General features: G+C 42.9%; 1 protein-coding gene across 4 annotated transcripts; it reads right to left on the bottom strand.

Moving 5' to 3' along the window:
* Positions 1-5,737: 5,737 nt before the first annotated feature.
* RASSF7 (Ras association domain family member 7) lies at positions 5,738-114,842 on the bottom strand. Of its 4 annotated transcripts, none has more exons than XM_077458976.1 (6): positions 114,703-114,842; positions 36,886-37,082; positions 35,269-36,164; positions 24,651-24,819; positions 17,083-17,178; positions 5,738-6,095 (listed from the first exon to the last, which is right to left on the bottom strand). In XM_077458976.1, the coding sequence occupies exons 2-6, from the start codon at positions 36,986-36,988 to the stop codon at positions 6,064-6,066; spliced, it is 1,296 nt and encodes a 431-aa protein (XP_077315102.1). In that variant the 5' UTR covers positions 36,989-37,082; positions 114,703-114,842; the 3' UTR covers positions 5,738-6,063. The 4 variants fall into 4 exon arrangements, with proteins under 4 accessions (XP_077315102.1, XP_077315093.1, XP_077315120.1 ...); XM_077458967.1 differs by lacking the exon at positions 114,703-114,842 and adding an exon at positions 99,478-99,635; XM_077458994.1 differs by lacking the exon at positions 114,703-114,842 and adding an exon at positions 99,478-99,635 and having other exon boundaries at positions 17,030-17,178.
* Positions 114,843-144,179: the final 29,337 nt, after the last annotated feature.

Genomic DNA, 144,179 nt, shown 5'->3' on the forward strand with positions numbered 1-144,179 from the left:
CTCCTCCTCTCCTCCCTGCAAACATTCAGCAGCTGTATGGAGTAATATGGATATGGAAAAACCCACCGCTCCTCCTATTCAGGCACACAGGGAAGGCTGCGCGGCACGGGCACTCACCTGTGCTCTGGTCGGCAGCATAAGAGTTCCTCCCTCTTCACACTCATGGTGGGACTATCCAGCTGGGTAGTTTTTCAGCAGCCCCCCCCCTCCAGAACCAAATAGGAGGCAGGTGCGGAGGAGAGGTCTGGTGAGTGGCACAAGAGAGAAGCTCAAGTGAGGGTCCCACATGGACATGCCACCCTCATGTCTCATGCCGTCTGTCATCCATCCACTGCACCACCTAGAGGCCTCTACTGTCCCGCTCCCTGCACTTGCTGCCACCTTATTGATCACAGGCAAATTAGTCGATTGCGAGGCCCCTGAGACTGCAGGGCCTTAGCCAATCGCCTAATTTGCCTAATTAGAGAGCCGCCTCTGGGCTGCTCCAGCAGAAACGTGCAGTTAACGACTACCTGTACGAACTCTGCGGCAGAACATGTTCTGGGGAGCTTGTTTTTTTTTTCACTGCGTCAGTGGCTGCTCATGCACGGCGCATGCAGACTTCTGCGGCCATTTGATGAGATCACCAAACTGGTCAGTCGCAGCCATGGCACCATCAGTGACATCGTACCTTATGCCTTCTTTATGGAGCGTGCATTGCGTCGTGTCATTGATCAAGCCGTGGAGCAGCAGGAAGATGAGGCTGTCACAATGCTGGATCAATTCCCAGGGGGGCTACTCTATCTGAGACAAGTGAACAACAGGAGTCTGAAGAGGAGTCAGAGGAGGATGGTGCCGGGGCAGATGAGGAGGAGCAAGAAGAGCATGCTTTAAACCTTTCTGGGATCCCTGTTGTTGTCCGTGGATGGGTAGAGGAGAATGAAGAGGACGACATTATCCTGGATGATGAGCAGGAGCCAGGCTACCACACATGCTTCCAGTTTAGTGCAAATGGGGGCCTTCATGCTCCAGTGTTTTAACAGGGACCCCTGTATAAAAAGCATAAAGGTCAAGGACCAGTACTGGGTGGCAACGTACTTAGACCCCCGGTACAAACACAAAATGGCGGAAATGTTACCGCCATCACAGAGGGCTGTCAGAATGGAGCACTTACAGGCAGGGCCAGATTAAGAGCATCATGGGCCTGGGGCTGAGGAGTTCGGTGGGCCTTTTTATGGAAATAAATAAAATGAAGATACAAACAATTTTTTGTTAAAACAAATTAGTGGCAGTCTGTCCACTGTGGAGGGATCCCAAAATGGCAAAGTTCGGTTCACACTGCTGAGACCCAAAGTAGTGTGACTTTCTTGCATCTTTTATGATTTAACATTGCAGTCTACTGCACCCAAATCGCACCAAAATCCCATAAAATTACTGGAATTACTGTCCCTGCGCCTTGAGTCACATTGATTAAGACTGCACCCACTAAAATTAATGTGTTTTGATTTTTGTAATTTTTTTACACAAATAGACCTTTTTTTTGGTGGTATTTAAACACCACGGTGGTTTTTATTTTTTGCTAAACATGAAAAAAAAGACATGTTTAAAAAAAATATGTTTTTCTTAGTTTGTGATATTTTGCCATAAGTCATTTTTCTTCTTCACTGATGTGCACTGATAAGGCATTGATAAGGGGGCGCTGATGAGGCTGTACTGATATGGCGCACTGATAATCTGCACTGATATGCAGATCATCAGCAATGGGCTATGATGAGCTGCACTGATAGGCAGCACTGATGGGCAATGAAAACTTGCACTGATGAGCTGCATTGATAGGCAGCACTGATGGGCACTGATGAGCTGCATTGATGGGCTCTGATAGGGGTCACTGACAGACAGCACTTATGGGCACTGATAAGGTGGCACTGGTGAGGTAGCATTATTATGTGGCAATGATGGGCACTTATGGGTGGCACTGACACTGATAGGCAGCACTGATGGTCAATAATAGGTGGCACTGATGATCTGCACTGACAGGCAGCACTGATGGTCAATGATAGGTGGCACTGATGAGCTGCACCGATAGTCAATGATTGGTGGCACTGATGAATTGCACTAATGGGCACTGATGGGCAGCACTGATAGGGCTCTGATAGGTGGCACTGACAGGCAGCACTGATGGTCAATGATAGGTGGCACTGATGAGCTGGACTTATGGGCTCTGATAGGTGGCACTGACAGACAGCACTTATGGGCACTTATAGGGTGGCACTGGTGAGACAGCACTATTATGCGGCACTGATGGGCACTTATAGGCAGCACTGATGTGTGACACTGATAGGTGGCACTGATGATCTGCAGTGATAGGCAGCACTGATGGTCAATGATAGGTGGCACTGATTAGCTGCACTGATAGGTAGCACTGATGGTCAATGATAGGTGGCACTGATGAACTGCAGTAATGGGCACTGATTAAATGCACCTATAGGCACTGATAGGGCTCTGATAGGCGGCACTGACAGGCAGCACTGATGGTCAATGATAGGTGGCACTGATGAGCTGCACTAATGGGCACTGATGGGCAGCACTGATAGGGCTCCGACAGGCAGCACTGATGGTCAATGATAGGTGGCACTGATGAGCTGGACTTATGGGCTCTGATAGGTGGCACTGACAGACAGCACTTATAGGGTGGCACTGGTGAGACAGCACTATTATGCGGCACTGATGGGCACTTATAGGCAGCACTGATGTGTGACACTGATAGGTGGCACTGATGATCTGCAGTGATAGGCAGCACTGATGGTCAATGATAGGTGGCACTGATTAGCTGCACTGATAGGTAGCACTGATGGTCAATGATAGGTGGCACTAATGAACTGCAGTAATGGGCACTGATTAAATGCACCTATAGGCACTGATAGGGCTCCGATAGGTGGCACTGACAGGCAGCACTGATGGTCAATGATAGGTGGCACTGATGAGCTGCACTAATGGGCACTGATGGGCAGCACTGATGGGCTCTGATAGGCGGCACTGACAGGCAGGACTTATGGGCACTGACAAGGTGGCGCTGATCGGCTGCACTGTTAGGCAGCACTGATAGGTGGCACTGGCACTGCTGAGCTGCAATAATGGGCACTGATAGGTGGCACTAGCATTGATTGGATGGCACTGATGAGCTTCATTGATAGGCAGCACTGATAGGAGGCATTAATAGGTGGCACTGATGAGCTGCACTGATAGGGGGCACTGGCATTGATTGGATGGCACTGATGAGCTGTACTGATAGGTGGCACTGATAGAGGGCACTGGCACTGATAGAGGACACTGGCACTGATAGGAGGCACTGATAGAGGACACTGGTATTGATAGGTGGCACTGGCACAGATGAGATGCACTAAATGGGCACTGATGGGTTGCCTGCACAGTCACTATCGAGTTGCACACATATATTACGGCCCCCCCCCCCCCCTAATGTAAGTTAACTACTAGCCAATTTCAAAAATTTCTGCTGGAGTCTGCTATTGACTTCCCTAGCGGCTAGCGCCTGTGGCTTACTTGAACTTAACTGTGCTGTGTCCACTCCAGGAATTCAACACATGTGACCAGTAGACCATGTATATGCATAACAAAAAAAAAAAAGCACACCGTACTATATGCCCGTACCCTCCTGTTTGAAGAGGTTGAGCGGTGTCATATTTTTGGGTCCCGCAGTGAGTTGCTGGTATCAGTGCTGGTGTCAGTGCTCTCTATCTCGGTTCTGGTGTCAGTGCTCACTGCTCTCTATCACAGTGCTGATGTCAGTGCTCTCTATCACAGTGCTAGTGTCCGTGCTCTCTATCACAGTGCTGGTGTCAATGCTCAGTCTCTATCGCGGTGTTTCAGACAGCGAGGGAGATAGCAGCGGAGAAGCCAATCAGCAGGCAGTGCCAGCACCATGGCTGAGGATCAGCACTGGACTGGCACCTCTGGACCACCACAGTGGAGCCCTGCATAGGTGGGGGTAAGGGCCGGGCAGAGGGAGGGGCTCAAGCACAGGTTGGCACACTGGGACACTGGCACAGGACTGCGCTTCCCTGACAGTGGCACTGATCATCTCCTGCACCCCCTTCATAGCCTGCCCTGCCCTTGCCTCTCCTCCATGCGCTCCTGAATTGTCAAAATTTCACTAATTTGCTATCTAACATGTCGGACAATACGCTCACCCTTGGTGCAATGGCTGCTGACACCACATTAAGCAAGGGCATAGTTGCTTCGATAGCGAGTGCCTGTCTTGGACTTCTGTGACATAAGCTCTTCCAGGCACTACATATTGCCGACTCTGATTTTGGAGTAAAAACTACAATATGGCGACACTGTTTACTGACCCCTTACACCTTTATTCCAGCAATTACATTTACTTAAGGGTATGTATCTGTTCACCCTTGTATAATTTTCATACATCTTAAAGGCTTGGTGGGTTTTTCCTGATATGCAATGGTCACAGTTCCACTTTCCTGATTCAGGCTACATGTATTCTTAATACTTCTGACAGAATTCCTAGCGAGTTTTCCCTGAGGAAGCGGGCTGTCCCTGCGAAACATGTCGGAGGCTTTTTGTATTCACTACTTCATCATACCTATTGGGGATATGTTCATATACAGTATGTAAGTGCAATTATATTATAATCACCACCTGTGTGTTAAGGATGTTTTCTATTTTAAACTTTTTAAAATGTATTTGTACTAATAAAATGCTGAATTTTAACTTGTGGTGTGGTACCCTCAAAGTAGAATTATTTTTCTTTTTTTTTGTTAGGGATTGCTTATTTTTCAGTGTCATGTACGAAGGGACGTGGTACCAGTAAAACCATGTAAATAGAGATTGTCCTGTGGCAGTCTCCTTCCCATTCTTTATTCTCCTGTGCCATAAACTCACATTAGTGCAGTGGAACTTTAGTCAGAAAATGATGTCCTGCTAGATCACTTCAGGCTGGCCCCCATTTGCAGGTATAGCTATGTAAAACATTTAAGTTTATAATACAGTTGCTCTCACTTTAAGCACCATGCCGCAAATGTAGCGGCCGATCAGTTGACAGCCTAAAGATTTACTGCTGCTCAGGGACTGTGGGCTTCCGCAAAATGGCAGCCTCCAGCAAGAAGAAATAGGAACAATTGACAGCACACACCAATTTTGGTAGCCTAATTATTGTTGTGGAATTTATGTTCCTTTCTAAAAGAACATTCTTTTTTATCAAGTTGTTATGGGCAAAGTTTTGCTTTCATTTAGATTTGACTGACTTTGCACTGCACTAGGCAAAAAAAAAAAAAAGAAGTTGTAGTTGTGTGCTACAGTGCTGTTCTAAATAAATAGCACTGCAACCCACCATATAAAGTGCTAAGCAATACCATGAACTGCTGTAAAGCAAAGCCATAAAACAGTAAAAAAAACATGGCAGGGGTTAAAACCCATTACCACTATATTAAAGCATTTTGGTCAATAATAAACAAAACATAAGCGTGGAATGTATCCCAACACTATACTGATAAAAGCCTTATATATGTAAATACAATTTACATTTATTTTGGTAGGAAATACAGTTATTATCTAGGTACTATGTACATACGGATGCTAAATTCGGTCTGGGCATTTAGGTTTTTTGTTTTTTGTTTTTTTTTGGGCATTTAGGTTTTAAATTCTCTTTGAGAGTGATCCTGTACAAATAAAAAAAAACCTGTACAAATAAAAAAAACCCTCAAGAAAAACCTCCAAACCATTACACAGTACAAATATTTTTATTTAATATTTTTTCAATATATATGAAAACTGTATTTCATCTGTCATAGGATACATACATACATATTAAACAGCTTTATTTAATTGAAAATAAACATTCCCACCCTTAATTTGTGTACATTTTAAACTTCCATGTTATATACACGTATAAAAAGAAAATTTATAATACAAAATATTATAAACTGCTATATACACACATATTTATATATATAATATTTTTTTTTTTTTACATAAAAATGTAATTCCATTTATACAGTTGCAATGTCTCAAACATAACAAGGTTGGTTGCTAGTTGAGGTCATTCTTTTATGTCCAGGACGTGTCTCGAGAAGGCAGAACTGCAAGAGATAAAAACCTGGGATTAATAGCAATACTCACATTTATCAATGTATGAAACATTTAGGTCATGCATCAAACTATGGCGCGATTCTAGTATCTGTGATAAATACGTTTCGAAATCCCCCCCCCCCCTCCCCAATTACTTATTTTCAGCAAATAAACATTTTGAGTATAAGAAGAAATGTGTATCTAGAGTTTTTTTTTTTAATTTATTTATATTCCATGGTATTTCTGCCCCCCCCCCCCCCCAAGTTTCTCATACAAGGACACTTATGCCCCGTACACACGATCAGACTATCCAGCGGACTTGGTCCAGCAGACTCTGTGTGGGATCCGGCAGACTTTTTTTTCCCCAAAAGTCCGGCGGACTTAGAAGTTTTGACTCAAAATTGTCCGGCAGACAATCCGCCCGTCTGTGTGCTAGCCACCGGACTTTTGAAATGAATGGACTTGCCCACACACGGAGAAAAGTCCGTTCATTTTGAATGTGGCTCCAGGTAGACGGGACTAGCGAAAGAAGTCAATGTCGCCGCCTCCATCGGCGAGATTGACACATCGCTATCTCGCCTCCATCGGCGAGATTGACACGTCGCTATCCCGTCACCTGTTATGGACTTAAAGGGGAAGCCCTACGCCGAAAAAACGGCGTGGGGGTTCCCCCAAAGTCCATATCAGACCCTTATCCGAGCACGCAGCCCGGCCGGTCAGGAAAGGGGGAGGGGGCGAGCGAGCGCCCCCCTCCTGAGCCGTACCAGGCCACGTGCCCTCAACATGGGGGGGTGCTTTGGGAAAGGGGGGGCCCTGCGGCCCCCTCACCCCAAAGCACCTTGTCCCCATGTTGATGAGGACAAGGGCCTCTTCCCGACAACCCTGGCCGTTGGTTGTTGGGGTCTGTGGGCGAGGGGCTTATCGGAATCCGGGAGCCCCCTTTGTCCCCCTCTTCGGTTCTTCTGCCAGGCCTCCGCTATCTTCTGCTAGCTCTTTTACTAGCATTGGCCTGGTCTTCTGTCGCCGCAGCCGCGATGCTTTCTCTTCTTCTCCCTTGCAATGTTGACACAATGCTCTCTCTGGCCGCAATGGCAGGGATGCATTGTGCGGCGACTTGTATAGGGACAAGGGGCGGGGTCACATGGGGACCTCGCCCCCTTATAATGTCACAGTCCCGGAGGATGCTGGAACTGTGACATCATAAGGGGGCGTGGTCACCATGCAACATCACCCGGTGACCCCGCCCTTTGCCCCTATATAAGTTGCCACACAACGCGTCCCTGCCATTGCGGCCAGAGAGAGTGTTGTGTCAACATCACAAGGGAGAAGAGGAGAAGGCATCGGTGGCGGCGACAGAAGACCGGGCCAACGCTAGTAAAAGAACTAGCAGAAGATAGCAGAGGCCCGGCAGAAGAACCGAAGAGGGGGACAAGACCCCGGGAAGACCCCCCAAGACGGAAGAAGAGAAGACCACCAGAGCTGTCAAATAAATTAAATTTAAAAACTTGTGTTTTTTTTTTATTTACACTTTTTTTCCCCAGGTGAATGGGTAGGGGTACATAGTACCCCATACTCATTCACATATTCATATAGGGTGGGGGGCCGGTATCTGGGGGCCCCCTCATTAAAGGGGGCTCCCGGATTCTGATAAGGCCCCCCGCCCACAGACTCCGACAACCAACGGCCAGGGTTGTTGGAAAGAGGCCCTTGTCCTCATCAACATGGGGAAAAGGTGCTTTGGAGTGGGGGGGGGGGGGGGCGGCGCTCGCTCGTCCTCACCCCCTTTCCTGACCGGCCAGGCTGTGTGCTCTGATAAGGGTCTGATATGGACTTTGGGGGGACCCCCACGCCGTTTTTTCGGTGTAGGGCTTCCCCTTTAAGTCCATACCAGGTGACGGGCTAGCGATTTGTCAGTCTCGCCAATGGAGGCGACGACATTGACTTCCTTCGCTAGTCCAGTCTACCTGGAGCCGCGTTCACCTAGTCCGTCGGAAAAGTCCGGTCGTGTGTGGGCAGGTCCGCTTGTTCGGAAAGTCCGGCGGACCTCTGCTGCAAAGTCCGGCAGTTTGTCCACCGGACTAAGTCCACCGGATAGTCCGATCATGTGTACGCGGCATTAGGGGCACTCTCCAAACTGCAGCCCTTTTCTTGTCTTTATCTGGCCCTCAGGGCTCTGTTCCTACCACTCATACCAGCCCCTATTCCTTCCACCTGTGAAGCACCATTTCTTTCGCTCCTACTACTGATCACCATGTCTGAGACATTGTTTACTCTCATTGACACTGGGTCATTTTCTACTCTCACTGGCCACAATCCAGCCCCTCCTGAAGACTGTGGGACAGTAAACTGGCCCTTTGTTTATAAAGTTTGGAGACCCTTGATCTAATCAATTGTTCAATCCAACTATCTATATGTGTGACAGGGTAGTACAGCTACCAAAATTTTTTGAGATTGCGTGTACACTAAGACCCCCTCCACACCTGACCTCTTTGTAGCTTGAAGCTACAAAAACCATCAACATTAAGAGCCGGTTCACACAGGGGCAACACGACCCTGGCTGCGACTTTGCGAGGCGACCTGGACATGACCCGAGCTCGCACCACAGCGCAACTTGGGGCGACTTACAAGGCGACTTTCCAGTGGCCAAACAACAATCAGCTCTGTGGGAGGGAGGGGGGCGGGAGGGGTTTGCCTGAGAATTTTTTTTCTCTTCCTGTATTGTTGCTTCAGTTAAGACACGATCCGACTTTGGAGGCGACTTACATTGAAATCAATGGGTACCAGTCGCCTAGAAGTCGGATTGAAGTAGTACAGGAACCTTTTCTGAAGCTGGAATGACTTCAGTAGTGTGCATTATAACGGCTCTCATTAACTTACGTTGATGTTATCATGTCGCGCGACTAGGGGTGACCCTAAGTCAGATACAAAGTTGCTCCTGTGTGAATGGGCTCTTAAGATCCTACTGATTTAAATAGTGCTTGTTCACACCTGAGCACTCAGGCAGCTGACAATTACCACCTGTCACTTTTCACATAGTGCACCAACAATCCTGTACTCTGTACATAGTGCACCTCTCAATGCCAGTGTAGTTTGGCCACACCCGCAATTTGCACTGAGAGGTTATGATGTGCAGTAACCTCTAGCAACTAATCGGTGAGCAATAATGATCTTCAGTAACCTCTAGAAAAGTACAGGGGAACCTTTTAATTACTTGAAGTCCACACTATAGCCGAATGACGGCTACAGCGCAGACCTGAATTTCCAAGAGGCCGTCATAGGACATCCTTCCCTGCAGGGTGCGCGTGGCGCGTGCTATGATCACCGAGTCACCAAGACTTGGGTGATCACCGATCCGAGGAAGGGGCCAAACCCAGCGCCTTACCACACGATCAGCCAATGACAGTTGATCATGTGTGTAAACAAAAAAGCAGATCACTGGCTTATGCTCAAGGGACATCGGACCCAAAGAGGAAGGAGTTACATCTGCCTCCTCCTCTGTGCCACCTGCCAGTACCCACCAGTGCCACCCATCAATGTCCACCAGTGTTGCCAATCAGTGCCACCTAGCAGTGCTGCCTTTCAGTGTAACCTACCAGTGCCCATCACTGCCACCCATCAGTGCCCATCACTGCCAGCTATAACTGCCAGCTATCAGTGCCACCTCTCAGTGCCCACCAATGCCACCTATCAATGCCACCCATCAGTGCCACCTCTCAGTGCCACCTATATGTGCCCACCAGTACCACCCTATCAGTGCCCCGAGTTGCATTGATGTAAACGGGCACCATTGAAAACAATGATTTCCATTGTCATGCGATTCTGTCCGACTCAAATCGCATCTGACATCACACTAGTACGAACAGAGCCTTAAAAAAGGAACTTCAAAACCACTCAGGAAAAGGTAAACTTTTCAACTAAGAATGATAATCTGACACAAAGGATAATGGGATAAATGTGTACCTCAGTTTTCTAAATCTGACAGTTTTACAACCACTCCTGCCTCTGACTCTTTGTCTTGCTTAAAGCGGAGGTCCACCCACCGCTGCAAAAATATAAAGCCAGCAGATACACATACTTCAGCTGCTGGCTTTTAATAATGGGAAACGTACCTGTCCTGGAGTCCAGCGATGTCGGCACCGCAGCTGATGTTTCCATCAGCTATCAGGTGCTGTTGCCTCCATTGCGATTAAGGGAGCCCAGCAGTGTAGCCTTACGGCTTCACGCTGGGAACCCTACTGCACATGTGCGAGGCTACGCTCCTCTCTCCTACTGGGCCAACGACAGGGGGAGGAGGAGGGAGCCCCCGGAAGTTTGAACAGGATACCTGTCAAAGACCGCTATCCTGTCCCCCCTTCCCCCGAAAGGTGCCAAATGTGGCTGCGAAGAGGGGGAGGAGGCAAATAAGTGGAAGTTGCACTTTTGGGTGAAACTCGGCTTTAACATTCTGCTAAAACTTTCTGTATTAGTACTGCTTAAAGAAGGCGGTACACCTCAAAAGCTTGACCCAAAATGGTATTCTAAAAATGACCTGCTTGCAGCACTTTATAGCGCCAAAGCTCCTTTACAGCTCTGTGGCAAACTTTGGTAATTGTGAAAGATAAAAGTGTGATCCAAATGATATATGTTAGGTACACATCTATTTGTCTGGGGCACCCAGATACATCTTGCACAGTATCAAGCAGCTGCGCTACCAAGTGTAAACAACATTGGTAAAATAAAATAAAAAAAGAGAAGCAGCCCTTTAGGAATTTAAGCCACAGGGTATTGTGAAATGCTGCAACAGCTCATGACGAGAAATTAAAATGAGATAGGACTCTAAGTTTACATCCGACATACTGGTCTTATCTTGGTAAATTTGAGGAAGACCCAAATCTAGTAATTTCATTTTAGCAGAGGGAAGTAAGAGGCAGCGAGTGGGTGAGACCACATGTACCTCTCTGTGGCCCAATATGATAAGCGCGATCCCTTCCAGTGACCTCCCTCCATTACTGATCAGTCTGGAATATCTTTGGGTCAGAGAATCCCTATTGAAGGCAAAAAAAAAAAAACTGAAGTTTTTACGATGATTGTCACATTAAGGTTAGGGTGGTATACACCGATCAGCCATAACATTATGACCACTGACAGGTAAAGGGAAGATCTTGTTACAATGACATCTGAAAATTGGTGGGATATATTAGGCAGCAAGTGAACACATTATCCATGAAGTTGATGTGGTGAAAGGAGAAAAAAAAAATGGGCATCGCAGTTTGTTGTGTATGGGGCTGTGAAGTCCATGGTGACCCATGTCCACAGCCAAAAGCTTCAACAATGGTCACATGAACATCAGAACTGGACTATGGAGCAATGGAAGAAGGTGACCTGGTCTGATGAATCACGTTTTTTTTTACATCATGTGGATGGCCAGGTGCGTCACTTACCTAGGGAAGAGAAGGCACCAGGATGCAGTATAAGGCAAGTTGGCAGTGTGATGACTTGGGCAATGTTCTGGTGGGAAACCTTGGGTCCTGCCATTCATGTGGATGTTACTTTGGTGTCTATGCCTCAATGGGTCAGGGCTGTTTTAGTAAAAGGGGGCCGTACTTAATATTAGGTGGGTGGTCAGTGTAGATAGCACTCAATCACCATCTGCCCTAGATGTGATTAAAGATCTCTGGTCTTTTATTTATTTTTTAAGTATATTTTAAAATTATTAGAAGTTGTTGAAGCCTAGCAAAAAATTAAAATAAAAAACAACCCACAGCATCCTGCAATTTGTAGGAGATGGCTTTATTTAAATCCAGGGACATTTCTAGGAATTCATAATTTCCTAGACAATACTTGAGGTTGTACCTAGAACACATGGACTGTTGCCAAATATGTCTTCACTGAAGAGCAGATTATTTGGAGCACAGTAGCCATGATCCTTATGAATTATGTATCTATGCTCCTCCACCGAGCCATACTGATGGTTCAGCTTACACAAAGCACAGTGAAGAAAGCTTGCCTTGTGTTATGGTAAGTGGATCATTTTCTGAGGCTAAAGAAGTCAATTGTGACACATACATCCAAATTTTTAAGATGGAAAACAGGGGCACCTGTAAAAACAATTACCAGAACTGCAGCATGTCAATAAATGATCAGTAAGAGTAAAGACCTCTCAAAAATTGCATTTTAGTTATAAATGGAGCCTAGTGGGCTAATTCATTCCCTGTTTTTTTTACGTCTTGGATTGTATCCAAAAATGAAATCTACAGTAACTGCCATAATTCTTAACTCTATTCTTGTGGACCTAGCAGTTGTTGGTGTTCTGCCACCTTTCCATGTTCCTCCTGCTCTTGTTGCATTTTATACAAGATTAAAGTGGTTGTAATCCTCCCCCACAACTTTGTCCCATGTAAATCAGCATAAAAAAACCCCTAATGGACACTGCTTGTAGATATCTCCTTACTTGCTTAGTATTGTTGTAATCCTTTTTTTTTATTTAGAATGAAGTCACTGAGCATGCCCAGATCTCCCCTGATTTACGGCACACTCGCTATGTGCTTGTCTATCTGTTATCAGAACTTCTTACGACACAACACTGATATCCCAGGAGGCTTCATATTCACTCAGAGCTTCCTCCTACACCCCTTGCGACCTCACATACAGTGTAAACGTGGCCATTACTGCAGTCTTATCAGCTGAAGCTGATAAGACTGACAAAGGCACCCAGTAGACATCAGCACAAGTAAATACTATAAAATAAAACAAGTCAGCTATGAACAGGGAAGCAGGGTTGCCATAGAAACCTTGGATTGAGAAGGAGGCTTGGTTAACAGTACAGGACGTGCTCAATGTAAGGGCGGAAAAACACTCCACTGTGGACTCAGAAAACAATACTTAAGATGACGCTGCCTAACCCCTGGAAACAAGTTTAGTAAAGTTTCTTTAAACAGTAAGTAATATGTGATTTGGGCTGGATTACAGTGGCTTTAGTTTGATAATTACTTATTATAATGGACTAAATGAAAAGAAGCATCAGTGTGGGAGAGTTTACTTCCTCTTTAATATTCTAACAAGGAGAGTGGGCCCCTAATAGCCACAGCAGCCAAGCAGCCCTAGGAAGTCAAAAGAATCTGTCACTTTGACCATTCAGAAAAAATGACAGGTTGTCATCATAAGACACTTCCTACCTTCTGATACTCACATTTACTGTGCTTTTGCGCTGCTGTACTTGGCTTTAAAAATGCTGAGAAGTACCCAGGAAGCATGTGATCGCTTCCCCTTTCTCCCACAATGCAGTGCTTAGACCATTGTTTCTCAACTCCAGTCCTCAAGGTGCCCCCTAACAGGTCATGTTTTCAGACTATTTTATACAGGTGTTTTAATCATTTTTTTTTTTTACTGCCTTTGTAATTACTACAACCGTTTCATCTGAGGGAAATCCTGAAAAACATGACCTGTTGGGGCCAGGACCGTCTTTGATATTGATTGGACCCTGGGCAAAGATTTTATTGGGGGTAGACTCAAAATGAGTTTACTGCAGCAGATCAGGCAATGATTGTGATTGGCTGCCAGAGATTACAACACATCATTACAGCTCACAAATTAGTTGCTAGAGGTTACTGAAGATCATTACTGCTCACTAATTGTATTCTAGAGGTTACTGAAGATCATTATTGCTCACCGATTAGTTGCTAGAGGTTACTGCACATCATAACCTCTCAGTGCAAATTGCGGGTGTGGCCAAACTACACTGGCATTGAGAGGTGCACTATGTACAGAGTACAGGATTGTTGGTGCACTATGTGAAAAGTGCAGGACTGAGGTGGGTGCAGGGTAACGTGTGTGCAGAGTGAGGAGGGCGCAGAGTGAGGAGGGCGCAGAGTGAGGAGGGCGCAGGGCTCTCCTCCCACCCAGACTCCAGTACAGAGCTCCACTCCCCCTAAGTACAAGGCTGTCCTCCCACAAAGCCTCCCATTCCAGTACTGAGGAAAACTCTGTCCCAAATGCTACTCACAGCACATTGTCCTCCAATGTCCGTGGACTCAGAGCATGCCAGTCCCAGAAGCAGCTTCCCCTGTGCAGAATCCCCGCCCCCTTCCTCATTTGCTCTCATAGATCGTGTGTGTACCCGAGGGATGAGAGCGGCTGCCTGGAAGAGGAGCGCTGTCGCTTGGAAATACACAAGCCCTGCTTGTGTATTTCCAAGTGACAGTAGTGAGCAGCCAGCATGCGACCAGCACCAAAGGTGGCCGAACTCTGGTGAACAACACAAGGCTCCAGGGGCGGGCAGCGCAGGGCCCCCAACAATGACAGGGCCCTGGGCAGATGCCCCTTTTGCCCCGAGGTAAAGAAGGCCCTGGTTGGGGTGCCTTGAGGACTGGAGAAACACTGCCTTAGACCCAAGTGGCTAAATGCCAGGCCCAAACACTGTCCAGCATGGAGTCTACACAGAGATTAGGTGTAGGACTCCCCAAGAGAACAGAATAGTAGGGGAGCACAGTAAAGGGTGATTATCCATAAGTGAGTGACTTATGTGGCCAATGTAGAGACACTGATTAACAGAGTTGCAATTTTACATTTTGAGCAGGGGTCAATTTTACCAGATGTCCAAAACAAATCATTTTCCTTCACTTCCACACATTCGCAATAAAACAATGATTTGCTTGTGTTGAATTCATGCAAGGCACAGGTAAATCAAATAAAGAATACAGTACATCTGCAACAGACTCATGATGAAGAGCATGCATCCATGCCACTGATCAAATTAAGTGTCATTTAAAGACAACCCCATATTATACTGTGCACTAGTCTGGCATTCTTCACGTTTCTGTAGTGTGAATGGGACTAGGATTGAAGCCAACTCACCCATTCTGACATATTTGAAATATAGTATGAAACTGTTATGCAGGCCATACATGGTCGAATTTTGAACAAATTCTCTTTTCAAAATCAGAAAGTTTTTTTTTTTTTTGTGATCCGATGATGCCACCATTGATATTCAAAATTCGGCCGACCAAGTCTTCAATTTCACCTCATGTTGCTACAGAAAAAATTTTTTGTGGCCCGGGAATCTTCTTTTCTCTCTATAAAGTTTATTTTCTTATTATATTTCTCGCACAATTTTCTCATCATTGATTAGAAAATAGTTTGTTTTTCAAAAAATTTCAAACATGTCCGATTCCTCAAATTTCATTTCTGCACGAAAATCGGCTGTTACTGCAGCCCACTAATGGTGCAAAATTTGTATGAAAATTTTTAGATACGATTTTCGAAATTCAAACCGTGTATGGCCGGCATTATAGATGGAAATACAAATGCAGACAGCGGAGTTCTTTCTAAAAATACACTGGCTTTGATACTCTTAGTTCCTGACAATCATGGAGATTAGAAAGTCAGAAGTCCTGTCCTACATACTTGCTCAAGGTCAATTATTTAGAAAGTAAAGTCATTAGATCAACATGACAGCCAGGCAAATGGTACATTTAGAAGGGCAGATCAGCAACTACATTGACAACCTACATATCCTATAAGTAGAAGTTTCCTTTAAGGTGGATTTAAAATAAAAAAAAAAAAAATAATTATGTCAACAGGTAGGATTTTTTTTTTCGTTTTCTTTTTTCTTTTTTCTTTTTTTACCCGATTATGTTCTTCTGTCAGAACTGCTTCTCCCTGCCTATCTGCATTAATGTACACTGAGCTGTGCATGCGCAGCTCAGCACAGATTTATGGCACCATTCTGTGGTGGTTGTGCAGTGATGATGCAACGTCTGTGTGCATGCGTGGACATGGAATCATCGCAGCCTGGCCAATCAAACAGCCAAAGAGTCTGAACCCAGAGAGAGGACCAGGAGAGGGTGAAAGTGCCTGTGACAGCTGACAGTGTCAGAATTGTATCGCTGGAGGGGATTGCTTGGAACGGCAAGTCTGGCAATAATGTGCTAATATGAGGTGCATAAAGGTCCGGGGGCCATTTTTTACTTCCACATTTAATTCTGCTTCAGGAAGGGAATCTGTATATAAATATATATAGTTTCCACATGCTTGAAATACATTTCATGTCAAGGGTGAAATAGTAAAATAAATTGATTGTAATCTCTAAATTAGCAGGGACCTCTCATTCCTCCTGTATTGAATTGGATTGTAACTGACTCAGCTTCACGGTGGCTTCCCCTGCGTCTCCCCCTTCTCCTTGGCAGCCAATGGGATCTCTTTTCCTCTTGGACAATCAGGTCTCAGGACCTGCTTCCTGATCGGCAGGGAGGAGAATCAGGACAATAATAGTGAATATTAATTCGCTATTTTCACACAACTGGGTGGGCTCAGGGCACCCCGGGCCCAAACTTTTTGGAAGCCAATTAGAACCTCTGGCTCTAATCACGTTTCTAAAAAAAATAACCCCATTGGAATCCATGTGTCTTGCACCCTGCATGTAGATTAGGGTCTGGGCGCATGGATTGCGGGGGGGGGGCTGTGCCACTTCTGTTGGCGCTATGTAAATCCTGTAGAATAATAATAAAATTGCAGGTATGGCCTATACAATATATGACAAGGATTTGATGGACAACAATGTCCCAAGGATGGCGCACACATTGGAAAGTACATGTGCCAGCAGTCATGAAGGACATACTGTACAAAGAGTTGTGTCTACACTCCCCTCCGTATGATAAAATTGGGGCATTTCAGAAGCACAGTAAACACTTCAAGAGCCTACGCTAGCATAAGGCAACAGAATAGATCATCTGTATACATAGTCCTCTTTATCATACAAGATCAAATATGTGAACAAGGTAGGGTTCTTTTTTTAAGCCTCTATACAATACAGAGGATCCAGGTTCCTCATTTTTATGTTCTCACAAGAAGTAATGCAGTTTAATCTGCATGCTGGACCCCCTCTATGCAGGCCCAGCAATACGCATTTGTTTCATCATGAGTCTGTAGACAAGAAAGCGATCTGATTATACATGCATAAAGCACCCACCACCAGGAGAGCAAGAAGCAGAGTGCGCAGAGCGAGGAGTCACACATACACACCCTCAGGGTTCCGACCAGAGAGCAGCGAGTTCTGTAAATTCCGAGGATGACCCATCAGATGATTGGCGGGGAGTCGTGGTAAAGATTCAGTGGGCCCTGTCAAAAAAGAATAATTCATAATCCGAATATCACATTGGTGTATACAGTGTTATTAGAACTGGGGAAAAAATAAATAAAAACAGGCAGCTTCTAGATATCTGCATTTTGTTTCTGATCTGAACTAGCAGAATTAATCAGCACATTTTGTTGTGCATTTTTGTCTATAGTAATGCACAGTAGGTATCCTATTAAATCAACAGTTTAGTTGAACAAAATTTCATTTTTATATTAGGGAAACAATTTTTACCTTGGAAAGGTAAAAAAGTATACATATAGCCAAAACATTTATTTATTTACGTACACAGTATGGAGGAGTTTGAACCCCCCTCAGGTTTTTATTGTTGTCTATGTCCCTGCAAGGTACTATAGATTCGTCCTCGCTTTGTCCTGGTGACCACTGGGACAAACCGTTATAGGTAATCATAAATTGGACAATTACTCACAAAAACAAAAGATGGGGGCACATCTTCTAAAAGGGACACCTTTTCCTGTGACATCTAAGCCCTTGTACAAACGGTCGGACATTCCGACAGAAAATGTCCGATCGGACCGTGTTGTCGGATAATCTGACTGTGTGTGGGCTCCATCGGACTTTTTCCGTCCAAATGTCTGACCAACAAAGTTTGAGAGCTGGATATAAAATTTTCCGACAACATGATCTGATCGGACTTTGTCCAATCGTTTGTAGAGAATTCCAATCAAAGTGCCACGCATGCTCAGATCAAATTCCTAGACCAAAGCTATTGGCTACTAGCCTGAACGTCGTCCAGTCATAACTAAATAACTTCATCACGTTACGAAAGATCGGATTTTCTGACAACTTTGTCCGACCGTGTGTATGCAACACCAGTTTCCGACAAAATCCGTTGGAAAAAATCCGACGGATTTTGTTTCGGAATGTCCAACCGTGTGTACAAGGGCTAAGATGTGGATTTCCTCACATTGCCGATAGTGTCTCCATAGTAGGAAATTACAGGAAATCTTCCCAACTGAATACAGAGAGAAAAACATAAATTGAAAGGAACTTAAACCCCTTTCTGACTCTATCCAAAGTTTCAAAGAGAGTTTAACTATTAACACACTTTAAACCCAACTAATGAGAATTGACCAGATTTTACTGCAGTCTGTATTTCTGGTAAGAAGATTTTTCCACAGTTCTTGTCCTGAGGGCCAGGCAGTAAAACCTCACAGATGGCATTAAAAACCTGGCGGGCTCTAATCCTTCCCCACTTTACCACAAAAGAGATTCCCTTATGCCGCGTACACACAACCGGTCTTTTCGACAGCAAAGGTCTGCCGGAACAAATCCGTCGGACAATTCGATCGTGTGTGGGCTCCATCGGACCTTTGCTGTCCAAAAATCTAACGGACTTTAGAAATAGAACGTTTCAACTTTTTCCACCGGAACTCTGCCGGACCCAGTTTCTATAGAGAAATCAGCTTGTCTGTATGCTAGTCCGACGGATGAAAACCGACGCTAGGGCAGCTATTGGCTACTGACTATGAACTTCCTTATTCTAATCCGGTTGTACGTCATCACATTTGAATCCGTTGGACTTTGGTGCGATTGTGTGTGGCCAAGTCCATTAATTCAGAAATTCCGCCGGAACTCCGCCAAAAGCCCATCGGGAAGACCGTCAGACTTAGTCTGTTGGAAAGTCCAGTTGTGTGTACAAGGCATTACTTTCATTTTTACCATTGCAGAGAAGTGGATTCTCCAACTCTATCTAAAACAAAAATACAGGTTGGACTTTATGTCTTTTTTCAACCTCACCTACTAGGCAACTGCAGAGTGCATCATGGGAAATTTAGTTCCAAAACATCTAGGGTGCCAAGGTTTGCCATCACTGTTCTTTAGAGTTCAATGGTAATGCACATAAAATGCAAAGAACCGCACTGATGTGAACCAGCCCTTACACAAATGAGACCCTGACGGAATAGAGCACTCTACACACCATAACTAAATTTACTGTATTGTATTAAAGTATCCTTAAACAGAGTATGAACAGCAATCTCTTTGTTTCCCTGCACAGTCCCATCCCCCCCTTCAGTTAGAACACTCCCTAGGATACATATTAACCCCTTCACTGCCCCCTAGTGTTAACCCCTTCACTGCCAGTGGCATTTTTACAGTAATCAATGCAATTTTAATCGCACTGATCACTGTATTAATGCCAATGGTCCCAAAAATGTGTGAAAATTGTCCATGTCCGCGATAATATCACAGTCACGATAAGAAACGGTGATCGCCGACATTACTAGTAAAAAAATGTTTTAAATAAAAATGCCATAAAACTATCCCCTATTTTGTAGACGCTATAACTTTTGCGCAAACCAATAAATATATGCTTATTGCGATTTTCTTTTTTTACCAAAAATATGTAGAACAGGGATAGGCAATTAGTGGACCTCCAGATGTCGCAAAACTACAAGTCCCATCATGCCTCTGCCTCTGGGTGTCATGCTTGTGGCTGTCAGAGTCTTGCTATGCCTCATGGGACTTGCAGTTCTGCAACAGCTGGAGGTCCGCTAATTGCATATCCCTGATGTAGAAGAATACGCATCGGCCTAAACTTTTCAAAAAAAAAAAAAAAAGTTTTTTCATATATATTTTTTGTGGATATTTATTATAGTAAAAAGTTAAAAATAATTAAAAAAAAATGACAAAATGGTCGCTCTTTTTTTGTTTATAGCACAAAAAATAAAAACCGCAGAAGTGATCAAATACCACCAAAAGAAAGCTCTATTTGTGGGAAAAAAAAAAAAAAAAAAAGGATATCAATTTTGTTTGGGAGCCACGTCACACGTGCAATTGTCAGTCGCAAAAAAGCGGTCTGGTCTTTGGCCAGCCAAATGGTCTGGGGCTTAAGCGGAAAAGAAATCAGTCCAATACAATTAAATTCATAGAATTCTTCCACCAGTCACTTTCAGAGGTGCTCTAAGGCCAAAATAATTGGATTGCAGGACATCAGAGTATATGTGGTAAAGAGCTTATACTTTCATGAAGCACCCCTGCCATCCTATTTATCATCTGGAGCCCCCTGCCCCCATAATTGTTACATTTGTTTCAACTATTATTCTAGGTCAGAGGTTGCAAAGTGATAAGGATCCTACTCTGCTCCCATGTGGTTCAGATGCACGGCCTTAAAGAGGAAGTAAACCCTGATGGGTTTACTTCCTCTTTTTTTCCCTGCAAAGGTAAAGCATAATGGACTACTATGCATCGCATAGTAGCTCATTATGTGTCACTTACCTGACACAGGAGCCAGCGAAGTCGCCGCTGATCCCTGTAGTCCGCCGCGTCCATCTTGCTGGTGGCGTCTCGCAGCTCCGACCAATGACAGCGGCGCAACCGCGATGACGTCACTCCCGCGCATGCGCACGGGAGTCGCGCCTCGCAGCTCCGTTGCTGTCATACGGCGAAGCCGCGATGACGTCACTCCCGCGCATGCGCACGGGAGTCGACAAATTTGGCAAATCCATTCTTGGATTTGCCGCATTTAGTGCGCCTGCGCGCCGCTGTCTACGGCGCATGCGCCGTAGACAGCGGTGCCCATTTTCGGGCAAATATCTCCTAAACCATATAGGTTTAGGAGATATTGCTTGGACCTACAGGTAAGCCTTAATCTAGGCTTACCTATAGGTCCAAGTTGTTTGGAAGGGTTTACTTCCTCTTTAAACCCACTGCATACCTGGGGAGTCAAAGGATGATCCTCTAACAAAATGTAATTGGTTTATTACAGATGCCCTTTAAAGGCTCCAACTTGCAATTCTGGTAGTAGTTGTTGGTTGGCGTGAGCCTCAACCATCCCTACTTTAAAGTGGTTGTAACCATGAAAAAAAAAAAAAAACGGAAAGGAAGGAAGGAAGGAAGGAAGGAAAAAAGTGAAAGAAGAGCTCCTGTTCCCTAATAGCAGATTAAACAGCACAGTGCTTGTGCTGTCTAATCTGCCCCTTTCTAAACTGTAAAGAAAACCTGGTTGATCCTGCCTGTTCCTGTGTCTCCCTCTGTGTGCTGGCCATGGTAAGCATGGCTGCTGAGCCCGAATTACAGTGGTCGGTTTACGTGCTTCCATCATCCGCTGCTCTCCTCTCTCCCCCTGCCTGTCAGTGTGTGTCTGTGTCTGTGTGTCTCCACCCCCCCTCCTGGCACTATTAATAGCTGGCAGTAAAAGTAAAGACATATTACTGCCAGCCCCTCTGTTCTATTAATCTACCCTACACTGTTTTTTTTTAATTTATTTTTTTAAACAATGCCTGTAAATACCTCATCTTCCAACTGTTCTGGCTGGTCACATGACCACCGGCTGCTCTCCTCTCCGTCTAAGGGCTACAGTGGGAGGGCCTGAGCAGCTAGCACAGCAGTCATGTGACCTTCCCAGTTGATGTCAGAGGGCGTTCTCGGCTCCTCCTGCTGTAGCCTGTAGATCAAAGGAATAGACTGGCCAGAAGAGATGGAAGATAAGGTATTTACAGGCATCGTTTTATAGACACATTTACACTATGTAGGGTAGATTATTAGAACAGAGGGGCTGGCTGTAATTTTTGTTAACCTTTATAACCATTCTAAATAGCAATACATTTCACCATAGCCTCAAATATCGATCAAAAGGCTTTATAGTAGAATGAAAATTATTTTACTATATCTTGGAGAACAAACGTTTAATGCTACATCCCAAAAATAATCTTTGTAAAGCAAAATTATAAAAAGCTTTTTCCAAAATAAGGACTTTAAAGGCTTCGTACTGAAGGTGAGGCAACACAATTCAATAAAAGAGTGAATTTGTATTTCATAATTCAATTATAAAAAGTTTTGGTCCTTTAGAACCACTCCAAGATAGTTACAAATCGGTTTTATAAAATAACCTAATAAAATTCAATAAATTGATAAAACCCATCTACCAATTTGGCCACTTTGCCTTTATGTTCCCAAGTGCTGGAGTTTATCCTTGAATTAGGATTATTTCCCCCTTTTCCCAGAAGAGTAAAACTAAACTCCAGGCAAACAGCTAACTACACAGATGAAAACACATTTAGCTTCCAAAAGGACTTGTATTTTGTCCATCCAGATCCAAGATGCATTTAGCTATACCCCATAGCACAGGGAGACTACCTGAGCTTTTCTGCTGCTGTTCCATTTTTACTTTCAGGTCTCTTTCCCAGCCCAAACATGTGACTGGACTGTCATAGAAGAGAAGCACAATGATGGTTTATTTTGCTCCAAAAATAATAATAAAATAAAAACAAAAAACAAAAAAAAAAAAAACACACCTTTCCGATGCCCATAAGCAGGGCTGCTGTTAGAAATCATGGGGCCCCGTACAGCCTACCCGACTGGGCCCCCTTTAACCCCGCCCTTGACCCCATCCTAGGCTCCTCACCTGACCCAACCTCTGTAGATTTGTCACCGTTTACATATGCACACGTGTTCATTATTGTGCATGAATACAGGGGGACAGAGGCAGTTTAATAATGTTTTCAATTTTATTTTATTACAAAAAAATGTACACTGTATCTTTAATTTCCTTTTGTATCTCTTTTATGAAGAGCATCCCTTCTGATAGCATAGGGCAGTGACAGGTCATCCTTCTGGAGAGGTCTGGGGTCTATTAGACCCCAAATATCTCCTCTGGCCTCCAAAGCAGTTGATCAAACAAAGATCGATTTGATCAGATGTTTGTTTAAGCCAGTAATGGCTTGCTTATATGAGACCATGTAAGTAGGAAGCACATCATCAGCTCCTCTCACTGTGTCCCAGGAACTGGATGTTGCTGCCCACATCCTTAATGGGACCCCTGATTGAACGGGAGAGCAACGCTGGTGAAACCCCCTTCCACTGCCTGCAAAAGTAATCCAGGGGCTTTTTAGCCACTAAGATTACTTTTACTTTGTGTAGACTTGTTGGGGCTAAAAAATAATATCCTGATCATTGCTGCAGCCTTGACCAAGATATCACCCTTCCAATCCAGCAATGTACCAGTACATTGCTGGACAGAAAGTGGTTAAAGGGGGGTGATTGGAAGGTACATGTTTACTGCCCCCCCCCCCCCCCCAAGGAAAGTGTAAAGTAGCATCTCACAGCATTTTATGATTATCAGAATTATGGAAATTACAGAGGTAGCACAGTCAGCATGTGCTCTGTCATGGATCTGTCAGTGTCACATGGCTTTTGGGTGCTGACTTTGTTAACTGTGTGTTACAAACTTTAACCCTGCAATAGCATACAGCAATAACAAAGTAAGCACCAAATGGCAATATGACACACTGACAGATCCATGACAGAGCACATGCTGACTGTGCTGCCTGCGTGAGTATCATAATGCTGATAATCATGACCTGCTATGCTGTGTGTCAGTGTGTAAGCCTACGTGAGACAGTGAGGATTCCATCTGCTGTTCTCCACTCACTCTGCAGTGCAGGTCCAGCCACGCTGTCCTCCAGGTTCTTGCTCCCTCTCATCCACTGAGCCGCCTCTCGCCTCACCTCAGTCTTGGCAGTTGGCATGGGAGGCGGAGCTAAGTGGAGCCTCGTATTATCACTCCGCCAGGGAAGGCAGTGGGCAGTGGCAGCCGGATCTATTTAACTAGCAGAGCAATATGCGGTGAAGCTTTATGTACATGCACCTGAAAAAGGAGAAATAGTCCAAGCGCTGTGCTTACCCTCTGTAGAACAGATGGAGCCCAGCAAAATGTAATTACAACTCCCCCTTTCTCTAAGCAAGTATTAGTGGGGGAGAACTTGGTTTAGAAAGCTCTAGTTTTTAATTAGCAGAAATTAACTGTAAAGCTGACCGGGCCCCCCTGTGGAGTTTATGGGGGTGGGCCCAGTACAACAGGGCTGGCTGTACTGCCCTATCAGTGGCCCTGCCCATAAGGCATTTGAATACACCTAGATCAATCACCTATGGTGTTATTTCTTATAAATATTATCAGTCAGACATATTTTGTGCACCAGAGATGTCTAGAACGGGTGGCTGTTGGGTGACCCTGCGAGCATAGGGTCACTTTGTATATACAAGCATAGCTGTAATGAAAGAGGCAATACTTACCTTTCAGCCAATCCATGTGTTAATCACGGTTTCCTGAACACTAGAAGTAAGCCACAATTTCTGGAAGAGTTCAATACCGGCCTCCGCCAACTGCAATGATATCTGTTTGCAGCTCCTCAGTGGTGGGAGGAACCACTGCAGGTGGCACGGGAAGCAGGACTTCAACCAGAAAAGGTAAGCATATTGCCTCTTTAATGCTTTTATATACAAAAGTGACCCTGTGCTGCCAGTCTATTCCACAGCTCTCATTCTAAAGCTGCCTTTCCACATATAGAGGTCAAACTGCAAAGAGTGCCCCCTTGTCATTTGCAACCTTGTGAACAATTCTGCACCAGACTTACTCTATGGACAATATATCAAGCAATAGTGTTTAAAAAAAAAAAAAAAAAAAGGCTAGGTAGAACAAAACCAGCATTCATACCTAAACTTCTATGTTGCATTTCCCATAGTGAGATGCTTTGTTCATTTAGGGCATCTTCATTTGGTCGTAGCTGCCCATTGGTGACGATGGATCCTGTCTGCTGAATGAATTGCTGAAGGTTGCACTGTCTGAGGTCCTTGTTGAGCTCCTCGAGTTCCTGGGTTTTGACCTGTGGAGAGAATTCAATACATTCTCACTGAAGCGCATAATTATATTAAGATCGTTACTTTAATTGTGCTCCTAAATGCAGTACTATTGAAAGCCATGAAGAGAGTCTATGGGATTGTTAAGCATGTTCTTTGCATCCGACACACAGAGGGAGATTTACTAAAACTGGTGCACACAGAACCTGGTACAGTTGTGCATAGTAGCCTATTTAAACAATGGTATTCAGATACCAGAGAATAAAAAGTACGAGGGAATTTAACCCTTCCATACTGTATCCAAAGCTTAAAAAAAAAAAAAAAAAAAAAAAAAAAGGGAAGAAGATTTGCCTATACAAAACAGTTTAGAAGCAAGAAAACCCATTTATTTTTTATTTTTTACAGTACACTAAAGCTGTGACTGCAGTTTTCTACCCTGTACAAGCTGCAGAAGACAAGGGGCCCTCTGTTATTACACAAAGGGGACCCACTTAAATTTCCAAGATTTTGAGCCTTCCTGAAAATCCCACGTTAAGAGTTTGCCAATTCTTTTTGAACTTTGTTTCAGATAATGTATACTTCAGCTAAAATAGAAAATTAAAGAATATGTTATCCCAACAGTTCCAATTCCTGATATGTGCCTGTTGTACCATAAAATTGTGTTAAAAAGTATACAGTTCTCTTTATATTGCTTAATTTGTGTGAAATACCTGGTGATCCTACTAATCTTCCTGCTTTCCTATTACAAACGGACCATGTTAGGCATGAAAGCACATCCATCCCAACTAGGTCCGTTTTCTGTTGGTGCTGGAATCACAGACTGCCTGTCCTTTAATGATCAGACTTGTGCTGACAACCCCCCCCCCCCCCCCCCCTCCTTTTGCACCGCCACTCACTGGAAAGATCAGTATACTGCTGTTTGTCTACCCTCAGCTCTCTAAACCCCTTATGTAGCTGAGGACATAGGTTATGTGATCACTTCTTTTTTTCCCCCCTCTCTTTCTGTTTTAGAAGATGTATGTATGTATGTATGTATGTATAAATATATATATATATACACACACACACACACATATACGTACAGCGTGGCCACGCCTACGGGACCCAGGTATGCTATGTCTGCCAGTCTCCCGGCAATCGTGTTACGAAGCCGCAGAACGGGGAGATGTAAACAAGGCATTTCCCTGTTCTGCCTTGTGACATGACAGAGATCACTGCTCCCTGTCATCAGGAGCAGTGATCGCTGTCATGTGAGTGGAAGGCCACCCCCCCACAATTAGAATCACTCCCTAGGACACGCTTAACCCCTTGATCGCCCGCCAGGGTTTAACCCCTTCCCTGCCAGTGTCATTTACACAGTAATCAGTGCATTTTTATAGCACTGATCGTTGTATAAATGACAATGGTGCCAAAATAGTGTCGAAAGTGTCCGCCATAACTTCGCAGTCATGATAAAAAAAAAAAAAAAAAGCGCGCAGATTGCCATTACTAATAATAATAATAATAATAATAATAATAATAATAATAATAAAAATGCCATAAAGCTATCCCCTATTTTGTAGATGCTATAACTTTTGCGGAAACCAATCAATATACGCTTAATGCATTTTTTTGTTACCAAAAATATGTAGAAGAATACATATCAGCCTAAACTGAGAAAAAATGAGCTTTAAAAAAAAAAAAAAAAAATTGGGTTATTATAGCAAAAAGTACAAAATATAATTTTTTTTTCAAAATTGTCGCTTTTTTGGTTTATAGCGCAAAAAATAAAAACTGCAGAGGTGATCAAATACCACCAAAAGAAAGCTCTATTTGTGGGACGTCAATTTTGTTCGTCGCATGACCGCACAAGATAGGGGTTCACATATACTTAGATACAGAGAGCCCAGTCTAATCATTCAGTACTAACTACATATATTTCTGTAATCCACCCCTTTCCTTTTGTTGCCATCTTGGATCCAACCAGTGCTGGGATGCCCCACTTACTGTATGTATCATACTGGTAAGCTCAAAAATGACCAAAATCAGATTTAAGATGTTTTAGTGACAAACCGTGATATGCTGAAGTCAATTAAAATGATATATATATATATATATATATATATATATATATATATATATATATATATATATATACACACACACACACATATACACACACACACACACACACGTTGCAATCCAAAAGCAGAAACTACAGTTCAACTGAAATTCAAAATTTGAATCCATGCAAAATGTTAGGTTCAATGCATAAGCTTTAATGCATGCTTTGCTCCCTATAATTCATTTTTTTAGGTATGAGACCATTATTGCCAGCTCTCGTTAAAACTATGATGATGATTTGCTATACAAACAATATTTTCAAGTCCATTTTAGGGATTAAAACCCTTTATCAGATACTACTGTACAAAATGTAATCAAATATGGCAGAAAAATGAAGAAGCCAGATACAGAAGACAGTGGGAGTGCAAAAACCTGGTGCAGCTCTGCATAGAAACCAATCAGATTCCAAGTTTTGTTGTCAAGGCTTAAGCTGAACTTAGAAGTGGATTGGCTACCATGCACAGCTGCACCAGATTTTGCACTCTCTAGTTTTAGTAAATCAACCCCAGTGTGTATGTAGTATGGCAACAGAGGACATAAGAAAAAGCGCAGAGACAGCAAAATATATCAGAGTATATATATCTTTTGTAGTTCATAAATATTCCACTAGATGGAACTAGTGAGCCATGAATGTATAAAATGGAAGTACCACTTCATTTTACATTGTATGGAGAAGTGCAAATAGCTGGTTTATTCGTTTTTAGCATTATAAAGCCAGCACATTTTGTTTAATGTAAGGGGTTGTTGGTCATGCTGGCTTGTGGGAAATCAGGGGACCAAAAAAAAATTAAAAAAATCTGCTTATATATCAGCAGGGTCCTCCTGTACCTCTTGTATTGTACTGCAATTGTGTTGCTTCCCCTTATACATGGTAAAGTGCTGCGTAAACTGTTGGCACTATATAAATTGTGTATAATATTATTATAAATAATAATAAATAAAATTTAACTCATGGAGCATATTTATAAAGCAGTGAATCTGCCATTCAACATACATTCACTGCAGGGGAATTTTCCAGGTGCATGTACAGTGACTAACTGACCACCATTGTCTAATTTAGTGCTTCACAAAAATTTTCCAATAGTATTATTCAACATCAAGAGTGAAAAAAGCTCCAGGTTCTCTAGCTGAACAAATAGATGACCCAACTCCAAAAAAGAAAACAAAGAAAATTAAAAACTGGGTAATCATCAGTAAGGCCCCTTTCACACTACCGTTCCGTTCAGGCCCGCCTGTCAGTTTTTCAGGCGGACCTGAACGGATTCTCCATAGGGCTCTATGGAGCGTCGGATGTCAGCGGTGACATGTCCGCTGACATCCGACCCGCTCCGATCCAAAAAAGTGCGACGGAGGAAAAAGCTATTTTTCCATCAGTCATCGGATCGGATGGCGACGGACACTGCGGTCTATCGTCACTCGATCTCCCATAGGGGAGAGCGGCGATGTGACAGGTCCGTCCCTGTGCAGTGTGCAGAGAAGGACCTGTCATCTTCCTGCTCAGCGGGGATCGGCGGAGCGATCCCCGCTGAGCAAGCGGATATCCACGGGGCGGATCACCACTGATCTGCCCCGTGTGAAAGGACCCTTAGGGATACATGTAAATCCTTTTCAAGGGAAGCAGTACGTGTTTGCGTCATGTTGGAGTCCCATTTACAGCTAAAATATCAATTGTGTCAACATATTGACTTTTATTGGCAAGGCATGGCTGAATATTATTTAATACACACACACACACACACACATCATCCATAACACGAAGACCACCCACCATAACCAGTTGAGCCACAGACTCCTCTAGACCTCTGAAGATATACTGTGGTACCTGGCATCAAGCCATCAGTAGCAGAGCTTAAAAGTCCTGTAAGTTGCGAGGCAAGGCCTCCATGGATCACCTTAGTTTCCTGCACATCCCACAGATACTTGATTGGATTCTGGAGAATTTGAAAACCAAGTCAACACCCCAAACTACTTGTCATGTTCCTTAAACTATTCCTGTATTCATCAGACTAGACCACCTTCTATTGCTCCATGGTTCAGCTCTGATGCTTGCATGCCCAGTGTAGGCACTTTTGGCTATTGGACATAGGTCACCCTGACCAGTCTGCAGCCAAACACCCCATATGCAAAAAAAGTGAAGCACCGTGTGTTCTGACACCCTTCCATTGGAACCAGCAATAGCCTTTTCAGCAATTTGAGCTACAGTAGCTCTTCTATTGTATCAGACTACATGAACCAGTCTTTGTGCATCAGTATGAGCCTTGGTTGTCCATGACCCTGTCGTCTGTTCTCTGGTTTTCTTTCCTTGGATTGCTTTTTTTTTTAGGTCCGGACCACTGCAGTCCAGAAACATCCCACAAGAGCCGCAGTTTTGGTGTTGCTCTGACCTAATTGTGTAGCCATTATAATTTGGGCCCTTGTCCAAGTCTCGAACCCTTACACTTGCCCTTTTTTTCTGCTTTCAACACATGGGGGTTAATTTACTAAAGGCAAAGCCACTTTGCACAACAAGTGCACCTGGAAGTGCAGTTGCTGTAAATCTGAGGGGTAGATCTGAAATGAATGGAATCTCTGCTGATTTTATCATCCAATCATGTGCAAGATAAAATGCTCTTTTTTATTTTCCTTGCATGTCCCCCTCACATCTACAGTGACCGCACTTCCAAGTGCACAGAGGATTTTCCTTTAGTAAATAACCCCCCATAGTCTTCAGGGACAGCATGTTCACTTTCTGCCTAATATATTCCATCCGCTTTCAGATGCTATTGTAATGAGCTAATCAATGTTATTTACTTTACAGGTCAGTGGTCATAATATTATGGCTGATCAGTAACACACACACACACACACACACACACACACACACACACACACACACTCTTTAAGGGCCGGCTCACAACGGACAGCTGCTGGATTGCTTTACCCGGCAGTGGTCCATTCCCGACTGCATTGGGGGCAGTGTGGTGCGTGATTCAATTTTTTTTGTACAAAGCTTCTTTCATGTACACTTTATTGATATCACTGTACAGTACCATGCGATTCTGTACAGTGCACTGCGATAAAATGGAGCAGGTCTCCATTTTAGTGCAGCTCTATACTGCATTGCAGTGTGAATGGGGCACATAGAAAGCAGTTGCTTTCTGAATGTCTTTGCAGTAACAGGCACGTTACAATGCAGTAAAATGCCTGTCACCACACTATGTGTGAATTCAGCCTAAAATGTAAATCTGTGGTTCAGTGTATTGCGTAGGTAATGCAGCCAGTGGCTGGTACACGCTTGTCATGAACAATTCAATAACACGGTGCATGTGGATACTTATGGAAATATATGGATATTTACCTATTGAAAACCTTTATTTTTCTGTAGGCTACTAGTCTGGAAAGTGTACTGTAAACTCATGGGATCTTTAATTGGCAGTGAAGACTGGGCAATCAGAAGATGGTAGTGTTGCCACAGTACTCCTCCGAATATAAATACAACTCCAAAAAAAGTTGGGATGCTGTGTAAAATCTGTGTAACACCGGACATTGTTACTGGGAATGCAAACACTGCCAACAATATGGCAGTATTCACAGTTTTTCTTGGCCATGACTCTAATAATAGGCATCCAGAGCAATCTGGGAAATGTAGTCTCGAAAAAGAATCCTGCTTACAGTTAAGCTGGGGTCCCAGCTACAGGGCCCATAATTACCAGCAAAAAGGGGAGGGACGGGGAGAGATGAAACAAAAAACCTGGGAAGAAGCCAACTGGAGAAGTGGAAGGGAGAGCTGTGTTGTGTTGAGTTAGAGCAGGCCGGGCTGGACGGCATTCAACAGGGCCAAACCAGAGTTCGAAGAACAGGCTCTCAAGCTGACTGCCAGGCTACTGAGAAGATCTGAGGTGGTGCTATCATCATCCAGAACTGCCATAAGTTGCACCTGTCTGCTTCTGCTGCATTGCTAAGGAAGGGAGCCCGCCACCGTACCAGCATCCAGAGACTGCCACAACATGATCGGGTGAGAGGGTCTTGGACCCAATTAAAAGCTTTGACTAACAAGTGACTCCCCTTTGCAAATTAGCCCCAGGGAATATCTTCTCCCTACGTTCATCTGGTTCTGCTAAGAGAAAGCAAAAGTACTCTATTGCTGCCCCTTGCCACTGGAAGCAGAGAACACTTAAAGTCAGACAATTTCCATAGTTACTATTGTAGTGGCGACACCGTGGACAAGGTGTCTGCTATGTACCAATTTAGTTTTTACCTGAGAACAGTAAAGGGGTTCTGAGGGTTGATTGTGTAGGGTTAACTTTGACATCAGTTTGGCTGGGCTGTGTTAGAGTTCTGCCTGGTCATGTGTACAGTTAGGTGCACATGACAGGCTCATAACCAGGCCTAGTTGGATGTTTTAGGTATTGGCGTTCCCCGGAACCAATCAGAGGGTGCGCCGGGCCCCGTTGAGGAGTCTGGGGAAGGGTACATAAGATGTTGGAATCACGTGTTCAGGGTTCGTTCGCGAGGCGATAGCTGCCTGTTTCTGATTCTGGGCCGGGGTAGCCCCGTGAGGGGTCCCGGTCATGGGAGCGTGCTTCGCTCTGCAACATGGTTTGTTTGACTAACCCCAATAGACCCGCCTGGTCTGGGGTAAGGATCCGTCTGTTCGAGTCTCGGAACCGGCTGGTCCGAGGCGCAGTAACTAAGGGAGGATTCAAGGCGTTCAGGTGTGCTCTCGGCTTGGAGGGGCACCACAGCTCATGCAAGTGACCGGGGGAGGACACTTCGGAGGAGGACCAACAAGCTGGCATCCCAAGAAGTGCCTGGTTGCTGAGTTGTGAAGGACACAAACGAATCCACGTTTTTCCAGTACTGCCAAGGAGACAGAGAACGTTCCAGGTACTGGGGAAAAGGTTCCTGTTCACTTTTTGTTACTAACTTATTCAAGGTCAAAGATTTTACAAGTTATGGATCAAAGTGCTGACTGTCAATCTCTGGCTAGAGAGTTGTACAGCTTTGAGGTGCCCAGCTGCGAGTGGCTACTCTCTGGGCTGTATTAGAGACTTTCTAGTGATTAGCAGTTCAAGGTGCCTGAGTTTCTTCACCCTTGCCCTCTGTTCCCATACGAGACTGTGTTTATTGGATGTTACCCCTGCAAATAAAAACCTTTCTAAAGGACTTTTATGGTGTCAGCGTCCAAAGTTGTTGGGTACTAACCCTGGGAACCCCTAGACATGGAAGAACAAGCCAAACAGGGGGAAACCGGCAAGCCCAAAAGTCAAGGGTTATGGCTGCTACACTATCATCCCAGACTGCTAACTCTGTCTGTAGCCCTTTTTATACTGCAAGTGCTTCACAGAAATTTAAACTTAACACCTTCAAATTCCCTGTTCAAAGTGCATTCTCAGCTCCTTGCACGTACCTACATTTTCCTCCCAAAACCCACTGGCTGAAGGTAACCTGTTTTCTACATGTCCTTAAATGTTCCATCCCACAAAACACAACAGTTTATGCAAGCCAATGTTAAAGGGCCCCACTTGAGCTGGCAGAAGCCAACATCCAGAACGGTTCAGATTTTGTGGTCTACCTGGAGGCAGAGTTGGGTTGAGGGTAGTGTCAAACTCTTAAGCCTCAACCTAGTCCCACTGGTCCCAGAGTCCTCAAGTGAATTAGTCTGTCGCATTTATTGTTAGCCTATTTCGGTCACTTGAGGCTTAATCTCTCCATTGGAGGGCTATGATTTGTGCTTAGTACTACAGTACATACAGAGTCTAATCATAGAGGTTCCTGGGTTGAATGCATAGTATCACACTGGTTTCTTAGGTGTTAAATGCTGAACTACTGATTTACTGTGTTGCTTGTCTACTTTGGTTTGCCAATACAAACCGTTTATTTTACAACAACCTGTGTGTACTATTCCTGTGTGACAGCTGGGAGTTTCCAGCCGAGGTAATATGGTGGTGCCAGGAGGCTCCAGGCAGGGCCACAGAACAAGCAGTAGACCCAGCATCATCAGCAGCATCTGCGGGGGTTGTAGGGCTGGACTTACCATAGGGCTTGACTGGGCTCAAGCCCATGGGCCCCGCCCAACAGGGGGTCCCACCTGTTTCCATTTTAAATACCACTAGGCATCCGCACTATAGCCGAAAGACGGCTACAGCGCAAACGGCTATAGTGCGGACGCCAATTGCAGGGAGGGTGTCCCAGGCGTCCTCCTGTTTACGTCCCCTCTGCACGCAGCTGCGGGCGTGCATCGGAGAAGTTCTGTGTTGGCCGTGTCCCCTGGACACAGCCAATCACAGATCGTGCTAAATGGCCATTCACAGCAGCCATTTAGCACTCGATCGCAGTGTCCAATGAGAGATGATCTCATATGTAAACATATGAGATCATCTCTCATCGCCGGCTCTCCCTCCTCACACAGAAATAACGTGTGAGGAGGGAGAGCGATCTGCAGCTGCAGCGTCAAGGTACTAAAAAATAAAAAAAGTTTAAAAAAATTAAAAAAAAGGGGAAAATAAAGTGCTCACAGTGCCATCTGTCAGTGCTACCTGTCCCCAGTGCCACATACAAGTAACATCTGTCATCAGCGCCACATATATGTGCCATCTGTCATCGGTGTCACATGTCATCAGTGCCACCTATTAGTGTCATCTGTCAGTGCCACGTATTAGTGCCATCTGTCATCAGTGCCACCTGCCAGTGTCACGTGTCATCAGTGCCACGTATCAGTACATCTCTCATCAGTGTTACGTGTCATCAGTGCCACGTATCAGTGTCATCTGTCATGAGTGCCACGTATCAGTGTCATCTGTCATGAGTGCCACGTATTAGTGTCATCTGTCATGAGTGCCACGTATTAGTGTCATCTGTCATCAGTGCCAAAAAGGCTGATTCATCTATGAAACAAGTGTATATGATTGAGGAATTGAATCATTCATTCAAACCCATTTTTTTTTTAAATAATTCTGATTAATATAACATTTTTAATAGACTTCAGCAATTAACATAAATTATGTAATTTTGTTTAGTTGTTTGTTCAGAATCATGATCTCTATTTTTATTCTCAGTTTATCCTGAATTGTGTAGCTCTAATACATAGCTTGTGTATGTATCATTTTGTTCTATTTAAAAGTAATGTATAGAAGCTAGGGCCGAAAGTGACTCGAGCCCAGGGCCCCCCACCACCCTGAGTCCTGCCCTGGGGGGGGGGGGGGGGGTAGTACTACATCTACATAAAAACAGAATGCAATGGATTTGCAAATCTCATAAACCCATATTTTATTCACAATAGAAAAACAGAATAGGAAACATATCAAAATGTTTAAACTGATAACATAAACCAAGGTGATTTTGAAATTGATGGTCTTCTGACCTGTGTACAGAAGAAAATTCCAAGTCACACTTGTATACTGGAACAGCTAAATGAAGGCATATATTTCTTGGTGTTATTGTGCCACCTGTTTTTATTGTACATTAGGCAGCACAAATATATTTTGTGTAAGCGATAATACTGACTTTCATTTTGAGTGTTAAACTGTTTTTATGGAGTCAGATCTGTGTAATGTGTTGAACATTAAACTCAATATTGATTTTCTGCCAGTCCGGTCTTGCTTCATACATGGCCTTGGATTGTTTTAAAGCGGACCTTGCACGACAAGCAAGATCCCTTTTTTACTTTTCCCTCCCCCATTCTAAAACACGGCTTTAAATTTTTAAAATAAAAACAACCTGTAGAGAAAAAAAAAAAAAAAAGTAATAACTATACTTGCCTATCCTCATACAGCAGGACATTATGTCAAGCTCTAGCATAGTGCATTCCCTGGGATCTCACTGGAAGGAGCATGATGTCACCCTCACCTAGGTGCATTTTAAGTGAAAGGTCTGTTTTAAGAACTATACTAAAAATGCTGTTGAGACTTGTGCAAAACAAAAGTTTTGGCTGATTATGTTGGTTGCTGAATCACAGTATGAGCCTACTAGAACTACTGCAACCAATGCGCTCACGCTATTAAGCGCTAGTTATGTATGTAGTTTATTGTAAACTGGTGGCACTCCTAGAAATATTGCCTTGCTCTACAAAATTACTAACTCCGGTGGTATGCACCCTTAAAATTATCAGCAAAGAAAGGAGTACTTCTTGTTGACCTTGAATTGACAGAACATCTGAATAGAAAGGTGTATTTCATTTTACATATTCATTTTTTACAAGGATCCAGTCTTAATTAATACTGTATGCTTTCATACTTTGAAAAAGAGCCACTCTGCGACAAACCTGAGACATAAGACTGGAAAGGTCCACCGGTGTCTATTAGAAAAAGCTTAAAAGCAGTAGCTTTGGATTAAACAGACTCTTGTCTTTACATACATAATCCAAGCCTTGTTCTACAGGTGAGTGAGCCTACCTCAAGGATTCTTTTGGCTTCCTCGCAGGCCCTTCCCACATTGGACAAATTAGTCTCCAATTGTTGGCTCTGATCAATCTTTGTTTCCATTTCCTTTTTCATTTTAGTCACCATTTCCTCAATTTCAGCTGGGCTGGGTTGCCCAGAAAGTCTTTTTGAGGTCTCTTTCTGGATTTCCTTCTCTAAAGCCTCAGTCCTTTCACTCAACTCTTTGATTTTCAAGGTGTAATCTTCCATCGTGGTTCTTAAGTTTTTCATTTTCTCCTGCCTCTTATGCTCATCAGCTCTTTCTCTCTCCAGTTCATCTGTCCAAAACATTTCCTCTCCAAGTTCTGAATCATTTCGGCGAATAAGTCTCTCCAAGAAAGCCACTTCGTCCTCATCCTCCTCATAGGCTCCACCAACCCTGCCTCGTTCCCATGTCTGGAGGTCCTTTCCTAAAGCGACGTTTTGCATTTCAAATGCCTTCAACTGTTCCTGTTGTTGTAACACCAGTTTAAATACATCATCCTTGCCGGTTTGCCTAGGGGAACTGTCTTTTGCTACTGTACCATTTTGTTGCTTCTGCCTGTGTTTTAGCAAAAGGTCACTTGAACTCATAGGTCCTAAATTAAAAGTCAATGATTTTTTGGGTTCCTTCGACCTTGTGACCTCCGTACTGTGTACTTTAGGATTAAGAGGCAAGCTGGACCTTGCAAAAGTTCTCTCTGGAGGAAGTGGACCACTGTCGGAGGATGGGCGTTCAGCTAAGCTGGGCCCTGTGCGTTTCAGTATGAAATGGACATCATTGGCATATTGTCCACTCTTTGACAAGAATTCCAAAGGTCTCTCATGGGGCAGAAGTTGTCTCTCCTTGTCCCGTAGTGTCTGGATTAAGACATAGCGCCCTGTCTGACCTGTAAGAAAATAAACATATAAGATGATTCTGTAGTAATACCAAATCATGCAATTCAGTGAGAGTGTCTCGTGAAAGTTCATGAGATCAGACAGGTATACATACTTTACACTGGACATTAATAGGATAATAAGCTAAAATTCTGCTATAGCGTTATTTAGTTGAATACTACTTTACATAAGAACATTTAAATTTTAAACTGTGCATTGGCTTAAGCAGATTCCTCCTTAAATCGGTCAAAACTTATTCCGTGGGTGGTGGTTAGCAACACACAGATTAACTAAAGTCGATAAAAAAAAAAAAAAAAAAAATTAACTTTTGTTGAAGGAGCCAGGTGGAGAATTTTCAACCAAACAGCACCTACACCCAAATAAATGTAGGCACTGTTTGGGTATTCTGACAGCTGGTGATGCCGGCTTTCAGAATACAATAGTTTACGGTGGGACAATCGTCCATTCATGCTATTTAGCATGGATAGAAAAATCTTTGATTTCCTTTGGAAGTATGTATATGAGTGTATGACAGCTTTAGTGTAGTTGCAGATGAACGACAAATAAAAGGATGTTCAAGAAGTTATGTAGTGACCTTATGATGTGTTCTGGTTGTTTATATCTGTTCAAATCACAACTTGTGTGGCTAGCAATGTAATAGACTTGTTCACATGGGCATTAAGACACCAAGCTATGTCGGTGTCTCTAGGCATTAGTAACATGTTCGCTCACCTATAGCCTGGGCCAGTGCAATGACCACGTCTTGACAGGATGTTTTCTCTGTTACTCCACATACGACTCTCTGTACTCCATCCACCCAGACTTTCAACTCCATGCTTCAGATAAAGGCACAGGTAGTGTGGGAGAGGCTGTTTGATGTGGAAGTCTCTGGCTTAGTTTCTCCTCATCACAGTTTGCCAGGTATTTTCCTAGAAGCAATATTAATAATATATTAATAAGACCCAACATTATAAAAACAGGAATCGACACAATGAAATAATAGTAATGTAAAAGGTGTATTTCATAAAATTGAATAAAAAAAAAAGCGATTACCCCTCCCAGAATACTTTTTTGTACAGATGATAAATAAGGACCAATTTAAGGAAGTCTGAACAAGTAAAACTAGATCTGTGGTTGGCTGCACAGGCTAAACTGCTACTCATAATTAAGCTGAACTCCAGCTTGAATTTACTGGGCATGGTAATTTCTTATACACATTTACATATATAGGCATTGCATAGTACTAATTCTTTTGTTCTCAACACTGGATAAGCATTCTCTTTTTTCTGGTTTGCTTTGCAAAACCTCACTGCAAGGGATAACTTTTTGAGTTGTGGACAGGCCCTTAGAGTCCTCACTTAGAGTGCAGCACTGGTGATCCTTCATTTTACAGGATGGTGTCAGAGCGCTTCCTATAAATGGAGCAAGAAAGAAGAAACTTCAAGGGACTGGTCATACGGAGTGGGGGGCAACTGTGGCGGTAAGTTAAGTAAAACTGCATTTAATGTTACCCTAGACAATAACAACTTAACTTTTGCAGTGCAGGGGGAATCCCACTGTAAGGATAGTTTTACATTTTGCCCTGAAATAGGTTTTAGGCCAGCCATACACAAAGTAAATGGCTGGCCGCAGGAAAGAAATTTTCTTCCACCATCAACATAGACCGTGTTGATGTGGGAATCCCTCATTGTCTCCTCCCCCTTAGCGGGGGGGGGGGCGAAGGAAGTTTTCCCCACCAAGAGAGGACAGTGATTATTGGTAGTGGCTATAGTAGCCACTCACGATAATCGGGAGAAGTCGCTATAGCGATATTCAAAGAAATAACGCTATAGCAGAATTTGAGCTTACTAATATCCAGTGTAAAGTATGTATGCGTGTCTGATCTCATACTATTTCATAAAATTTCTTAAGACACTGAATTTCATGGATTTGTTATTGCTACAGAATTATCTTATACATTTATTTTCTTTACAGGTCAGACAGGGCTCTATGTCTTAATCCCGGTGGGGATTTGCCATTATCTTGCAAGAGAATCCGGCAATCTGGTTGTGCCCAAGTTGATCGATCAACTTGGTACATTCAGCCTGCCTATTAACGGCTCAAATCTTGGCTGGTTCAACATTCAAACTATGTATGGATGGCCTTAGGACCCTGAGTGTTATTAAATCTTTATGGTACGGTGGATACACCCAAATAGAAAACATCATTACTGCAATATTCTCAAAGCAGCAGACTTAAAGGTGCGCTGTCAGCAGTGTGATTGATGGTGAATTGTGTTTATAAACAGAATGGCATGGGCACAGTAGAGAAAGAGGAAGGTTGGAAAGAAGACCTGCCCAGAAATGCAGAGACTCAAGTCATGAGTCAGAATGAAAAAAATCCAAGATGTAACATGCAAATAAAGCTATGGGATATTTATATCCATAATTGCACAGCATATCTCACTCAATGGAGTCACAACGGGAGCCACATAGTAATGGAAGTCATACCGCATTCATCAAATGCATCATTTTAAAGTCACCTGTTTGCTTAAGGTATTTTCGCCACGTCATAGATCATGCGTGTCACAATATACCACACACACACAATTTTATTTCCCTTCCTTAGCATATTCTAACAAGCACTATTCACACAAGTTCATTTACAGCAACTGGATATATCTATGCTGTAAAATACCAAGTACATTCTGTAAATGATTACCATGTGCATTGTAGACAATTCCGTTTTTTCCTTTTTATTTCGTCAAATTGAAAGACTGCTTGCAGAACTAAAGGATTATCTATCAATAAAGTCTTACTTTAACAATAGTGTGCTATAAATACACATATTTCCCCATAAACATGGCACAGTCCTTGTCCGATTCAATAGATTTCAGCCACATCAAACCAAGATCTTCTAGTCTGTGTGTCGGCACATACAGTATATCTATAACCAAGCATTCTCTGAATTGGTCAAGCAGGGTTTAGCGCTTGTGTTACGATTTAGCCATTGTGAGATTTGAGAGCACATTTTGGTGGAACCATCATTTGTTGGTTGGATCATCTAAACATCCTCTGAGGTTTATGGTTAGGATATTATGCCGCAGCTGCGATTTTGGCACTCTGAAATGTTTGTCAATGACCTTTATCCATGCTCAGCCCAATCATCACAGGAACTCTGACCCAAGATTCAATTGTTTTTCCCCGTAGGCAACTTCAACTATTCCATTTATCATGACCACATACAGTCTGTATCTGACTTTGTTTCTCAAGCATTATAAAATTGTATTTCATCTCTTTTGGAGTTTACCACTGGACCCCATATGCAAATTTTACTCTATAGCAATGTAGAGGGTTCCCTTGCATCACTATATTTGTCTTGGAATTAGGACCTACAAAATCAGATTTCTCATACAGCAACAGTGCAGGTGAAATCAAAATGTGACAGCCCAGTAATGTAGATACCAAGTAAAGGTTATCAAAAGATGGATGAAGTCCACGCGGTTTACAGGTATTTCTCAGAATATCCCTCTTTCTATTACTATACGAAGGAGTAAAGCTAGTCTAACCTGTGAAGGCAAGGACATAATTTCTTGCAACACAAAATTATCATTGAAGTAATATGACGAAACAATGTAAAAGAATGCAAAGACAGCTAGTTAAACATTATGAATCTAGCGGATGTCAACATTAAAAAAAAAATAAAAAAAATAAAATAAAAACTGATGTAGCAAGATCCAAATCCATAAAAAAAAAAAAAAAAAAAAACTTGATGCCTGGACAAAAACTACATGGAATCAGCCTATTCAGTGCTGTTCTATTATTATCTTCATGACTCATTAACCAAATGATCATATGCTGCAAACATGGAGGCACTGAAGACACGCCCAAGTTCAGGAACATGTACGAGGAATTAAGATTGCAGACGTTAAAGTTTGTAGATCATTTTCTTAGACTCTACCTGTTTCCACAAAAATAGTGCACTAAAGAGGTCATATGTAGAGCACCCTACCCAACTTTTGCCATAGCACACCAATAGTGTATCTAGATCCCATTCACACTTTCGAATGGGAAAGTTTGAGATTAGATGCAGGACATCCAGCGAGGGTTTCTCTATGATTAAACTGTGGGCAGGAAGCCCCATGGAACTCAATGGAGCTTCCATTCAGGGCCAATCATTCACAAATAATCAATGCTTCAGCAAGCAGCTACAAATAGGTAGGGAGAAGTCAGTCTCCCATTTTTTCATTGGGGCTTTTCATTTGCAGCTAAATCACAGGCATTCCTGAATATAATCGCAAATGGCCCCATTCGCTAGTGTGAATGGGGCCTACAAGGACCTTCAATTGGTGTCAGTTTTTTTTTAGTTTTTTTTTTGCCATCTGGGGAGACTTTCCCTTTACGTTCCCATAGGTACATCAGGAAGTAAATGGAAATCTCACAAAAGTTACTGAAAATCTTTACTACACAGCTACCTGAAAAATGATCCTAGCTGGAAGATTTTTTACCTTTATTCCCAATTCAGTGGTGGCTCAAAATTTAGCATTTCCCTTCAATTTCTGTTCTGTTGACAAATAGAGAGGGTGAATTTAACCAGCAAAAACACAGATCAAAAAATACCCAAAGGGGTTGATTTTCCTACTCTATCCACAACTTCTGGATAGAGTTGTTATGAACACCTTGAACAGAATTCAATTGGAGTGGTTATTGGCACAGAGTTTAACCTCATTCATGCCCCAGGTTAGATGGGACATGAGCAACAAAACCCCTTACCTAAAAATTGTCTACACATTTGAGGCCTGTGACACTTGTAAGTAATGATGCCTCATTTATACTGGCTATAGCATCCTCTTAACCTTTTTAACAATGAAGAACCCATGAAATAACTGTCGAGTCATAGGAAACCCCTGCTAAGAATTGCTATAGCCATATACAGCTCATTGAACATTAAGCAGGCCATAGAAACTCGATTCCCCCATCAACACAGCCAGTGTTAATGGAGGAATCCCTTCCATGGAACTGCTGTGTTCTCCTGACGGGAAGGGAGCGGAAAGAAGCCATCAACACTGGGAGATGGCCCCCCCACAGTGATCAGCCACCAGCAATAATTGTGTGTAAAATCCAACAGACTGGTTGTACCCAAGTTGATTGATCAATCAACTTGGGTATATTCAGCCTGTCCATACATGGTTTGAATCTTGGCTGGTGCCGGCTGAGTTTCACACCATCTATGGCCAGGTTTAGTGTGGTGGTCAGTGGGAAGAATGTTTTTTCATTGCTGGTCAGTAGAAGGAATTTCCGACCTAGCCAAAAAGATCACCAGTGTCAGCGGTTGTATATTTGGGAGGTAGAAATTGTTTGGATCTCAAGAAAACTACCAACCTCTTGAGGATCCCTGGGATTATGCGGAACCCTGGTTGAGAGGCTGGATTACAGTGATCATTAACTGCGACATTCAATATGCGAGACAATTGAAAAATTGTATTGGCTGAATTTAAGTAGCAGTGTTTTATGGCTAGCTTTGTAGACTATTGTAGAAACCCAGCCAGAAAGAAAAGGATGGATTGGTCTAATAACACGAGTGATGATCCTTCAAATACTCAGGTCACAACAAACAAATCCAAAATGACCAAGTAGCCTTTAGAGAGAACATTTGCTTCCTAATTCAGACTACTTGTCTCTAGTAAGAAAGTGCCTCTTCAGAGGGAACCCATTGTACAAATATAATAAACAGTCATTTGTCAGCCATCTCTCACAGTCAAGGCACGTGGAAAGCAAATTCTATGACTGACTCATGTTATCCACATCACACGTTATGAAATGTCATGTAGCGGATTTCAGTGATGAACATAAAAGCAAGGATGACTGTAGGGATCACAATATATCGGTGTGTATAGCCTCATACCACTAAAAAGGATTCACAAAAACAAATATGCGGACTGCTAATACTAATCAGCAAACACTGCACCTGGGGTAATGTTTTAAAGCAAACTTAATTTACCCTCATCTTAGCAGGTTTAAATCCACTATACCTATTCCAGAGAGCTCCTCGCATGCTGGGTGTAAAGATCTGCTTGAAGTTTGAACTGCGCAATTTCCGTTCTCCCTTTCAAACTTCTAAGGCAGTTTTGGATTCCATTGAAACCTTAGTGTTGCGCGAATGCACACGCTCCTATGCATTAGGCACATGCATGTTAGCAGCGCACAGCAATGCAGGCAAGGTTTGCTGGTGAGCTGCATTACGATTCAGTCTATGGCACCTCAATGCTCCCGTCTAGGAACATGGGTTTTTCACAGCGCAGCACCCAGCAACGCAATAGCATGTGTTGTGGTTTTGTGGATTCAAAGTAGTTCATGCGCTATAATTTTTTAGCACACCACAACTCGAGTTACTGTTGTTGTTGCATATCCCAGGACAGGTTTGTTGGGGTGCAAGAGACTTTGATTGTTAACCCAGCGCATCTAGAAAGTGTTGCTGTGTTCTGCTAAAATGCAAGTGCTTAAACCCTTACATATACCCAGTGAAGTGACTGGCCTCAGGTGATACACAGATTAAACAAATCCTCCTACCCGAGTTGTACTTGTTTATCTGCATTTTCTCTTCTTTACATCTGTTCAAAAGTCCAAAATTTCTAAAGCTTGTCTGAGCCGTCAGAAATCAGAGCTGAGGCTATAAATCAGCTGGAGGACTTTCCCCTGTCACCATTTTTGGTGTAGGAAAACATGTCAGAAGTGACTCATTCTGATAGCAGAGGAATGAAGCAGCAGACAGAAATGGCACTTTGTGCTCTTAATTGAGACAAGTACACTATATTCTCTGAATCTAGCAGGTAGCTAAAAAGGAATCTCTTCGAACCTTGATGAAATAAAAAAAAAAAAAAAGTGTAGCTTTCAGGACCAAATGTCCAGAATGACCATGCGATTCAGATTTAGGCTTTCACACTGGAGCGGGTGGGCATTGACGTTAAAATGCCGATATTAGTAGCGCTTTACAATAATTTTTGTTGGAGGTTTTCGGGTGTTAGCGGGGCGCTTTTAACCCCTGCTAGCGGCCGAAAAAGGACCCGCAAAGTGGCGGTGCTGCTCATTCATTTCAATGGGCAGGGGCGTTTAGGAGCAGTGTATTCACTTCTCCAAAGATGCTGCTTGCAGGAGTTTTTTTTAATGTCCTGCCAGCACACTGCCTTCATAAAAATTATGCAGCATATACACGAATGGTTTTCCCGTTGGAATAAACTCTGAAGGTTTTTCTGACGGAGTTCCTCTGAAACTGCTGTGCGCACACACAATCACACCAAAGTCCGATTGTTACGAACGTGATGACGTACAGCACATACAACGGGACTAGAAAAAGGAAGCTCAATAGCCAGTAGCCAATAGCTTCCGTCTCGTACTTTCTTCAGAGCATGCGTCGTTTTCGGTCCGTCGGAACAGCATACAGATGAGTGGTTTTCCTGATAGGAATTGGTTCAGTCGGAAATATATAAAACATGTTCTATTTCTAGGTCCGTCAGAATTTTTGGAAAAAAAAATTCAGATGAGACCCACATACGATCGGAATATGATGAAAAGCTTCCGTCTGACTTTTTCTGACGGACATTCCGTTTGTGTGCACGCGGCATAGAGATTCATGATGCACCTTTTTTGGATGTAATTGGTATTTTGTAGAGTCATAAGACAAAAGATTGAAAACAGAATATGAACAGTTCACAGTTAAAAACCACAAGCTAATTTTACTATAAAGATTTTTATTGTGTTTATAATGATAAAATTAAAAAAAAAATGATGTACCTTCAAAGAAAAAAAATCCCACGGCCATTTACAAAAATGTTTGTTGAATATATTTTTTGCACTTCACATAGTCAATACCCTGCACTTTTCTACTAAGCATTTAAAGCCCAGCACCAGACACTTGTTTTGCTTTGAATGGCGTGGGAAAGGGTTACAACCTCTATTAGTTTTGTATTACTGTCTGTCTACCCACTGGGGGCAGGAGGTCAGAGGGACAGGCAATGATGGCAAATCCATCCAAAAGGGACAACAGAACAAAAAGCACTTTAGTAGATGGGAAAGTTTTCTATGTTTTGTGCATTTATTTCTGTCTGTTCCCTTATTCCCTAATTTCTTGTCATGGTGTCAGAGATAAAACGTGAGACAGTCTCTCCAGTGGGATCACAGACAGTAATAAAGACATGCTGCCAGTTGTAATCCTAAAATCTACCCAAAACAAAAAAAATAAACCAGTAATTAAAAAAAAATTAAAAGCTGGAATAAGAAATGTAAAACATGCAGCCAGTACAGTTAAAATTTCTGTCTACTAGAATAATAAAGGCCAAAAGGTGTCAGAAGTGTGTGTGTAATTATTAATACATTGTATTGTATTGATGTACTGTAACTGGTTGAGTGTCAGAGGCACTCATTGGCTGAAAAGACATTGACAGCACGTGTTGTGAAATCAATACAGGACTTTAATATGTGCTTTTGTAAAGGTTTTCTACACCCGTAAAGACTTTCATTTACAAGAATACCCATCAAACCTGAATAAGCTCTTTTCTCTAAAAATATGTAAGCATAATCAAACTCTCACATGAGCTTTGCAAATTCAAAACTGATTTTTTAATCAAAGATGTTAAACCTGCAGCCTCCCATGTAAATAATACCTGGTGATCCTGCCATGAAGGTCTTTGTTCAGGCCCCAATCTGTCCTCATCTCAGAACTGATCTCCTGTGTTGTCACCCTAGCTCCCAATGAAGATTACAAGTGGCCAATACACATTACACAGGCATGGGTCCAATGTCACCATCAGGCAATCCACCCTCAGAAATGCCATGCAGACATCACCGTTGTGCCTGCATGTAGAGAGGAAGTGGATAAAGAAGCTGCAGGAGACCAGCAACTTTAAAGCAGTATCAAAGAGGTTGTAAACCCTTGTTTTTTTTAAGTAAAAATAACAAACATGCCTATATTTACCTGCTCTGCACTCATTTTGCACAGTGCAGTCCGATCCTCTTCTTCTGGGGAGCTCCCCGCCGCCCCCCTGGGCCACTCCTCTTCATCAGGTGCCCCCACGGAAAGCCGCTTTCTCTGTGGGGCACCCATGCCGGCTCACTCAAGTCCCACTGCTGCATCCATTGACACAGACAGTAGGACTCGGTTCCCCTGATACAGTGTCACTGGATTTGATTGCCAGCAGTGGGAGCCAAAAGCTCCTGCTAGCAATCTGTCCAATGAGGAGAGAGACAGCGGCTGGAGCGCTTGTGCACATCGCTGGGTCGGATCAGGCTCAGGTAAGAAAAAAAAAAGGGGGGTGGGGTTCTCGGGGGAAACTGCAGCACAGATGTTTTTTCACCTTAATGCATTGCAAGGTGAAAAACCTTAAGGCTTTTTTTTAACCACTTTAAACCTTTAACATTTATAATATTGCAGCTTACCAATGCTTAGATGTGACAACTGCATTCAATTTCATTTCAAAATAACAAGCCCCCCTCCAGATGTAGCAATTTACATGAGACAAACCATTCAACACTGACAGGGGTACTTACAGTGATCAGATTTTATCTGTACATGTAAACCTTTTATCACAAAAAAATAAATAATAATAAACTGTTTGCTGTAGCTGACTGTAAAGTATTAGCTGGAGTTTGGCTTTGATGCGTTAGTGTATCTAAATCTGCTAGTACATCCAACACTCCCCTCCCCCCAGACTGACAATGCCACTGTCCAAAAGGTGCTCATTCTTCCAAAGTGGGGGGTACTCTAATACTGGAGGGGTGTTACTGGCCAGATCACCAATTGAAAACAGAGGGGAAAAAAAAAAAAAACTATAAAAAAGAAAACCAATACGGCCACCACATCTAAAAATCGGTCAGCTGCAATTTATTACATTTTTAGTTTAATACAGTTTTAAGACGCAGCAAAGGACAAAACAGGGTGAAAGTTATGGTATTTAGGAAATAGCAATTGCTTTATTTACCAAGACTGGAGTGTGCAAAATCTGGTGCAGCTGTGCATGGTAGCCAATCAGCTTCTAACTTCAGCTTGTTCAATTAAAACTTTAGCAAAAACAAAACAAAAAAAGAAAAACTGGAAGCTAGTTGGTTTCTATGCATGGCTGCATTAGATTTGGCACCCTCCAGTTTGAGTAAATCAACCCTAATGCGTTGGCATACTACAGATTCCCGCACACCCCGGCAGACAAATTCTTGTAAGGAATGCTGGAGTGTATAGTTCCTCAGCAGCCAGAAGCCTCCAGGGACCAATACTATACACACACACACACACACACACACACACACACACACACACCAAGTAGTAGTCCGAAGGAAAGAATGAAGAAAATAAAATAAAAACCCCATAAAAAAATAAAAATTAATACAAATGGCTTCCCCTCCAAACAAAAATAATAATAAAAAAGAAAGATACAAATAAAAGTATCACAAAACACAAAGTATCACAAAACACAATTACACACAAAAAAGCAATTAAGATAATGTAACCACAAAAAAGCACTTGTTAAAAATAAATAAATGTTTCGTGTTAATAATTATACAGAACACATTTAGCGAAACTAGTTACTGGAACAAAGTATTAGCTGGGGATAGTCTGAGAATACGTACCTTGCTCTGCAAAGATTCCTGGGATATTTGGTAAGGGTGAGTCACCTGTTTTATGATACAGCAACAGTTACTCACATTGACCCGACCAGCTGGGAGTGACAGATTTCCAGAAAACATAAAAAGTCAACCAAGACCAGCTAAGAACAAAGAGTTCAGATGAAAAAAAAAACATTCCTAAGTTCAGGAGAATAAAGAGTTCCTCAGCTTGGTGGACAAGGTTATATGGGCTTCTGTCCTGTATGTACATGGATTTAATGTGTTCTTTTCTGAAGCTCAGATTTATGAAGCCCCCACCCTCAGCTCCCCCCCCCCCCAGTTTCAGTGTAAGCGGGAGTGGCTGCTGGACTTGTAGAACCTGGTCTGCACAAAGGATACTACTGGCCGGAGGAAGACAATAGGGTGACAGCACTCAGCTCCTGCTACTATACCAGGATCTTCACAAAGTGTGTCATTTGTGAAACCACCAAGCATAAGAGACGTGACAAACACAGGGCAAGCAGTATTAAATAGAACAAATACAATCTTTTTTTATTTTAGATTTATATAGCACTTTTATCCCTGGGGACTCAATGAGCATTATCTGCTGTTGGGGCAGATGGAACGGTAAGAATGAAATCATCTAGACGCCTGTGTGATAAGTGCTTGAAATACTTACAAGTTGTTCTAATGTTGCTACGAAGAACTAAATGGGTTCCCACAAAAAAAAAAAAAAAAAAAAAAAAAAAATGTAAAACTAAAATATGCTGCACTACATTAATAAATCCATAAAACCAAATGCACCAAAATTAAGTGACCCGAATGTGAAAAAAAAAATTAATCAAATCCGGTTATTGACGAATTAACCTTTGATGATTTTTTTGGATCATTTACTTTTGGTAAATTTGGTTTTCAAGATACAATGGATTTATTAATGTAGTGTGGTACATTTTAGTTTGGTTTTATTCAGATGGAAAGGTACCCATCCTAGGAGTGTTTAGTAGAATATCAAAATAGCACCAATCTACCATATATTTTCTCTAGAACCCAAGAGTCTACACAGGATGGTCAGGTGCCCTTCTGCAAATAAAGCATCACGTATCCAACACAGCTGAAAGGTACTCATGGATATACATTTATCTATCTATCTTTACATCATTGTTTAGTTTCTGATTTTATTTCTCTATCTCACCAGGGTTGCTGGTTCCTCTTACGAAAACTAGAACACTCAGAATCTGGCGCAACCGTGCATGGTGGCCAATCACCTTCTAACCTCAGCTTGTTCAATTAGGTTTTGACAGTAAAACCTGGAAGCCGATTGGTTTCTATGAACAGCTGCACCAGATTTTACACTCTCCAGTTTTAGTAATGCTGTCCCAACACTCCCAACCATCCCTCATTTGTAGGAATTGTTTCACTTTGAACCCAATGCTGTCCCTCTTTTTTGGTCTGATGTATAGACCTATATAGACTTTGGCTGGCCATACATTATTAAATTTTCTTGTACCATTTTCCTTTAGATTTACTAAAACCATATAATATGATGTCAAACCAACACTTTCAACTTGTAGTGCAAGCACCTCCCTGAATGCATACATAGTTGAAGGTAAATCTAAAAGGAAATTGAAGAAAATTGAATAATGTATGGGCAGCTTTTGATTGAATGATGTACTATTTAACTAAACCTTTCAGAACCCATGGCTGCCTGCATACATGAAAAGTGGCTACATCCAATAGGATTTTCTACCTGGATCAGTCAATTTTTCGACTGACTTCTGTTAAACCGGGTGGTGCAGACGAAGCCGGTCTCTGCTGAACCAGCTGGGATTTGAACCATCTATGGCTGGCTTAAGCTACCCTTTAAATGGCAATAACAATGAGCAGACCTAGGAAGAAGTCATATGCAAACGTCACACCATTGGAAGACGCATGCAAAAAAACGAAATAAAATCATTGGGTGATTCAACATGCCGGTATCTACCAAACATTACCTAACATCTACTATGCGTGGGCTGACTCTTTAAATAAGCAACATGATCATCATTTACTTAGGTTATAGTTTATGCTACTTTACGCTAAGCAGTTTAGTCATTTACAAACAAATGCAGTCTTAAGAGGCTCACTTCTACAATTATTTACAGATTTTATCTGGTTTGTGAGTCATTATCCAATCCAAAAATCAAAAGCAAATAGACCAAGTATGAACAGGTACGCTCTATAAGTGCTGACAGACCAATCTATCCTCAACCATAGCAGAAAAGCTACAGATATTCACTGCTGCCCAGCAAAACAGCTGAAACCTACTATGGTAGGAACAAAATAGCAGGAAAATGCCCCTTTATCTGAGATGGTGAAAAGGACTCTTGGTTCAACTTTGGAAGAATTAGGCCCTACTATGTTTAGCAAAAAGGACAGCATTTGGTGCCAATGCTTTTGTAAAGGCTGATTCCAGAATGTAAGGTGCTGAGATGAAGGTTAAAATTAAGGAAAAAGGTAAAATGTGGCAAAAAAATAAATAAATACACCCATCAATAAGAATAAAATGTGCACTTAATGAATTGCATACATGTTATTTACCAGTAAACATCCCCTACGTGTAGACAACCCAAAGCCCTGAGATTGCTGCTGGGTGCCACCATCTAAGATGTGATGTCTGCTGACCCAGCCAACTCAAGGTGACACACTCCCCCAGCAGCTACATTGAAGACTACGTAGAAAGATGAAGGGAAGGACAGGGGAGCTGGACCGGCACAGAGAAATTAAGACACTTCCATAAGAAGATGGGGTCAATTTGTGCAAAGGAATCGAATAGCCAAGTTTTCTAGCAAATTCAAGTCAATAAAAAAAAAAAAAAAAAAAAAATGTATATGTATATATGTATGTTAGATAGATAGATAAATAGATATAATCACTGCAAACATTTAAATACTTTTTTTAGGTTAGTGACTGGGTCTCTTTAAGGTTGGTGATCAGAACATGTAGGGTCGGGTTATATTTCCAGCACTCAAAACCTTGTGCCACAAAAACTACTAGGGAATGCCAGTGTACTGAATATTATCCAAATACAGTAGACTGGCTTCAGATTATACAGCAAGTAATCAATTTACACTATTTTTTGCTCTATTAGATTGTAAACTTGTGTGAGCAGGATCCCTCTTAACCCTCTTGTATTTTAAGTATTGGAACGGTACTGCCTCCCTATTATATTGTAAAGTGTTGTGTACACTGTTGGCGCTATATAAATCCTAAATAATAATAATAATAATAATAATAATAATAATTGCACAATCCATTTTACAGTTACCAAATATCTTCAGTCTCATATAAAAATTGCCAGATAACGAAATACATCTTTCACCTTTTAACTTGGTTTCTGTATTATATTATACTTGTCCTCCTTTACTTTGAATTAAAAAAAAAAAAAAAAAAAAAAAAAAAAAAAAAAAGCTACAGAATTCTTAAACCTGTAAAGTTTGGATTTTAGGGGGCAACATGGACAACACATTTCATTCTAAAATGTACTTCTAAGTTACTCTCCTAAGAGTATAATGCCTGCAAAGGATTTTATATAGGGTGCGGTGGTGTGCTTGGTCACAAGCCATCAGAGAAACACAATGGTAGCCTATATGATCCCATTTATAGCCATTTGTTGTCTTATAGTAGACCATTAGCAAATATAAAAAAAGATAACAACCCATTTAAAATGAAAAAAAAAAAAAAAAAAAAAAAAAAAAAGAAGAAGAAATACACCTTCAGTAAATCCCTCATAAAATAAGTCAACCCTTTCTAGTTAATGGTGTTTAAAAGCATTGTGTAAACTGGGCTGAACAACAGCTTGGTTTTATTGGCCGATTTAAGGAAAATTTGGCTGTACTTCCCGAGTACAGCTTGTAATATCAAAAAAGCGTCCACACCTAATTATTCTAGTTTCTTCATTTATGTGCTTCTAAAAGCTGCATATTGTATTAATACCAAACGGAGGACCATCCCGGATTCCTGGATGAGTGGAAAAAGGAGCTGCCAATGGCATCTACAGAGTCACAGAAATGGTTAACTGGGGACAATGGGACCGGCTGGTGTTACCCGATCACTTGGTAGATCAGCAATAAAGAAAACTACCAGTTTCCAACTAGGGCACGATGTGAGTCCTGGCATGGCAGGTGCCTCACTGGGGTCCATTGAGGAACAATAGAAACAATTAACTTTCACCTATTCCCAGAGACATTCTCCTGCCCTGTGCATTACAATGGGAAGCTTCTCAGGTATCACTCTGTAGGTGAATCCCCATTGACAGTATCACTATACACAATGGCCTCACAGAGAACAATGTGTGTCACTATTATCTCTATCTGATATATTATTGTTTTAATCTGCTGTGTTTAGAATTGGGTTTCCTACTTAAAATAATCACAGGGAATAAATGCATACACTCTGATAACACTACTATGGAGCACAAATATCTACAGGTATCCTCTGAACTTCACTTCTGCAACAAAACTCTGTTGGTCAGACTGGAAATTTGTGCATTGTCCATTTGCATTTTTTTTTTTTTTAATTCTGCAAATTTTGCCTTTAACCTTTTCGCTGCCAGAGCCATTTTTTGCGTTTTTTTTTTTTCTTCACACATAATAAAAAAAAAAAAAAAAAAAAATCATTGTAGGCTTGAAGATTACATAAAACTAGAGCTGCACGATTCTGGCCAAAATGAGAATCATAATTTTTTTGCTTAGAATAAAAAGATCACAATTCTCTCAGGATTCTTGCAATGTAAAATCTTTCACATTATAAAAAAAAAAAAAAAAAAAAAAAAAAAAATGGGCTTACCTTGCTGGCTGTTTTTTTTTTTTTTTTTTTTTTTTTAAATTCATTAAAGTATTTTTTTTTTTTTAATTGCATTTGAAAGACTGCTGTGCAAATAGAGTGTGACATAAAATATTGCAACAACCATTTTATTCTCTAGGGTGTCTACTAAAAAAAATGTATACAATGTGTGGGGGTTTTTAAGTAATTTTCTAGCAAAAAAAAATAAAGGGATTTTAACTTGAAACCAACAAATGTCAGAAAAAGGTTTAGTGTTTAAGTGGTTAAACTTTTTTCACTTACACACAAAGTCTATTCCATTGATAAAGAATGTTTTGATACTTGGCAGACAGCCCAGTTTTTCTCTTCCTTTTTTTTGAGGGCCAAAGAGCAGAGAGAATTCTTTGCATAGAAAGAATCGTGAAACACTTTAGTCAAGATTGCGATAACGATTCTTGACGATTAGTTGTACAGCTCTAAATAAAACCCTCAAACATATATTTTCTGAAAGCAGACACACTAGGAGAATAAAACAGTGATAGTTTTGATTTTTTTTATTTCAAAAGATATTACCGCATTAGGTCTAGAAAACACCAAATTTGAGTAGAAAAAAATTCAAAGTGAACTTTAGGGCAAACAAAATGCAATAAACTACCCACATATTTGGTAAAATATAAAAGACACAAGGTTGCACTGAGTAAATAACAACCCGACATGTCAAACCTTAAATTTGTGTGGACCCGGGAAATGGTGACAAACTTCAGTACCCTATATTTTCTATAGACAACCCTTCAAAAGCCCCCTATAGGTCATCAGTTTAGTGTCTGGAGCTAGAATTGTTGCTTACGTGTGTGGCTATATGCAACGCGTATTGCAATCAATGTTTTTACGCGCAGGTGCCCCCGCCACATGCTTTTTATGTTCGTACGTGCGAATATGTTGGGTCCTCAAAATTTTATTGGGGGGGGGGGGGTGGAGGGTTTATGTACTTTATCACATAGGGGACAAAAAGGCCCCTATGTGATTTTTAGGCGACAGGTTCTCTTTAAAGAAACATGCAGACCCTGCATGCCTCCTCTGGGCTCCACTGAATGTTTTGAAATGCAGATCGTACATTGCTTCCTGGCTATGCTAGCCGGGGACATGGAGTGGCTGACCCACAAGTAACGTCATACACATTGCTTTGCTAGCCGGGGACATGGAGCGGCTGACCCACAAGTAACGTCACACACATTGCTTTCTGGCTTTGCTAGCCGGGGACATGGAGAGGCTGACCCACAAGTGACGTCATACACATTGCTTCCTGGCTATGCTAGCCGGGGACATGGAGCGGCTGACCCACAAGTAACGTCATACACATTGCTTTGCTAGCCGGGGACATGGAGCGGCTGACCCACAAGTGACGTCATACACATTGCTTCCTGGCTATGCTAGCCGGGGACATGGAGCGGCTGACCCACAAGTAACGTCATACACATTGCTTTGCTAGCCGGGGACATGGAGCGGCTGACCCACAAGTGACGTCACACACATTGCTTTCTGGCTTTGCTAGCCGGGGACATGGAGAGGCTGACCCACAAGTGACGTCATACACATTGCTTCCTGGCTATGCTAGCCGGGGACATGGAGCGGCTGACCCACAAGTGACGTCATACACATTGCTTCCTGGCTATGCTAGCCGGGGACATGGAGCGGCTGACCCACAAGTAACGTCATACACATTGCTTTGCTAGCCGGGGACATGGAGAGGCTGACCCACAAGTGACATCATACACATTGCTTTCTGGCTATGCTAGCTGGGGACATGGAGAGGCTGACCCACAAGTGACGTCATACACATTGCTTTGCTAGCCGGGGACATGGAGAGGCTGACCCACAAGTGACATCATACACATTGCTTTCTGGCTATGCTAGCTGGGGACATGGAGAGGCTGACCCACAAGTGACGTCATACACATTGCTTTGCTAGCCGGGGACATGGAGCGGCTGACCCACAAGTGACGTCACACACATTGCTTTCTGAGTCACAGCAAGAAGAGGAAGAGAGTAGACATGTGTCTGTTCTTCTCCCTCCTTTCCACCCTTCATGTCGCCCCCGGCTCCCAGATGGGGAAGCAGAGCCCGCATGACATGGCGGGCGGGGTGGCACCGGTACCAGGGTGTGTGTGAGCAAATCGGGCGCCAGTGCAGCCACCCAAATGCTTTCACCTGACAGGCAGACTCATGCGGCCACCGGATTGTGCGTGAATCCCCCCCCGTTGTCAGGTCCTTATGACGTATGTACTTGGCAGAGAAAGGGTTCCTGGACGCACAGGCTTTTTTCTACTGCCCCTAAACACCTCCATGCCTCGAAACACCTCTGAAGGTTTATGTGTGCATGGACACATAGGCTAACATGGAGGGGCATTTAGAGGCAGTTTAAAAAACAAAACAAAAACATCAGACGCTCCCAACAGCAGCTGTAAAAACGTCCCGTGTGCATGAGCCCTTAAGACAATGGCTTAAAAGAGATATTGTATTTAAATGTATCCCTTTAGCAGACATCTCCAATGTAAACATATCTGTTTAGTGTGGCCATACAAAGAAAGAAATTCATTGCTGATGTTTGTGAAGAGCTTAGAGGTGTATCTGATAGAGTCCATTACTTTTCTTGATTGATGCTTTGGAACTGGCGCCTTTATATCTCGGGAGTTTATATCCATTTTATGTTCTCTAAACAACTGCTAATGTCCTAAATACCAAAAAAAGATTTCCTTCCTCTTAATGGACTTTAATTGCAAAATTAATCAGCACTAATTTGTTCCTGCGACACTTTCAAGCCTTAGAAGTCTTGTTCAGATATTCAGTAATGAGGACACAAGTTCTACACTTTGCTCAGCAAATACTAATGAAGTTACTTCTGAACGTAATTTAGACATTATTTCATGAACAAAAAGGAGCTTTGTATGCATCTCAGATCTGTCTATAGAAAGGGTCAAAGCATGCAAAACACAAATATGACTATATTGTCAAAAGTATTGGGACACCTGCCTTTACATGAACTTTAATGGCATCCCAGTCTTAGTCCGTCAATATTGAGTTGGCCCAACCTATAATAGCTTCAACTCTTCTGAAAATGCTATCCACAAAGTTTAGGAGTGCCTCTATGGGAATGTTTGACCATTCTTCCAGAAGCGCATTTCTGAGGTCAGTGACTGATGTTGGATGAAAAGGCCTGACTCGTAGTCTCTGCTATAATTCATCCCAAAGGTGTTCCATCGGGTTGAGGTCAGGACAGTCAAGTTCCTCCACCCCAAAATCGCTCATCCATGTCTTTATGGACCTACCTTTGTGCACTGGTCTAAATCATTTGGTGGAGGGGGGGATTATGGTGTGGGGTTGTTTTTCAGGGGTTGGGCTTGGCCCCTTAGTTTTAGTAAAGGGAACTCTTAAGGCTTCAGCATACCAATACATTTTGGACAATTTCATGCTCCCAACTTTGTGGAAACAGTTTGAAGATGGCCGCTTCCTGTTCCAACATGACTGCGCACCAGTGCTCAAAGCAAGGTCCATAAAGACATGGATGAGCAAGTTTGGGGTGGAGGAACTTGACTGGCCTGCACAGAGTCCTGACCTCAACCCAATGGATCACCTTAGGGATGAATTAGGTCAGAGACTGCGAGTCAGGCCTTTTCATCCAACATCAGTGCCTGACCTCACAAATGGGCCTCTGGAAGAATGGGCAATCATTCACATAGACACACTCCTAAACATTGTGGACAGCCTTCCCAGAAGAGTTGAAGCGGTTATAGCTGCAAAGGGTGGGCCAACTCAATATTGAATCCTACGGACTAATGCCCTGTACAAACGGTTTGTATTTTCCAATGGAAAATGTTCCATGGGAGCTGGTTGTCAGAATTTCCGACCGTATGTAGGCTTTAACGGACATTTTCCATTGGATTTTCTGACTGATCTGGCTCTAAAATTTTCCGACAACAAAATCCGTTCTTGTAAATTCCGACGCACAAAGTTCCACGCATGCTTAGAATCAAGCAGAAGAGCTGCAATGACTATTGAACGTAATTTTTTTCAGCTCGTCATATATGTTGTACGTCACTGCGTTCTTGATGTTCAGAATTACCAACAAGATTTGTGTGACCGTGTGTATGCAAGACAAGTTTGAGCCAACATCCGTCGTGGTAAAAAAAAAAAAAAAAAAAAAAACACATGGATTTTGTTGTCGGAAAAGACTAGGATGCCATTAAAGTTCACGTGCGTGTAAAGGCCGGTTTCCCAATACTTTTGAATATAGTATATTTTAGACCAGCAGTACTCAATGCTCCGGAATTTCAGTGCATTATTATTATTATTATTATTATTCTTCTTCATGATTTATATAGCGGCAACCGTTTACGCATCGCTTTACAACATAAGGGCAGACAGTACAATATCATTTAATACAGGAGGAATGAAAGGGCCCTGCTTGTTAGCACTTACTTGGAAAAAAAAATAAAAAATCTTATGAATCTTTCCCATCAAATTTTATGTAAAACAACCTTGAGTGCCAAGATGTAATAAACTTGCAGCCATGTGTTTAATCATCCACTAAATAAGCGACATAAAATAAAGTTTATCTAAACCCAAGAATATAATTAATAACCTGCAGTTTACCAGTCTGTAGATGTCTTAGATATATGCCTTTTCTTTTCAAGGCCCAGTACGTTTTTTGCAAGTATGGTACAGAAAAATTCCCAATGATCAGAAATCAGGAGTCCTTGTCACTTTCTGTGCACTGAACTGAAATCTCAAAAAAAATAAAATAAAATAAAAATAAAATAAAAGTAATCAATTTTCTCAGTTCTTTTCTGTTAATTAAAGTACCTCCGTCCCCATGTTAAAAGGGGGAAGATTTCCCAGGTTCAAACTAGAAAAGCAACCTACAGTGACAACGGCGCTACAATGCAGTCAGTGTAGTCACTCTAGTACAGGAAAAGAGCACCAGGTGAAAATGAGGGGAAAAAGCCTGGAAAAAAAAAAAAAAAAAAAAAAGAAGAAAAAAAATAAAAAGTTTATTCACCACATCTAAGGACTGGCGTGCTGCAATATATTACATTTTCATTATTGGGTTACGATACACATTTATCATCCATTTATAAGATACATTAAAGAGCCTCCCTAGCTTTATTTTTCATTATTCCAATACCTTTTTCTTTTTTAAAGCACATGGTTAATTAGGTTTATTAAGAACGTGGCATAGATCCAAAATCAAAAACACACAGCTTTGAATTTTCACATCAAAAGAAAAAGATTACAATCTTCCATCAAAAAATGCAACACTGTGTGTACATTCCTAAGGAGGAGACAAACAAAGATACAGAGCAAAAGAGATGCTACAAGTGTCGGTCACAATGGACCCCTTGATCGGTATGACGACCAAGTTGGAGGACAAGACATAAAAGGACAGCACAGTGGCTAAGTGGTTAACACTTCCGCCTAATAGCACTGGGCTCACTGGTTTGAATCCCAACCACAACACTACCTGCATGAAGTTTGTGTGTTCTCCCTGTGTCTATGTGGGTTGCCTCCCACACACCAAAGACATGCTGGTAGGTTAATTGTCTCCTGTCTAACTTGGCCCTATTATGGCTATGTATGGATGTGAGGTAGGAATCTTAGATTGTAAGCTCCTTGAGGGCAGGGACTGATGTGGATGTATAATATATATGTGAAGAGTTGCGTAAATTGATGGCGTTATACAAGTACCAAAAATAAATAAAATAATGGCAGGGCCGGGACCATCGTTGGCTCTAGATATGTAATATGGGATGGGTATCCTCACAAACCAAGTACTGACCTGTAGTCCATGCCACTTTTTGGATACAGATTGAGGGACAGGAAAAGATGAGAAAAAAATAAAAAATAAAAAAAAAAGGGAGAGAGAGGGTAGGGTGAGAGGGAAAGAAATTCAAGGGGGAAATAGAAGGCGTCTGACGGGAGGGTCATCCCATTTTTCATCCCCTTTTATTACCCTTCCTGCCCACCTGTCCACCATTGCCCTACTGCCACAGTCCAGGTCCCACATTGTTATTGTCCCATCTTATGTCACTGGAAGCCAAATGTCTGTTCCTAGTTCTTGCAGCTGGCCCCTGCCTTCAGACACCAATTTCCCTTTTCCTACACTGTTCTGGGATATCCCAGGAGTCTGCAGGCAGGAGCAGGACACACCATTGTTTTTAATACCGGGACGGGAGGTGGAAGCTTGCAGGGAGGAAATTTCATTTGAAAGTGAAGGCCTGCTTTAAGTTGTACTCTCACATAGGACCAAAGAAATATTAAACATTCTATAGTTCCTCTTAAAGCTCAAATCCAGAAATTAGAAGGAATTTTTTTTTTCCCAACAGTTCATTATTCACGGATGAGGCAATGTAAGTGCTCCATTTTCTTGTTGTCTAGGGGTACCAGTATAAGGAAATGCTCACCTTATTCTGCACTCCAGCAGGGGGTTCCTTCGGTGCCACTGGCCCATGCATGCTCACCCACATTACATACAATGCAGGGTTATTAGCCATCCATTGTATGTGAATATGCTGAGAGACCACTCACTGAACAGAGCTTTAAGAAGAAGAAGAGGGGACCTAGGGTGGAGATAGGGAAAGTGACAATGCCTGTTTCTGTACCACCTAGACATGAGAATTTAGCCCCCTGGTGCCCAACCTGTGGCCCCTTGGTATTTAATGTTTGGCCCTAAACCTCAGCAGTCTTTAGTGGGAACATTGATTAGAGTAACTGCATTGATCACTACTAGCCTTGTGTAACATGTTCCCAGTTGTGTATGGTCTTCTGCAGCATAAGCCCAGCCAAATATGTATCCTGTCCACACTCTTTGACCCAAATTTCCTCTATTAGGTCTGCAGTTTCTGACAGTCTTCTCAAGCATTACATGTATTGAACATCATGTGCAGTTATTTGGGGAGGTTAGGGGCCACATTTGAGTATGCCTTTAGCTCATAAGTTGACAACCACTGATTTAACCAATGCAGTGCGGGGGGGCACTGCAAGGGTAGATTTTATTTCTAATTACTGGAGCTGGGGTCCAAAAAGGGAACCTGTACCCCAATAAATATTAAAACTACCATTGTAGATATCTCCTTCTGGAAATGCTTGTTGCCTGGCTGCCATTCTGGTCCAATGGCTTTGAAACTTTCTAAGTCATGCACCCTCAACAAATGCAAAGTATTGACTTTACACCAGCTTCTAATCAGCATGCCTGTCCCAGGTCGGTACCTCAAATTACTGAAGCTGGCCAACTAGCATTTTTTCTTTTTTTTTTTTTAAAGGAGGTCAACAAATGGCAGTCCCTACATTTCTCTTGCATGCAGGTTTCCTTAAAATAAGCCTGCGGGTTTGTGTCAACTCTGTTTGTAAAAACACCAATGTCATGCTATTAGGCAAACCAAGAATTAGTAAGTAATGGAACTAGGTGACCTCAAGGCATTGTCCTACCATCATAAAAACATCTCAGGTCACTGAGGGGTCTTGATTAGTGGTTACTCTGTTGCTGCTGGTTTTACTTGTTAGTCAAACAAGGTGCAAGGTCCAGCTTTAATTGAGAGGTAGCACTTTAGAATACCGGTCCTGCCGCACGATGTGTGAACATGAAAAAAATGGAACATTCCCAACCGACTACAATTGCAACCAGCAGAATCGCCTAGGGAAAAATATCACTCATCACTGCAAAAGTTTAATTCAGGTGAAATGTATCTTGGTGTTTGAAACCAGCAAGAGGTCTGAGCTTTAGCCAAGTAACCACACAAGATATTGACATTTAGTCAAGGTGTATTCAGTAAAATGATTCTTGTGGACAAGGAGCATAATAATACACCTAAATGGACGTTATATTAACGCTATAAAAATGGCAGTAGCTTTGCAATAGCGTCTTTTAGCTTTTTTTTCTCCAATGGATTAAAACCAAAAAATAAATAAAAAATGCTGGTGAGCCGCTCAGAACCCACCTCGTTTTTGGGGTGGGAGTTCCAGCCAAAAACAGTTGATAACAGCCTATGTGTGCATGGGCACATTGGATTTTTTTACCGCTGCCGTTTATGGCTTTTTTTCCCACAGTCGATAAACTCTCAAGCATGTTATCCCGTGTGCATATTATTCTTAATTGAGCCCCCACACATTGGCAGCAAATGTGCATGTTTTTGTGCTGTTTGGTGCAGTGCGATTTTCCAAAAATGGTTGTGGACTTCTTTCCCCATGTTTAAGGGTAGGACAGTCCTTTGAAATGAATGGGCTGCCCTACATGCACATACGTAGATGTGAACAAGGGTAAGCTGCCTGTACAATGCGAATTTGGTGCATATTTGTTTTGCAAATGAAGAAGGATCTGAACAATGCTTGCACAAAAATACTGACCCTCATAACAAGAAGCCATTAAAAAATGGTTCCATACCATAAAAGACAATATTACATCTTTAAATCTTTTGTATATGAGAAAAAAAGTACAAACCTTTAATTTCCTACATCCCCACGTTGGCTAAGTTAGCCACTTTGGTGCTCTAAGAAGATGATGTTTAAAGCCAAACCTTGCTAGTACCATATGTTTTAGGTTCGTACAGCCATAGTATATGAGCAAGTGCATAAGTTCATTATCTTAGGAAATCGAACTCCTCCATTACCTGTTCAATGGAAACAAAGGAGGGCTGGCAGTTAGGACTGGCACAGCTCACAATGGAACTATAGCGTTTGCCAAGTTCAGGTGCAGCGGTGTGTGTAGGAGGGGAATCTACCCTCCTCCAATCTGAATAAATAAATCAATCAAACACTTGATGAGAGATGAAGCACCCTCTTGCACTCCCTACTATACTCAACGCTAGGTAACAGTCCAACACAAATCGCCCACACACAAGAACCTTGTGTTCAGGCTGTTATCTTATTCTCCTGGACTTTGTTGAGTAGGAAATCTGAAGATAGATAAGACTCCAATTGTGAGCTCATGTGTTATTAACTCTTCACAAGAGGCTGCCAGACAGGTTGTATGAGAGAGTCAAACCAGCCGTTATCTCTATAGTATCCTTCACACACACACACACACACACACACACACACACACACACACAATTTCAAATGCTGTCCATGTGACAAGTCTTCATTTCAAACTTGCAGATCAGGTGTTGCAAGCACAAGAAAAATGATCTTCGAAACTAAAATTCCTCCGGTGAGAAAGTTCAGAACTACCAGTTTCATATACAAAAATCATTTTCCCAAAGCTCTTAAAGGAGGATGGTCTGTGCTGACCACTACAACCAATCATAGTCTGACTGGATATTTAAAACCTCACTAGGGAAAGGACAGTATGGGGCCGGAGAGAAGGACGGTTCGGCAGTCAATTTTTCCTGTAGCCACTCACCAGATTTAGAAGTCCCATTGCTTTCACATGGGAAAGGGTGCAGATATGGGCCATATAATGGAGATCCCTGGATTAGTCTGGAGTCCACTTTAAAGCCGGAACTCCAGGAAACTTGAAAATGATGCCTTGCAGCGGGGACACCGCCTGACATCTCAAAAAAGGCTTGGTGGGCACACCGAGGAAAGCGTGGGTGAAGCTCTTGCCATTAGCTTAGTTGTCTCACTTAAAAAAGGAGAAGTATAGTCAAAGCTTATTTGGCTACACTTCTCCTATGGATCACAAAAGTGCAGTTCGTTCTGCACTCCTGTGATCTGTTTTCAGCTGACAGCAGGCTGAAGTCTGCTGTTGGCTGAGGTCACAGGGCCAGTCCAAGCTCTGAAAAGATCCCAGCCACATGGTCAGGATCCACCCAGAAGCCTGGACTTGCACCTGGCTCTGCCTCACAGTGATCCGCGGAGGGATTGAGCCAGCCCCTCCCGCCCACTCCACAGCCCAGCACTGGAGGGGCAGAGCAGAGAGCTGGTGACTGACAGTCCCGACTCTCTGCTCAGAGCTGAGGGGGAAAACTAAGCAATCATGGCATTTGATTGCTCAGTTCTCACTACAAAGCTAGTGGGGGACAGATGCAGCATTCAACCTAGGTATGTTTTTTTTTTTTGACAGCCATACTTCTATTTTAATTCTTTTTTCTTTACGCCTTTTTTCTGAGAGGAGATCACTTCACTACAATCCCCCAGGTGGTTAATGTTCCATGCTGGGGCTTCAGCAAGTTGCATTTAATCAAGCCCAGGCATTGACATTGGCATGCACAGGACTGTATTCTGTGTAGTTTCACCTGCAAACATCAATTCCGGTGGCCACTCCTGTTGCATTTGACTTTCAGCTTTATCTTTATTCTGAGCTGAACAAAGCTGGTCATATGTCCAGGAAATTCTGTCTAACAAGATGCAACTCAGCAGAACAGACTTTTAAGTAGATTGATTCTTTAAGGCCTCTTTCACACGAACGATCCGTTCAGGTCCGTCTGTCAGTTTTTTAGGCGGACCTGAGCGGATGCTCCATAGACCTCTATGGAGCGTCGGATGTCAGCGGTGACATGTCTGCTGACATGCAACCCGCTCCGATCCGAAAAAGTGTGACAGAGGAAAAACCTACTTTTTCATCCGTCTGCAGATTGGATTGGGTGACGACAGACTCTGCAGTTCATCATCCGATCTCTCATGGGGGAGAGCGGTGCTCTGACAGGTCCGTCCCTACACAGTGTGCAGAGACCGACCTGTCATCTTCCTGCTCAGCGGGGATCGACTGAGAGATCCCCGCTAAGCAAGCGGATGTTCACGGGGCAGATTATCACTGATCCGCCCTGTGTCAAAGGACCCTTAAAATGGGTATCTAAACCCAACAAATTAAAACTATCATATATACTTACCAGTCCTTAGATAAGATGGCTGCATTCATTCCCCCCCCTGAATTAATACCTTATGATTCTGCCAGTAACAGTTCCACTGTACCACAGAATTCCAAGAAAGTGCTGCTTCCCTTCAGTCCATATTTGTCCCCTTAGGCTCCGTTCACACTAGTATGGTTTCAGATGCGGCTCGAGTCACATAGAATCACATGACAATGGAAATCACATTGTTTTTACATGGTGCACATTCACATCAATGCAACTCAGCACGGTGTAGTTTTGGAAGAGGTTCCTTTATTATTTTGGTGCGAATCCAGCACTTTTTTGGCCCCACAGAACAAACTACTTCAAAAGTAGCATCAAAGTTGCATTACATAATCACACCGAGCCCGGGTTCACACTTACGCAATCTCAGAGATTGCCGGTGCAAATCACATGCGCTGCAGGTGGCAATCACATACAGTTGTATGACTGAACTCGCTTTCGATTCGCACCAAAAAAAATAGTGCAGGGACTTTGTTTTTCCCTGCACTAGAATCGTATCGCTTGGGTGTTCTCACCTATTTGATCCAAATCCTGTGCGAGTTCACAGTTCGCACTGCGATCTGTGAACTAAACTGGGGGTGTCATCAACTCTGTTAATGACATCTGCAGCGGTTCGCACAAGGCAGTGTGAACTGCCCGTGGGAGAGGAGAGATGTGGGGACCAGCGCTGTAATCGCACTGGTTCCGGCATCGCATCAGTTTAAACCCAGGGTGAAAGGTGGTTTAAAATCGGATTGCAGCAGTGTGAACCCAGGGTGAAAGGTAGCCTTAATTAACAGATGCCTGTTCAGCTCGATGCTGACAAATGCACAAAATGAAAACTGATGGATTTATTCTTTCACAAAATTGGCATTGCATTTCGCACACACAGGCATATATTCAGAGTCATCATAGATTATGAATAAACACTTGTGTGCATGAAACATGTAGAAGAGGTCTTTATTCCTACCGTTTCCGGTTATGCCGCATTAATGAAAGAGTAGAGAAGCCGCATGCACTTCAGTGTGCCGCTATTCTTTACCACGGGCCTGTTCACATAGGTGCGATGCGGGAACACTGCAAATCCAGTGCGGGTTCCTGCATCGCACCCGACACGCATGGCAGTTCACAATGCCCTATGCAAACTGCTGGGAGCGTCAATACAATATTAATGACACCCCTATTTCAGCTTGCATATCGCACTGTGAACGGACAGTTTGGACATGAATCGAAACGCATGGTTGTAAACACCCATGCAAACCGATTCTGGTGCGGACCAAAAAAAAAAAAAAAAAAAAAGGGGTCCTGTGCGAGTTTGGTCTGAATGCAATGCAAATTCAGCCATTTTATCTGTATGGCTGAAATCGTATCGCAAGGACATTGTATGTGAGTTGCACTGTGAATCGCAAGCATTGTCGCAGAGTGCATCCATGTGAACCGGAACTACATGTGTTCATTTATGAGTAATGCGCAAGCAGTCCTAGGATGGCAAAATTCACTCACTGCACTGTGTCAGGGGAGCAGAAAAAAGATAGAACTACCCCGCCCCTCTCATATGCTCTATAACAGAGGGGAGTGCTTCTGTAGTCCCCAGAGATCGCAATGAATGCAACTGATGGCAGTCAGCACAAGTGGAGAGCACAGGAATTTAAAATCTTATAAGCTTTCTGCCAAGCTCGACTGGTATTTCTTTTCTTTTTTCTACTTATCAAACAAAACGCTTTCAAATTATATACTTAAAATACCAAAAGGGACCAACTACGGGAAGTTCTTGTCAGGCTTACTGTACATACTCCTTAAGTGGAAATCAGCTGTACTGCTTCTTTGAAGATGGGACCCAACACGCATCATCCAGGAGGTGCGCACATCCGGTACAAATACATGCATGACTGGTTATTAATGCTATAGTAATCATTTTATATTGCTATCTACCTTAGAACGTATGAACATCCTTCAATACATGCGATTATTAATATTATGCACACAGTATTCACTAGTGTCAAGAAGGAGTTAAAAGTTATGATCATTTCCTTTTATCATCAGCCACCTAGTGATAACCTCAGGGCAGATAATTAACATTCCTGGGCGCCCTGCAGTCCTCCTCCCTCTCTCACAGTTCTATGCACTAGTTCTAGGAGACTCATAGGCCTCTCAGAACTAACAGAGCTGGGAATCGGTATGGGGGGAAAAAAAAAATTATATTATATTATATTATAATATATATATATATATATATATATATATATATATATATATATATATATATATACATACACACACACACACACACACACACACACACTAAATGTAAAAACTAGATAATAAACCTCTTAAAATGGTAGTTTGTTTTAACTTTGTATTTATGGAGAATGGTTAGGCAGAGATTTTAGAGGATTTGTTGGTTGTTGTTAGGCCTCATGCACACTGCAGCTGTCAAACATCTGTTTTACAGGTGACTTAAAAAAAAAAAAATTCTGCCCCAAACACCCCTTTATGCTAGTAAATTAGATAGATAGATAGATAGATAGATAGATAGATAGAGAGAGAGAGAGAGAGAGATCTCAATGCACAAATAGGCATTCAGAGACAGGGGCATTTAGGGGCAGAAATCTAAGTGAGGACTATGGAGTTGCCTGCTGTCTTTTCTCGATGACTGTCAATGGTAATCAAAAGAGCCCAGTGTGCGTGAGGCAACTATAGCTGGGTTTGACTATAGACAGCTAGAATTTCATCCATCTACCACTGATTCAGATGAAATTCGAGCAGTGGGTGCCCTGCAAGCACCACCTGTCTGGACCAAAAGTAGAGTTAAAAATCAACTGAGCTGGGAGGAAAAATGAATGGCCGACCAATGACTGCATCCTAACAGAAGACGTCATTGTTCAACAGCCTGGGTGCTGCAGGTGCCTGTATGCAATTGTCAAGTGAAGATTCCTTCAGCTATGTTGTGGATTGAGGGAAATCAACCAATTTTCTCCCATTCAGCCTATGGAATGATCAAGAGGAACTTCTGCCATGTGTGGCTATGTTAAGTAATGTAAAATAGGCCTGTCAGTCTTTCGGATATCCACCAGAGCTTGTAAGATGCTACAGAACAGGTGCTGCCACTGGCAACATTGACGTCACCAACCCGACTCTCAGTTATCTCAGAGAATGCTTTGTATTTTCTCAATTAATTCAAAGCAATCTGTGAACGGTGTCCATACCAAGCAGCCAGCCTTCTGTGTTCAGAATGCAACATGGCAGCCACTCGGCATGGGACCTGAAAGCTAGCGGAGATCACTGGAGTAGCAGTGTCTACTATACCGATTTACAGATTCCAGAGGCATTGGTCAGGTATGGTATATATAGTTACATTGATCAAAGCTGGACCAATATAGCTATGTAAAAATATCTACACCTACATATCTTCTTTAAGTAAAGGCAATTTGCTATACGGTCCTGATGGTTAGATGTGATGCACTACTTTTGCTTAGTAGCGATGAAATCTGGTATTTGCAATATTGATTACCATTATGATCCTCTGTGTGAAAAATGTGCAAAAATCTCTGCTATGGTTGTGAGTAATGCTGCGTACACACGGTCGGAATTTCCAACAACAAAATTTCCAGTTGAAACTTTTTCTCGGCTCATCATACATGTTGTACGTCACCGCGTTCTTGACAATCGGCATTTCCGACAACACTTGTGCCACTGTGTGTATGCAAGACAAGTTTGAGCCAACATCTGTCGGAAATAAATCCAGGATTTTGTTGTGGGAATGTCCGATTGTCTGTATGCGGCATTAGTGTTTTGAGCAATACCAGGTTTTCTACCTTTAACTAGCTCATCTGTCCTACAGAAACAGATTTTTTCTGTAAGAAAAAAAAAAAAAAAAAAAAGTGTTCAAAAATAAAATTTCAATTAAAAAATAAAATAAATAGCAATCTACAAGCATATACCTATAGATAATTGCACGATTTTTATTCTTTGTATACTTTATTTTTTTAGTCCTCCCTATTCTTCTCTTGGTGGCCATTTTCACTAAGGGCAAATGAATCCATCTCTATTTACTCCCTGGAACATCATCTAAGGGGAGAGGCACTAGTGTCGTAGCCTTCCCAGGATGCATCTGTGAAGCCCCGATAACATCACCAGTTCCTCAATCGATCAGGAAGTGGGAAAAACAGTAACTAATGCTTAAATAAGAAGAACTCCTGCTATAGATATTTTATAAATGGTTACATTGGTCCAGTTTGGACCAATAAAACTGTGTAAATATTATTATAATATAATATATATATATATATATATATATATATATATATACATACACACACATATTACACACACACACACACACACACACACTACCTGGCCAATGCCCCTGGAAGTTACTGAAGTAGACACCACTACTCCAGTGATCTCCACTTGGTTCTGTGGGCCTCACCAAGCAGTTGTCCTGCTGACACTAGCGATTTCCATCTTTCAGGGGCATTAGCCAGATATATTATTATACATAATTACATTGGTACAAGCTGGACCAATGCAACTATGTATAAAAATGGAAGCCTGCCTATATGATTTTTAGTGAAAGGGGAGAAAAGTCCACTTTAAACTGGGCATGCACTGCTTTGATTTGTAAGGCGCTACAGACAGGTCTCTCCACCTGTCAAAATCTGAAGTGTTCTTTCAATGAAGAGTCAAATGTAATATGAGGATTTTTTTCCTAGAGTCCTGCAGGAAAGTTATTTTAAAAGTGTGGAAAAGGGATTACATATGTAGCGCTGGGCGCTACACATAAATAAGATTTCAGGCTTCAGTCACACAAGTTATTCACTAAACAGCAATCAAGAAAATGGCCAGTAAAGTAACAACACAACCTAGTCATCTTTGCCATATTACCCTTGCCCATATTTCTATACTATGCTGCAGTCTTTGCCTGATCAAGAGATAATTAAAAGTCCCCATTTACGAGGGCGCTCAGGTCAAACCAGGACTTTTAATTTTACAGGTATAAAATACTAGCATGGTGGTACTACATGGAGTAGTAAGTGGCAAGTGTATCCCATTACTTATAGGCGGCGCCCATGTTGCAGGCCAGTCCAGAGACTGTTAATCAAGATGGCAGACAACAGTGTTAGTACATGCATGGAACAGCGTGTAGTAATGAACTTTCTTGTGAACAAAAGGCATAAAACCCACGGATATCTATAGAATACTTTAAGCACAGTATGGTGATGAGAAGCTCAGCCGCAGTAAGACATTTGAAAGGTGTACATGTTTCAAAGATGGCTGTATTTCTGTCAATCCCATCCATGGTGGTTCTCAGCCCACAGCAGTCGTTCCTGTGCATATTCAGCACGTGGAACGCCTGATCCTGCATAATCGACGCATTACCTGTCATGAAATTGCACAAGAGACTAATCTTTCTGTGGGAATGGTGAACATAATTATTTACAAACATTGGCATTTTCTTAAAGTTAGTGCACGCTGGGTACCAAGACAAAATTTCCACTTTGGACCAGCACAGAAGAGTTGAAGTCTGCACTGCATTGAAAAAGCCTTTTGATAGGGAAAACCAGAATTTTCTGGATCACATTGTTACAGGTGACGAAACCTGGGCACATCATTTCACCCCGGCCACATCCCCTTTACAGCCTGGACATCACTCCGAGTGCTTTCCCCATGTTTGGACCCCTCAAAAGACTTCCTCAGAGGTCAGCATTTCAGCACTGATGACGAAGTGAAGCAGGCTGTCCTAGGATGGTTCAGGCGTACTGACAAATCTTTCCATGCCAAATCTTTCCAGGCATTAATTAAATGCTGGAATAAATGTATAAATGTAGCAGGGGAGTATGTAAAAAAAAATAAATGCAGTTTCCACTCCTTTAAATTTTTTCTTTTAATATATGAACTCAAAAGTCCCAGTTTGACTTGAACGCCTCTTGTATGTGAAGAACCTGTTCAGCTGACTTTCTTCCCTGTGGGTTTAGATAAAATACCATGCAGGTTTGGGACGTTTATAAAACACATTCTCCTGGCCTTGCGATTTCTGCAGGTAGACGGATCTAGGTTATCATAATGGGGCTGCAGGCAGAATAGCCCAGCCCTTCCATCTCAAGACAATAGTTCTTTTATTATAGTGCCAGAGGGTGTAACCTGAATTTTGGCAGCAAAAAAGCAAGATTTAAATATTTCTCATAGATTGTCAGTTCTTTGGTACACAGAAAGATTACATATGACTAAAAACAGATGGCATGTCAAAATATCCCACAGGCACGGGGTAATCCACAAAAGAAGATTTTCCCATTGCCAAAGAATGCATACTGTCACTCTGGAGGTTGAAACTCCCATGAAAATTACTTCAAGGACCTTTTTTATTCACTTAACCCCATCAATCATATTTGACACATTAAATCTCCTATCATATGGAGTTGGGCACAAGAGCTATAGGCTGAAAATCAGGCTTTGCATTGGTATGGCCTGCTATGTATGTTGAGGAATAGAAAAAGAATAAGAGTTCCAGGAAGGTGATGCAGACTGGTAGTCCTTAGGCAGACAGCAGAAAATGCAGTGGCACTGGGTTTTCAAAAGTGTTTATTACCATCATATTGGTGTATTCTTTTGGCAGGTAAAGCATGAGAGAATATTATACACACACACACACACACACACACACACACACACACACACACACACACACACACACACACACACACACTTGGTTTAGCTACACCTACATGGTGAGAGAGTTCTAGATTATACCCGTAATTCTGGTGCAACATACCAAAAAATTACATGGGGTTAGAGCAACCAAAACCTTGGTTCTGGATCTGCATGGAAATGTCACCTAATCGCCCACTGCATTCACTTGGCACTGCAGGAATAAGTTACAGGTGTTCATATACAAGGGAGTGAAGGACTTCTTATGGTGAAATCAGTTTAGGAAACGAGTCCCAAAAAGAAGAAAGGGACTATGGGTAAATTCTACTCTATACAGCAGTTCAGAAAACATACTGCCACCTAAAGAGTGGCCTTTGATGCACTGGTACTATTTCAGCCTATTGGCCCTTGGCACCACGAAGCTTGAGGACCTGGTCTTCAGACACTGCAGAAATTACCTCCCTAATACAAAGAAAAAAAAAAAAAAAAAAAAAAGTAGGGAGGCTTGAGGCAATGGTCTGTGGAAATGTAAGAAAATAGGGCTCAACAGAGGAAGTACTACTTGGTATGTACCACTTTTACAAGACATGTCTTTAAGGGAAGGCTCACCTATTTTTTTTAAAGGATAACCAAACCCATAAACAAAACATAAAATATACTATAGCTTACAATTCCTTAGACATGATGACTGCTTTCGTTTTAAGTGTTCAGACTAAGAAAATTTTCAACAAGTACAGAAAATACCAGTTGATCTTGCCAGAGATGCAGCATCCTTGCCACTTCGTATTAGATAAGCTGGAAGCAAAAAAATATTTTGTCTTTGTGTAAACTACTTATCCCACCAGCCAAAAAGATCCTGGAGATGAGCAAAAAAAGGCAGACATGTTTAAAATCCAACCTGGGTGGAAATCATGGTTTCCTCCATTAATCCAGTGGAGGAGTGAGTAGCCACTATAGCACAGGAAATGCGTTATTCACGAGATTACCAGGTGAAAATAAAAAGGGAAACAGCTTGAAAAATATGCAGCAACCTCATCTAAGGGCTGGTACACTATAATATTATAACTTTGTGTTTTGGGGTTTAGATACACTTTAACTCCCCCTAGTCTTTCCTGCAACAGCACACCAACAAATTGACAATGCATTTTCAGGCAACTAAACTAATGAGATAAGGGGGTATATTTACCCCATGTATCCTTGTACCCGACCTAGACTAAAACAGCTAAAGAAACCTTAAAAACGCCTGAACATTGCACAATTTTAATTATGCATGAAAAAAAGTGGTTTGTAATATTTGAATCTAGAAATTAGCCCCAGCCCCATGTGCACTACTAAATACTTGCAACTCTGAATAGTAAGCCTGAAGATGGATAAACTGTGCAGTTAGTCATGTTTCCAGTGCAACCCCAAACTGTTTAGGTGTCAAAAATATCTAGACAGTGGTAAGGGCACAAAAGGTTTCCCCAACAATGTGACTTTTCTGTGCTTAGTCAGTATATGATCTGATGGTCTATAATAAAAAAACAAAACAGCCCCCTAAACCAAAGAGATTTTCTCAGCAAGACCAGCTATGGGAATGGTATTGTTATTTTAATGAGGCCGATACTTGTCCGGATTAGGCTTTCACTCTATTGTAATATCCTGTGACATTTCTCATCTCAAATAACAGGTTGCCTGAGCTAACGGGATGGTGACCAAGAAAGAAAGACTTTAGTGAAAGTACTACAAACACAGAAGGAGGTAGAATGTAAAATGCAAAAAAAAAAAAAAACTACTAGAACTACTAGACCATAAAGCTGATTTCAGAAAACATCCTGTATAGATGTTGGATATCAGGAAATTATGGGACTATCTAAAAGTGTTCTGTCCTTGAACTATGGACACTAAACTTAACACCTATACCCAAGAATTATTTATGTATGTGCATTGAGGTTAAATGGTGGTGACCCAATAATATCCGTTGTCACGGGAATTTTAGATACAACCTGTTTAAACTTGAAGGAACCAATATAATTTAAAGTGAACCTGTTCTCCATTTCAAGGACATACAGCTGTTTTATAACTGGGTCTTGAAGGTTTAGAGCAGGGATATGCAATTAGCGGACCTCCAGCTGTTGCAAAACTACAAGTCCCATCATGCCTCTGGGTGTCATGCTTGTGGCTGTCAGTGTCTTGCTATGCCTCATGGGATTTGTAGTTCTGCAACAGCTGGAGGTCCGCTACTTGCATATCCCTGGTTTAGAGGTTTAAAGATGGTGCTGCCCTTCCCGAGATGATGTCAAAGGAGTACTGTGATCTCCATAAGAGGTAATAAACATCTGAATAGCTGGCCTTATATTGAATTCTTTTTTTGTTTTCAGCCAGCGGAAGAAAACAATCCTAGTAGGTTCCTCTATCCACATAAACAAGGTGGATGGATGAATCCCCCTCCAGGAAATTGCATTCTGACAGCAGAGCCCGGTGCTGTCAGAATACAATGATCAGTGGCCGCAGACACTGAACTAGAAAAGTGATCCAAATCTAGAAATGGGCACCTTCTTTCATATGGTCTGGTCCTGCCCCAAAATACGGCCAGTCTGGAGCTCAGTGGCAGACACTTTGGGAACGGTCTGCGGAGTTATGATACCCGTAGAACCTCTAACTCTGTCATTAAGCCATCTGAAAGATATAGAAGGGGCCGGTATATTAAACTGTGCCCAACCTACTCGCTATTCTATGCTAGAAGAGAAATACTCCTTAAATGGAAGCAAAAAGAGGCCCCATCCAGGGAAGCATGGCAAAGAACAATAAACAATGTGTTGCCACTATAGCGTATCACTTATGAGAGCAGAAACTGCCCACAGAAATATGATAAGGTATGGTCAAATTTGGTGGATGCATGTGGCTGAGCACCAGTTAAGGGAGTATATCTCATGGGGAAGGCCCTATCGGGAACCACTATCATCTGCAGGGGAGGCCAAGGCTGTTCTCTCCCTTTAGTTCTCAGGGTTGTATCCTGAGCAATTTTGACCAGAGGTGGAGTATTTCCTCCCCTGTCCCCACCTCATCGGCTGGGGGGGATGGGACCGGCTCCCACCGGACCTGTTTGATCCACCTGCTCCCACCTACTTATAGTTCCTCTATGACCACCCCTTAATGTACTTTTCATGCAATTATCACATAACCCTCTGATATAACAATTCTACATCCTGAATTCCATTTGGATGGAAGGAAATACCCTTTGCACATGTAATACCAATGTCTTGCAACTGTTTAACCACTATTAGATCCTCTGTATGATACTAGTTATATCTGTACTGTCTTGCTTGTTTATAAAAAAATAAAACTCCATCTGTAAAAAAAAAAAAAAGAAAAAAAAAAAAAAGTTATCCAACCTGTCCCTTTGACTGAAGTCAAACAAACAACTGACTTCTGTAGAGCTGGGATGGCCACACACATGATCAAAATGCAACTGCTCCCTGTTAAACCAGCTGAGTTTTGGTCAGTCTATGGACAGCTTGTGTTAAGCCCACCACACATGCTGCAATTCACCAACAATTATGTAGTACAAGGGCATGCCTGATTGGATACAAGAGGATTACATAGTTTAGGTAGGTCCTCTTAAAGAAATTGTAAAGTCAGATGTATGTGGTGACCATTACACTTTCCACTCCTTAAATATTTTTCACGTTGGATGTACATTTCACATTAACTTTTAAACTTCCTGGCTAAACCTATGATGCCCGTTATTAACTGCAAATGTTTTTATTGTACTCCCCTACATTTTCATTTCAAAATTTGTAATTGGGGCATGCCTATTAGTAAGTGCCACCAACTTTCATTCTTCTGTTTAACGATGACACCATGACTGCCAACTGTTGATACTCAATGGAAGTGGAATGGCAGTGTACAGGGTTTGGCAAAGCCAAGCCCCATAAATATGAGAGGTGCACAGAAGAAGCTTTTCTTCCTAGTAAATGTAATGCAATAGTAGGCATCTTGTACGGTCTGTTCTTAAAGAGGAGGGCCGGTTATACAAAAAAAAAAAAAAAAAAGTCAGCAGCTGCAAACACTGCAGCTGCTGACTTAATCAACACACTCACCTGTCCAGGGTGCCCGCGATGTCGGCCGCCCGAGGCCGACCCGTCCCTCGGCTCTCGGGTCCCGGTGCTGCCATTCCTTGTAAGGGAAACAGGCAGTGGAGTCTTACGGCTTCACTGCCCGTTTCCTACTGCGCATGCGCGAGTCCCGCAGCTACTGCGCATGCGCGAGTCCCGCAGCGCTTTCTGAATGGGACGCGCTGTGTTCTGGAATACACAGTTCCCAGAACACAGCGCGACTCATTACCCAGAAGACGCCGCGACGAAGACAGAAGACAGAAGATCTCCACGGAGGAGGAAGAGGAAGATTAGGAGAAAGTGCCTAGCAACAGGCATTTCTGGTAAGTAAAAAAAAAATATTTTTTTCATTTTTTTTTTTTTTTTATATTTTTTTGTAATTTTTTATATTTTTTTTGTTTTCAGGGTGGCCCTCCACTTTAAGTAAGACTGTTTAAAATGATGTACAGGTTAACTTTATAGTCTTAGTTAACACAGCAGCCTACATTCAATATATCTGGCCTTCCACAGTACACAGAACATGGAAATGCAATTATATAAAAAAAAAAAAAAAAAAAACCCACACTGCTAAAAACCTTTTCTCATCAGCAGTTAGAACAGTCTTGTTACTTCTAACAGTGTCCAGCCAAGCACTAGTTAAAGCTTGTAGGAGAAGTTTTCTGACTGTCCTATGAAACTGCAGGCGCACTGACCTTCTGTCTGGACAGTGCCGATTGGCCCTGTGCTGACCACATGCACTCTCCCAATTAGAAGCAAAAATAAATAAATAAAAAAATAAAAATAAAAAAACCCTCTAGCAATACACACCAAACAGAGGCTATAGAGACAGGCTGCATAGGCTCTATGTTATCAGGAAATTATCAGGGGGCAGTGGAAGGAAGGGAGGATCTGTGCATACAGGATCTAACAGCCTACTTACACAATGCAGGGGATTAACCCCTTAGGTTCCACAGTGAGCATAACAAGCATGCTTTACTGTAAAAAAGGAAAAAAAATAAATAAATAATGTACGTTATCTGCTGTCACATTTGTTGCTTTTGAGATCTCTTTCTGGTTGTTTCACATAACCTGGCATTGCTTTATCCCCTTCCCCGTTTTCCCAGTCCTCTCCCTCTGCCAGGCACTGCCTCTATCTCTCATCTTGTACCTGACACTAAAAGGGTCTTTTGTTTGGGGGGGGGGGGTTGGGGGAAGAGACAATGTTATTCCCAGCGACTATAGGGAAAACTATTAATTCAGCAAGACATGAATGGTGCTACTGTACTGTACAGCACCTCCATAAAACATATTGGATACAGCACTTCTCTGCAGACCCACATTATAATGCCAGGGAGTCCCATTCAAAATGGATTTAATCATTTTCATTTTTTTTTCTTCCAAAAGTTGGATACAAACATTGTACCACTTTTCAGTGCAAGTAAAATATAGTATGTGAAATAGTGTTCATTTTCTCCTTTGCGGTACCTATACACAATTCAAAATATTTTTCATTTAGTTATATATTCCAATTCTTTACATTACACTATGCAATTTTGTGAAAATTAGGAGAACTTTAAACTATAACCACACAATTGTTTACTAGTTTTCAGAAATCAAATGGGAACAAATAGGCTGCCAATCAATATAGACAACCTAATGCTGCTCAAAAATAAAATTTTCAAACAGATCCACCGCTATCACTTTTATCAGGTTCACCACTTCCTGCGTTACCAATATAAATTTCCCTAATCCTATTACATAGCCTTTAAATGGTTTTATACTCCCTGTTGGGGTCCAGCTTCTTGAGAAAGGGGCTCCAGTAAAAAACTTCTGGTTATTAGAAATAGAAGAAAATGATACTCAAAAGACCTCTATGTGAACCCTGATGCATCTCACTTATGAACCTAAAATAATAATCCCAGTGCAAGAATACAGGCTGTAACACTGAATACCTGTTTAACATATTTTTTTCTGAATATTTGTAAATTGGAAAATTCGGAAACTCAATAATCTAAACTAATAACTATTAAAAATTATAGGTATTGGAATTCCCTTTCAAATTTGTCTGTCGGTGAACGTAACGAATACAAATTTATCCGAAGTTACGAATTATTCGAAAAAACTAATGGAACTCAACTAATTAGGAACCAAACTGACTATAACTGCAGCTGCTCCTCTGCCAATCCCTTCACTGGCTTCCCGTACTCCACCGTATAAAATACAAAATGATAAAACAACACACAAGGCCATACACAACATCACCCCCAACTACATCACCAACCTCATCTGCAGATATCGCCCAAATCGTCCCCTCTGTTCCTCCCAGAACCTCCTACTCTCTAGCTCCCTTGTTACCTCCTCTCATACTCTTCTTCAGGACTTCTCCAGAGCCTCTCCCATCCTCTGGAATTCCCTGCCCCAGTATATCTGATCAGCCCCTAACCTGTCCACCTTTAGGAGATCCCTGAAAACTCACTTATTCAGGGAAGCCTATCCCACACCCACCTAACAACCCCATCAAATCATTCCCCGCATCCATTACCTTTTGTACCACCACCCCTTCCCTTTAGAACGTAAGCTCTACGAGCAGGGCCCTCCTGTACCTTCTGTATTGAACTGTACTGTAATTGTGCTGTACCCCCTCTACATTGTAAAGCACTGCATAAACTGTTGGCGCTATATAAATCGTGAATAATAATAATAAAAAATATATTAATTAGTTCCTTTACATTTGTTTAGATGTGACATTCGTTTTTTCAGATAATTCCTAACTTTCGAAAAATTCGTATTCGTTAACATTCAGAAACAGCCAAATTTGAAAGGAAATTCCTAGATATCAGTTGCACATAGAAGAAAAAAAAAATCTGGGCACTAATTTAAGCTGGCCATCTATGGATCGAAATTCAGCTGAACTTTGATCCATGTATTGCCATTCATGTTCACTAGAAGTTAAGTCCATTGGTGGGGCCCACAGCAGACCCAGATCAAGATCCTGAGACCTCCCCTGTACCTCTTCCACATTACAACTGCGGAGAATAGATTGGCAGTAAAGAGATGGTACCATATATCCTACCCGATTTTGTTGTTTAGCCAACAATGTCACATTGCTTGCTATTGTTGCTGCATCATTCCAACCCTTCTCTGTGCACTTCCTCATATTTAGTTCATCCATTGCTCAATACTTTAAATAGCACACAGAGCAAGCACAACCAGTCCACCAATGTTTGTTCTGTACATTCCCCATTGGTGAGCACAAAACATTACAAAAGTCCAAGGACTTTTAGTTTTAGCATACATGTCATGTATGCACTACAGAAACACACAAACATTATAAGCTCTCAATTTGCATACCCAATAATAAGCCAAGCAAGTTTTAAAGAGCCACATCATTCTCACAACACTTGCACACCAAGCATGTACTAGCGTTTTTACATTGCCATTTACAAGCATAATGAAAAGTGTTTTTTTTTTTTTTGGATGTTAAGAGAATTTCAAAAGCAGTGCTCAAGCATTTGGGACCATATTGTGAGGTTTGAAATAGAGGAAAAGCTTGCATTGAATGTTTTACCAATTTGTGATATGCAGAGGACCAAAAGTACGACTGACACTTTTTTTATGGGGGGGGGGGGGGGTGGAGGGTGCCAATCTCTTACCCAATATCATGCTTCTAAACAAACCTAATTTTTATTGGTCAGGTAACTACAATGGAAGTTGAAAATGCTTATTCAGAAAGTGCTACATGCTGGAGATTTTCAAAGCACTGTGCGTGATCCATCCCAACTGATGAAACAGTTGCTTAGGTCTAAAAACATTGGCAACCTTTAAAAAAATGCTAAATACTTGAAAATGTACATAGTAACAGGCCCAAAGATTTAGGGCCCTTTAATACGAGCTTTCTGATCAGGTCCATCTGTCAGTTTTTCAGGAGGACCTGATCAGACACCCGATTCACCTTTATGGGGTAGCAGATGTCAGCAGTGACATGTCCACTGACACCCGCTACTATCTTTTCCGATATGCCAAATCCAGGCGAATGGTGGCCCTATTTTCATCCGTCTGGAGGATCTGAAGAAAACAGAAAGGCGGTCCCTTTTCATCAGATCTCTCCAAAGAGGAGGATGGGGCTCTGACCAGTCCGCCGAGATGGACCTGTCATCCGTCTGCTCAGCGGAGCAAAACAGGGTCCGGCGGGCGGACCGTCCTTCTTAAGGACCCTTAAAAAGAGAATAGGACATCCAAGTTGTACAGAAAGAACATTATGTAGAGAACATTCAAGGAAAGATACCCAATAAAGTAAAACCTTGGATTGAGAGTAATTTAGTCTGAGAGTCTTTTGCAAGACAAGCAACATTTTTTTTTTTTTTAACAACACATGACTTGATAAACGAGCGATGTCTTGATATATAAGTAGCATCATGTCACAACTGAGTATAAAAGAAAAGAGAGGCACCTTGAAATGTAGCAATATGGTTACATTTAATGAAGGTCCAACATTTAGCAGCTCACATGACTGATGAATAAAACAGATTTTTCTTTATAATCCCCTTCTGGAGGCTGCCATTTGTGGATGGACATTTCATGGTACAACAGCCTTGCATTGTGTCACATTGCTAGAATCTTTTTATACGGGACTATAAAACGGAAGAATTTAAGAATAAATAGTTGTGGAACGAATCATCCAGGTTTCCATTATTTCTTATGGGGAAATGTACTTTAATATGAGTGCTTTGGATTACAAGCATGTTTCCAGAAAAAATTATGCATGCAATTCAAGGTTTTACTGTACTACCAATTTTCAAAATGTGTTAAAGACACAGCATTTGGTCAGGGAAAAAAATCAGGGCTCAAGTCCTGCGGGAACGCATGGGAACAGAATTCCTGTACCTTTTCCACAACAGGAACTCAGTTCCCATTAGCAGCCGCATCCTGCAAGATGAAGTATGAAGTATGCGAGCTGTGTGGCAGGTGCTACACCAGCAGCTGCCGACACAGCTCGCAATAGTAAGTGCCGCACACCAGGGGTGGACTGACCATTCAGGCATTGCCAGTAGGGGGGCCCATGACGGCTTCCTCTTCGATCTACCTGTCAATCACAGCTATCTGACGGGTAGATCAGGTCCCTGCTGCTAAGAGATTGTATTTAGTCAGACCTCTCATGATGCGCTCCTCCCCTCCGGCCCCTCCTGATTTTCTGTCTCCTCATCCCCCCAGTCTCCTGCATACTTGCTCTGTTTGTCCAGCTGAATCCCCCCCTCCTCTATCTTCAGTGCCATATGATGAGAGAACCCAGAGGAGGAGCACAGCTATTCTGCTTACAGGACATGCAGGGAGAGAGGTGAGCTGAGGGAGGAACATCAGTTTGGGGTGGTAAGCTGAGCACAATACCTGGTAAAGATTAATGCCAGGAGGGAAGTTTTTGTGGAAATATGTGAAGGGTTGGAATAGCAGCGAGTGTGTGTTGGAGCCCTGCAGAGTTTGCAGCCCCCCATGCTAACATACATCTCCTAAGCAGGAACACATCACTATCTCCCTAAGCATTCTGAAGTGTTTGTGTATATGAGCGTATCATTTTTTTATTTTTTTTGGTGGGGGAATCGATCTTGGGTGGGAGTTCCCACACTTTTTTCCCCCAGGACTTGACCCCTGGGGAAAATCATTCAAAAAGGTCAAACAAATAAGACATTTATAGTCAATTTGGATTTAATTGCAACCAAAATTCATATTTATAGCACCATGTGGTGTGCTTGCACTGTTTTACTGCAGAAGTTAATACATTTGTAGAAAGACTATAAATACACTGCAATTCAGCCGTGTGGGCAAAGATATTTCCTAGGCCCCACACAGTCATGGACTTGAAGACCAGAACGGATCCATTTGTCTCCAATGTGCCCCACCCAGACATGGGTCCAGAGACCAAACTGATCTTCATATTCCCAAGTTCCAACCAGTTTTTTCAGATCTCTCTGGAGAATACAACAACCATATTTGACCACAGTTCTCAAAGAAGATAATGTTCAATCAACCTAAGAATATATATACAAACCAGGAGGAAGGTTTTGTATACACAATAAAGATCTATACCCAAAACAATAAAACTGTTTCAGAAACAAGACTATATTTTATTACTTCTGAAGACATATGGTGGCTATAGATTTAATAGATATGAGGATGATAACAAAAGAAACCTACGCGCTACTGCTCAATGTTGGAACTACAAAACTAAAAAAAGCTGCCGACACGAATCACAATCCCAAATGTGTACCAAAGAGAATCATAAACAAACTGCGCAGCGCTAATATAGCCACAAACACAGTATCTTCAAATATAATGTGCATTCATTGCTGTGAACAAAAACAAACAATGTGAAAATACATACAAGTTGGTAAATAGCATACAAAAAAAAAAATAAAAAAAATAAATGTATGTATATATGTATAGCCATTGCTGCCAATTTTACATCAAGCTACTGCATTCCAATTAATGGGACATTAATGGGAAAACGCGGCCCTCGCACAGAAGTACGCTATGGTGTGAATAAGGCCTTCAGTGTAAACTATAGTGTGAAATGCGTAGGTTTTTTGTTTCCTGCTGTAACAGACTTTATAGATTACAAACTATAAAGAAGTTGGATTATAGCTGGAGTGTACTGATACACAGAGGCTCACACATTCTGGTAAAGCAGTTCTTAGGTCCAAATGTTTTTTTTCCCTTAAATTCCCTTCATTTAAAGGGAAAACAAAAAAACAACACACACCACCTCTACCCGTCCTACCCCTCCACCATCCCTAAACACTGACCTGGCTCAATGTCATCACTGCCTGCTCCAGAGTCCCTCCTCTCACGTCCTGGTTTCACATCTGACACCTAGGTTCCTGCTGCCATCAGTAAAACTCCTATAAGGAGAGAGGGAGCATGGGTTTCCAGCGCTGTGCGACTCTTTAGATGCATACAGCCTGCTGCAGGACCCAACTGGAATGGACATGTTTTGGTGTCTCCCTAGTGCAAAACTTGCCGCAGTGTTCCTAGAGTTTTGCTTTAACCCATACACTTCCTATCTTTAGCAGATAAATGCACATTTAAAATACATATGGAATTCTGTTTAACGAGTGCTATAATATTAAGGAGCCCCTGTCACATAGCACAGAGGGGTTTTTTTTAGCCAGTAGTTGACATACTTTGTTCCTTTTTATTTTTTCCTTTATTTATCTACAGCTTGAGGAAAAAAAAAAAAAAATCCTGTTTACAAACCTCAGTAGCTTAAAGTGAAATTTACACACAGCTGAATGTTAGACAGTGATAATGCATCCTAGTGATTCATCCCTTATCATTCAGTATCTATTTTCAATCAGATAAAGCCAGCTACACGGCAAGCTGTTACTCCTGTCCTGTTGCTGTCTAACCCATAGTGCTCTGGGAACCCTTTGTTAGGTATGGAAAAAAAAAAAAAAAAAGAAAGAAGTTTCTCCTACAACAAATATAGTATAGAGTAAAAATACAGATATTAAATAATAGTATTACATTTTACAATTACTTCAGATCATTATAGCTTCCGCTTAACAAAGTGACAATGGTCAGTAGGGACTGATCTCTCGATCACAATGTATCAAGGAGGATATAAATTTGATTTCACCTTTACAAAATACACAGTAGGCCGATAAGAAAAATGGAGCTTGGAAGATCACTGAACCGCCCCCTTCTCCTAACTGGAGATATACATACCTACCTATTGCCAATTAGTCAGCATACATGAATAAAGGACAAGACGATGGTTAGAGAACTAAAATGTGCATTTACTAAATGTAATGTATGAGTAATGACATTATTATATCTAGCCAGCCAGAGATAAAATAAAAATTTTTTTTTTTTCACAGGTTTAGTTCGGCTTTCTACACCTAAATGACATAATATTAATTTTGTTAGGGAAAAACAATTCCAAGAAAACATTAAGCAAAAAATTATATTCAAAGCTACCTTGAACAGGTTCACAAACTGCAAGTTCTACAAAAGGATCAAACAGTGTTTGTAAGGCAAAGGGACAAGTGACAATGATTCATTTATAAACCGTCTTTGAACACTTTTAGATAAATTAAGGAACGCACGATTGCAATCTATTATCCTCTGAAGTAAATGCTGGAGTTAAGATTCTTTTTACAGTCTGAGAAAAAACACAAAAGCTAAGGACACCTGCGTCTTGGCTCCTAACCCTTCAGTCCATTGAACATGGCATATTCGCTGGTCCTGCATTGTAGCTGATAATGTTGGTAAGGAGTGGGCACACAACTGGTAAAGAGGAATGGAGAGGAGGATGCTTTCTGGAGCAAGGAATACAATAAGTAATTATGCCTACTTCATACTACCTCGACTAAAATTCAGATTAGAGCCTTATATGCTAGCCATACACGGCCAGAAAAAGTCTATAATACCAATTTAAGTTTAGCACTAATCAGCCAAAATGTTAGCCACAAGTTGCCTTGTTGGCACCACCCATATCAACAGGCTTCAATCTTAAAAAAAAAAAAAAAAAAAAAAATTATATCAAAAGAAAAAAAGGCAGAAAGTTGTCAACTAAAAAGCGCCTGCAGCCAATTAGATCCAGTCACTGTTCGGATGTTCTGACAATTGACAATTGTCTGAATACGATAGTGAGCAACAGAGATTCCTCCATCCCCATTGTTTTGTGCGGATAGGGAAATCTACTGTGGAGTTCAACTGCTAGCTACATTGTTGGATGGCCAAGGTTAAGGGGGAGGGTTCCTGTCTGACCTTGTAAATAGGCTTACAAAGCATGTAGGAACAAGGGCCAAAATTACTACATGTATTTGTTCCCTGCGGGACAAAAAAAAAAAAAACTGAAGTGAGAGGTCTTTTTTTTTAAAAAGTAGATGTACGAATCTTGTATGTTTATATAAAAACTGAATAAATATATTTAAAAAAAAAAGGGAGGAGATGTAAACACATTACTGGTTGGCATTGTTTGTAATGCCACATATATCTTTATTTCTTTCCAAACGTAATGCACATATGCAATGGCAAGAAAGGTGGACTTGAATGCCCAGCTGATGCAGATATGCATCCACGGTGGCATAGGGGGTTGTGCGCTGACAACCTCAGCACTCTGAAAGAACAATTACTGAGGGCTCTCGGTCCAGGCTTCTGATCGGGAGCCAGTAGGAGCCAATCACAGCAGTCACATGATATGGAAGCTACGCTGCATACCAGAAATTAAAGCAGATCTGCATCTGAGCACCACAAACCAAAAACACAATCAATTCATTTTTGATATTCAAAGCAAACTCCCCCCATCCATCCAGGTCTCCATGTTTTATTTTGTTGACAAATCATTTTGAAAAATACCCCCTAGCATTTCTGGCCGTGGCCATCTTGAGTAAGGGCAGATGATTCATGTAACATTTTCTTCCTGAAATCCATCTACCATTAGCTTAAGCATGCAGGTATTCTGTCAAAAGAGCCAACTTGTCAAAACCTCCAATTACATCACTTTCGGTGACTCTGCAGCAGCAGTAATTGCAGATTCAGACAACTTGGCTGTTTTGACAGAACAAAAAGTAGTCGCCGCCTTGGAGGCGGCCATGTTTTGGTTACCAGCAGACGAACTAACAATGACCACTCATTATATCATGTACCACAGTGTATACACTGCTGGTGTTCTGTGAAAACAGCCAATTTCTTTAAGCATCTTATTAGCCCCTTTTCAGGACAGGTTTCCTGATGGTGACATTGGACCACGTATGACTAACGCGTTTTGCAATTGTTATTTGTAGTCTCCACTGGAAGCCTCTGAGTGGGAGAGCAACTGGGAGACAGATACAGTTTTATCATCCAGTGGTGGCTGGTGCTCCATTTTTTTGGTGGGGGGCAGCCCCCCCAAATCGCTCGGTCGAACGCCAGTGGTCACTCCTCTCCCAACCAATTGGGTGTTAGGAGGAGAAGCAGGAAGGCATTAGCAAATATTAGTTCGCTAATGTCACACAACTGGGTGGGCCCGCCTTAGGCTCTAATCATGTGCTTCTAAAAAAAATAAAAAATAAAACACTCCCCATTGAAATCCATGCGTCCAGTGCCCTGCATGGATATTAGGAGCCGGAGACATGGATTAGGGGGGGGCGGCGCCTCTAATGGAGTGGTTGCCACTGCATCCAATAACAGGAATTTCCTGAACAAGGACCTGCATGGCAGCATCACCAATTATATTAAAGAAAGCTGCAAATTATAAGCTTGTTTGAGATTTTAGTCATCTGGTTTGCATATAGGCCTCATGCACATGGGTACCTGGAGCCACACAATGTGAAATGCAAGTGAATCTTATCCCCGCCTGAAACTATAGGTCCAGAGTAAAGCTGCCTATAGAGATGAATGACTTAACGCAGTTATACATGGGGATACGCTGCCACTTATATAAATACATGCATATGTAAGGATATATGATCCTGGATGCAGACTGTCCAGGATGTATGTCTGTAACAAGAAAAAAAAAAAAAAAAAGGGGGGGGGGGGAATAAGGTGTGGTGTGACCCCTCTGACACCTCCATCCCTAGTAGTACACAAAAAGACAAAGAGGTCACCCTGGGACTTTGAATGAGGTGAGAGAGGTTTGGCCAATGTTCCCAGCTAAACAATGAAACAAAAAATCAATTTATTGGTTTTCAAAATGTTCTACAACAGAGCGGCAACAACAATAATGAGTTACCTGGCATAATAGCCAATGTTTACAACACAAATTAAACTAAACATAGATTTATTGCAAGGATATACATCAATCGGCAACAACAAAAGTTTAAAAAGTTGCTAGGCCAGTGGATACACAAACAATAAGAGAATAAAAATGCACATACATACATACAAGTAGGGAAGTATGTAAATATAATGCAGACATCAATGATACCCAACATGTACAGGCATAAAACAAGCATCAATAAAGCCCTACACATTTCGCAAGACCCTGATCACTTTTTCAGGGGCAGATGCAGATGTTGTATCTGCAATATAAGTGATGAAATCAATAGATGTACGTTATTAATAAAAGGGGGCAGGCGGAATAATTAGTAAGATAGGTCTGAAGCAAAGACCTCATACTTACCGGTGGGCTGAGATGGATCGCCCATCGATGGATATCAAGATGGCAGCACTGGGATACATCCAGCTCGGGAGCTGAGGAAGCAGAGCAGACAAAAGCCACAACAGAACAGCCGGAGGAATTGCAGAACAATATTTATCCCTGTTGTCTCAACTTTGCCCATTAGAGTCATGTCTAGGAAATATATGCAAGGATGCACCATGTGTCAGAGGGCATCATGCTTTAGAAGTCAAGCTCAATATGAAAGGTTCTAACAAATACAATTTACATTTACATATAGATAAATGAATTGAGCTTACTATAGTGTGTTGGTATAAATGGATTATCTGAGATATGAAATATGGTATATGTATACAGACCAACATGGTTAAAAAGTTGGTATGGGCAAAGAGACTATGGGGCAGTATAAGAATAATATACATGAGAAGAAGAGGCAAGTAATGAGTATATAGTATTACATATGTATAAGAACAATGTAACATACCCAATAGGTACCAAGAAAGTAAGAGATTTTACCTCAGTGGAGTGAAAAATATCCAATAGTTGTCAATTTGTTCTTGGAAATGTGACCAACTGTCCAGCTGTGAATCAGAATCCCAACTATGCTGAACGTCCAGATATACCCACAAGGGCCCGAAAGCTCCGCCCCCAGCACCATGTACGGACGGTGATGCATCGGCGTCCGCCGTTCAAGGGGGTGCACAGACGCATCAACCACCCGACCATCCGAGATGACCCACACCTCAGTGACGTCATGCAGACGTTCGTGTGTGGGCGTGGAGAACATAACGCCGATGTGCAGGTGGCCACCCCCTGCCCGCAGACAATCGAGGACAGCAGGAGAATGGAGAAGGAACTTCCCTGTGCACATCACAGCCCTTGAGCTGGATGAAAAGCACCGCCATCAGAGAAACAGCGAAATAGAACCAGGTCAGCCCAAAAATGGCTCCCAAGTAGCCACATGCAAACACAACTGGCCAAGGGGCGATAACAAGGGTGTGTTACCAGAAGTACCAGCATGTACCCATATACTGCCCCTTGACTTCTTTAGGTGGCTGTATGCAGCACCTGTGGCTCCTGAATAGAAAAATATACACCCAAATTTTACCTTGTAAAGCCCCAGACGCCCATGTGCGCCAGGCCATACTTAAATTCATTACTTAAAAGGAACACATAAAAACGCATTTAGGGAAAAGCTTTTGTAGCCCAATAGCAGTAATTCAACGTTCTCCATATTGTATTCTGCAGTCAGTTCTTTGTGCTAAGTGATTTATTGTCAATCTGGCCTTTTGTTTCCTATATAACCCATCCTGTTATCACGGACACACAGGCTTCTGCTCTCTGGCAGTGCCAGATAAAAATGAAGGCATTTTAGACAAACAGAGCTTTATTTACAACAAGAAGGGCTATTGTACATTAAACACTCAGAAGACAAAAGCCAATACAAAAATGAGGTGTGTATTGTGGCCGGAGGAGGAATGGAGATCCCGGGTGCACCTGTAAGTAGAGAGCTTCATTCAGTGCATCAGAGCAGATCATGATGAAAGGCAAGGAGGCTGCCTGCTCGCCCCATAAAGGGAGTCACCACTTTGATCTGCAGGTGTGACTATGGGAAAAAGAGGATTGATGAAAGCCAAGCGTCCAGGGGAGTGACATTTTTTCCATTTTACTACCAATAAAGTCCACAAATACTAAAAAGTTAATATATTGCAAGCAATTTGCTGATAGCATTTATTGGATCGCCCGCTCCATAACATCATTATATATTTGTATCTGGTAAAAAAAAAAAAAAAAAAAGAAGTTTTAGCTACTAAGAGGGCATGCTGGGATCTGTAGTTCCTAAATATCTGGACAGCAAACAATATCATCCCATTTAATGGTTGTTGACCCCATGTGGCTCTTGGTCATCTTTGTCTTTGTTTGCAATAACCCCTTAACAGGTGTTCAGTATCTCTTATGCCGCGTACACATGATCGGACTTTCCGGCGGACCAGAGTCCATCAGACAATTCGTGTGTGGGCTCCAGTGGACTTTTTCCTCCCAAAAGTCCAGCGGACCTAGAAATAAGACTGGCTTCAAATTTGTCCACCGGACTTGGCTTTTAGCGGACAATCCATTTGTCTGTGTGCTAGTCCGATGGGCTAAAACCGACACTAGGGCAGCTATTGGCTACTGGCTATGAACTTCCTTATTCTACTTCATCACGTTCGAATCCGTCTGACTTTTGGAGCGATCGTGTTTGGCCAAGTCAGTTCCTTTGAAAGTCCAGCAGACGTCAGCTGCAAAGTCCGTCGGATTGACCACCGGACCAAGTCCGTCGAACAGTCCAGTCGTGTATACACGGCATAACTCTAATGGCTCACTATTAGTACTTCAGATAAACAATGTCAGATGATATAGGTAATATAAAATATTTCTGCTTTACCAGCCTGTATGTTACCACCATAAGCACAAGACCATAGCAAAAAAAAGAGTTGGTCTAGTTAGAAGGGCAGTACAGTCTACACATTCTCCGATTCTCTTCTACCTGAGCAAGAATAAGTACTATCCGAAAAAGGAGGCCGGTGGCTAACCTGCAGCGGGCTGCTTGTTATGCGCAGTCAGCCTCCCTGGTTTTATCCTAAGGTCAGTGTCTGCCTTCTAAATGAAGATACATAAAGGCAGCGCCAGCCCCATACTGACGCAGGCTGGGCCACTGGGACAACACCTTGTTCCTTGGTAACAGCACTGGTTCACAGGTGACAGCACCTGGTTATTTAGTACAAACTTATATCTAAAGTCTCTTATGGGAAAAGCATGAAGGTTGTCATCTCTGCAAAGTGCACCAATTAAATTAGGGACTCTTCCCCTGTAAAAATCAATATAGATTTATATGGGCAAAATTAAATTTGTAAGTAAAATGGAATACATACTTGCCTTATCCCCATTATCCACCCACAGAGCACTTAAGTAAGGGGATGTCACAATCCTTCTGGCCAAATCCTGAGAACAAGCATCCCGAATATTTTATGAAGATGCTTTTACACTGGGCTGGAATGTCTGTTCATGAGATTTGGGGGTAGTCATTCCCTGGGAGACTCAGAGGAGCAGAGAAAAAAAACAAAGCAAAAAATCCAAAAATCTTGAGCCCATCAGAGTCTCCCCTTACATCACGGTCCTCCCCATCAGAGTCCTCCTTACTGCAAGGTGTCCCCATTTAACCCACCATCCCTTACATCAAAAGTACACCCTTACTTCACACACAGCTTGGACTGAAGTCTGAAGAACCCAGGAGCATGGGTGTAGCAGCAGGTCTGGACAGAGGAAGGATTGTCCTCCTGCAAATGCTGGGCTAAAACACGTTTGGTTGTTAGGATGCCGGAAGTCCTAGCAACCAACACTACAATGGCAGGGAGTTTTGGGGGAATCTGCACTGGAGTCTGTGTGTGGCGGGGGGGAATTGTGGATCTTGGGAGTAATGGAGACTATAGGCTGACCTGAAACCCATGTGGAAGACCCATGTTAGAGGCCACTGACCCACGTGGGCTGGATAAAGATCTTGCAGCCAGGTCACATTTGGCCCACGGCTGTAGTTTGGCGACCCCGTTATAAAGTAATCATGATTTTTACTGGGTGAGGGGGCCCTAATCTAATAAGCAGACCTTAAATTTTGTTGAAATAAAAATGACATTAAATTGGCCTATAAGAGCATGGTGCTGTAATACAACGGTGTTAAAAAGCTTTTGAAATCTTTCAGCATTTCTATTTTCTTTTGCAGAGCTCATCAGAATGAAAATAATTATATTTTTATCTTTGCAATTATCATGCATGGAATAGTTTTCATTTAAGTATTCCACAGAACATGTCAGATGTCCATAATGACTAGCTATTCATCATCCAGGAAGAGGTTTCCTGACAGCCATCATCAGTTGTGACCAAATGTACATAGTGAAAGATTGTAATGAGGTTGATAAGTCTTGGACATGTGAATATCATGCGTTATTGTTGTAACCAGCAGGGATTCCCAGCAGGAGGGCCGCCTCATTGAAAACATTGGGAAACTGGCAGTTCCCACAGCCAATAGTAGCAACATGCATGTAATCACTCACGGAGTGATTGGCCCTGGACCCGGTCTGCGTCCAGGGCCCATAACCCAAAGGTAACCGCTCACGTGTGATATATATGTATAAAATAAAAGGGTAATAAGGGTGCACTCACTTTTGTGAGATACTGTGTTACTGACAAAAGTGAATTCACCCCTCACATTTTTTGTAAATATTTTATTCTAACTTTTTATGTAACACTGAAGAAGTGACACTATGCTACAAATGTAAAGCAGTGAGTGTACAGCTGGTAAAACAATGTAAATTTGCTGTCCCCTCAAAATAACGTAACACACAGCCATTAATGTCTAAACCACTGGCAATAAAAGTGAGTACACCCCTAAGTGAAAATGTCCAAATTGGGCCCAAAGGGTCAATATTTTGTGTGGTCACCATTATTTTCCAGCACTGCCTTAACTTTCTTGGGCATGGAGTTCACCAGAGCTTCACAGGTAACCACTGGATTCTTTTTCCACTCCTCCATGATGACCACACAAAGCTGGGGGATGTTAGAGACCTTGAGCTCCTACACCTTCCATTTGAGGATGCCCCACAGATGCTCAATATGGTTTAGGGCTGAAGACACACTTGACCAGCCCATTACCTTTTCCTTCAGCTTCTTTAGCAAGGCAGTGGTCATCTTGGAGGTGTGTTTGGGGTCGTTATGTTGGAATGCTGCCTTTCGACCCAGTCTCCGAAGAGAGGGATCATGCTCTGTTTCAGTATGTCACAGTACATGTTGGCATTCTCCCCAGTGCTGGCAGCACTCATGCAGCCCCAGACCATGACACTCCCACCACCATGCTTGACTGTAGGAAAGTCACACTTTGTCTTTGTACACTTCTCCTGCTTGGCACCACACGTGCTTGACACCATCTGAACCAAATACGTTTATCTTGGTCTCATCAGACCACAGGACATGATTCCAGTAATCCATGTCCTTAGTCGGCTTGTCTTCATCCAACTGTTTGTGGGCTTTCTTGTGCATCATCTTTAGAAGAGGCTTCCTTCTGGGACAACAGCCATGAAGACCAATTTGATGCAGTGTGTGGTGTATTGTCTGAGCACTGACAGGCTGACCCCAACCCTTTCAACCTCTGCAGCAATACTGGCAGCACTCATAAGTATTTTTTCCCCCCAAAGACAGCCTATGGCTGAGCATCTGCACTCAACTTCTTTGGTCGACCATGACGAGGCCGGTTCTGAGTGGAACCTGTCCTGTTAAACCGCTGTATGGTCTTGGCCACCATGCTGCAGCTCAGTTTCAGGGTCTTGGAAATCTTCCTATAGCCTACGCCAGTGATGAACTACACTGCAGAATGCATGAGCATCATGGGGAAATTTAGTTCCAAAACATCTGGGGTGCCAAGGTTTGCCATCACTGGCCTAGGCCATCTTTATGTAGAGCAACAATTCTTTTTTTCAGATTGTCAGAGGAGTTCTTTGCCATGTTGAACTTCCAATGACCAGTATGAGAGAGTGAGAGCTATAACATCAAAATTTAACACACCTGCTCCCCATTCACACTTGAGACCTTATAACAGTAATGCGTCACATGACACTGTAGAGGAAAAATAGCTAATTGGGCCCAATTTGGACATTTTCACTTAGGGGTGCACTCACTTTTGTTGCCAGCGGGTTTAGACATTAACGGCTGTGTGTGGAGTTAATTTGAAGGGACAGAAAATGTACACAAAGCTGTACACTCACTACTTTACATTGTAGCAAAATGACATTTCTTCTGTGTTGTCACATGAAAAGATATAATAAAATATTTACAAAAATGTGAGGGGTGTACTCACTTTTGTGAGATTATATATATATATATATATATATATATATATATATATATATATATATATATATATATATATATATATATATATAAATCAGAAATTTGAGAGTGATGTGAAAATTTGGCAAGTATTCTCCTTTGTTGAAGGTAAAAGTATAAATAAAATTCAATAATTCACTGAACTTAAGGAAATAAAAAATGGTTGTATGAGAAGATTTTTTGATACACAAAATGTCACAGGTCATCTCACGTATACATGTTATAAAATATTTTGGATGCATATAGGTTTTAATCAAAATTGATTTTTGTTTGCAAATTTCTAAAAATTTTACAGGCGGTGCACATTATAGTTCACATGCAGAAACATATGGGCACCATGGCCATACTAACTCTGTTACGTAGACATCTGCAGGATATTAACAGTATAATTCCAGTTAGCATAATTCCAGATAAGACATTTATAAACGCATCTTAGCCAAAACTGATAATATATTATAACCAATTCTTCTGGTAATATGTCAGAATGTATTTTCTTTATTATACTGTGGAAAGGTCTGAATCTCTCTCAGACTCCGTACTCAGATTTGGCTTTCAAAGTAGCGATAGACAGTTTTGACAGGTACCCGCTCCCACTTCTGCCCGGACCGCCTAGGCGATCTGAGCGAAAGTTCTCCACTGTCTGGGCGACCACATTGCTGGATCATAGGACAGGTAAGTGCGTGTTAATTAAAAGTCAACAGCTACACTTTTTGTAGCTGCTGACTTTTAATAAACACAAAAAAAATGACTGGAACTCTGCTTTAAAGATCAGAGAGCTGCAGTCATTCGTGTCTTATTGGTCTGATGTAAAGATTTAAAGGTGTAGGTTTCAAGGCTGTCATCGGGGTCCTGGCTGCACTACCTAGAGAGACACCACCAACCTAGTACAAGCATGCAGGATAAAAGACATTTGAAGATGTCAGTTATTACACGCTTGGTTCAGGTCACTGACTCACCAGGTAGTAAAGCCAGGATCAGTCCCTGCGCCTATAAAATCAATCACATCATGGCAGCTCCCATATTTATGTCCTCAATCACTTCAAGTATTTTCTTCTTAGAAAATATGTTACATAACAAGCTACCTAAAAATATACCAAAAGCAAATGATACTACTACTTATTCATCACAAACATAATAGAAACAGATTTTCTGCAACTGACAAAGAAGAAAGAAGGATCTTCCTGGGCTTTGTGGAAGGAAGGTCAGCTCATAGGAATGCCAGGAATTCTGCCCTGTGCCTGGCTCTACCAGCCTCTCTAAAGACAGACAAATGGAGAAGAGATGATACATTTCTCAGTGTTCAAACACCTGCCAAGCGCCAACTTCATTTGCTGGATGTCAATTTTTTTTAAAGAAACTACATTTCTACCCTGGAAATAGAGGGATTCTATGACCTAAAATGATCTAATTCCATAAGCCCAACTCCGGCACAAGAATAAAATACCCACCACACTGCAAACATTCATTAAATATATGGGTAAGATAATAAAGGTGTAATGCCGTTTTTTATTTTTTCATTCAATCCAGCGAGTTGACCGAAAAAAGAAAAAAAAAAAAAAAAAAAAAAAAAACACACCAAAAACACAGAGTTTGCAAAAAGCTTGCTGTACTAACTATGCAAATGTTAGTGAATGAATGAATGAAATACTTGTATAGCGCACAATGCGAACTGAATCGCCTCTAGGCGCTGTACAGCGATCTCCCCGCTGACCTAATGTGTTCCAACAGGGTCACTGGCCTCCCCATCCCTGTCAGAACACACCTGTCAGCAATTGTCTGCAAGCACTGATCACAAGCCAATCCATGGTTCTCCAGCATGCTCATTCGAGAGATGGACTTGTGTCGGGCAGGGATCTGTGCCCATGGTCCAGATTCAGTCCTTGTGTGTGGGGCTTAAATATGGTCATTTTCGAATGAACGTTCGTACAAAATATTTCTACAAACATTTGTATGAAAATTCTTAAGATTTGCTGACTGGACAAATCTCATTTGAAATTTTTTCGTTTGCCTTCAACATTGGACATAAAATCACATACCCCCTTATGCTGGACACACACACACACACACATACACACACACACACAAATACAATTTTATTCTGTAGATTTACGAAAACCGTATAATATATGAGGTCAAACCTAAACACTTTCAATTTGTATGCAATGAGGCAGGCCCTTGCACTTCATAGTTGAAAGTAAATCTAAAAGGAAATCAAACAAAATATGTATTCATAGATTAATAGAGCAACAATAGATTAATTCAGCCAAAAATGTGGGCTGAAAATCGGACCTGAAACAGTGAACAGGGACGCAGCGGACTCCTGCTGTGAGCCACATGCGGCAATAGTGTGAGCCCAGCCTGGGGCTAGGTTCAAAGCTCTGCACACAAAATCACCCTATTAGAATACAATAATCAGTGTTGCTGGCTATAGCACTGATCATTTGGGAAAAACCCAACAAACTGGTTGTACAGAAGTCGGTCAGTAGATTAACTTCTGTACAACGAGCCTGCTCATAACATGGATCGAAAATCAGCTGGTCCCTGGTGAACTGGCCGAATTTCAATCCATACATGGCCACCTTAACAGATTCCTCCATCTAAACACAAACAAATTGGATGGAAAAAAAACCCCGCCAAGACATTCGCTATGGCTGCTGATTGATGCAAAATTATCCAACATGTCCCCCTTCAACAGAGGTGAAGAAAGTATTAAGCTGGGTTGACTTTGCCGTACGGAGTGGCTGACAGCAGGGGTCCCGCGTGTCCCTGTTCATCAATTCAGGTCTGATTTTGGTCCGAATTTGTAGCCTAATTCAGACCAGAAGACACACAGGACTGTACAATTCACTCTGCAGCCGCCCCGGAGATGTGTAAACTGGCACCATTGAGAGCCGGTCACAATCTCCTGACATGGGAATTAGGGATGCATAGACATTTCAGCCGCCGAAACATATCGGCAGAAAACTGTGTTTTCGGCGCATTGCTGAAAGAAAAATCTTGCCGATAATGGGGCGGAAAATGGGGGTGGAAGATGGGGGGGGAAGGGCCTGGGCGGGCCCCTGGTGCCACCCATTGCGGAGGCGTCTTCCTGGTTCGCCCCAGTCCTCCCTCCTCCCTTCCCACAGAGTAGCAATCTCCGTGTGTCATGGAGCTGAATTGCCCAGGCGGCTGAGGTAACAATGTAACATTAAATCAGCGTGATGCGATTACAGGAGGCGGGACATTGTTACTGCAGCCACCTGGGCAATTCAGTTCACAGCTCCAAGACACACAGATTGCCGCTCTGGTCCGGGCATAGCAAGGCTGCATCCAGACACTGGCAATCTGCATATGACGAGCACCGGCAGGTTGCATGAGGGGAACTGGTGAGGCTGCATTGATCTCTTGTAGCACATCTGCAGTCTCTGACCATCTCCTGTATCAGAAGGTTGGAGACTGCAGACTGAGCTTTTCGTGCACCAAAAGGTGCCAATAATGGCCACCAATAAATTCATATTAATTTAAATTGATGTTATTAATTAAAAAGTAAAATAATATAATACAAATCAAATGTATATAAAAATATAAATAATTTTTTTTTAAAAAGGCACCAAAAAACCCATTTGGTGCACCCCTAATGCGAAGAAAAGTGTGAACACTAATAGTGTAAACCCAGCTTAAAGTAGAACTAAAAAGGCAAAACATTTCTCTTTCATTTTAGGTAGAGTATGGGAGGGTTAGGTCAGCTTTATTGTTTGCCATCTGTGTCCCATTGTGAATATTTCCCTTTATTTCCTGTCCCATAGCCACAACAGGAAGTGAGATGCCTCCAAAGTGAGGGAATGCCTGGTTGTTACCAGAACTAGTGTCCCTATTGGAAGATTTCCCCTTTATACCTCTCCAAAGACATGCAGGTAGGCCTATTGGATTCTGTCCAAAATTGGCCCTAGTATATGAATGGGGACCTTGGATAGTGGGCTCCTTGAGGGTAGGGACCAATGTGAGCGTGCAATGTACAGGGATAGGGACAATTGTAGACACTCACTCAGGTTGAGCTGGATGGGCTGGTGTCTTTATTCAACCTTAACAACCTCTTCTGGTGACATTACAACCCAAAATTTTAGATTTTCTTTAACTCTCCATGATAGCAAGACTAATAGAAAGGGTGAATTTCTCAAACGAGGGGGCACAGACAGTAATATAAGGTACTCTAATGCCTCTCCACTCTGTCCAAGACTAGAGAAAAGGTTTGCGTTTAATTCTATTTTAATCACTTCAGCCCCAGAAGGTTTACCCCCCTTCATGACCAGGCCATTTTTTGTTTTATATGGCACTGCCTTACTTTGACAACTGCACAGGGCGTGCGACGATGTACCCAAATAAAATGTAATGTCCTTTTTCCCCCACAAATAGAGCTTTCTTTTGGTGGTATTTGATCACCTCTGCAGTTTTTATTTTCTGCGCTAGATACAAAAAAAGCATGACAATTTAAAAAAAATAAAAAAAATAAAAAAAATAAATAAATATTTTGTACTTTGCTTTGATATAAAATATTCCTAATAAAAAAAAAAAAAAAAAAAAAAAAAAAAAAAAATCTAAATTTCATCATCAATTTAAGCCAATACGTATTCTGCTACATATTTTTGTTAAAAAAAAAAAAATCCCAATATGTATATATTGATTGGTTTGCGCAAAAGTTACAGCATCTACAAACTATGAATTATTTTTTAACTAGTAATGGCGGCGATCAGCAACTTATAGCGGGACTGTGATATTGCGGTGGACAAATTTGACACCTGACACGTTTTACACTTTTTGGTGTTCACACAAAACACAAAACCCAGGAGTGAATCAAGCCTCAGCTGGAGATTGGCTGTAAAATGTGCATACATTTCCATGCATACACATATTTTAAAACTGCATTTTTGGCCCAGATCTCTTCAGAAGGAGAACTACAGGTCCCAGCATGTATGATACATTGGGTATAGCTTGAGAGCCCATTCACACAGGGGCAACACGACTTGTAGGCGACTTGATCAGGCTACTTGGACACGACTTGACAGCGGCGACTTGGGACGACTTCAAAACGACTTGTGATGACTTCAAGCGCGACTTGGGACGACTTACAAGTCGCCCCAGGCCAGGCGACTTTTGCCGCGGCCAAGCAGAGAATGAGCTCAAGGGGAAACTCCACGGCAAATTTCTGAAAAAAATTTGGCGTAGGTTCCCCCTCCGAGAGCATACCAGGCCCTTAGGTCTGGTATGGATTCCAAGGGGAACCCCCTACGCCGAAAAAACGGCGTGGGGGTCCCCCCCAGATCCACACCAGACCCTTATCCGAGCACGCTACCCGGCCGGCTAGGAAAGGGGGTGGGGACGAGCGGGCGGCCCCCCCCCTCCTGAGCCGTACCAGGCCGCGTGCCCTCAACATGGGGGGGTGCCTTGGGGGAGGGGGGCGTGCGGCCCCCCACCCCAAAGCACCTTGTCCCCATGTTGATGAGGACAAGGGCCTCTTCCCGACAACCCTGGCCGTTGGTTGTCGGGGTCTGCGGGCGGGGGGCTTATCGGAATCCGGGAGCCCCCTTTAATAAGGGGGCCCCCGGATACCGGCCCCCCACCCTATGTGAATGAGTATGGGGTACAATGTACCCCTACCCATTCACCTGTGAAATAAAGTACAATAAAACACACAACACAGAGAAAAAGTATTTTATTGCACAGCCGGGGGTCTTCCGTCTTCGGGGGTCTTCTCGCCGGACTCCTCCGCTATGTGTGTGTAGCTCTTTTGCCAGCGGAGGAGTCCGGCTTTCTTCCTCCCCGCCGCCGGCCTCTTCTCCCGACTTCGGGGGTCTTGTCCCCCTCTTCGGTTCTTCTGCCGGGCCACCGCGCCTGGTCCGGTGGCCCGGTCTTCTGTCGCCGTCTTCCGTTCTTCTGTCGCCGCCTTCGGTTCTTCTGCCGGGCCACCGCGCCTTCTTATAGCTCTTTTACAGGCGGTGGCCCGGTCTTCCGTCGCCGCCGCCGCCGCCTTCCGTTCTTCTCCTTCTTCTTCTCCTGGAGATGTTGACTCGACGAGCTCTCCGGCCACAATGCCAGGGACGCGCTCCGCTGCCTCTTATATAGGGACAATGGGGCGGTGTCACATGGGTTGATGTCACATGGGTTGGTCACATGGGTTGATGTCACATGGTAAGGGGGCGGGGTCACCATGTGACATCAACCCATGTGACCAACCCATGTGACATCAACCCATGTGACACCGCCCCATTGTCCCTATATAAGAGGCAGCGGAGCGCGTCCCTGGCATTGTGGCCGGAGAGCTCGTCGAGTCAACATCTCCAGGAGAAGAAGAAGGAGAAGAACGGAAGGCGGCGGCGGCGGCGACGGCGACGGAAGACCGGGCCACCGCCTGTAAAAGAGCTATAAGAAGGCGCGGTGGCCCGGCAGAAGAACCGAAGGCGGCGACAGAAGAACGGAAGACGGCGACAGAAGACCGGGCCACCGGACCAGGCGCGGTGGCCCGGCAGAAGAACCGAAGAGGGGGACAAGACCCCCGAAGTCGGGAGAAGAGGCCGGCAGCGGGGAGGAAGAAAGCCGGACTCCTCCGCTGGCAAAAGAGCTACACACACATAGCGGAGGAGTCCGGCGAGAAGACCCCCGAAGACGGAAGACCCCCGGCTGTGCAATAAAATACTTTTTCTCTGTGTTGTGTGTTTTATTGTACTTTATTTCACAGGTGAATGGGTAGGGGTACATTGTACCCCATACTCATTCACATAGGGTGGGGGGCCGGTATCCGGGGGCCCCCTTATTAAAGGGGGCTCCCGGATTCCGATAAGCCCCCCGCCCGCAGACCCCGACAACCAACGGCCAGGGTTGTCGGGAAGAGGCCCTTGTCCTCATCAACATGGGGACAAGGTGCTTTGGGGTGGGGGGGCCGCACGCCCCCCCTCCCCCAAGGCACCCCCCCATGTTGAGGGCACGCGGCCTGGTACGGCTCAGGAGGGGGGGGGCCGCCCGCTCGTCCCCACCCCCTTTCCTGGCCGGCCGGGTAGCGTGCTCGGATAAGGGTCTGGTGTGGATCTGGGGGGGACCCCCACGCCGTTTTTTCGGCGTAGGGGGTTCCCCTTGGAATCCATACCAGACCTAAGGGCCTGGTATGCTCTCGGAGGGGGAACCCACGCCAAATTTTTTTCAGAAATTTGCCGTGGAGTTCCCTCTTGAGAGCTGATAATTCTGTCAAAGTCGCCTCCGTATAGACAGAGATCCGACTTGGAGGCGACCTCCATTGAAATCAATGGGTACCGGTCGCCTACAAGTCGGATAGAAGTAGTACAGGAACCTTTTTTGAAGTCGGAGCGACTTCAGTAGTGTGCATTAACACGGCTCTCATTCACTTACATTGATTTTTAAATGTTGTCCGACCTGAGGCGACCTGAGGCGACTAGGGGCGACCTGAAGTCGGATCAGGAGTTGCCCCTGTGTGAATGGGCTCTGAATGTGCCAATTTATTTCTATAAAAATAAAACAAAAACTGACTTTGGTTTTCAACAACCTATTAACATAGCCCCATACTTTAGATTTCCCTGTACTGCAATATTTTTTGAGTACATAGTGACCTCAGAGTTTTGTCCTAGTGTGGAGTTCAGTTACATCATATATCTATATTAGCAGCCATAGCATTGATAGTAATTCCACAGCTGCCGGCTTATTCCAGACCTACACCTTCGTATCAGATCACGTTGTTGCCTCATATCTCTCATTAGGGGGATCCCTTGGATTGCCCTGGGAACTAGACCCTGATCGCACAGGCTATCCTGCAAGCATATTAGATTTCACTATTCACTCTACAATGCCCAATGATATACAATTGGCCAACACAGCCCCTGATCACCAGCTGTTGTAAAGTTACAACCTGTCAGAGCAAGAAGGAACAGAATACCGACGAGGAATTATTTAGTGTGGAAGATGCAGCCTTAACAATACCCGGCAGTCAGAAGGAGATCCATATGTTACGGTTAGAGGACTTTTCTCATATTTGTATCCAGCAATGTAATGCAACATGATACTAATAAGTGCTAGAGCAGAACAAGCCATAGGAAACCACTATGGGCGTGTAAAATATACAGTACAGTATATAGATAGAGAGTCCATAGGAAGTAATTCTAATACAAGGGGACAAAATGAGACTTATATAGGATCAGCCTGGAACTGGAATACACATTTATATAATCAGGGATACATTCTATTGTCTTCTGATACAGACCCACATCATTACAAAGTAACCAAACTGCGTGGGGGGGGGGGGGGAGAACACGCTCTCCATGATCTGACATCTGAGGATGTCTGGCTCCTCACTACCTGCAGCTGCTCCTGGCTGCCTAGAGTTCATACTACCGAAGGCTGCTTCTGGCTGCCTACAGCTCATACTACCGAAGGCTGCTTCTGGCTGCCTACAGCTCATACTACCGAAGGCTGCTTCTGGCTGCCTACAGCTCATACTACCGAAGGCTGCTTCTGGCTGCCTACAGCTCATACTACCGAAGGCTGCTTCTGGCTTGTTCTACCTGCAGTTGCGCCTAGCTTCCTCCAGCTCACGCTACTTGCAGCTATTGCTGGCTGCCTCCAGCTCATACTACGTGTGTCTGTTCCTGGCTTTATCTGGCCCACACTACCTGAAGCTTCCCCTGGCTACCACGGTCTCGCATGTGGCTACCCTTGACTTCCTCTGATTTGCACTACTTGCAACTACTCCTGGCTGCCTCTGGTTTGCACTACTTGCAACTACTCCTGGCTGCCTCTGGTTTGCACTACTTGCAACTACTCCTGGCTGCCTCTGGTTTGCACTAAATGCAACTACCCCTGGCTGCCTCTCGCTGGCAACACCTGCAGCTGCTCCTGGCTGCCTCTGCCTGCAGCTTCCCTTTCCAGCAGTAATAAGATGTCACCTCCCCAATGACAGTCTAAGGCAACTCCAAATATTTATACCTGGTTCTGGTTGAAAACGAAAAATCCCAAACATGTCACAATAAGCCTACAAATCTTCCAGAACCAAGACTTTGTATTATCCAGATCAGAATCTATAAATCTACCCAGTGCCAGCTGTGACCTCTACATTTCAGAGAGCATTGATGGTGACATGTACTCTGTACTATGATGACACCCCACCTTACTGTACAGCAGTAGAGCCAAGTGACAAAGTCTCTATAAGTGAATACAATCATGATGTACAGTAAAATATATATTATATATACACACTGACTGTGCTGTCACCTGCTGTAATGCAGAATAATGGCAGGCTCACCAGTCACAATCAGCTCCTGTCACTGCAAGGTTACCGAGTGTGGCAGCTTAGTATAAGTTCAGAGATAAAGTCAGTGGTCCCCCTTCCCCTCCATAGTATGTGGAGGCGATATTCTTACCTGTGCTGAGTGTCTGTGTGTAGATCCCGGCCAATCTCTGATCTCTGTCCTAATGTCACTCCAGCTCCTCGGTCTAGCAGTGCAGATCAGCTGATCCTTCCCCCACCCTGCAATACCTTGGAATGAGCCAGGAAGCAACCTGCCTGCATCATCTCTCGCAGCTCTGATTGGTCAGCCCCGGCCTCCTGACCACACCCACTCTACTACAGCCCTGTCACCTTAGCACTTCCCCAGCTCGGTGCCTCTGTGTGCAGGTGTGGGCGGGGCCAGGTGTCATCTGGAGGGTGATGTCATTCTCTGGAGAGCAGAGGTGTGTTAACCCTTCATCTCCAGGCACAACCACTACCAGGATTTCCCTAAGCAAACTCACCGAATGATCCTTATGAAAGCTATGGCCAGAGAGACTTGCAGCATAGCTGAGCGCCTCTTCCATGATCACTTTCTTGTCTGGGAATACATGGATCTAATAAAGAAGAAGGAAAAGCAAAACTTTTTTTTTTTTTTTTTTTTTTAGTTTTGGATAGAATGGAGATAGACTAGACCCCCTGTCCGGTTTTTACTGCTTATCATCTGTGGCTTTGTTGGGGAGATTCACCCTCTATGTTTGTTCTGTTTACCATGATCACCTAGAGTGAATGTGATGCCAAATCTTACAATTTGGGTTGTCACCAGAACAGTGATCAAGAGGAAATCTTCCAAAGGGGAAACTATTTCTGGTGACAACCAGATATTTTCCCTCACTTAATATTTTGGCTATGGGACAGGAAGTCAAGGAAAGTCTTCCCAATGGGACACAGATGGCAAAAATAAACCCAACAGGGGCTGTAAACCTCCATTGTTCTATCCAAAATGAAAAAATAAAAATGTGTAATCTTTAGTTCTACTTTTGCTCATAGATATATTGCTACAAAGCTGTGCACTCTAAAAAAACATTAATCACCACTTCGCTCGCTCGCCCGCCCTGTACTTACCCCATCCAGGTCCCCCGGCACCTACACCTGAGTCCAGGTGGACACTTCTCCTCCCAGCCAATCAGGTCTTAGGACTACCAGGCAATTGGATCTCAGGACCCACTTCCTGATTGGCCGGTGTCTTGTCATATAACGTCCTCCATCCGATAGTGTCCGCTGCGTACTGCGCATGCGCAGTACACAGCGACACAGATTCCGAAAATTGCCGAGGATGAACGGCGCCTGCGCCGTGAGTCCAGGTTCTATCCCCACTATCCAAGTGGACATAGAGTGGGGAAAAAAAAGAGCAGAGCGCAGCGAGGCCGAGCCCGAAGCGTGGCGAGCGAAGCTCGCCCGCGAGGGGCCCTCTAATATTCACAACCCCATGTCCGCTTGGATGGTGGGGCTACCACCTCCACTCACGGCGCAGGCGCTGTTCAGCTTCGGAGATTTTCCGAAGCTTCGTCTGCTCCGTACTGCGCATGCGCAGTACGGCCCAGACACTATTTGATGGCCGGACACTATACGGCAGAACACTGGGAGGGGAAGCAAGAACACATTAGAGAATATTAATTTGCTAATGTCACACAAGCGAATGGGCTTGGGGTGCAGTGCTCTGCCCCCCAAGCCCACCCTTTTTTAAGTCAATTAGAAGCTTCAAGAGGGTTTACTTCCTCTTTGATTCCCTGCAAAGTTAAAGCATAATGAACTACTATGCATCGCATAGTAGTCCATTATGTGTCACTTACCTGACACAGGAGCCAGTGAAGTCACCGCTGTCCCCTTGTGTACGGAGCCTCCATCTTCTTGGTGGGTCTCGCTGCTCCGGCGCGGTTATTCGGCCGAGCCGCGATGACGTCACTCCCGCGCATGCGCACAGGAGCCGACACTCGTGGCACATCGCCGTTAACAGCATGCGCCGTAGACAGCGGTGCCTGTCTTTTGGCAACCGTGTAGGTTTAGGAGATATTTCTTGGACCTACAGGTAAGCCTTAATCTAGGCTTACCTGTAGGTCAAAGTGGTTTGTAAGGGTTTACAACCACTTTCAGGCTCTAATTACATGTGTAAAAAAAAAAAAATTAAATCCATGCGTCTGGAGATTAGGGGTCCAGGAGCATGGATTGGGGGGGCGGTACTCCTGCACCCCTCATGAGTTCAAAGTGCTGTCATGTGTTGAGGCATCACAATCACTTGAATGGGCTTCCTAATGCACCAAAACACACAAATAAATGTGCTTGCAATGCAGCACACCACAACGCACAGGAAGGCATTTCTGCACATTGTGTGTTTGAAAGGTGCAATGAAGTGCCTGTCAGAATCAATGACATTACTGCATGACAACAGTGTGAATTCAACTGGGAAATTAATTATTTGATCTTCTTCAGACTTTGTAAGTTTGCCCACTTACAAATAAATGAAGGGTCTATCATTTTTATCATAGGTGTATTTTAAATGATGGAGACAGAATGTCAACCAAAACATGACTTAGTACTTGGTGGAGAAACTCTTGTTGGCAAGCACAGAGGTAAGACGTTTCTTGGTTGGTTACCAGGTTTGCACACATCTCAGGAGGGATTTTGGTCCACTCTTCTTTACAGATCTTCTCTAGAGGTTTTCTCTAGAAGTTTCTTGACTGTCGCTTGGTAACTCAAAGTTTCAGCTCCCTCTATATAATTTCTATAGGATTAAGTTATGGAGTCTGGCTAGGCATGACCTTAATGTGCTTCTTCTTGAGACACTCTTTTGTTGCCTTGGTGTTGTCAACGATTTGGGTCATAGTCATGCTGGTAGACTCATCCATGACCCATCTTCAGTGTTCTAAAAAGGAAACAGAAAATCGTCTATAAGTGTAATATTTATTGATACATAAAATGATCCATTAAATGGACACTCACATGAATTATGAAGGTAAAAAGCTCATCCAAGGTGGCAATCAGGCGGAATATATCTCCAGCACTTCCAATCCGATGGTAACCAGCAGGGGTATGACAGGGCGATAGTCGAAATGAGAGTCGTTTCTGGGTGTGGATGGAGAGCGGCTTGGCTACTTTATGTCTACTTCCCCGAAAAGGGATGTATAGTTGCCGTAAGGCGCTGTGCAAACTTGTGACTACATGAGACATGGGCAAAAAAACTTTACACACAAGGATAAAACCTACAACATAGATAACTTCTACGACTGTTCTACGGATTATGTGGTATACCTTCTCGCGTGTCCTTGTAAGCTGTTGTATGTGGGATGCACTATAATCTGCCCACTGAGGCAACGTTTCGGCAAACACCGCCATTTTATTGAAGAGGGCTGTGATAAGCACAGCATCCCAGGACATTTTTAGAGTTCCATAATAAATCTACGATAGGTCTCCAGGTCTGGATCAGAGAAGCCATCCCCAAAAATCTATCTGAAGCAGAACGTTTCTCCAAGCTATTCTGGATATTTAATCTTGATACCCTTGTGCCCATTGGCTTGAATGAAGAATTAGAAATTAGTATCATCTCATAGCCTATTACTCATCAGTCATTTGTTCACTAATTGACGGACTCATTGATCTTTACTTTATTTTTTAGGTTGTTAGATAACATACACACCATTCCTCTTAATATACAGATCACATAAACGTTACCCTTTTTATATCAGGACCATTTTGGGCAGATTTGTACACACACTATATATATATATATATATATATATATATATATATATATATATATATATATATATACATACATACACACACACACACACACACACACACACACACACACACACAATATCTCACAAAAGTGAGCACACTCCTCAAATTTTTGCAAATATTTTATTATATCTTTTCATGTGATGAAACTGAAGAAAATACACTTTGCTACAATATATAGTAGTGAGTGTACAGCTTGTATAACAGTGTAAATTTTCTGTCCCCTCAAAATAACTCAACACACAGCCATTCATTTATAAACTGCTGGCAACAAAAGTGAGTACATCCTTAAGTAAAAATGTCCAAATTGCACCCAAAGTGTCAATATTTGTGTAGCCACCATTATATTCCAGCACTGCCTTAACCCTCTTGGGCATGGAATTCACCAGCGCTTCACAGGTTGCCACTGGAGTCCTCTTCTGCTCCTCCATGATGACATCACGGAGCTGGTGGATGTTAGAGACCTTGCGCTCCTCCACCTTCCATTTGAGGATGCCCCACAGATGCTCAATAGGGTTTAGGTCTGGAGACATGCTTGGACAGTCCATCACCTTTACCCTCAGCTTCTTTAGCAAGGCAGTGGTCATCCTGGAGGTGTGTTTGGGGTCGTTATGTTGGAATACTGCCCTGTGGCCCAGTCTCTGAAGGGAAGGAATCATGCTCTGCTTCAGTATGTCACAGAGAGGCTTTCTTCTGGTTCCTTTTTATGTAATTTTCCAGTGTTGACTTCACTCCAGAGAAGAGATTGTCATTTGTGTATGTGGCCACCCTAAGCCTGCTAATTGACAGGCATTCATTTACCACATGGACTTTTAAATGGAATCAGTGAACTTTTAGTGATTGGTTTTTATTTTTAGCGCTGGCATTATATTGTTTTCATCTTCAGGGTTCTGGCTGAGGGAAGAAGGTTCTCATTCAAGATTTTATAATATTTGGCCCCTCAATGCAGCAAAGCCGACCTGTACCTTTAGTAGAGAAACAGCCCCAAAGCATAATGCTTCCACCTCCATGCTTGACTGTAGTGATGGTGTTCTTAGGGTCACACCCTTTTTCACCTTTTTTTGTATCACATATAATATTGTATTACATACAATATTTATCACATTATCAGGTTGGTAAGCGCAGAATAACGAAACTATATATAATAGTTTTGTAGCCCATGCCAGCCTTATGCAGACCTACAATCTTGTCCCTGACGTCCTTTGACATCTCTGTGGTCTTGCCCATGATGGTGAGGTTTGAATGGAAGAAAGCAATTCTGTGGACAGGTGTCTTTTATACACACAACGAGTTGTCATTAGGAAAACTTTCTTAAATTGACAGGACTAATCTGCATAGCACAAGAGCACGTACTGTAGCCAGTCTGCGGGAACCAGAATTATTGTTTATTCATAGTAGGGGATCAAATATAGCACTTATTTTCTTTCAACTGCAACTCAATTTATAACATTTGTATCATGTGGTTTTTCAGGATTTTTGGTTGACATTCTGTCTCCATCATTTAAAATACACCTATGATAAAAATGATAGACCCTTAATTTCTTTGTAATTGTGCAAATTTACAAAATCTGCAGGGGATTAAATTATTATTTTCACCACTGTATATGCATGTGTGTAGAGGTGTGTTTTCTAACACTAGGCAGGTATGTGATGCATGCAGGTGTGTTTCCTTTGTGCATTGACATGTGTTGCCGATCTGTGTAGCTGTTCATTTATAACATGTTTTTCACTTTCAGATTTGTGGTGTATGGCGCTAATAGCAGTTGACAAAACCTATTAAAGAGGAAGTAAGGGCACTTTAAAAAATAAAAATAAAAATGCAACCTGCAAGGCAAAGGCATAATGAGCTAGTATGCATAGCATGCTAGCTCATTATGAATAACTTACCTGAGAACGAAGCCCCCGAAGCGGTCCTCCTCCTTTATCTTCACCGCTGCCATGAATACCGGAGTATACATGGCAGCGGCCACAATATTTGAAGATTGCCCAATAGAGCCTTTTTTGCAAGGGCACCTAACTACGCAATTGCCTGGTGTGAAGTGGATGAAACTCTCCACAAGGTTAGAAAGTACCGTATTTATCGGTGTATAACACACACTTTTTCCCCCTTAAAATCGGGGGAAAGTCGTGGGTGCGTGTTATACGCCGATCTCCACTGTCTGCGACTCTAAAATACTGAGCGCCGCCGAAAAATACAGAGCACCGCCGAACAAGACAGAGCCGACTGCTCGGCTCCACTTGTAGTCCCGCCTCCCTGCTGTTTCTGGAGCGAGCGCTGCCGAAAAAGACCGAGCTGACTGTACTGTGTACTCGGCTCGGCTCGGCTTGCAGTCCCGCCCATACTGGGCAGGACTGCGAGCGGAGCCAAGCCGAATACACAGTACAGCCGGCTCGGTCTTTTTCGGCAGCGCTACCAAGTCAAGCGTGCTCAGTGCAGGTAGAGCCTACCTTATGTCAAACCAGAGAGGTCTTCATGAATAAGGCTCCAGACGACGTCCAATGACGAAACGCGTAGGGCGTGGCCTATGGTGTACACTCTCTCACAACGGCGGCGGTGGTGAATTCAAACTCTGTGATCAGCATATACACTGAGGCGCTGTTTTATCCTTCAATTTTGTGAGTAGCATTTCATGCATATAATAAAATTTGGTTTTAAACTGGATTACACTATGTATGCTTCATTCTATTTTTAATGAGGAAAATTACTGGATAGTAACCGGAGCAGCTCTATATAGCGACACAGGGGCTCACACTATGGAGGCGCATTAACCCCTTAAGGGGCAGGGGAGCTGGTGAGTGCAGAATATTGTCTTTATGCACGGAAATCACACCGGTTGCAATTCAGGAACCCACTAAGCACTGAAGCACACTGTCACTTTTGTTCCAGAGGGACTTTCTGATATTAATTTCTGCTGTTGGACTTGTGTATTGACTTTACAAAGTGTTAAGTACTGTATTTACATATTGTGGCACTTATAGAAACACGTAGCACTTTTTTACAGTATATATTGAAATTGTGGCACTTTTATAGGCACTTAGCACTTTTTTCATTATGTGATATGCATAAATGCACATATGCACTTTTTAACATTGTAGAAAGTGTATTGAAATTTCTGCACTAATACATAGCATTTTTGTGATAATGTAAACCATGATTTCTATAACACCTTCATGCACCTTTCATATTGTCATCTGTTAGTTATTCTATATATATTGCACATGTGGAATTTTTTATTTTTATTTCTATATTTTTTATGTATGTGTGTAAAATTACTATTAAGTAATTTGGTAACTAGAATTCACTTTAGTTACACGTCTTGATTTTAAGGGCCGGTTCACACTGCAGGCGCGGCGAGGCGTCTCCGACTTGCCTCGCCGCGACCTGCGGCGGCCTCGGCGGCGACTTGCAAATGACTTCTGTATAGAAGTCAATGCAAGTCGCCCCCGAAGTCGCCCAGAAGTAGTACAGGAACCTTTTTTCTGAGTCGGAGCGACTCGAGTCGCTCCTCTCAGAACGGTTCCATTGTACAGAACGGGGGCGACTTGCGGGAGCGAGGCGAGGCGAGTCGTGTCGCCTCGCATCGCCCGCTGTGTGAACCGGCCCTTAATAGATCCCTGCAGATACTAGGTATAATTAATAGCAGGTGAGTCCCCTGCAGATACTAGGTATAATTAACAGCAGGTGAGTGCCGTAGCTACCCCCTTAGTATTTGATTTGTTTACGTCTTTTCAACCTTTCGGGTTGAATATGTAAGGTAGTGGCAGCCCCTCCTCTCATCACTAATCGTTTTGTTTATACGTTTTCACATTTTGGCTTTCACTTTTTGTATGGTCTTTTTTGATCTCAAAATATTTTTTTTGCTATAATTTAGTGTCCATAGCACACCTTAACCCCCCTTTTTCTATTCTTCATGAATAAGGGCTCTTTCATACGGGACGGATCAGTGATGATCCACGCTGTGGACATGTGGATGAAGCAATCCCCGCTGAGCAAGAAGATGACAGGTCCATCTCTGCACACTGTGCAGGGACGGACCTGTCAGAGCGTCACTCTCCCCTATGGGAGATCGGATGACCACGGACCTCATAGTCCGTCGTCACCTGATCCAATCCTCAGACGGATGGAAAAGTAGGTTTTTCCTCTGTCACACTTTTTCAGATGGGGGGTCGGATGTCAGCGGACATGTCACCGTTGACATCCGACGCTCCATAGACCTCTATGGAGCATCCGTTCAGGTCTGCCTAAAAAACTGACCAGCAGACCTGAATGGATCGTTCATATGAAAGAGGCCTTAGACTTACCAAAAAATATGGGAAAATGATGCAGTTCTCACGCAGCAAAAGCCTGCCGTCCTTTATCACCTAAACCGGCCAAGATTCTACAGTTCTTACAACTGGGGCTGATCAGGGGCCTAGATTCAAATATGTTTAAAGCTCAGCCTGGTCTGCACTTACAAGGGCTTAAGGCATCCTTAACCCTTAAGTGATGCGGTTTATAAAAGTCTTGCATGAAGTTATAGACCTCCCAGGAAACCATTGTTCCCTATGTGGAACTTGCTTATGGTTCTTATTTCTATCAAGGCCTAATTTCTAGCCTACAGAATTGGCTACAGTCTGCAATCTAACCCTAAGGACCATATTTCTGGTTGCTACAACCTCTGTGAAAAAGGGTTTTTAGAACTGCAGGCTTTGTACTCAAGAAGCCTCACTTAACGCTCTACCCAGACAGAATAGTCCTAAAACTCCAGTCCACTTTTATCCACGGGGTGTCTTTCTCCTTCAAATTTAACCAGGAAGTCAATTTACCTTCTTTCTTGATTGAGTGAGGAAACCACCTCTCCTGGATGTGGAGCTATTGCTGGTGACCTACTTGTCAGCTACCTTTTCATGCAGGAAAGCTGAAATCTGTACTTGGTTCCAGCATGGCTTAAAGTGGTTGTAAACCCAAGGGGGGGGGGGGGGGGAAGCAACCTGCAAGGCAAAGGCATAATGAGCTAGTATGCATAGCATACTAGCTCATTATGAATAACTTACCTGAGAACGAAGCCTCCGAAGCGGTCCTCCATCTTCATGTGTGCCGCTGCCATGGATTCGGAGTGACTTCCGGGTCTCGCTGCTCCGGGGCTGTGATTCGCCGGAGCAGCGATGACATCACTCCCGCACATGCGCACGGGAGCCGACACTCGCTGCATATAGGCGCAGACAGCTTTGGCTGTCTTTTTGTAAATATCTCCTAAACCGTATAGGTTTAGGAGATATTTCTTGGACCTACAGGTAAGTCTTAATGTAGGCTTACCTGTATGTCAAAGTGGTTTGTAAGGGTTTACAACCACTTTAAGGCAGGGTCTGTAAGCATCAACATGTTCAGTCACCTCCTAGATTAAGACAATTAAAAGAGCCTTCTCTTCATAAGGCCTTCCTGTTTTGGAGGGCTTAAGAGCACATTTAACTAGGGCAGTGCCAATTCTGTGGACAGCTCAGCACTGAGTCTCCTGAGGCTATTTGAAAGTCAGCAATATGGTCCTCTTAGGAGGTAATTCCATCTTAGGGCAGTAAAATTTGGGAAATTCATGGCGTATGCTTACGCTACTAATGATTACAAAAATTTTCTTGCCCTTCCAATATGGCGAGTTAGTTCCCATGTGTATGCTGCCATGATGCACCAGGAAAACTGAAAATTGCATACTCACCTTTCCGTAATTTTCCTTTTCTGGTGTATCTTCATGGCAGCATACAGATGCCCAGCCAAATGGTGAGAGTTGCATTGAATGCTGTGAGCTGGGTCTGTCTTTGATTTATAGTTAATCAGTCCTATCAGGTTGTGGGGGTGGAGTTACAACCCATGTGTATGCTACCATGAAGATGTGCCAGGAAAGGAAAATGATGGAAAGGTGAGTATACAATTTTCCGTTTTGAAGGCATAATTTTTTTATCTTATTGCATTCTTTACATAAAAGTAGGCTTTTATATAACTTTTTTTTCATTTTGGGTAGCGCAAGCTAGGGTTGCTCTGGTCTTAAGCCAGCAAAATGGTCCGGTCTGAAAGTGGTTAACATAACAATAGGGTTGCCACCTCATCCCTTTAAAACCAAACACATAATAATTACACAGGTTCTGTGGCCAATTAAGGTGGTAATTAAACTCACTTGGTGCCTTATCTGCATTAACCACTTAAAGACCGAAAGGATTTGCCCCTTTAATGACCAGGCAATTTTTTGCAATACAGCACTGCGTTGCTTTAACTAACAATTGCTCGGTTGTGTGACACTGTAGCCAATGTATTCTTCTACATATTTTTGTTAAAAAAATTGCAATAAGCATCTATTGATTGGTTTGTGCAAAAGTTATAGCGACTACAATTCATTTTTTTTCTACTGGTAATGGCGGTGATCTGAAATTTTCTTTAGTGGGACTGCAACAGTGCGGCAGATATATCAGACACTTTTTTAGGGACCATTGACATTTATACAGTGGTCAGAGCTAAAAATAGCCACTGATTACTGTATAAATGTCATTGGTGTGGAAGGGGTTAACAATAGGGGGGCGATCAAGGGGTTAAATGTGTGTCCTAGGGGGTGTTTCTAACTGTGGGGGGATGGAACTGCCTGGAGGAAGAGACCAATCAGTATGAACAGCTGATCTGTCTCCTTTCTCCTGACAGAACGGAGATCTCTCAGGAGCGATCCCGGGTGCCCGGCAGATGTTGCGGCCACTGGACATGTGCATCGGCTCCATGCGTCCCCTAGAGATCTTAGACCCCTTTCACACTGGGGGCGTTTGGCAGGCACTATAGCGTTAAAAATAGCGCCTGCAAACCGCCCCAAAACAGCTGCTCCATACTGAGGGCTTTCACACTGGAGCGGGGCGCTGGCAGAGCATCAAAAAAAGTCCTGCCAGCAGCTTCTTTGGAGCGGTGAAGGAGCAGTGAACACACAGCTGCTCCTCATTGAAATCGATGGGGCAGCACTGCGATACTACTGGCAAAACACCGCTCTGGCAATGTTTTTCAGGCTTATATAACCCCTTTTTGGCCACCAGCGGGGGTTAAAACTGCCCCACTAGCGGCCCGAATAGCACTGCTAAAACTACGGTAAAGCAGCGCTAAAAATAACACCGCTTTACCACTAATGCCCGTAGCGACTTGGGCGACTTCACACTGCCGTACAGAGTGGCTGACAGCAGGGGTCCCGTGCATCCCTGTTCACTATTTCAGGTCCAATTTTAGGACAAATTTTTGGCTGCATTCGGACCTGAAATGGACCAGAAGACGCACAGGACTCCTGTGCAATTCACTCTGGAGCTGTCCATTGAGAGCCAGTCACAATTTCCTGACATGCGAATTGGATGTGGGGAAACATCTCAATTCGCAATAGTGTGAACCCAGCCTCAGTCTAGCACTGTGCTTGTCTGCAGCAGTGCTGCTCTCACAGACGCAGCGGGAGCCATTGGCTACTGCTGCTGTTAATTAAATCCTTTGAGGAAGGAGCAGGGGCGGAGCCGTGCTGTGTGTGTCAGTAGATGAACACAGCCTGGCTCTGTATTGAGCCTGCATGAGTGTCCCCATAGCACACAGCTTACAATGGGGACACTCAGAGAAGAGGATGAGCAGACAGTCCTAGTGTTGGACCCCAGAAGAGGAGGTTCAGAGCAGCTAAGTATAACATATTTATTATTTTAAGAATAAAAAAAAGATGCAACCAGTTTAACACCTTTACGACTGCCTAACACAATTGTGTGGGGACAAAGGGTGGGCATTAACACCAACACACCACTCATATACTTCCCTGGGTGGCTGATGTTTCTGTGCTGAGAGTGCGCTCATTGTTGGTTCCCAACACAGAGTCCATTCTCTGAAAAGCAGCTCCTGGTCCCTGCTTGTGACCGGTAGCCAGTGGGGCAGGTAGCCGGCTAGATCAGGTGACCGCTGTGACAGCCAATCACAGTGGTCATGTGATTGGCTGATCTTCCTTGCTTACACGTGTTCACAACTTTTTAAAAGGAGGCCGAAGCAGAAGGGGTCAAGGATCTGATTGATTCGTATGACCATTCTTTGTCTTGTGCAGTTCTTCTGATGTAGCTGCCTATGGCATGTGCTGGGAACTGCTAAGCTCAAGCTATGCTAGAATATAATGAGCACAGCAGAAAATTGATGGGAAGTGTGTTTCAGCTTTGGGTGGATGCTGCCATGTAGCTTCTTATTAGCTAATATTGAACACTGAGCACTTCTTGATGCACAAGCTGTTCACCTCTATGGTAATGCAGGTTGTTGATCACATCATTGCTACAATGCAATTCTGAATCTCTTTACACTTTTATAGGTCTGAGCTGAGTTTTGTGCGCAGACATCCTATGTTCATTCCAGAGATGAATGGAGCTCTCACTACATCCTTCATTCCCTCCCCATGTCACTCATAACTAACCATCTCCATTAGATTATTACATTATTAGATAGTATCATTCACCTATGGGCAGTACAGCGGTTATTGGTGTTCATTCACTCCTCATTTATTGTTGTGCCCAGGGCCATGCTAAGGGCCGATGCCACCCAAGGCGGCAAATTTTACTGGTGTGGACACTCCGGTCTTAATGCCCCACAGAATCTTCATGAGTGCTGCGGGAGGCGGCCACCTCAATTTGCCTCATTGGCACTGTGGCCCTGGTTATGCCACATTGGTACAGGAAATACGTGGACATCTCTCCTATGGAGAGAGATTGAGGACCTCTGTGAGGTTTCTATTGTTGTCTGTCTACCTGTTGGAGACATTTCTTCTACTTCCTGTCCCTATAATAGATGTCACTGGGACAAAAAGTGAGGGGAAATCTCCCCAATATGGACACAGATAATATAAACCTGACAGAAGTTCTAACCCTTCCGCACCTAACCAAAGTTAAAGAGCCCCTGTAACTTTGGCCATTCAAGGCCCGTTACTCAACCCAGCTATACTTGCCATCAGAGTTACCTTACCCCCCCCCCAAACACACTTTCTCCAATGTAGCTGTTGCAATGTATTGTTGTTGGCTGGGTTTAAAACTGATGACGTCACCCCCTCCATAGTGGGGTAATGTTGTCTTGTGATTGGTTGCTAAGCATGATGGGAGGAGGTAACGTGCTCCTCAATGTGGAACCACTGGCTGTTCTATGATGGCTATGACAAGCAGGTAGAGTTGCCACCTCATCCCTTTAAACCCAAACATCTTTGCAATACACAGGTTCTGAGGCTAATTAAATGCAGATAAGGCACCAAGTGAGTTTAATTACCACCGTAATCAGCCACAGAACCTGTGTAATTAATATTAGTGTTCGGGTTTAAATGGATGAGGTGGCAACCATACAAGCAGGTGTGGTGGGGGTGTTCTGTGATGGTGGGTGTATGTGGGTCAGGGCAGGCCTGGCATAGTCCACATCCTGAAAAATGTATCCACATTATTGAAATAAAAATTGTGCAATGGAATACACATTTACAGATCTCTTAAAGTGTTAAAAGTATGTAAGAGGTAAAGCTGATTTATTGGGGAGGGTGTAGAGCTAAAAAGAACAGGTCTGTTATTTAAAAAGAAACAAGACCAGTTTGGTGAACTCTGCATATTGAACACCTACTGAAGTCCCAGAAATCAAGTTCCTCCAACAATGCAACTTTCAGGGTTTAAAAGAAAACATTCCACAACACTGATTGTAAAGGTCACAGCGCTTCCAATGACTAAGTGCACCTCCCACACTACTCCCATAGACAGGCCACCTATAGAGAGTTCATCTGTAATAAACCAACAAACATACCTATTAGACACACTAAACTGTGCCAAGAGTTGTAACCTATAGCAACCAATTACTTTTCAATTAGCAAAGTCAGGTTGGTTTAGGTCTCATTCTTGAAGGGAATGCGCACAAAAAAAAAAAAGTTACCATGGCAACCAATCAGAATCCTTGTTTACAGTCAAACCCTGTTCTGCAGAAACTACATTTAGAAACCAACTGATCGCACTGTCCACCACATGAAAAGTTTCACATTAGCATACTTTAATTTTTTACATTTTATACACATATGTTAAAATCTGTATTTTTTGCTACAAATTACTTTAAACCCCCATACAATTATATATTTCCTGAAAGCAGAGACCGTGGAGAATAAAATGGAGGCAGTTGCAACTTTTTATATAGCACGATGTTTGTGCAGCTATTTATCAAACAATAACATTTAATTGCAAACAAACAATAGCATATCCAATTTTTTGGTAAAGCATAAAAGATGAAGTTGCATTGAATAGATATATAACAAACATGTCAAGCCTTAAAAATTGCATGCTCACGTAAAATCATAAAAAATTACAATACTCAGATTTTGCTATAGGAAGCGCTTTAAACACATGTATAGGTTATCAGTTTAGAGGTAAAGCAGTATTAAATCCCAAACCAAAAATGTTATATATCGCAGCCAATCATTAGGTGTGGTGGCTACATTCATTTTCTTTTCTTTTTTTTTGATTTTTTCCCCTCTATTTTTACCTGGTGATCTGACCAGTAACACACCTGCTATTAGAGTGCCTCCACGCTGGATGAAGGAGCACATTGGTTATCTTTGGACAGCAGCATTGTTAATCTGGGCAGAGGGGAGTGTTATGCCCTGTACACACGATAGGATTTTCTGACGACAAAATCCGTCATATTTTTTCCAGTGGATTTTGGCCCAAACTTGTCTTGCATACACATGGTCGCACAAAGTTGTCGGAAAATCAGATTGTTCAGAACGAGGTGACGTACATCACATACGAAGGGACTATAAAGAAGCCAGTAGCCAACAGCTTTCATCTTGTAATTTATTCTGAGCATGCGTGGCACTTTTGTGTGTCAGAAATGCCTGCACACGATTGGAATTTAAAAGATCAGATTTTGTTGTCGGAAAATTTTAGATCCAGATCTCAAACTTGGTTACATAGTCAGTAAGGTTGAATAAAGACACCAGTCCATCCAGTTCAACCTGAGTGAGTGTCTACAATTGTCCCTATCCCTGTCCATTGCACACTCACATCGGTCCCTATCCTCAAGCAGCCCACAATCCAAGGTCCCCATTCATATATTAGGGCCAATTTTGGACAGAAGCCAATTAACCTACCTGCATATATTTGGCGTGTCGGGAATTCAGACAGAAAAAGTCAGATGGAGCCCACACACGATCGGAATTTCCGGCAACACAGTCCGATCATACATTTTGCGTTGGAAAGTCCGACCGTGTGTACAGGGCATTAGATGGGTTAGCAGATTTAGATCTAGTCTATTCAAAACTAAATTATTACTTTTTAAAAAGTGAAGTACCCATATGAACCAATCACCGATCACCATAGAGATCGCACATGAGGAAGGCTGTGTATTATTGTACTTTCCACTATATATGATTAGGAGGAACTCAGTGGTTCTGCGGTTCTTGTGGTACTACACTTCCCAGCATACCCGTAGAACCCACAAAGACACTTGACAGCCTTTCGCTATCTTTTAGCAGTGCAAAAGAAAAAAAGCTGCCAGCGGAGGAAAGTACTGAACCCCAAAACCCACATTAAAGGAAATATCATGCTGAATGTGTTTACTTACCTAGTCAGGGAATAAGTCGTCTATCTGAAATCAGCATGCAAACTTGAGTTGAATTCAGCTTGGCTGTCTAGCGTGCCACTTGTTACTCAGAGTGGTGGGTGGGCATCACTTTGTAAGAGGGGGTTTGTGGTTACCAGGGACACCCAGGATTTAAAAAGAAGTTGGTGACCAATCAGAAAAGATGTGAGTGTGTGAGGTTGTATTTGTGTGGGGGACAACAATGCGTGCAGGAGGATGGATGGGAGTGGAGGAGGGTGAGGGGGCACTGTGAAAAGGTCTGGGGGGAAAGGTCCTGCAAACCAAAAGCATCAAAGCAGCATAAGAAGAGAAGGCAGAGATAAGAGAACACAACAGAAACTTTCCAGGACATGAGGCAGAAACTACTACAACCCCAGCATAATATTAACAGGAAGAATTCGCATTAATAACATGTATTGATTGATTTGTTGCACGTAAATGTATTCGGAACTGTAAAGATATTAAAGTATAACTTTTAAAATGTTTTTGCACACAGCAGCTTGGCACGATTCATCAAAATTATATATTATATTTAAGGCAGCACTTTATTTACATATCATTTTTCGAAGTATACCCAAATACAAAACTTTTTTTTAGTTCTGGATAGCATAGAGAAGAATTAGACCACCGTCAGGTTTTAATTGCTACTGGACCAGGTTAACACCATGAACCTGCAATTGGGGTGCAATGCAATTTCAGCCCATTCATTTGAATGGTCTGAAATCACGCTGGACCACACCAAAAGTAGTACATGCTTTATAAAATGACAGGATCTGGTACAAGGCACTACATTTGCAACCGCTCATTTAGGGTGTCATTAAAGTGTTACTAAACACACAACAGAAAAGTCAGTCTGTATCAGTGGCAGCCCATAATGCAGGGCGCAGGGGGCCCTGTCCCTGCGCCTGGCGCCCTGCATGTATTTTGGGGGCATGGATTCCATTGGGGTGTTTTTTTTTTCTTTTGAAGCATGTGATTAGAGCCTGAGGCTCTTATAGGCTTCAAAAAAAGGGTGGACTCAGAGAGCAGAGCACTGCGCCCAGGGCCAACCCGATGTGTGACAATTGCAAATGAATACTCGCTATTGTCACACTGATTCTCAGGAAGGAAGCGGGTGGGTATTGAGACCCATTTTCTGAGTGGTCGAAAGGAGAAAGCGATCCTATTGGCCTAGGAGGAGGAGGGAGGTGATGCACAGCCGCAGTGATGCCAAGGAGAAGACGCAGGGGAAGCCGCCCATTGCACAGAGGGAAGTGCTGCCTGCACCATAGTTGGGGTAGGTGCAAGGCTGCTAACCCGACTGACACTGACTGACCCACCGGGGGGGGGGTTGTCTGTGGGTGCATAGTTTGCCCCCCCCTCCCAAAAATATATACCACCCACTGCCAGTGGTCTGTATATGCAGTAGAGCATGCTTGTTATACTCGCTGTGAAACCTAAGGGGTTAATCCTTTGCATTGTGTAAAAACAAAATGGTTTGATCCTGTCTCCTCTCATCCTCCCCTTCTTTTACTGTCCCCAATCCATCTCCTGACAGTGCACAGCCTTGGGGGCACGATGCTCAGTTTGGTGTGTATTTCTAGAGAGTTTTGTTTTTTTATTGGAGAGTACATGTGATCAGGACTGTCCAGACAGAGGGGCTGGGTCCTGCAGCCCCATAGGACAGACAGAGGAGAATGAAAACTCCTTCTACAAGCTTTAACCAGCCACTGATAGAAGTCACAAGACTGCTATATACTACAGATGAGAAAAGTTACTTAGTGGTTTATATTTACTAAAAAAATTGGATTTCCGTATTCTGTGTTAGGTGGAAGACCAGATATAATGAATGCAGGGTCCTGGGTTTAGTAACTCTTTAAGTTAACATTGATACCTGCTGCCGATTGCAGCTGCAGTGCGTTTTGAACAAGAAGCGTGAGTTACCCACACCATGTTCACCAGCCTTGTTCCATAAAAAAAAGTAAACTATGCTTTACATTGTAACAATACCAGGTACTTTATTACATGCAGAGCATATTCTGAAACAGTTGAGCATATTGATTGGCACAAACTGTAATAGTGTCAGTTTCAGGTGAATATCTGGAAACAGCCTATTTAGAAATGTTAGTTTTCTGTGGAACAGCCCCTATAGAAAGTATTGCAGGAATATGTCCTATTGGCAGGGCTTTTTTTCAGTGGGAATACGGGGGAATGCAGTTCCGGCACCTCCACCACTGAATGTATGTAATGGCAAGGAGTGCTGGGTTGTTCTACAGTGTCTATTGATGCTGGCTGCTGGTGGATCTATTGTTGCTGGAGGGGATCTTTTTCTACAGAAGGGTTGATTGTTGCTGGTGGGGGATCTATTGTTGCTGGTGGGGGATCTATTGTCGCTGGGGTGGATCTACTGTTGAGGGAGTAATCTATTATAGCTGGCTGCTAGAGGGTCTATTGTTGCTGGGGGTAGTATTTTGTTGTAGGCGGTCTATTGTTGCGGGGGGTCTATCGTTACTGGTGGGTCTATTGTTGCTGGGGGTATTTTGTTGTAGGCGGTCTATTGTTGCGGGGGATCTATCATTGCTGGTGGGTCTATTGTTGTTGGCTGTGAGGGGGGTCTATTTTTCTACTTTTCTTGTTATCAATAACAAATTCCATACAAATTACTTAGTACCACGAATGTTACTTGGCTCTGTATTCTCTAAAAGGGGCAGTGCTGGGAGGTGGGTAGGGGGTGGAACCAAGGACTGGTGCTCAGGGGTAGGTAGGGGCAAAGACAATGGGTAACTCCCAAAAGGGGGAGTTCCTGAACCTATTCTCTGAGAAAAAAAGCCCTGCCTATTGGACAGAATGTTCTGTATAGGAGGAGGTCTTGTCACCCTGATATATGTACAGATTTGTCCACCACAAGTGTAGAGAGATTAGAGGATCTAAACCCAAGAACAAAAATAAAACATTGCAGCTTACCAGTCCTTAGATTTGCTGGCTGCATTAGCTATTTTCTTTTAAAGAGGAAGTAAACCTCTGCCTCTTTATTTTTTATTTTATTTTTCCTGACCTGCAAAGTAAAGGCATAATGTGCTAGTATACATAGCATACTAGCACATTATGTGAAACTACCTGCAAATTAAGCTCTCGTCACCGCTGGAGGCCGCATCCATCTTCACCCATCCTCCTTCTAGGATTCGTGGATTCCGGCTGTGTGACTGGCCGGAGCAGTGAGACGTCACTCCCGCGCATGCGTGCAGGAGCCGCTGGTCATGGCAAGGGGCTCTGAAGGAAGGGCACGAGTGGCCGTTCCTTCAGAGCACATGCGCCAATGACATCATCCGCTGCATATACAGTAAATATCTCCTAAACGGTGCACATTTAGGAGATATTTACAGTATTTATAGGTAAGTCTTATTATTCGCTTACCTATGGATAAAAACAATCCATGGAAGTTTACTTCCTTTTTAACTACACAAACCCCACTGCATATGCAATAGAGATGAGGAGAGGGGGAGATGCTATCAGTCCGAATTAGAAGAGAAGATTAACCATTTCCCGACCGGCGCTTAACCACTTCCCGACCGGCGCGCGATGATGTACGTCGGCACAATGGCATGGACAGGCAAATGGGTGTACAGGTACGTCCCTTTGAATTTGCCGTCGTGCCAACGCGTGCACGCCGGCAGCGGTGCGTGTGCGTGCCGGTCGAGACCCCCATGAGTTCCGACTGCGGGTCCCGCGGACTCGATCGCTGTGGGGATACCCGCGATCGTCTCAAGGGGAGAAGCCTATGTAAACAGCAGCTCCCCGTTCTGCCTAGCAACAAGTGACACTGATCTCTGCTCCCTGTGATTGGAGCAGAAATCAGTGATCTGTAAAACACAGCCACGCCCCCCCTACAGTTAGAAACATGCCCCTAGGACACACTTAACCCCTACACTGCCACCTCCTGGTTAACCCCTTCACTGCCAATGTCATTTACACAGGAAGCAGTGCATTTGTATAGCACTGATTGCTGTATAAATGACAATGGTCCCAAAAATGTCTCAAATATGTCCGATGTGTCCGCCATAATGTCGCAGTCACAATAAAAATCGCTGATTGGCACCATTACTAGTAAAAAAAATAATTATTAATAAAAATGCCATAAAACTATCCCCTATTTTGTAAACGCTATAACTTTTGCGCCAACCAATCAATAATCGCTTATTGTGATTTTTTTTTTTTACCAAAAATATGTAGAAGAATACGTATCGGCCTAAACTGAGGAAATCAAAAAAAATTTATATATTTTTGGGGATAATTATTATAGCAAAAAGTAAAAATAAGCTCTTTTTTTGTTTATAGCGCAAAAAATGAAAACCGCAGGGGTGATCAAATACCACCAAAAAAAGCTCTATTTGTGGGAAAAAAAAGGACGTCAATTTTCTTTGGAAGCCACGTCACACGACCGTGCAATTGTCAGCTAAAGCGACGCAGTGCCAAATCGCAAAAAAGTGCTCTGGTCTTAAGCCAGCAAAATGGTCCGGTCTGAAAGTGGTTAACATGACAATAGGGTTGCCACCTCATCTCTTTAAACTCAAACGCATATTAATTACACAGGTAATGTGGCTGATAAGGTGGTAATTAAACTCACTTGGTGCCTTATCTGCATTTAATTAGCCTCAGAACCTGTGTAATTCAAAGGTGTTCGGGTTTAAGGCTGGGTTCACACTGCAGCGGTGACGAGAATCGGATGTGATTCGCACCGCACTGCAGTGCAAATCACATCCGATCTCTGTGCGATGCGAGTTCAGCCATACAGATAGTATGGCTGAATTCGCATCGCACCCACCCCAAACTCGCACAGGACCCTTTTTTTTGGTCTGCAGCAGAATCGGATCCAGTCCGAGTTTGCAGATCGCACTGCGATATGCGAACTGATATGGGGGTGTCATTAACATTTCACTGACACTCCCAGCAGTTCGCATAGGGCAGTGTGAACTGCCGCCGGGAGGTATGCGATGCAGGAACCCGCAGCGGATTCACGGCGTTCCCGCATCGCTGCAATGTGAACCCAGCCTAAAGGGATGAGGCGGCAACTCTACATGACAACATTGCCCCTCCATAGATACAGTACAATAAGTGAGCGTTGGCACCCTAGAACAAAAAGCGTGTAACTGGCAGGATCTCCAGGTGAAAATAAAGGGGAAAAAAAGCTCTAAAGGGTTAGTTCACCTTTACCAAAAATTGCCTATGTAGGGAAAAACAAAGCAGCTTTGGCTAAAGTGCCCTAGCTACAGGTGTAGCCTGTTTATGTACCTCCTGAAACCTGGCTGAAAAATACCCAGGGGTGACACCTCCCATCCTGTCTTGTTTCTAGGACATTTCTAAGACACTCATAGCCATTGCTGCTAACCCCACCATCACAGGCGCGAGCTGTCAAACCCCAGCACACGTGTGCTCCACAATGTCCTCTGTCGCAGGAGACAGCGAGTGCGTGCAAGGGGGTTTGAATTGGCTGCGAGTCTCTTAGCAAAATCCTAGCAGCAAGGCAGGTTGGAACGATACCACCTCAGAGTTTTTCGACCAGGCTTCATGAACCCGGAAGGAAGACGGGTGAAAATGGATGCGGCCACCAGCGGTGACAACGAGGGCTTCGTTTCCAGGTAAGTTTCACATAATGTGCTAGTATGCGATGCATACTAGCACATTATGCCTTTACTTTACAGCTCAGGAAAAAGATATAAGAGGCAGTGGTTTACATCTTCTTGAACAGAAAATCGCTAATGTGACCATTTTTCAACTTTGGTCAAAGCTGCACAGTTTGTTTCTATCTACGGATACTCCTTACCTGCATAGGCAGTTTTTTTGTAAAGGTGAACTAAGCTTTTTTTTTATAAAAAGCGATGCAGCCACCACATCTAAGGACAAATAATATATTACATTCTATGGGAGGGTTAGATATGTTTTTGTCACAACAAATCCCAGATAAGTGGCAGTCTTCAGCCGTCTCTGTGATTTAGTTGAACTAGATCCTTCACAGCCAATGACTGCTGACAATCTCATGTCTGCTTCAGATCTCAGCACACATTTATTGTATTCTACCTTTTATTCCCATCCTTTCTCTGCTACGAATGTTCTTTCAGTTAATTAGACGCTCCACAGAAAACAAACAAACAAACCTTTGTTTAGCCCAAACTTCCATACTAATGGCTGCCGCTGATGGCTCCCGTATTATGGAGCCCCTCGGTGAAAAGGTTGTGGATCTTGTTGATGAATTTTGATATCTTAAAGTGAATATAACATTTTTAGACCAATATTAGTATTTGATGGCAGCTTAAGAATATCGGTGCATAGATTTTAGTATTTTACTTTAGTTTTTTTTTTTTAAGTAATAATACAGTGGTCATGTGACTTTTTTCTATCCCTCCACGCCTTACTGTTCAATAGTGGGGCAGAGATCACTCTGTGCTTGTGACATGTCCTGCATACAGGACATTTGCTTTCTTATTCCCGTGGCAGCCCGGAGGCGATTGGTGCTCTCGCGGTCACTTGCCATTTCTTGCCCACAGGCAGATGAAGATGTCACATTGGATTCAGGAAGAGAAAATATCAAGTGTTCAGCTATATTCAGGAAAGAACGGGGGCTTGTACATTAATGCCCTGTACACACAATCGGACATTCCGACAACAAAATCTGTGCCGCCCCAATGGTACATAGAATTTATATATATTGTTTCCCTGAACCATTTTTCTATAGATGTTTATGCTTAGTTCCCATGCTGCCATCTAGTGACCTTTTGTGGTAATGCACTTGTTTTCTCAAGTTTATTTTTCCTTATGTTATGACACTTTTCCTTTTATATTTAATGCTCCATCCTTTTTCCTGTGTTTGTACTTCCTGTGTCATGGATGCAGCTACAAGCCACATGTAGCAGGGGATTCTGCATTGTAAGCTACAGACAATATCATCTTTTGACCACATAAATACTACAACCTATTCATCTGTTTGTATCCTGTCATCTGCTGTTACCCGATGTTCAGAATAAAAGCATCTTTGTAGCTGGAATCAGTATTTGGTGAGTTCAAGCTATCTGATGAGGGTTGTCCTCAGCAGTGCCGGGACAAGGTTATCCAGCGCTCAGGGCAAAGATGCCAAACTGCGCCCCACTTTCCCCTAGGGTTAGGGTCAGGGTGCCCCCTACCCCGGCAATAAACCCCCTGCCCACCCCTTGTCCCGGCTCTAGTCCTCAGTGATTATATCTTATACAGGCCAGGCATAGAGGTCTCACAAAAGATAGTCACTTCACAACAATCGGAGTCAGAATAGTCAAAAGATGTATAGAATTCCCACAGCCTGCTGTGTATATGTGTGTGCCTGATCTGCAATCAAGCTCAATGCCATCCTCCATCTTGTGAAGCACATGGTCGCACGAGTTTACTGCACCTCATGTGAATGTTAAAAACAGTTTCTCTACATTGAACTGCGTTACCCCACCTGTCTAAGCTGCTGTTCGTTTTCTTAAAGAGACAGTACCATTTCTTGCAAATAAGTGAAAAATGTCTAGACAAGACTCTGAGCACCCCTGTGTGGCTGAACCAATGCAGATTCATCATGCCTCTGAACTCGCAGATGTACAGGGAGCATATTCTGCAGATATTGCCGAACAGAGTGTATGACCCAAATGCACAATAAAACCTACACAGAAACTCATAGAAATCTATGAAACCACTAGAGATGAGTTCTCCAGCAAGCTGTCAGACTTATGGGACAGAACCTCACACTGCATGTCAGTTTTGTCACAATTTAATGATTGAACAACCCTAACTAAGAGACTCTATAGATCGCTTATCTACCACGTATGAACGCTACCAGCGGCTGTTTGCACAATACACAGCTTTCTTGCAGGACTGTGATATGGAGGAACTGACCAGGGCTGATGCACTAAACCAACAATGGGATCTCTTAGTGCAAAAAGCCCAGTGTAAGGCAGAACTCCGCATTGCTCAACTGCAGGAGACCAGATCTCACAGATTCACATCAACCAAGCACACTGCACGTTCTTCTAGATCCTCTCGCTCCAGAAGTTCAACATTAAGCGATAAGATAATAGAGGCCCATGCTGATGCAGAATCAAAAAGTGCAAAGCTCCTTTACCAGAAAGGAAGCAGAAGTAGAAACGCAAAAGGCAGCTCGCCATGCAAAGATGGTAGCTCGCCATGCAAAGATGGTAGCTCGCCATGCAAAGATGGTAGCTCATGAAGCAGAGATGGAAGCTCACCAAGCAGAAATAGAAACAAAAGGCAAAGATGCAAGCAGGGATGAAAGCTCAACAAGCGGCGGGGCGCATGCGTGGAGCCAAGCCGAGCGGTAATGCCGGCTTAGAGCTACGTTCTCAGCGGGAAAACGGAGCCATATAGCGGAGGTAACTCGACCCTCCGCACATATATAATACCAAACGGTAGGTAAATATCCCTACCTTACATAGGTGACATTCGGGGGGGGGGGGGGGGTCAGAGGAGATTCATGAGGCAGAAAATTAACAAGAAAGCGCCGCCTCACACATACAGCAGTACGCCGCTGAAACCCTCCTCCTCTGAGGGGAGGCACAGTGAGGAGAACAAACAGACAGCCCCTTCTGCTGCTTTACATAAAGATGTTCTCTCATTAAAGGCACATAATCTCTCTAATCAAATACCTGAGAAAAATATGTCAGTTCTGGAGAATTTAGAACTTTCCACACAAAAAGACTTATCCCCTCCTGTAACGATGAAACAAATAGAAAATCTGCTTCAAAAATCACTAAAATCCACTGGAGATACCATCACCACAAATCTTACTAAGGCTGGGTTCACACCGCTGCGGGGGGAGAACCGGATGTGATTCGCACAGCAAATCACATCCGATCTCCGTAGCGCTGCGAGTTCAGCCATACAGATAGTATGGCTGAACTCGCAGCGGTCCCGCAGCAAACTCGCACGGGACCCTTTTTTGGGTCCGCAACAGAATCGGATCGCATGGGGGTTCACACCATGCGATCCGATTCCTGTGCGAGTCGGCAGATCGCACTGCGATATGCCGACGGATCTGGGGGTGTCATTAACATAACATTGACACTCCCAGCCGTCCGCATAGGGCAGTGTGAACTGCCGGCGGGTGGTATGCGATGCGGGAAAACGCAGCGGATTCGCGGCGTTCCCGCATCGCAGCAATGTGAACCTAGCCTAAAGAAACACAAATGGAAATGATGGAGGAACCAGTGTCAATTATAGAGGTATCTGAAGTTATCAAAAATCTGAAACTAAATAAGAGGCCAGGTCCTGATGGTTTTTCTGCGCTGTATTACAAAACATTTGTAGACACCCTATCTCCAGTCTTGACAAACACTTTTAATTCCCTTTTGGAAGGTCATTCTTTTAGAAGAGAAACCCTGACTGCAATTATCTGTATGCTCCCTAAACCTCACACAGACGAGTCAATATGGTCTAATTATCGCCCTATTTCGTTACTAAATTTGGACATAAACATTTTAGTCAAAATTCTAGCTAACAGATTAAATACTATTATAGGCAATCTTATACATCATGATAAGTGGGCTTCATTCCATTACGTCAAGCAGGAGATAATATTAGACGTGCAACACTCCTGTCACATGCCGCTAAAAAATTCCCACTTGTTTATTTTCTTTAGATATTATGAAAGCTTTTGACACAGTATCATGGTCATATATGAACTATACCCTTTCCAAATGGGGATTCGGCCCTCATTTTTTACGATGGATCTCTAATTTGTATCAAGATCCCAAAGTATCCCAAAATATCAGATATGCAGGGTACAAATCAGATGAGTTTAATATACTGAGGGGGACTCGTCAAGGATGTCCACTTTCGCCATTATTATTTACTTTACTCATTGAACCTTTAACACAAAGAATTAGGATGGAACCCACTATAACTGGTATTGAAATGGGTGGCTTTCATCATAAGCTCTGTTTATTCGCAGATGATATTCTCCTTTTTCTATTTTCTCCACATGTTTCGGCCCCAAATCTTATGGTTATACTACAAGAATTCTCATTTATTTCGGGCCTTAAGGTCAATATTCAAAAATCTTCAGCATTAAACATTTCACTTGTCGAGAAAGATAAACAATCTTTACAAAATTCACTACCCTTTAAGTGGGTAGATCATAGCCTCCCATATCTGGATGTGCACTTTACTCCTAAACCCTCCGATTTATTTGCAGCTAATTACCCAGCTCTATTAAAAAATATTAAAAGGTCGTTATCTAATTGGTCATCAATGCCGATATCATGGTTTGGGAAAATCAATATCATAAAAATGTCTGTTCTTCCGAAATTTTTATATTTATTCAGAACTCTCCCAATTCATATTCCTGCATATTTTCTTAGGCTGATTCAACAAAAAGTAACAAATAAAAACCCAGACTTCACAAAAAAACACTTGTTCTTCCCAAAGCTTTGGGTGGTTTGGGATTTTCAGACTTTAACATATATTATAAGGCAGCTCAATTATCTCAATTAACAAAAGATCACTCTTCTACAGAGATTCCTTTATGGGTCCTCATTGAAGCTGTAGACTGTGATTCTCTTCCTATAAACAAGATATTATGGTTACAACCTGCGGATCGTAAGTCTATAAATAACCCCATTTCTAAGCACTCTCTATCTATATGGGATAGGTATAGAAATTCACATGGTCTGCAATCTCCACAAAATCCACTATTATCTTTTCACAAGAATCTGACTTTTTACCCAGCCTGGAAATATCCCAAAACCTTTAAAGCTTGGTCTAAGGCTGGTATCACTTGTCTATATAATTTAACTTCAACTACATCAATAAAATCTTTTACAAATCTATGTGAATTATATAAGCTTCCACAATCAGAAATATTCAGATATCTCCAAATCAAAAATTTGTATACTCCTCTTCTCAATTTAAATGTAAACTTACATAATATTTCTCAATTTGAAAGATTTTGTCTCAAGGAACCACATACTAAAGGTCGTATTACATCATTGTATACACAATTGATATCTAATTCTAATACTGTTATACCTAAATATGTGGCCAAATGGGAAAAAGATCTGGATTGTACGATCGGTTCTAGGTCTTGGTCCAACATATGGTCTTTCACAAAATCTTCCTCTATAAATATATTGGCGTCTGAATCATCATATAAAGTCCTTACACGCTGGTATTTGGTTCCTGCGAGAATCGCCAATTTCTCAACAGACAATACTGGCCTCTGCTTTCGTGGTTGTCCAGAAAAAAAGTACCTACATACATACATACCTGGTGGCATTGCCCAATTGTACAATCATTTTGGAAAAAGGTCTTTCTGATAATTACAAATTTTTTTTTGATCGTCCAATTTTTCCAGACCCAATTATAGCTCTCCTTAATTTAAAACCAGCCTTTCTGATCAGAAACAATTCAGATTAGTTCTTACACTCCTGATAGCCGCAAAGCAGACTATAGCCAATGCGTGGAAAACAGATGTGGTGAATATTGCAGAAACCAAACGTAGAATTAATCAATCTTTCATCCATGCTAAAATGGACGCTATAGATAAAAACCAGATGACAAAGTTTGATATCATATTGAAACCCTGGATTAAATATTATAATTCAGATAATATTGATAACTACATTTTTTTGTTATGGTGATTACGATTTTCTATAGAATTACAACATTAGCTGATATATAAAACCTCCTCCGGAGAATTATTCCCTCCCCTTCCCCTCCTATATTCCTTTTATGTTCTTCCCTTACTATATAATACTTACTATAAACATACTTTAGAAGTTATGGTCAAAACTTTAAAATCATATATTTTCTTTTAGACATATTTATATTTTCTTGGGATTAAAATGTTTAAAACTTAGCTATAACAATGTTTTCAAATTCTAAAATATATAAGGCCAGTTCTTGTCATTCCCACGAGAATATCTTGAAATTCTTCTTTGCTTTGTATCATCCGTACTTCAATATGTCTACTTTTTATTTCTGGTATCAAATAATTTGTACATGTAATTTATTTTAACATAAAATAAAAACTTTTGAATGAGAAAGCTCAACAAGCAAAGGCAGATTCCCAAATAAAGATTCTGCAAAAGGAAAGAGAGGAAGCAGCTGCCCTAGCAAGGCTGAGAGTCCTCGGACAAGCGATGGGAGAAAGTGCTAACTCAGACTGGTCCATCTCAGTGGAAATGCAAGACCCAGTTGAACGCACCAGTGAATATGTACTAAAGCATAATACTTGCAATGCTACAGAGTTCTCTCCTGTACGTCTCACTAACACTGACTCTCAACACAGAGACCTCTCAGCTCCAAATGCCTAAGCTTCTTCAAGTATACAACACAAGTGCATCTATGCAGCAAACTGCATCAACTCGTGCTGACAACAAGGTGACATCCAGTGACAAGCCGCAGCTCAAGCCACAGCCAGCACAAGCCTTAGGGACTACACCATGGTTAAATGCTCCTGCAACATCATTTCATCCTGGTAAACCTCACCCTACTTCACCAGAGACCTTTCACAACCCGGAGGTTCCACAAGTTACTTTGGCACCGAAGAGTGAGAGATCACACTTGAATGACTTCTCCAGATATATGGTATGCCGTGAGCTCATTAACACTACCCTCTTAAGGTTTGATGACTGTCTGGAGAGCTACAGGGCCTGGAGATCAACCTTCAAAGGGGCCATTGCTGATCTCAACCTTACTACCAAGGAGGAGCTTGATTTGCTCATAAAGTGGCTAGGGTCAGAATCTGCAGATCGTTTTAAAAGACAGAGAACAGTACATGTTGACCACACAGATTCAGGTCTTGTTGCTGCATGGGCAAGACTTGAGCAAACCTATGGTAGCTCTGAAGCCATAGAAAGCACTCTATTCAAGAGACTACAAAACTTCCCAAAAATAGGGAACAAAGACAATCGCAAGCTCCAAGATCTGAGGGATCTTCTCATGGAGCTAGAGTTGGCAAAGACAGACCCACATCTACCTGGACTAAGCTTCCTGGACACTGCTCATAGTGTCAATCCAGTGGTGTCTAAACTGCCATATGGCCTGCAAGAGAAATGGGCACAACAAGGCTCAAGTTACAAAAGAGACTATAACGTATCTTTTCCTCCATTCGCATATTTTTGCAGGTTCATCAATGATCAAGCCTGGACGAGAAACAATCCCAGCTTCAGCTTCATTGAACCCAACTTGCCTGCTTCATCTTCATCAAGGTATGATAACATAGCAGCTAAAACGTAGAGACTTTAATAGAGCAATATCTGTTAAAAGGACAGACATCTCACCACCCGTATCCTCTCCTGCTCACCAGAGCGATTCGGGTAACAGAGATAAAGACCCTAACCATCAGTGTCCTATTCACAAGAAGCCTCATTCCCTAAAGAAATGATTAAATCGGTAAATAATGTTATGTACTCTAATATTATTGCCTGGCAAGATACCAAACCTGAGAATCATAGGATATCTTTTATGCAGCACCTACTACACAGGGGGACTCTGGACCTTTGGTTAGTATATTATACTTCTTATTCATATTCCATAGGAACTTTTTGGTCGCATCAGCTCCTGATGAGTGGGGATACACCCACGAAACGCGTCAAGATTTTTATTTTATGCCCCAGCTACATTTTACACGGAACCATATTCATTTCATCATTGATTTTTTTTAACTATATACAAAAAATACTTTTTTTTTTACATCTAGTGGATGTATACTTACCATGTGGGTATATTTGTCGATATCGGGCATGCTGTTATGGGCACTATTATGCTACAATATTTAATCTATTATTATCATGCGCTGTTGTATGTATATACTGTATATATCATGCCTTTTGCTGTATTGATGCCTTTACATATAATGAACTTGATACTTTTTACTGTCTTTTTACTTAACAATCAATAAACATTTAAACATGGTTAAAATTTACCTCCACTATCCAAGTGCTTCATTTAAAGTCCCAACTCCCTTTTATATGTGACAGTTATAGGTAAAGTTGATCCAGGGAATATCCAATTGCCTCTCGGGGGGGATCAGGAAGGAATTTTTTCTCCTGCTGCAGCAAAGCATGATCCAATTTGCTCCAGCAGGGGAAAAAATCCTTCCTGATCTCCCGAGAGGCAATCCCTGGATCAACTTCACCTAGAAATATTAGTATTCATGATTATGAAATTGCGTGTTGGAAATAGAGATGCAATCAGGGCTGATGCTACCAATAGGTGAAATAAGATATGTTGAACTACCTGTAGATGCTACCGTATATACTCGAGTATAAGCCGAGATTTTCAGCCTCTTTTTTGAGGCTGAAAGTGCCCCCCTCGGCTTATACTCGAGTCATCGCCGTCTGCCTGCTCGATCAGCGTGTCGAGCAGACAGACGGCGGCCATTCTAACTTTCAAAAGCCGCGCCTCCGCCTCCGCCTCCGCCTGTGATAGGCGGAACACTCAATTTCCCAGCAGTCAGTGTTCCGCCTATCACGGACATCCGCTCATCCTCGTACTACGGACGAGGATGAGAGGATGTCCGTGATAGGCGGAACACAGACTGCTGGGAAATTGAGTGTTCCGCCTATCACAGGCGGAGGTGGAGGCGCGGCTTTTGAAAGGTAGAATGGCTGGAAGGACGGAGGCTCGGCTCGGCACGGGACGGAGGAGGCACGGGACGATGGAGGCACGGGACGACGGAGGCACGGGACGACGGAGGCACGGGACGACGGAGGCACGGGACGGAGGAGGCACGGGACGACGGAGGCACGGGACGACGGAGGCACGGGACGGAGGCTCGGGACACAGGTAGGCTGGACACACAAGGCTGCACGGACACACACACAAGGCTGCACGGACACACACACAAGGCTGCACGGACACACACACAAGGCTGCACGGACACACACACAGGGATAGATGGACACACACACAGGGATGGATGGATGGACACACACACACAGGGATGGACGGGACACAGGGATGTCTCACCCTCGGCTTATACACGAGTCAATAAGTTTTCCAGTTTTTTTGGGGTAAATTGGGGGCCTCGGCTTATATTCAGGTCGGCCTATACTCGAGTATATACGGTAAGTTGGAAACCTAAGCCACATCCCAAAATGCAGTGAAAAGAACAGGATGAAAAGCAGATAAGAGAGTAGAGGACATATATTAAAAAGTATTACACAATTTTTTGATTACAAAAAGCGTATAAATACACAAAATAAATGATTATAAGGGATAGTCATGCTATGAAAATACATACAATACAGCTCGGTTCTGGTGCACAAGATTGGTCTCCTAGTAGGTGCATGGGTTCAGAAATCCAAACATGTTTTGGAATATATGATTAAATGTTGAATTCCTTCTTCAGGGGCTGATTTAGAGCAAGCTGTATTATCTGATAACACAACAGCCAAAAAAATCCAATCAGAAAAAAGTATATATGTATACAGTGGTAAAATATAGGTATGCGGATATATAAACAAAAATAGGGGACAGCATGATACATATAAGAGGCAGGCATTTGGAATCTGACAATACTTACACGATGACTATCTCAAGTGAAATGTAGTACACATCAGGATTCACTTTAAGTAGAGTTTGCATCTCCATATTGTCCCATCGCACATTGGAAAACTTTGGGGGTATATGGAGAATATGTAGATATACTCAAGTCACTGATGGCAAGTTGTTCACCATAGTAAAGTTTTGATTGAATTCATCGGGGTAGAGCAAGTAGGACATAACGCATACCTGCCAACCTGGTAACGGAGCCCACGAGGACCGGTGAAAATGTAGATGACCCTGGACGCAAAAAATGTATATGGATATATGTGTAAAATAAAATGGTATAGTTACCTACTGGGTATCTAGTGTGCGAAACAGGCCTTTTTTTCTCTAAAAATAGGTGCTGGAACTCAACCACGATCCCCCAAATCCCCCTCTCCCCCACACACACCCTCCATGGATTTTTTTACTGTTGTGTTACCAGATAATACAGCTTGTTCCAAATCAGCCCCTGAAGAAGGAATTAAACATTTAATTATATATTCTGAAACATGTTGGAGTTTCTGAACCCATGCACCCTGATTGGCCTCCTACTATGAGACCAATCTTGTGCCCCAGAACCTAGCTGTATTGTATGTATTATCACAGCATGACTATCTGTTTTGCTTTTATAATCATTTATTTTGTGTATTTATATGCTTTTTGTAATCCAATACATTTTTGTAATACTTTTGATATACGCCCTCTACTCTCTTATCTGGTTTTCACCCTTTGCCCATAAAATTCCTGGGGCACCTCCTCTGTTCTTTTCCTTATAGGTGAACTAGGCAGCCGCCTTCCAGCTTCTCCTCCTCTCCCTCCCTCAGGCATCTAGCGGTTGGAGGAGGGATATGGAGAGGATCGGTTTCTCTATATGCCGTCCCTCGCTGTGATCTCCCAGACTATCTCGCCCCCGCTTTGATCTCTTCCTGCTGCTGTGGGGATCTGTCAGGATAAAGAGCAGGGAAGGGGTGAATAAATGTGTAATTTACCTGCCCTTTCCTTGTCTGAAATTATGATTTTTTTTTTTTTTAATTCATACCTGACTTATAGTAAACTGTGTTTACTATGCCTCAGTTTATAAATGATTCATTCATTCATTCTGTGCAGCTGAGACTCCAGAGAAGGAGATTGAGGGCTGTGTCCTCAATCTCTTTTTTCTGCCTCAAAGGTGAAATATCAGAGGTCTATTTAGAACCCTAATATTTCACCAAAGCCATCCAACGGGGTCCTAAAAAAAATAATACAAAATTGTAAAAAAAATGTAAAACAAATAAAATGTTTGAAAAAATAAAATAACAAAAATAAACTACTGACACTAATATAGAGATACAGGCTAAATATAACTAAAAGACATAGAAGTCATTATTTGTCATTTAAAAATAAAAAAATGAATAAAAAAAAAAGAAAGGAGCTCATCAGTCTAAAATGCCCAGGCCTATTTTTTGTCCTAGTCCGGGCGTGCTTCCCGCTGCTGCTGATGTTCTCCACACACTACGCCATTGTTCAATCCTGCATCGCTATGCGGGTTGATGTCAGCTGGAGAAATTTAGCAGTTTTATATTTTTTGTTTTTAATATTTTCAACTCATTTAAAAAAAAAAAATCATTTTTCCTTTTTGGGGAGGGGCTGCAAGTAGCTGATCTTGCCTAAGGCGCAAAATAGTCTAACTCCAGCCTTGGATGTAATCAACAATTTATGATCAGATCTTCCAGCTATCGATTGAAATTCACTTCTCTGTTTGTGGCATATCGATCGATTGGATTCTCAATTATAGATCAATTTTTTTTTGGGAGAGATCGATCATTTATTAAACATGTATGTGCATCACAAGATGTTCACTGCCCCTCTGAAAAGTTACCCTTGGTAACTTCTCACAACCTTTTTTAACCTCTGAAAGACCACAGCAGCTTGCTGCACACACAAGCATTAGATGCAGTTGCGGCACAGCCCTATTCACTTAAATGCCCATGGTACTGTGCACCAAACCTACATGGGGCATAATTTTTGCTGCAATATGTGTAGCACCCTACATGTGCGGCATCCCTACATAGATGTAAAATGTCCATTTTACATCCATGCAGGTGTGGGTCCCCAAACACAGACAGTGTGCACTCACATAGCCGCATCTGCATGGATGTCAGATTTGGAATGGCAACTGTGTCCATGCAGCTGCTGTGTTCCAATTGACATGAATGGGACAGCCTGACTAGCGATGCACAGAACACCTCTGCATCCCTGTGTGGGCAAACCCAGCCCTCACACATGGTATACTCTTAAAGCGGGAGTCCACCGGGACTCCGCGTTTTTTTTTTTTTTTTTAAAAGCCAGCAGCTACAAATACTGCAGCTGCTGACTTTTAAATAGTGACACTTACCTGTCCAGCGCGCCCGCGATGTCGGCACCCGAAGCCGATCGCTCGCTCGTCTGGCGGGTCCTGCCGCCGCCATCTTGGGTATGGGAATCAGGAAATGGAGCCTTTCGGCTTCATTTCCCGGTTCCCTACTGCGCATGCGCGAGCCGCGCGGCGCAATCCGGACGGTCCCCGCTGCCTCTGGGAGCTGTGTGTTTCCCAGCAGGCAGCGGGGCACTTGCTGAAGGGGGCGGGCGCTTGTGGAAAGGGGCGTAACGTACGCCCCTTTCCGCAGAGAGCTAGCCCGGAAGTGGGTGCAGTTACCTGGATTATCCAGGTAACTGCACCCCCCTCCCCCCTGAAAGGTGCCGATTGTGGCGCCGGAGGGGGGGGGGGATTCCGATGAGTGGAGGTCCATTTTAGGGTGGACCTCCGCTTTAAGTAAGCAAGTGTGAACGAGGCCTAAAGTCTTCAAAAACAGATCAATCTGTGTCTCATTGATGTGATTTAAAACTGTATTCCACCATAAGCAAATATTGTCTAAATGCAAGTCATGTATGCTCTTCTTTGACTCTGTGTATTGAAGATCTGTGCAGTAATTCAGTGTGAAACTTTGTCTCTGTGCAGGAACTTCCTTCAATAAAGACCAATCTACTCCCCTCTCTCCCCTTCTGCAGGGTGACTGGTCTTGTCTCTGCCCCCTCCTGTAGTTTTCTGTAGGCAGAGCCTGTTTGCCCCCCCCCACCCCCCCAGCTCTGCTCTCTGCACAGGTTATGTACAGCACAGTGATGATGTCACTGCTGCTTCTACAAGGTAATATCTGGGTTTGCAAAGACATTTGCTGCACACAAAGTGGATTTGTTTTCATTGTGGCTGTTGAGGACATATATTTAGAGGAAAGATTGTATGATCTGCACTCAGCTTAGCTGCGTGCTTTGATATCTACAGAATATGAACTGTTGGTGAAAATATTAAAAATGAACAAGTCAAAAGTATAATAATAATATTACTTGTGATGTAAAAAACTACAGTGCAGGAAAAAAACTGGAGAGTGAAAAATCTGGTGCAGGTGTGCATGGTTCCTGTTTGGTCACTTCCTGTCTGCTGTCACATCACTTCCGGTTTGCAGACGCTATAAGAAGGGAGCATGAAAGTTGGAGAAATCAGCAGAGCCTAATAAGGGGACCAGGAACGTGCTATTTGCAAGCTCGTATGATCTCCTTAAAAAAGAGATCTTGGCAGCTGGTAAGCCTCACTGAATTTGGTGGTGGGTAAACCTTTCTCTGCACCTGCTACATGCGTGAAGGGTGGTTTTGTAGTCACTGAAAAGGGACTGAGATTTATCATCCTATCCATCTTTCATCCTCTTCGGACTATTTATATATTGGAAAATTATCGTTTCACTGAACTTTTTTTCACTATTTTGCAACCTTTGAGATTTTTGCAAAAAATAGGAAAGATTATGTCACTTTATAATTCTGGTTTTGCATAAGTTTTAGCGCAGCTGTTTTCTTTAAGATTATTGTATATTGTGTGTGTCTCACATTGGGTTGCAGCAAGAACTTATCATCATTATTTTTTTTGTTTCATTAACACTTGATTATTTCTAATTTCAACACTTTTTTTGGCCAGCGCTGTTTTTCAACAGGTTTTTAAGGTGTGCATGGTAGCCAATCAGCTTCTAACTTCAGCTTGTTCAATTAAGCTCTGACAATAAGGTGCGGTTCACACTGAGGCAGCACAACTTACAGCGCAACTGCCTCAGGCGACCTGGACGCGACCGCTGTGGCGACTTGCAAAACGACTTCTGTATAGAAGTCAATGCAAGTCGCCCCAAAGTCGTACAATAACCTTTTTCTAAGTCGGAGCGACTTGTGTCGCTCCGATTAGAATGGTTCCATTGTACAGAACGGGACGCTACTTGTCAGGCGGCTAAGTCGCCTGACAAGTCGTCCCAGTGTGAACCGACCCTAAAACTTGGAAGCTGATTGGTTTCTATGCAGAGCTGCACCAGATTTCACAAACTCCAGTTTTAGTAAATCAACCCCATTGTGTGCAATAAAAAAGGTCTTCGTTACAGTAAATGATTGCCTTGGCTAAGCTCCTGTACTATAGTAACACAGCGATTACCGGTAGACAGTCCATGGGGGGTTTCTGTATATGCTCTATATGTCCCTTTGCATTCAACATTCAACAGAGAATTTTTTTTTGCAGCAAAGTGACACCTCATTTTTATTTTTTATTTTTTGTCATATTTAAAAATGTTTATATGAACAAGACATTTTTTTCCAGCCAGTTTAAAGAGCAACTTTATACTTCAATTTGTAAGCAGGTTGAAATGCATGTAGTTTTCAGTAACTAGCCCAAACTGGGGAAAGGGTTAAACATTTTCAGCTTATTTCCCGGGTTTTTTAAATTGTGATGCGCCTTTTATCTGTTATATAAAGAGGACCACTGAGAACGGAGACTGCCGTAGTGTGCCGTGAATTCTGCCTCTGAGCTGTGATAAAAATCGCAAAGTTACCAGGAGCCACAGACAGCATCCAAGTCATAGACAATGCCTATATGGACTCTCCCTTCATAGAGGTATGCCTGAGCCTCTACATCATGTTAGTTAGGATTACGGAAAGGACATCATTGTTTGTTCAGAGATAAAGACCCTAACCATCAGTGTCCTATTCACAAGAAGCCTCATTCCCTAAAGAAATGATTAAATCGGTAAATAATGTTATGTACTCTAATATTATTGCCTGGCAAGATACCAAACCTGAGAATCATAGGATATCTTTTATGCAGCACCTACTACACAGGGGGACTCTGGACCTTTGGTTAGTATATTATACTTCTTATTCATATTCCATAGGAACTTTTTGGTCGCATCAGCTCCTGATGAGTGGGGATACACCCACGAAACGCGTCAAGATTTTTATTTTATGCCCCAGCTACATTTTACACGGAACCATATTCATTTCATCATTGATTTTTTTTAACTATATACAAAAAATACTTTTTTTTTTACATCTAGTGGATGTATACTTACCATGTGGGTATATTTGTCGATATCGGGCATGCTGTTATGGGCACTATTATGCTGCAATATTTAATCTATTATTATCATGCGCTGTTGTATGTATATACTGTATATATCATGCCTTTTGCTGTATTGATGCCTTTACATATAATGAACTTGATACTTTTTACTGTCTTTTTACTTAACAATCAATAAACATTTAAACATGGTTAAAATTTACCTCCACTATCCAAGTGCTTCATTTAAAGTCCCAACTCCCTTTTATATGTGACAGTTATAGGTAAAGTTGATCCAGGGAATATCCAATTGCCTCTCGGGGGGGATCAGGAAGGAATTTTTTCTCCTGCTGCAGCAAAGCATGATCCAATTTGCTCCAGCAGGGGAAAAAATCCTTCCTGATCTCCCGAGAGGCAATCCCTGGATCAACTTCACCTAGAAATATTAGTATTCATGATTATGAAATTGCGTGTTGGAAATAGAGATGCAATCAGGGCTGATGCTACCAATAGGTGAAATAAGATATGTTGAACTACCTGTAGATGCTACCGTATATACTCGAGTATAAGCCGAGATTTTCAGCCTCTTTTTTGAGGCTGAAAGTGCCCCCCTCGGCTTATACTCGAGTCATCGCCGTCTGCCTGCTCGATCAGCGTGTCGAGCAGACAGACGGCGGCCATTCTAACTTTCAAAAGCCGCGCCTCCGCCTCCGCCTCCGCCTGTGATAGGCGGAACACTCAATTTCCCAGCAGTCAGTGTTCCGCCTATCACGGACATCCGCTCATCCTCGTACTACGGACGAGGATGAGAGGATGTCCGTGATAGGCGGAACACAGACTGCTGGGAAATTGAGTGTTCCGCCTATCACAGGCGGAGGTGGAGGCGCGGCTTTTGAAAGGTAGAATGGCTGGAAGGACGGAGGCTCGGCTCGGCACGGGACGGAGGAGGCACGGGACGGAGGAGGCACGGGACGACGGAGGCACGGGACGACGGAGGCACGGGACGACGGAGGCACGGGACGACGGAGGCACGGGACGACGGAGGCACGGGACGGAGGAGGCACGGGACGACGGAGGCACGGGACGGAGGCTCGGGACACAGGTAGGCTGGACACACAAGGCTGCACGGACACACACACAAGGCTGCACGGACACACACACAAGGCTGCACGGACACACACACAAGGCTGCACGGACACACACACAGGGATAGATGGACACACACACAGGGATGGATGGATGGACACACACACACAGGGATGGACGGGACACAGGGATGTCTCACCCTCGGCTTATACACGAGTCAATAAGTTTTCCAGTTTTTTTGGGGTAAATTGGGGGCCTCGGCTTATATTCGGGTCGGCCTATACTCGAGTATATACGGTAAGTTGGAAACCTAAGCCACATCCCAAAATGCAGAGAAAAGAACAGGATGAAAAGCAGATAAGAGAGTAGAGGACATATATTAAAAAGTATTACACAATTTTTTGATTACAAAAAGCGTATAAATACACAAAATAAATGATTATAAGGGATAGTCATGCTATGAAAATACATACAATACAGCTCGGTTCTGGTGCACAAGATTGGTCTCCTAGTAGGTGCATGGGTTCAGAAATCCAAACATGTTTTGGAATATATGATTAAATGTTGAATTCCTTCTTCAGGGGCTGATTTAGAGCAAGCTGTATTATCTGATAACACAACAGCCAAAAAAATCCAATCAGAAAAAAGTATATATGTATACAGTGGTAAAATATAGGTATGCGGATATATAAACAAAAATAGGGGACAGCATGATACATATAAGAGGCAGGCATTTGGAATCTGACAATACTTACACGATGACTATCTCAAGTGAAATGTAGTACACATCAGGATTCACTTTAAGTAGAGTTTGCATCTCCATATTGTCCCATCGCACATTGGAAAACTTTGGGGGTATATGGAGAATATGTAGATATACTCAAGTCACTGATGGCAAGTTGTTCACCATAGTAAAGTTTTGATTGAATTCATCGGGGTAGAGCAAGTAGGACATAACGCATACCTGCCAACCTGGTAACGGAGCCCACGAGGACCGGTGAAAATGTAGATGACCCTGGACGCAAAAAATGTATATGGATATATGTGTAAAATAAAATGGTATAGTTACCTACTGGGTATCTAGTGTGCGAAACAGGCCTTTTTTTCTCTAAAAATAGGTGCTGGAACTCAACCACGATCCCCCAAATCCCCCTCTCCCCCACACACACCCTCCATGGATTTTTTTACTGTTGTGTTACCAGATAATACAGCTTGTTCCAAATCAGCCCCTGAAGAAGGAATTAAACATTTAATTATATATTCTGAAACATGTTGGAGTTTCTGAACCCATGCACCCTGATTGGCCTCCTACTATGAGACCAATCTTGTGCCCCAGAACCTAGCTGTATTGTATGTATTATCACAGCATGACTATCTGTTTTGCTTTTATAATCATTTATTTTGTGTATTTATATGCTTTTTGTAATCCAATACATTTTTGTAATACTTTTGATATACGCCCTCTACTCTCTTATCTGGTTTTCACCCTTTGCCCATAAAATTCCTGGGGCACCTCCTCTGTTCTTTTCCTTATAGGTGAACTAGGCAGCCGCCTTCCAGCTTCTCCTCCTCTCCCTCCCTCAGGCATCTAGCGGTTGGAGGAGGGATATGGAGAGGATCGGTTTCTCTATATGCCGTCCCTCGCTGTGATCTCCCAGACTATCTCGCCCCCGCTTTGATCTCTTCCTGCTGCTGTGGGGATCTGTCAGGATAAAGAGCAGGGAAGGGGTGAATAAATGTGTAATTTACCTGCCCTTTCCTTGTCTGAAATTATGATTTTTTTTTTTTTTAATTCATACCTGACTTATAGTAAACTGTGTTTACTATGCCTCAGTTTATAAATGATTCATTCATTCATTCTGTGCAGCTGAGACTCCAGAGAAGGAGATTGAGGGCTGTGTCCTCAATCTCTTTTTTCTGCCTCAAAGGTGAAATATCAGAGGTCTATTTAGAACCCTAATATTTCACCAAAGCCATCCAACGGGGTCCTAAAAAAAATAATACAAAATTGTAAAAAAAATGTAAAACAAATAAAATGTTTGAAAAAATAAAATAACAAAAATAAACTACTGACACTAATATAGAGATACAGGCTAAATATAACTAAAAGACATAGAAGTCATTATTTGTCATTTAAAAATAAAAAAATGAATAAAAAAAAAAGAAAGGAGCTCATCAGTCTAAAATGCCCAGGCCTATTTTTTGTCCTAGTCCGGGCGTGCTTCCCGCTGCTGCTGATGTTCTCCACACACTACGCCATTGTTCAATCCTGCATCGCTATGCGGGTTGATGTCAGCTGGAGAAATTTAGCAGTTTTATATTTTTTGTTTTTAATATTTTCAACTCATTTAAAAAAAAAAATCATTTTTCCTTTTTGGGGAGGGGCTGCAAGTAGCTGATCTTGCCTAAGGCGCAAAATAGTCTAACTCCAGCCTTGGATGTAATCAACAATTTATGATCAGATCTTCCAGCTATCGATTGAAATTCACTTCTCTGTTTGTGGCATATCGATCGATTGGATTCTCAATTATAGATCAATTTTTTTTTGGGAGAGATCGATCATTTATTAAACATGTATGTGCATCACAAGATGTTCACTGCCCCTCTGAAAAGTTACCCTTGGTAACTTCTCACAACCTTTTTTAACCTCTGAAAGACCACAGCAGCTTGCTGCACACACAAGCATTAGATGCAGTTGCGGCACAGCCCTATTCACTTAAATGCCCATGGTACTGTGCACCAAACCTACATGGGGCATAATTTTTGCTGCAATATGTGTAGCACCCTACATGTGCGGCATCCCTACATAGATGTAAAATGTCCATTTTACATCCATGCAGGTGTGGGTCCCCAAACACAGACAGTGTGCACTCACATAGCCGCATCTGCATGGATGTCAGATTTGGAATGGCAACTGTGTCCATGCAGCTGCTGTGTTCCAATTGACATGAATGGGACAGCCTGACTAGCGATGCACAGAACACCTCTGCATCCCTGTGTGGGCAAACCCAGCCCTCACACATGGTATACTCTTAAAGCGGGAGTCCACCGGGACTCCGCGTTTTTTTTTTTTTTTTTAAAAGCCAGCAGCTACAAATACTGCAGCTGCTGACTTTTAAATAGTGACACTTACCTGTCCAGCGCGCCCGCGATGTCGGCACCCGAAGCCGATCGCTCGCTCGTCTGGCGGGTCCTGCCGCCGCCATCTTGGGTATGGGAATCAGGAAATGGAGCCTTTCGGCTTCATTTCCCGGTTCCCTACTGCGCATGCGCGAGCCGCGCGGCGCAATCCGGACGGTCCCCGCTGCCTCTGGGAGCTGTGTGTTTCCCAGCAGGCAGCGGGGCACTTGCTGAAGGGGGCGGGCGCTTGTGGAAAGGGGCGTAACGTACGCCCCTTTCCGCAGAGAGCTAGCCCGGAAGTGGGTGCAGTTACCTGGATTATCCAGGTAACTGCACCCCCCTCCCCCCTGAAAGGTGCCGATTGTGGCGCCGGAGGGGGGGGGGGGGATTCCGATGAGTGGAGGTCCATTTTAGGGTGGACCTCCGCTTTAAGTAAGCAAGTGTGAACGAGGCCTAAAGTCTTCAAAAACAGATCAATCTGTGTCTCATTGATGTGATTTAAAACTGTATTCCACCATAAGCAAATATTGTCTAAATGCAAGTCATGTATGCTCTTCTTTGACTCTGTGTATTGAAGATCTGTGCAGTAATTCAGTGTGAAACTTTGTCTCTGTGCAGGAACTTCCTTCAATAAAGACCAATCTACTCCCCTCTCTCCCCTTCTGCAGGGTGACTGGTCTTGTCTCTGCCCCCTCCTGTAGTTTTCTGTAGGCAGAGCCTGTTTGCCCCCCCCCCCCCCCCCCCCCCCCCCAGCTCTGCTCTCTGCACAGGTTATGTACAGCACAGTGATGATGTCACTGCTGCTTCTACAAGGTAATATCTGGGTTTGCAAAGACATTTGCTGCACACAAAGTGGATTTGTTTTCATTGTGGCTGTTGAGGACATATATTTAGAGGAAAGATTGTATGATCTGCACTCAGCTTAGCTGCGTGCTTTGATATCTACAGAATATGAACTGTTGGTGAAAATATTAAAAATGAACAAGTCAAAAGTATAATAATAATATTACTTGTGATGTAAAAAACTACAGTGCAGGAAAAAAACTGGAGAGTGAAAAATCTGGTGCAGGTGTGCATGGTTCCTGTTTGGTCACTTCCTGTCTGCTGTCACATCACTTCCGGTTTGCAGACGCTATAAGAAGGGAGCATGAAAGTTGGAGAAATCAGCAGAGCCTAATAAGGGGACCAGGAACGTGCTATTTGCAAGCTCGTATGATCTCCTTAAAAAAGAGATCTTGGCAGCTGGTAAGCCTCACTGAATTTGGTGGTGGGTAAACCTTTCTCTGCACCTGCTACATGCGTGAAGGGTGGTTTTGTAGTCACTGAAAAGGGACTGAGATTTATCATCCTATCCATCTTTCATCCTCTTCGGACTATTTATATATTGGAAAATTATCGTTTCACTGAACTTTTTTTCACTATTTTGCAACCTTTGAGATTTTTGCAAAAAATAGGAAAGATTATGTCACTTTATAATTCTGGTTTTGCATAAGTTTTAGCGCAGCTGTTTTCTTTAAGATTATTGTATATTGTGTGTGTCTCACATTGGGTTGCAGCAAGAACTTATCATCATTATTATTTTTTGTTTCATTAACACTTGATTATTTCTAATTTCAACACTTTTTTTGGCCAGCGCTGTTTTTCAACAGGTTTTTAAGGTGTGCATGGTAGCCAATCAGCTTCTAACTTCAGCTTGTTCAATTAAGCTCTGACAATAAGGTGCGGTTCACACTGAGGCAGCACAACTTACAGCGCAACTGCCTCAGGCGACCTGGACGCGACCGCTGTGGCGACTTGCAAAACGACTTCTGTATAGAAGTCAATGCAAGTCGCCCCAAAGTCGTACAATAACCTTTTTCTAAGTCGGAGCGACTTGTGTCGCTCCGATTAGAATGGTTCCATTGTACAGAACGGGACGCTACTTGTCAGGCGGCTAAGTCGCCTGACAAGTCGTCCCAGTGTGAACCGACCCTAAAACTTGGAAGCTGATTGGTTTCTATGCAGAGCTGCACCAGATTTCACAAACTCCAGTTTTAGTAAATCAACCCCATTGTGTGCAATAAAAAAGGTCTTCGTTACAGTAAATGATTGCCTTGGCTAAGCTCCTGTACTATAGTAACACAGCGATTACCGGTAGACAGTCCATGGGGGGTTTCTGTATATGCTCTATATGTCCCTTTGCATTCAACATTCAACAGAGAATTTTTTTTTGCAGCAAAGTGACACCTCATTTTTATTTTTTATTTTTTGTCATATTTAAAAATGTTTATATGAACAAGACATTTTTTTCCAGCCAGTTTAAAGAGCAACTTTATACTTCAATTTGTAAGCAGGTTGAAATGCATGTAGTTTTCAGTAACTAGCCCAAACTGGGGAAAGGGTTAAACATTTTCAGCTTATTTCCCGGGTTTTTTAAATTGTGATGCGCCTTTTATCTGTTATATAAAGAGGACCACTGAGAACGGAGACTGCCGTAGTGTGCCGTGAATTCTGCCTCTGAGCTGTGATAAAAATCGCAAAGTTACCAGGAGCCACAGACAGCATCCAAGTCATAGACAATGCCTATATGGACTCTCCCTTCATAGAGGTATGCCTGAGCCTCTACATCATGTTAGTTAGGATTACGGAAAGGACATCATTGTTTGTTCTGTATTATCATATTGCATTTCCACAGTAAGGCTGGGCTCACACTTGTGCGATTGTAGACATCACATGTGATTCACACCGCTTTGCTGGGCACATCACATGCAATGTCTGTGTGATTCAAATTCAGCCATACAAACTGTATGGCTGAAATCACATCGCATTTTTTGGTCCGCACTGGAATCGGATCACATGGTGTTCACACCTATGCAATCCAAGTCCTGCACCATTTGACAGTTCACACTGCAATTTGCGAACTAATCTGGGGGTGTCATTAACTTTTACACCCCCAGTGGTTCACAGATGTCAGTGTGAACCAGTGTGTGATTCAGGTGCGATGTGCGAACTAGCACTGAATTGCAGAGTTCCCCGCATCGCACCAGTGTGAACTAGGACTTAAAGTTATTTTACTAGCCTGGGCAGAAGTTTTTCAAAAGGGATGCATGTTGGTTCTGAGGTATTCCAAAGAACCTGGTTCTGTAATGGCACAAGGAGTTCATTTGGCAAGACAAGGAAGAGAAGTGTAGTTGCTATGGGAAACATAGCTGTAAGCAACCAGACATTAAGCGTGGTACCTTATAAGCGTCAGGTCCTCTGGAAGCAAAGGGTCGGTAATCTGACTGCCTTCCCAGCATACTGTTTCCCATAGCTACTGGGAACAGATTAGTGTTACAGACATCCATGACCTCCTCACATGCTAGAAGGCAGAGTAAGACTACTTTCACACTGGGGCGATGAGAGCGTCGGCGGTAAAGTGCCACTAGTTTTTGCAGCGGTGCTTTTCGGCCACTAGCGGGGAGCTTTTAACCCCTGCTAGCAGCCAAAGAAGGGGTTAATATGCCCATGTACCACCACTGCCGAAGTGCTTTGCAGGCGCTTCGGCATCGCCACCCATTCATTTCAATGTGCAGGGCGGTGGAGGAGCGGTGTATACACTGCTCCAAAGATGCTGCTTGCAGGACTTTTTCTAGCATTCCTGCAAGCACACTGCTCCAGTGGTGTAGTGGTTAGCACTTTCACCTAGCAGCAATAGGGTCACTGGTTCAAATCCCAACCACAACACCATCTGCCTGGAGTTTGCATGTTCTCCCTGAGCCTGCGTGGGTTTCCTCCAGGTACTCCAGTTTCCTCCCACACTCCAAAGACATGCTGGTAGGTTAATTAGACCTTGTCTAAAAAAAATTGGCCTTAATATGTGTGCATGTGTATGTCAATGTTGTATGTGTTTGTAAGAGTGTCAGGACCTTACGGGGTAAAGGACTACGCAAAGCCACAGATGGACTCTGGTGGCAAGAAAGCACCCTGAGGCAATTCAGTTCGCATAGGTAGTGCTATACAAGTCACTCACTCACTCCAGTGTGAAAGCACATGGACTTTCACACTGGAGTGACAGGGGAGGCGCTTTACAGGCGCTATTTTTAGCATTAAAACGCCTGTAAAGGGCCTCATTGTCAAAGTGGCTTTAAAGTGGTTGTAAACCTCAGACATGAAATAGGAACAAAGCATATCCCTCTATAGTGTGTACTTGTCTCAATCCAGAGCAGCAAGTGTCATTTCCTTCTGCTGCTTCATTCCTCTGGTATCAGTATGAATCATTTCCTGACGCATCATGGCAGCACACACAGTGGGTTGTGACTCCGCCTCCACAACCTGATAGGACTGGTTAGCTATAAGATTTGAATAGGAGTCCACCGTTGCA

This window comes from Lithobates pipiens, unplaced genomic scaffold, assembly GCF_037356315.1.
Source record: "Lithobates pipiens isolate NorthernLeopardFrog02 unplaced genomic scaffold, aLitPip1_a1.2 Scaffold_10, whole genome shotgun sequence".
NCBI lineage: Eukaryota > Metazoa > Chordata > Amphibia > Anura > Ranidae > Lithobates > Lithobates pipiens.

Coding starts and splice junctions, on each gene's coding strand:
- RASSF7 (XM_077458976.1), bottom strand. CDS start 36,988: ATGGAGTTGAAAGTCTGGGTGGATGGAGTACAGAGAGTCGTATGTGGA. Junction 24,820..35,268: donor AAGCCAAAAGAATCCTTGAG/GTAGGCTCACTC, acceptor TTCTCTCCACAG/GTCAAAACCCAGGAACTCGA. Junction 6,096..17,082: donor CTCTGGTCGGAACCCTGAGG/GTGTGTATGTGT, acceptor TATCTCTTGCAG/TTCTGCCTTCTCGAGACACG.